The sequence below is a fragment of the Squalius cephalus genome (assembly GCF_949319135.1).
Source record: "Squalius cephalus genome assembly, chromosome: 2".
NCBI classification, from domain to species: domain Eukaryota; kingdom Metazoa; phylum Chordata; class Actinopteri; order Cypriniformes; family Leuciscidae; genus Squalius; species Squalius cephalus.
This window is the reverse complement of record NC_137123.1, coordinates 51,238,704-51,360,599: the sequence shown is the minus strand read 5'-3', so window position 1 is coordinate 51,360,599 and position 121,896 is coordinate 51,238,704. Positions and strand designations below refer to the sequence as shown.

Genomic DNA, 121,896 nt, shown 5'->3' with positions numbered 1-121,896 from the left:
TCAAAAAATGTTACATTTTTTTAAAGAATCGTGAAAAAGGAAAAAATCCTACACATCAGCTTTCAACATTGATAATAATAATAAAAAAATGTTTCTTGAGCATAAAATCAGCACATTAGAATGATTTCTGAAGGATGATGTGACACTGAAGACTGGAGTAATGGATGATGAAATTTCAGCTAAAGTAATAAATTAAATGTTTAAAAATAAATTAATAATAGGAAAACCTTATTTTATAATAATACTTGACAATATTGATGTTTTTACTGTATTTTCATCAAACAAATTTTAAAGCCTTAGGTACTTCTTTCCAAAAATATAAAAATCTTACTGTACCCAAACTTTATACTATTTTATCATATATCACTTCTTCTATATAGTGAAATTCCTTTCTTGACAAGTTTGCCTGTGTTATCTTTACAGTAAATAACAATTGCTTTGTTGTTTGATTTGATATATGCACTTTTAGCTGTGAAAAGAGAAATATAAAAAGGTTGCAAAATACTTGAAATGAATACAAAAATGACAATCCCATTGTTATATCTGAACTGGGGGCAGTGGATAAACAGAATCTTAAATAACTGAGCAAAAGTTTATTGGATATAGAACAAAACAAAAGAGCAGAGACAGAGGGAGAGAGATAGAGAAAGAAAATAATAAAGAAGGAGAGAGAAAGCTTTATTTGAAAGTGAGCAGGTTAAATATCCTCTTAAGCTCACCAGTTCATCAAGCACACACACACAAATCAAATAACACCATATTTTATAGTGTTAACACTAACACTATATGCCTATAAAGAAAAAGGCAAAACAATATCCTCCAAAAAATCCACTGTCTTTAGTAGAGGAGAGTAGTTTGTGGCTGTAGCAAAGGCAAACCGTGACTGCAGTTTGACTACAGTGTGCATCAGTATCCATCCTGTGCTGAAGAAAGTCCTTTATTAGTCCCAAAAATGTTCTTTGCTTATTCATTTTTTGCATACATTTTCTTTCATTTTTTGCACCACAGAAGTTGGGTGTGTAGAATAAATTTGGCACATGGGATGAAGTATAAATGACTAAAAAACAGATGAAAGAAACCAAAAGTGAGAAAGGAAGGGCTTTATAATGGAAGTGAAACTCATGTACAGTACAATACAAAAGGACATAGTATCAGCAGCTGTGAAGCTGGAAAATGCAAACAGTGGGATTCAAATATTTAAAGCTGAAGTGTGTCATTTCTGCATCAACAAATGTAATTGCAAATGTTTTCAAACAGCTTTCCAAAACCCTTCTCTTCAGCCATTGGACAGCTAAACAGATAACTCCGCCCCAAACTCAAACTATTGGTTGTGCTCCAGTGCCACAGTGTTTACACTTGGATGAATCAACCTATGGATGGTTTAATTTTAGTTGTCCCTGCATATTATGCTACTTAAGGAGACAATATTTCATTAACATTCTTACGCACTTCAACTTTAAAGAAAACAAAAATAATAGAACTAATAAATGTTTAAGGTGCTTTAAGATTGCTCTGCTGTCTGTGAAATTCATACTTTTCCATATACTGAATATACGTACTTGTAAAAGCCGATGCAACGCAAGCTATGTTTTCACATGAGAACACAAGTGATACACTTAGTGCAGAAAATACTGATATACAAATCATTCAAAAACGAAACGTGAACAACATTCATCAAAGACCAACAACTCTCTCTATTGCGTTATACGATGCAATCTCTATATGAGTGGATCTCATGAGAAATGTGGCAGATAAATTACATAATTTAAGATTTATACCAGAGATCAAACTTTCAAAAAAAGTGAAAATTGAGAAATTACCTTTTAGATAAATTAGTTAATTTAGGTTAACAAATGAAAAAAAAAAGAAAATGAAAAAAAAATTAAACATTATAACAGGCTCTACTTGTTATTGTAACATTGTTGCCATTCATTACTAAAACCAGCAATGATTTAATCTTGATTTACACGTTTGTTTTTTACTGTATGAAAGGCAGGTGGTTCACTGACACCTGGTTTACAATTCTAAAACTCAGTCCATTCAAAAAATTCTCAAGTAAACATTAGAAAACATGTTCATTAATCAAATATTTGTTACCAAATTCCATAAAAGCATCTTTCCTTTCCAGAATGTCAATGCACTTTCTTTTTAAAGACAACTTATACAAATACCCACAATGCACTGATAATTATACAAACATTATCCTATATGAATGATTGCCACTTAAACAATAGCAACATTTCTCCATGAGAGTTATTTTGTAATTCTGTATGGCAAAAGTAGGGGTGAATTCAGGATGATTGGGACATTTTTTGCCATTGAGAAGACTTGGAAAAAGTGAATTCACCCCATAGTTAACTATACAATTAATGGTTAAAAACACATCTGTTTCTATCACTTCCTTATTTTGGCCACACAAGGGAAATGAACAATTTTATAATTGTCCATGACATGACCTGTAACTAATTTTAATGAAACTATACATCCTCATCTATAACCAGTGGTCTCTATATTGCTATAAACCGTGCACTGTTTATTACACTACACACAGATATACACACACACACTCAGTTTAACACTGATGCCTGAGGTTTCTCCTCAGTACCATTTATACTGTTCTACTGACCTCACTCAATACCATGCGACCTGAATCCTCACCGTACTAACTTTACCACATCCTGGAAAATAACAAAATGTCAAAATAGCAAAAATAGCAGATAAAGGAACAGTGAGGAGATTGTGTGATGGCACAAAAAAGTGCTCAAAGTGAAATTAATTTCAGTGGTTTGTCTGTGCAGAAATGGCAGAGCTAAAAATGTTGTGTTTGTGAACACACTCACACATAAAGACACACACGCACACACTTTCTCAAAGGTGAGGTGCCTCATTGGCCCTACACAGTAGGCACTGGAGTGGCTGTATTTGTGCCATTGTTTCCTCTTTGTTAAAGCGTTTTAACATAGTTTCCTGGGAACGTTCCGAATAACTTGGTTCTACGAGAGGTACCTGAAAACAAAGACACAGAAAAGACGACTATCAGCAATACAATACAATAACTTTCATGAACGGTTTTAACCAACATGATTATATATAGTCAAAACATGTCATTAAACAGAATTCTTGATTCTGATTGGTCAATCACATTATTTGGTCAAATATTTTTGTTTATAACTAGGGCTGTCAAACGATTAATCGTGATTAATCGCATCCAAAATAAAAGTTTGTGTTTACATAATATATGTGTGTGTATGGTGTATAATTATTTTGTATATATAATACACACACATGCATGTATATATTTAAGAAAAATTTGTTATTTATATATAAAATATTTATATATAATATAAATTATATATAATATAAATATATATACACAGTATATACATGCAAATATTTCTTAAATATATACATGCATGTGTGTGTATTTATATATACAAAATAATTATACACCGTACACACACATATATTATGTAAAAACAAACTTTTATTTTGGATGCGATTAATCGCGATTAATCGTTTGACAGCCCTATTTATAACACAATATAATGATTGTGTAATTGACTGACAACTGGCCAAAGTAATTGATTTCTTACATACCTAGCGGTGCAGTTAAAATAAAATAACTTCAACTCAAATAATTCACTTGTTTATTTATTTAGTAATAACACTAGCTCTGAAATAACAGGGTTTGTACAGATACTGTAAAATCTAATTCCAGGACTTTCAAGGACTTTTCAAGCACTACTTATTTTTTTTTTTCAAGGACTGATTTTTTTCTCCCATGAATATATGATTGACTTGAAGAATAAAAGCTGTACTTGGATATAATAGCCATAGCCATGCGAAGTGCCTCTATATCTATATAAGACGGGCTGCAGCGTTCATTTTGTGTGAAAAGTTTGTTTTATCAATAAAAAAACAAAAAAAACCCCAGAAATTCTCATATATTGTCTTTCAATATTTCAAGCACTTTTCAAGTACTTCTTCATTAAAATGGCTGTTTTCAAGGGTTTTCCAGGACTTAAATTTCAAAAAGTCAAGTACTTTAAGCACCTTGTGCGAACCCTTAAAGCTACACTGTGTGATAATTTCCCCCATCTAGCGGTGAAATTGTATATGACTACCCAGTGAATATTAGTTTCTGTTCCTTTCAATTTCGAGGGTGTTTTAACTCCTGCGGTGGCCGTATTATTCCAAGATTAACATGGCTTCCAGTTCGACTTCGTCCAATTGCGCCTTTAAAACTATTCATCACCTGTGATCCGTCGCAGCACAGATTTATGTTACAAGGTAAACAATACTTTTTCACCATTGACGTGAGGAAAAGTAACGTAAGTTAAACTAGAGGTTGTTCTGGTGTTATGCACAACCATGTTATGGTTAGACAAGCAACTATAAAACTTCGAATTTACACAAATAGGCTGGATATTGATTGCCTGCCGAGAAGAAAGCAGGCAACTTCGGCGTCCGTTTTAAAATCTTTGCTCCTCATGAGCTCTTTCCATCTGGGAAAAGTTACTCCAATATTGACTTTGGTCTTGCTGATTTGCCTGTCGCGTTGACGTTTTAATTCTCTCTTTTGCTTCCTTGGCGACTCTGCTACATGTCCTCGAAAATAGGCGTGATCCTCCATCAGCAATCTTTCAAGTCTGCCGGCAGTAGCGAGTAATCTCCCCCTCACATTCGTCTCTGTGTCACTGAGTGTAAAGCGCGAAAGGCGAAGCTTGAATTTACAGGTATGTCCCTCTTTGGCTTATGTAGTTTCAAGATGGAGGGGCAACATGGCGACCGGCATTCGAACCCCTCACCCGTATGTACTTTCAATGGCAGATTATAAACTTCCGAGAATACTTTATTACTTGAAAGAAGTAAATATACATTAATGAGCACATATATTTTTGAAAGAACTAAGTGTTTTTTGCCAAGAATCAACTAAAAAAATTACACAGTGTAGCTTTAAATAAGTACAGCCGGCCACTCTTTAGCACATAAAACCCTTTAGAATATCAACTACAGATCAAAAGTTTGGTGTCAATAAGATGTTTTTAAAAAAGAACTCTTATATGCTCACCAAGGTTGCATTTATTTGATCAAAAACAGTAATATTGTGAAATATTATTACAATTTAAAATAACTGTCTATTTGAATATATTTGTTAAATTATTCATTCCTGTGATAGCAAAGCTGAAAACAGTTGTGTGGCTTAATATTTTTGTGAAAACCTTGATAATTTGATAATATAAAGTTCAACAGAAAAGCATTCAAGCAAGTCTTATTAATGATACACCATCTGCAGAGGTGCTGTAGTAGCTTTATAAAAGACATACCCACAAACCAGCCATCGTCACATTTCTCTATGACATCAACAACGTCTCCCTCCTTCAGCTCCAGCTCATCCTCATTACGAGGCACATAGTTGTAGACAGCTTGGAAGCTTGAGCAACATTAAAATAACGTTTTTAAAATGTGCTGTTTACGGTTGGACAGTGATTAAACAAAACAACACAGACAGTGTCAAAAACGGTAAAATGTAGGCTACTTACGGGTCACCGCCTGCATTCTGGGAATCCTGCATCATTTTCTGAGAGACAGAGAAAAAGAGTGGAAAGGGTCACTATAGTGTGCATGCAACACTTTAACGCGTCAGAATATCATGCCAAATCCAGGCACATGATGTCATTCTATGAGTCTTCATCGTCATCACATAACCTGTTGTTACAATACACACATAGAGGAAATCCACCCATGATGCGACCAGAGGACTATAAAAGAGATTAGAAAGGACTTCATTTCCCAGTCTGCACTGGTGCTAGTGTCACAGCACACTCCATCCTACCCTTCGTGCTCTACTGGGTGATAAACAGGGAGATAAACAGCGCCTCCTGGTGGAAATGGGGCTACGTGGTGGTTTACCCTCAACCACCACTTCCTGCCTATAAACTGTCTGCAAGAATCAAATGCAAGGCAACCAATCAGAGATCAGCATTCTCATACAAAATCCATTGCTGGTATTGAGATTAAGACCATGAATGAGGTTATAAATAATGCTGTGTTAATTCCATTTCAGTTTTAGTAGTGATTCCAAAATCTTGAATTATTAGGGATTTGATAAGTACAGTCCAACTTTGGGCAAGTAAGAGACACAGACATGCAAAAACACACTTGTCTCACTTGCACTATTGACCTCAGACACCGTATTTAAAATAACGGAATGAGGAATATTTAGTTTGTCGATCATTCAACCAACAAAACTATTGAAAACAAATTTCCAGTGAACAAAAAATGGAGAAAGAATGTATTGGATCCAATGTCAATAAAAACCCATTTGTTATTTATCCCTCTTGCAATAAAAACAGGTCTTGGTAACTACTGGCTGTTAAGCTAAAAATAAGGACAGGTATATTAAAAATCTGGCTGACATTATTTTCACGTTATGGCTGATTATTGATAAAATGCTGATATTAACATTATATAGCCAACTATTTTGTTTAAATTAAAAAGAAACACTAAGACAATCATTTTAAATGCTAAATTTAGGCATTACAATGGATGTTCATTTTGAGATTTTATTAATTAATTTAACATAAGATTAAATTAATTTGTTTAATTTGTAATATAAATGTAAAAATAGGGACATGCACAATTAAATATCCAATATCGGTCAATACAAAAACAACAAAAATCCACAAAAAAACCCCCAAGTCTCTAAAAACTGTTGATAACCGATATAGTGATTTATTTGAAAGAACTACAGAAAACACCATAAAGGCACAAAAGTGGTCCATATGTTCTTGCTTGGCCCTGGTCACAATGAACTGTGTGGCAAGAGCAGCTTGCGATATTTCTATTACAATATGAGTGTGTATACATAATGACAAAATTTGTAATTTTGGGGTGAACTAGCTCTTTAAGACATTACTTCTAACCCTTAAAGTCAACATGAAATCAAATTTTTTATTGAATATTGCGGTATTTATTATAAATGATTTATCCGTGCACGTCTTTATTCAATTTAATTCCCGTGCCCTCGTAATTTTAAATCAAAATAACTTCCCCTCCCTCTCTCAACAACATCTCTTCTCTGATGGGCTGGACAACCTGTCACTCACATGAAATCACAACACGAGCGAACAACAACGATCCAATCAGTTTCTGATGGACAATATCAAGTCCCGTCCTAAATTAGCATTTTTTTTGAGAAGCCATTTCACTTAGATATACCACAATAGGGAAGAAAAGACTATCATAAAGTCTTGTCATTTGTATTAAATGAATATGTTTCTATTGTTCACATATTTACATAGCCTGTTTTTTTACAAAAACATGTTTTTTTCTGAAGGTTCGGGGTTCATATCCACAAATTAAATGACTATTAATGTTCGCTTAATGTAAAAAAAACACACGTGCATGCACCACACGTCACCCCTGAAACCACTGTTTTGTACATTCTTTTTACCTTAATCTTAGGAGACCGAGGCTGTGAACGTGGGGAGAGAGGAGAAACAGATGTAGAGGATGGGGGGATGGATGGTGAGGGCTGAGTGGAGACTACAGGTACAGAGGAGGGAGGATGTGAGGAAAGGAGTGTAGGAGAACTGGGAGGAGAAGGTGGAATTTCAGGAGATGGGATGCGGTCTGAAGAAGATGGAGGAGGAGAAGGAGTGGAGGGTGGCGAGGCTGGAATAGTTGGCAGAAGAGGCTGGCAGGAGGAATAAAGTGGTGGATGGAAAGAAGGAATAGGAGATGAAGGAGGAGATGGCGGGATTGGCGAGAAATGAGGAGAGGAGGGAGGAGAAGGAGAGTGGGAGGAAGAGATATTTGAGAAAATGGAAGTGGAAGTAGGAGAGGATAGCTGAGGAACAACAGAAGAAAGAAGGGGTTGCGGAAATGAGGGAGGAAGAGAAGGAGGTGAAATGTATTGATAATTAGAAGGTAAAGAAGAGGCCGAAGAAGGAGAAATATTGAGAGTCGCTGAAGGGGGAGGAGGAAGAGGGATTGGGGAGTTTGGAGGAGACAGCGGAGGAGAAGGAGGAGTGGAGAGAGAGGGAGGGAGAGGAGAGTCCGAAGGGGAAGAAACAACTGAGGTTTGGAGGATAGAGGTGGAACAGGGCACCAAAGGAAGAGGTGAAGAAATAGAACATTGATAAGGTTTGAAAGAAGACGGTGGATAACAGTGAACAGCAGAGGCAGATGATTCAATGTGTGGAGGAGAAAAGCTAGTGGAGGACAGAGTAAGGGAGGAATTAGGGGTGGGGGAGGAGGAGAAGGGGAGAGATGGAGTGATGGAGGAGTCAGCCTGGCAAAGAGAAGGACAAAGCTGAAACTACTGAAGTGAACTACTTTTTACAACTGTAAGCCTGACTGTCAAAATTTCACACAAAACTAGTGTGACAAAGACTATTTAAAGGGGCCATATCATGGAAAACAGGACTTTCCTTGATCTTTTGACATATAATTAAAGTAGACTATACATTTCTATTCAGAAATCTTGCCATGTAACCTTCAATGTTTACTTATCTACACCTATTCAGTATCCAGAAGTTTAGCACGTCCAGTTATGGCAAAGTAATAAGGATAACGCAGGATTGGTGAATCTGATGATACCACTCAGGAAACTGGGCATATCTTCATAAATCTTTTTTCCAACGGATTCTGACAGAAAAGCCACAACCCATAAATGATAAATATCTATAACAAGAACTATAATCATTCTAATTCTATGAGAAAAGGGAAGTCCACACCACAACTAATGGCTCATGTGAACGATAACATTGGAATCACTTTCAGAATGTTTTTTTTTAACTGATAAACAATAAAATTTTTGACTGCCAATCAGAATCCACTTCACTTTAAAATGTTAGAGCATTTAAAGTGGCAGACAACAATAAGCGCACACTTATAACAGAAAGTTATCGTCTGAGGGTGTGTGGATGCTAGTTAACGTTATAATTATCTTTATAGTTGTGGTTCTTGGTGTGAAGAGGCTATTAAGGTTCAGATGCAAAACCAATCTGTTTAAGAAACACTGAAAAACACTATACATATGGACTTCGGATACATTTTTTTGTGTTTTTTACAAACATGTTGGATATGGCCCCTTTAATTTAGTCAAAGAACATGCAAATAATAAGATATTTTTTCAGAATTGACCAAAAAATTTAACTTAAGGTTTAAGTGTTTTTTACACTCGACTATCATGCTTCTGTCACACAGCATGTTGCACCTCTTTTTTTGAAACAGCCTCCAAGGCTGATCTGCTGATTGTTTCATCATCTTCTTCCTGTATGTACAACTCCGGAAGCTCCTCCCATTTTAGCGCAGCTACTGGACTGTAAAAATCTGTTTTCTCATTCAAAATGACTGACAGCAGCTCCTCAGCCTTTTTCTCAAAGATATCATGATGTTGATCAAGTTTATTTTCTGATTTGTGACATGAACTGATGGACATTGGCCTGTCAGGTAATACATCTTGAATAGCTATGTTTTTCGATCGATTGGCCAGTCTGCATTTAAGTTCATTATGGAGTTGATTTTTTAGAAACGTCGACATAAGCTCACCATATGGATCAGGTTCGCTTATTGGCCTAGATGGGTCATAGTTTTGTTTCAAGCTGTGCTCCTTTACATACATATCTTCTAAGAGCTTTTTGCCATCATGCTCCTTTCGTTTAGTTCTTAACAGCTGTTGATTATAGTCTGTGATCCATTTCATGGGTAAACTGAAAGTTTCTTTTACATCTATGTCTGTTGGTTTATCTCTGTAGAGAAGTTCATGGGAAACATTTGAGGACTCTGAAGGGATTGGTCCATGGCTGAAAAAAGGGGAGGAAAGGTTTTGTGGTGGGGTCACCCTTTGCACAAGTGGAGCAGGGGATTGGAGGCCTATGTATTGTAGGTGGCTGGGTAAGGGAGGAGGGGTGGGTGGCACAGGACTGCCACAGGAAGAGGTGGACACACCCAATGTGAGGGACAGCCATTCGCTAGTGACCGTTTGAAGGTGTGTCCTAGTGGCAGAATCAAGCCACAGGAAATGGGAGTCTGTATTGTGCTTGAGCAAGGAAGAAAGAAATCAGAAAGACTGGTTTATGAACTTATTGGTTTAAATAAGGACAGACTTTGTGGGTGTGATGGTCCAAAACTGGTCCAGGACTTACCTTCTGTGCCCTATGTGAGTGTGTGTCTCCTTGGTGACTGGGGCTCTTGGAAGGAGAGCCCTTGATCACATCGACATAGGACATAGGGAAAATGCCCTGTTTGTTTGAGCCAGGAATCTTTCCCTCGTACCAATTCTGATCCACCTTTCTTAGGAGGATCACTCGCTCCCCCTACAACAGCAAAAATGCATGCTTAAAATGAAGGCTAGGGTGAGTTAGTAAGTGCATATTTTAGAGCTTGAGAGATGGTAGGGTGTGTTATAGGTGTTTACACTTGCCTTTCTAAGAGAAAGCTCTACGTTAGTGTCAGCATTGAAGTTGTATCGTGCTATGGCCTCTCCCATATCTCGAACCTGAGCTGGAGGAGGAGGCCTGACAGGCTGCCTCCGCTCTGGAGATGCCACCTTCTGAAGGAGAGAATAAAAGATAGAAAGCAAGAGAGAATATGATTAAGTGTGTGTCAGGGTTTAGTTTAACTCAATAGGTTATACAGACACTGACCTCAACATAAGAGATGGGGAAAATCCCAATCCGACCTCTGTTTTCCCCCTCATACCAGTTACTGTCGATCTGTCTGATGATGTTGACTGCATCACCTTTCTTAAAGGAAAGTTCCCTGTAAAAGCACACACATGTGCAGGCAAAATATGAATTACTTACATAGTAAGGATAATATATTTATACCTATTTATTTATACATATCTGACACTGAATCTACCTTCTGTATCAGTCAGTTAAATCTCTACTTACTGATACAACAAATAACAAAAACCTTTCTGTGGTGCACAATGACAAATACCCCTGGGTGATCACAGGCAGGTGTATAGGACATACAGTACATATTTAGTCAAATTATATATATATATATATATATATATATATATATATATATATATATATATATATATGTATATATATATATATATAAACTCTGTTATTTGCAAGCTGTGTGGTACTTATCTTTTTTGTTAAACAATGCATTTTGGTGATATGCAAATGTCAGGCTGAAATTCATGGGCCTTGAAATTCTCTAATGGTTTTATTAGCATGGATTTTCATGCAAGCTGACACTTTCATGCAATGACTGACAGCTCAGAGCTCAATTGCGATGCAGAGACCAATTTTACTTTAGTATGCAGACGCCAGAGAGCAAAAAAAAAAAGCCACATAACAAAATGCAAAACAAAAGAAAGAACAAGTTTTAAATGGTGGGAGTAAAATTAAATGAATTTTCATAAAAAAGCTGGCACAGTCAATTTTGCAGATTCAAATTCAGTGAGATGCTTATAGTCTCAGAGTTTTATATATATACTCACTTGGCAGACTGAGCTTTAAAATCATAAATAGCCCTGGCAGACTGTTTCTGATGGAGGAGAGAAGACAATATAAGATAGGTCATCTGCTTAGAGGAGACCTACGAGGCAAGCAAAAAGACCATCAGCTATCCAACATATGCACGCCTAAACCAGGCGACCTTAACCAAAATAAAGGTTACAAGATCATGGGATTTATGGCATAGCACAATAAGGATTCAGGATTTGCTCTGATTGGTTCCCATCACCATACATTTACTCTTTAATCAATTATGTTTTCCCTGCAGGTTTCAAATCATGGTTCTAATTAAATAAAAACTAGTTCATGTAAAAATAGATATGAGGGATGGCAACATTTCTACCTCTCTTTCTGGAGTGGGTCTTCTGCTTTGTGGTGTGAGACGTCCTGTATCAGAGCCCTGATCTGTGGAAGCACAGAGAAAAGGTCAACAGAAAGAAAACACACTTGTGTAGTGTCCATGGTGGCACCACATGCATTCTAGTGCTGTCAAAAGGAAAATGAGACAATTAAAAAATGTACAAATATTTATTTCACATTTGGGGTCAAACAAAAAGTAAGGGATGATCTGGAACAGCACAATATGACATAAAAACTTCACATAGAAAGTGCATAAAATAGGAAACAAAAAAGCGGCTTAACAACAGTATTCCATACATCAGCAAATAAAAACGAAAACAAAACAATGACAGGCAAGGGCACAAAATCAAATCATAAAATTAAGCTTAGTAAACACACCATGCATATACTAGCCAGACATGAATTGCACCATGAACTGCTAATACTTCTTTTCCACTTGTATTATTGCACATAAACAGTATGAACTGCAGGGATGAGACAGGCTTAAAGAGAAACAACACTGTTAAATTCTCCAAGCATTCATAATTGGAGTTTTTGTGTTAGCATTAAAGCTAACAATTAGCAAATGTACTAAACAAGTACAAAATATTGACTATTGTCTAATCAAATTAGTTTTAGAATGAGAATGTCCCTCCTCCTAAAAGTAAACCACTGGCAACCGAGTTACCGAAAACATTCACGTCAGACACTAGGTGCCATGCTGAAGAAGCATGCTGATTATGTAGAAAAGAAGTGAAAGCGTTTGCATGTTTTCGGTTGGTAACATCTGAGGTATAGTAATGACGTGAGGATTCTGCAATAATGATACGGAAGGATAAAAAAAGATAAAGACAAAGAACTAGCTGCACCTGAGTAGCAGTGCACATTAGCATTAACATTATGCTGGTTGTTGTTGGAGGCGTCTGCATGGTGTTGCTGCTGGTAGGAGGCACATTGGTGGGCTCCATGGTAAGGCTGGTGGACGTGGGGCGAGGAGGGGGAGCCGGACCCTCTTTGAGCCCGCAAGGAGGAGCTACGCTTGGGCACGTCTGGTAGCAACTCTTCCAACAACCGCCGTAATATGCTATCATCTGGCATCCTTGCTGGTCCTTGTCCCTTTTCCGCTCTTATGTGGTCATAAATGTCCTGCAAAGCAGCATCTAAAGCCTCATAAATCGCAGTTTTGGATTTCGGCCGTCCGCTTCTGCAATGTCGTCGTTGGGTCGGCGGGGAGCCTCGTTTCCGGCGGAAAGGCACAGGGCTGACCAGGAAGGCCAGTTTGGAAAGGCCTGACTCACTGGGTGACTGTTGGGCTTGTGGAGATGTAACAGCAGGGTGGGATTCCTGCCGAGCCCTTTCTTGTTGTCGCTCATGTTTTAGCATGGTGGTGAAACGTGTATAGGATGCCGGACAACGACCCTTACAGGAGCTGATGAGGTGGCGGTGTTGGTAACCTTGACTCTGACCCACACTCTGGTGCATGTGATGGTGGCGGTGGTGATGGTGTCCATGGTGATGGTGTCCGTGATGGTGATGTTGCCCAGAACTGTAGAAGCTCTCCGATGAGGTGAGCGAGCAATGATCCAGGTCGCTCTCGCTACAAAGTGAAGACCCTTCTATGTGGATGTCGCTCATTTCGGAGGCACAGGCGTCCTGTTCACTGTCCGAGTAGTCTTGATGCTGCCTCTGGCTCTTCCCATGAATTGGCACCAGGCTATTGCTTTCTGGTCCCAGTCTTGGCTGTCCCTCAGGGGGACTTCGAGACCTTACTGGAGGATCTTCCTCCTCCAAAAGTGATTCAACAGAAAAGCGTCTTTTGGGACAGCTGCTGGCCCTCGAGGACCCTGGTGTGGTGGTGCCCGAAGGGGCATTTTCGTCACCAAGGTCTGGCATGGACTTTGATTTCTGGATCAGCTGTTCATATTCCGATATACGGTTTGGGACCATGTGTTGTGGCACCTCATGACCAAAAGGTGCCCAACCGTGGAGGTTGTGCCTCTGTTGTTGCTGTAGTCGTTCCAACTCGAGGATTCGTGCACGTACAGACCGAATCACCTCTGACGGCAACAGTTGCTCACGGTCTATGTGGTGCATCTTCTTGTAGAGCTGAAGGAAACCTGGAGCATCATGTGCCATCTTACGCCGGTGATGTCGGCGCCCCCTGGGAGATGAGGTAAGACTTTTTACTTGAGGCTTCTGTGGAGCGTCTTCATCGAGCAACGAACCAGCACTTTCCGAGCGAGTGGTAGTCACAGAAGTGGATGTTCTCCCGTCATTACTAGCACCATGTCCATCAGACAACAAGTCATCACAGCTGCGTGATTTGAGCCGTGGTGATGTAGGTGTCATGGCAGATTCATCATCAACGCTACTCCAAGTCTCTGCAGCTTCATGTCGGCCTGTCTGCCAACCGTTCTTGAAGCAGATGGAGCGCTTGGAGCCACGCCAGGTTGGTGTGGAGATAGTGAGGGAGTCTGAGGAGAGAAGAGAGGAAGGATGCTCCATACCTGGAGAGCTCATACAGGAGGAGAGTGACTCACTAGCGTCTCCAGCTGTGAATTAAAATAACATCCAATGCAGCATGACAAAGAGGAGACAGGAAAGCTGGTTAGTTAGCTCAGCAGACAGAGATTGATAAAGCGAGAGAAAACAGGTATACGTGAGAAAGTGTCAGTATAGTTATATGAGAAAGAGGACAACATGCAGTCTCACATAATTATGATCTTCTACAAAGATTCAAACATTTTACAGACTAGGTCTATCTAACCATAAAGGTGACCATCTAATGACAGAACAAGAGAAAGGAGTATTTTCTGTATTTGACATAAATCAAACAAAAAATACATTAGGAATTTGTTTATAAATTATTCAACCAAGAAATTGTAATAGAACAAATCCATCAAACAGTTATTTTGCTGGAAATTTTTTTTGCAATAATTTAATATCCCATGAAGGCCCGGGTATAATTCATTTTCAGCATTCCGCTCTGTCTCGTGCACAGTCGAGAGCACAAGCCTTTCTAAGTAGACTCCTTTGACCGTATGTGTGGAAAGACACAATGGCGCGTGCACACTATCTAGTGGACTTTGTTTTCAAGTGCTCAAGTCACTTGCATATGTGCTGTTGTACACGCACTGTCCGCACGGTCACACAAATTAGGACGGTGTGCGCAGACATCCGCAGACCCTCCTGATGATGATAATTACGTCACACGGACAGTGCGCGGACCGTCGCAGAACGTACGGCAGAAGTATACTTTGGGCTTAAGGCATTGATACATGATCAACAAGACTCGATCAGTCTAACACCTTCTATTCGCATGTGTAGTTGTGTGAGTGTGTCGGAAATTACCTTTGGCTCTGGATGGTGAGGAGGGGGAGGAACGTATGGTGGGCTTCTTCAATGTCTGTGCTTTATGGGAATCCAGAGGGCGGGAAGATACTTGACTGGCATTCTGCTCACTTCCTGTGTTGGCTTGAGTGACAGATGGTTCTGACTTTCGCCTTTTCCTGTAGTCACTTGCAGAACTGAAATTCAAAGATCAAAAATGACACTGAACTTGTTACATATTATATATGTAAACAAGATTACAGAGAAATAATTTATTCTTATGCCTAAAAAATTCATAATTATGGGAATAACTGTGTAATTTTAATGATTCTGTAAAACAGTGCATAAACCAAACGAATAAACTGTTTATGCTATTTTGAAAAATGTAAACACCACCCAGAATTAGTCAGCAAGTGGACAACATACTCTAGTACAAATACTGACAATGACAGTCTGACTACAGGGTTTTCTATGCATTAAACAGTTCTAAAAAAGGGTTCTCATATCATGTACATAGAGTATATGTACATAGATGCCATATGAACAACAGCATGTGTTATGATCTGAGAGCAGTAGGAGGTATAAAGAACGCTTAATACTCCAATGCACACACCATTATTGTATGTCGCATTCATATATACTGTACACACTAAGTGACTCAAATAAAGAGTGGCAGAGCTTTTAAAACATGATGAACAAATAAAATTAGCCAGAGGATGCTCAGTTTCTATCCTCCAATAGATATCCAATAAGCATCTCTCTGCGAAATGAAAGAACCTGAGTGAGAAAATAAGATATATGAATGAAAGGAGAGCTTACCTTGAAGGCCCATCAGGCTGTTCGGAAGGTGAGAGATAGAGGGATGACTGAAAGAGAGCAGACAATAAAAGGGAAGAGTGAGATCCATGGGAACAAAGAAGTGTAACGCACCCATCCTGTGCCTCGCTCACAACCTTCCCCCCGCATGCGCAAAGAAAACGAAGACTGACAAGGGTTCCACATCTCTCTATCCCACCTTGAAGGACTGTGAAAATGAACTGTGACCTCCTGTAAGAATAAAAAAGGGGACAGGGCCCCACAGAAACCAGAGCCCAACAAAAGCCAGCAAACAAAGCAGTACAGATCCAGAGAGGCTGCACGTGGCACAAGGTCACAAGAAGCCCAGTCTATTATGTTATCCAAGATCGCCACGCCTCCTTTCCTTTGACACAGCCTGGGGTGAATTACAACAAATCTGAGCACAATACAGCAGTCTCTGCTGTTCATTCTGGCGTATCCATGCGACTTGGATCAGAGAAAAGAAAGGAAAGCAATTAATAACAGCTTTTTTAATACACCAATGCTGATCCAAAGCCAGATATAGGAAAATAAATAAAAAGCCAAACCAAAGGCACATTGTGCATTTCAGTATTACTTGTGAGCATTTGACTCTTCTCAAACAACATATTTTGAAAGAAAGAAAGAAAAAAAGAAAGAAAGAAAGAAAAACACAAACATTCTCTCATGCACATGAACACATTCATTCATCGGAGGAAATTCTAAGAAGACCCTGCAAATTTCCAAAGAAATTATAGGGATAGTTCACCCAAAAAATTTACTCACCCTCAAGTTGGTCTAAACCTGTGATTTACTTTCTTCTGTGGAATATAAATTAAGATACTTTAAGAACTATTGTTCATACAATGGCAGTCAATCATCACCAAAACTGTTTGGTTACCAACATTTTTCTAAAAATCTTCTTTTTGGGTGAACTATCCCTTTAAAACTAAAAACTTAAAACTGGGGGAAGAGGAAGTCAACCTGACAGCAAGTGACTAAATAATACAAAAGGACATTCTAATAAAAAAAGTTATGAAAAAGCATTTTAAACCACAAAATGCATATGTGAGTGTTACATTTGCAGCATATTTTTTCATATTTTTCAGTAGTGTTTTCATCTGAGAATGCCTCAATTAAAGTGACCTTTATCATGTTAACTAATTATTTCACATTTAATTTGACATTTGTTTTATTTGTATAGTTTACATAAGAATTCACATATGTGGGTCAAACTGATTTTCATTTGCCATCTGGAAAATAAATGATGGGGCAGGAGGAAAAGTGAAAGGAAATGAGAACGGTGAAGATATAGATAATAGATGACAAAGCGGAAAGCAGAACAGCAAACTGTAGGACGAGCAAAGAAACAAGCAAAGGAAGGATGGATGGATGGATGGATGGACAGGAGGGTAGATTTACCTGTGCCACAGCATGTGTGGAGTAGTCAGGATTATAATCCAACCTCTTTTTAGGAGGCTGAATACCCCGCCACCCGAACGAACGAACAGCACATAGGTGAAGAGGTGAAGATGAGGTGGAGAAGCAGGTGCATCATGGGAAAAAGACACATGTGGAGAGAGTGAGAACGTTAGGACATGGAGAAACAGAGATCACACAAAACACGTAAACAAACAAAGGGTGAATATTAGTGTTTTTCTTTCGAAAATCGACTACAGTGCCCAAGCATGCTTCACCTACAGTACCTTACACACGCTGACGATTGTGTGTACATAAAATACACGCAACGATGAAACTACAAAAGGCTTCACACATATTTTGCTTGTTTACACATGGTGGCAGCAAACTCAACCAGTAAACAAGCCAGAAAGTGTGTTCTAGAAGCTGGAGGAACTGCGCATATCTCATTTATGAACATACAGTGGCCTCCAAAATATATGTACACTTGAGCTACACATTACAAATGTTTATGCATTTCATTGCATTAGATAAAATATAATAATGATAATACCTAAAGACATTATTTGTGTAATGGCATTTGCAACTAGTGGATGTGCACAACCAAATAAAAGTTAATTTGGTTACATCCTAGTAGTATAGTGCATGCTCAAGTATATTAGAGAACGCCAGGTTTTGAGTGTCTGAATACTTTTTACAATTTTGTACAGTTTATCGTTTTAGCATTTAGAACTTCTTGATGTGATATTGTTCAGCTTGAAAAGTGCAAAGTTTATAAGTGGATTAAGTGTCCAAATCCTTTTTAGGGCCACTGTATTATCCACCATCTGTTCACCTTTCACATAAAAAGAGTTAGACATGTCAAGAGTGTTTTCTGCACAGGTTCTGCAGCTATAAGAGTTGTAAGCTGTATAATAAGAGCAGGTGTGTGATACAGCAAACAGAGCCAAAGCAAAAACACAGTGTTTCACACTAAAAGTTAAAAGTGATTAAAAACGAATCAAATTTCTCTTAAAACAACACTGTATCCCATAAATAAAGCTCAAATACAGACAATGTTGCTCTTTCGGTGAGTGTTTTGAGAACAGAGCGTGATAATTTACTTGTCTTGGGACACTGGCCTTGTGGTTTAACATCAGACATATGATATCTGACCTGCTGCCTCTCGCATGTTATTGTGCTAATTGTTATTGTGGTGATGTTAAATGCCATTTTACTGTTTTCAGTGTGCAAACACAGATTCCTTGGTCAAATAAGTGTTTTTAAAGCCACAAGTCAGAATTTTAACTACAACACACAAACACACATACACATACACACAGACACTTGTCATGACACAACAGCATTTGTGCCGGATTAAAGCCTACAGCATGCCAACCTGCCGTACCCTCATTCAACTTACCGGCCGTCCAAACTCCAACTCGGAAAAGAATTTAAACCAAGGCTCGTTCTCTAAATCTATGTCATCTGGGTTTAAATCAAACGTCTGGAGCAAGAAGCAACGTGGAAGAATAGAGGTAAACAGAGAGGAAAACAATGAGAGGAAAAGAGAGATGCAATCAGCGTTAGGACCAAAATATGCTGCAAGGCATGGTGGGTAAAGAACAGAAGAGGATGATGTTGTGGGTCATCAACACATTTTCTTTCACACACAAAATATGCAACATCAAATCATAACAATACTTAGGACGTAAAGGTATAGTCCACCACAAAAAAGAAAATTCTGTCATCATTTACACACCCTCATGTCATTCCAAACCTGTGTGACTTACTTTCCTCTGTGCAACACAAAATAAAATATTTTGATGAATGTTGATAACCAAACAGTTTTGGTTCCCATCGACTTCCACTGTATGGACAAAAAAAACAACGGAAGTCAATGGGAACCAAAAGTGTTTAGTTGTCAACATTCCACAAAAGAAAGTAAGTCATTTGGAACGACATTAGGGTGAGTAAATGATGACAGACTTTTCATTATCGGATGGAATTGTGCCTCTCAGTTCTGTCCAGAAGGGGGAGACATCATGCTTTTTCCTCTCTTCTCTCTCTCTAAAGTCTTTTTCTCTCATCCTCGAGCTATGTCAGAACATGCTGAGAAAACTGCCCACTCATTTTGCCACCTGGGACATCTCCCACTGCCACATCCACAGCATTTGTGCTGAGGGCAGTGCTGTGATTCAACCTCCTGACATTTCTATCCCATTGTTCCCTGTGAACCGAGCCGCTGGATACAACTGCGCCGCTTTGTCTGACACCCTTCCAGCTCTTTACATCTGCAATGCAAAATAAAAGTTCAACTGCTCTCAAAGGAAGCATAGGGGAAAATCCTCAACTGAGCCATTTTGTTTGTGCCTTTTTTTTTTCTTTTACACAAATACAGTAGAAAGAAAGAGACATTATTAAGGGAAGAATGGGATTAGGACATGCTGTATTGCTGGCAAAATTCAAAGCTGCATCGTTCGCATGAATATCATGACTTAATGTTAACCACAGCACTATAGCTCCAATTGATTGTTTTTATTGCAAACCTTTACCAATATTTTACCTACTACATGAACTAATACACAAAGGAAAAGAAAGCTTGCTATAGCACCACATTGCTCTTGATAAGCAAACTCATTGCTGATGGTCCAATATCTGGTCAAATAATCCATGAAAACCCAGCCTTAACACATGTCCAATCATCTGGCTGGAAAACTGCAGTTCGACATTGTACTAAACAGTCAGGCCTGTGAGCGACAACTTTATAAAGGTGAATTCAAGCACAAACAATGAAAAAATCAATGAAATTGAGATTTTCCTCAATTTTTGCTTTGTGATTTATTTTTCATTATGTTTTTAAAATAAGTCTTTCATGCTCACCAAGGCTGCATTTATAAAAAATAAAAAAAAATAAAAAAAATAAATATATATATATATATATATATATATATATATATATTTTTTTTTAAATGTAATTTTGGCAAAGAATAGGAAATACAATTTGAAATCTAAAAAAAATCTGATTAAAACATAATCTTTTATAAAATTGTAAAATTATATATAAAAAAATCATCATACAGAAATGAAAGGAAAAGTTAACTGAAAACTAAATTGTCTCAAATTATTAGTTCACTAAATTATACTTAAATCTAAATATTAATTTAATTTATTTCAAACAACATGTTGTAGAAAAATGTTTAGGATGTTAATTTTACACACTTAACAAAAAAATTGACAAAAAAAGCACTATAAAAGTATCATAAAAGTGGTCCATATGATGTGTGCACTATATTTCAGTCTGAGGTTATGATAACTTTGAGGAACAGACCACAATTTTTTCCGTTATTCCGTTATTGTGAAAATCCACATAAAAACCTGGTGGGACGCATCTTTTAATGTCATATTTGAATGTGCGTGTTTGTGTTCCACAGAAAAAAGAAAGTCATACAGGTCTGGAATGACATGGTGAGTAAATAATGACAAAATATTAATCTTCTTTAAAACTTTCTACAGTTTCTGGGACACAAATTTGGCTTTACGCAGAGCTAAAAAAGATTTTCAAACGGCAAGTCTCTGCTGACAGAGCAATTTAATCCAGGACAAGGCCTAATCCGTGTAGGAGACTGACCCTGTATATTTGATTTTGTGATTAAATAAGACTGGAACAGCACTGAATTACTCTAAAATGAAGGAGAATCCAAGAACAGAATTTCCTTTAGACCTTTGAAACCATGAGTCCATGTTATGGGGATTTTTAAGCCAGTTTAAATTAAATGAATGAACAATCACTCTATGATCACTCACAGGCCTTTCTTGCTCGAGGATGGAGGATTTTCCAGGCTCATACTCAAAGATGCTCCGTGGCTCCGCCCGGTATTTACGCGTGTCCACTTTACGATCTGGAGGACCCCACTCATTTCTGCAGATAACAATGACAATAAGAACCAATCAGAGTGGTCAGGCACCTTTGAAACGGAGCTCATTGCATGAGTTTGGGTGTCTTACGGGTCGTGTGAAAACTCTCTCTCCCTGTCCATGTCCCGCGAGCGGAGCTGAAGGAGTGAGGGCATGGGAGGGGGTGGCGGGGGCACAGGTGACTGCGAGAGCTCCCGCTGGGTGGCACCGTCCGGCGTGTCTGAGGCATTTCTAGAGAGAGGCCGGTACGTGTGTGTTCGAGGGGGTGGATGTGCATGGACCGGAGGGTAGTTGTCTAAGAAAGAGGCACGAATATCACAGTAATATGATAGATCAATAAAACAAATGTATAGTGGCTACATTAGAGCAAAACCTAAAATATATGAACGTACACTACTATTCAAAAGTTTGGGGGCAGATTTTTTTATGTTTTTGAAAGAAGTCTCTTATGCCAACGCAAGTTACATGATCAAAAATACAGTAAAAACAGTAGTATTGTGAAATATGACCTGTTTTATATTTTAATACATTTCAAAATGTCATTTATTCCTGTGATGGTAAAGCTGAATTTTCAGCAGCCATTACTCCAGTCTCCAGTCACATGATCCTGAAGAAATCATTTTAATATTATGATTTGGTGCTCAAGAAACATGACTTATTATCAATGTTGAAAAAAGTTTTTTTCAGGATTCAGGAAAGAACTGTGTTTATTTGAAAAATATTTTGCAACATTTGAAACGTTTTTACTGACAATTTTGATCAATTTGATCAATGCATTCTTGGCTGAATAAAATTGATAATTTCTTTCAAAAACGCAAATCTTACTGACCTCAAACTTTTAAAAGTTATTGTATGTTATATGAGAAATTATATTTATTTATTTTAAAGAAATTTCAGCAAATATCACAAAATAGATTTTTAGGTTTAAAAAAACGAAATATATAATATTACAAAATAATATATTTATTGTTCACAATTTAAGACAAACAATACAGTAATTTGACACTTTCTAGACGTCAACTCTTTATTCTATTTTTAACACAATTGTAACTCAAATTGAATGTCCATTTTTGTTAATGTGGTAGATGTACTGTATATGCATATAGGAAAAGAATTACATCTAAATAGTTATATTGGAAAATGTAATACCCTAAAAACTAAAAAAACACTTCTTATATGCAACGCAGAAACACAAACAGATGATTTAGACTTTTATCACACTATTACACATTTTCACAGATTTTAAGCAACCAGATGGAAGATGGAAGTTTACATGAGCTCTTCAGATTTCAGATCTTACCATTGTTTATGACAGTATATGTTGCATTATATGTGTCTGCATAGTCATCGTCTGTTAAAACAGAAGTACACAGTTAAGCAAAAAAAGCAAAAAAAAGTTTAAAAATACAGTATGTGTTTGTCAGTTTAAATGAATACTCCAGGATATGTTCTATTATCCTCCCACTCACTCCATCATACACACCTGCTTTATGAACCATGTGAATCTGTTTGAACATGGTCTTGTACCAGTCCTTGGGTCTGTCCACAGTCTAAACAGAAGCACACACACACAGAAACGAGCAGCCTTGTCAGTTTGTTGGTTGAGCGCACAAAAAGCTAATAGCATTTGTCATTACCTGACAACCAACAAAATCACCAAAGCAGAGAGAGAGAAACAGACAGGGAGTATCATAGTAACCTGCCAGCAAAGAGCCAGGAATGTTCTCTTCTGCTCACAAACACACACATTCACAGACAGTCTGAACTGCTGAGAGCTCAAAAGCATTCCTCAAACCACAATAAGAGGATCAAATGTCAAAACAACTCGGACACAAATCAAGAAAAATGCCCTCAAAACAGATCATTAACAGCTAATCGTTGTTTTAAAACTGATCAGTGACAGTCAGCAGATGTCATACTGTTTAAACTCTCCATGAAATCAAAATGGACAATTGTTATTTCTTATGGAATATTGCAGTATTTATTATAAATGATTTATCCGTGCACGTCTTTCTTTTTTTTATTTCTTTCTTTGAAATTCTTGTGCCTTCATAATCTTTAATCAAAATAACTTCTCTCTCTTGCAGCAACATCTCTTTTCTTCTCTGATGATGTGTTTACTGACATGGTAGGGGCAGTAGATTCACATAAGATTATAGCAACAGCAAACGACAATGATCCAATGATCCTATCAATACCTGATGGAAAAAATCAGGTCCCGCTCTACATTTTTTCTTGTTCAAGAATACTTTTCACTCGGATAGATGTTACAATAGGGAAGAAAAGACTATTGCAACTTCCGTTTCATGTGACTTGAAAAAGAGGATGAGTGTTTGTTTTTGTTCTGTTACTAACCAGATCCGCCTGTGATATTGCAACACATAATAAAATATATGAAAATCTCTGTACTAACCAACCACAACCGTGACGAGAACATTCTGTTGATTATTAGTGGAAAGCGCCGTGTACTCTAAACTGGTTCAAAAACCTGCTTCATAACACTAAACTGATATAAACAGTTCAATAAACACAATTAATATGGAGTAACTCACATTTTAGAAAATATTGGCAGTCACTCTGTGTATTTTGCCAACAAAAATAGTACCAAACAAATTCAACCACTCGCATCTCCGAGCAACAGTTGCTTCTCTCTTGAACGAATTAGTGTTTTGAATGAATTGGTTCAATAAATGGTTCAATGACTCGCTCCTCAAGAGAGTCCTGATCATATCACATGCTGCAGTTCATTATGGACATTATGGATCTACTTGCAGAAGTCACATTTATTAACAATATAATCAAAACAACAAACACGCAGGAGCACAAGTGAATCAGAGAGACTCAAGAGAACAGCAACCAATATAACATAGATGAGAACAGACAAATATTAACTAAAACTGAGGGCTATTTATACACAGATTAAGGCTATGGTCACCCTATCAGTTCAAATCCGATTATTTGTGAATCTGATTGGAATCTGATATAAATTACTGACTGTCCACACTGTGTATCACAACTGTTCAGATCTGATTTGTTTTTCGCTTTCCGAAATATCTGCATTGGTTTCTATGGCAATGATGTTACGCTGGTAGGCATAAGGCAAAAACTACAACAGCAATGTGGAGGTTTTTGCAATCCAGATGTTGTCTTATTTACAACATGACAATATGTAGCCGCCGCACTGGACTACTACGTCTTCAGAGGCAGCGGCAGAAACGTAGGAGGCTGCACAGCTTTATTCTGTGCTGTCGTCTCTGCCGGTCTCAAAACATGTCTTTATTGTAATGTAATTTTCTGCTTGACCGGCTCAACAACACAACCTTGTTTTATAGTGACTTTCAGCATGTTTCCTATACTGTAACAACGTCTGATATGTTTACATTTTACGTCACGTGAGAAAGTGACATAAACAACGCAAATTTTGATTAGAGTGGTCAGACTGAAATGGATTTACAGAAATGCAATTTGAATAGGATTTCAAACCACACATGAATGTAGCTCAAAAAAGATTTGTAAAAATCACATTTCATGATTTTTTTGCCGTTCAACCTAGCTAAATATGATCGGATTCCAATCGGATACGAACAAAAATCTGATTTGAACTGACAGTCTGAACGAGGCTTAAGTGAACAGAGGGAACAGGTGAGGTGAATCAATTAACCAATGAATTACCATTGTTATTTTTGCCAGTTCCCTTAAAAATGCGTGCATATCACTCACCGTACGGATGGCGATGGGAATGCCTGACTCATCCACTGGTCCAATGCCTTCGTAATGGGGTGCTTTTATCACAGACACCTTCTTCTCTTCCTCCGAGAAACGAGCGATGGGCACAGAGCTACTGACCACTGTCTGACCAGAGACAATGGTCTCCCTCTTCACTGTCTCTGAACCCTCTGAGAGAGAGAGAGAGAGAGAGAGAGAGAGAGAGAGAGAGAGAGAGAGAGAGAGAGAGAGAGAGAGAGAGAGAGAGGGGGGGGGGGGGGTTTGGATACAGCTTAGAACTGCTGTGTAATTTTTTCTGTCATTGAAAATTGTTTCTTGTCAAATTGTATATGACCCCAGTGAGATCCTGGGTAACAGCAAATGCAGACAGTGCAACAACCTAGTATCAACCTTTTTAACGGAACGTCTCTCCCTCTCTGTCACTCTCTCGCACACACATCATTGATTGCTGTGCTGCTATTGGCTCTTCATTACACTGCCTCCATAGATACGGTCACAGTGCAGGACTCAAAATTTGTTACAGTCAGGACTTTGTCGGAGGCAATTAATCGTAAAGGCAATTAATTGGTTGTCTATGAGTATGTCACACTAAGCGAACATAGACTGCCTTCGGCAAAATAAATCTAGAATATTCCTCAAAAATGTGTCTCAGATGGCAAAATCATGGCAAATATCACACAGTGTCCACCCAAAAAACCCACTACACTACAGTGACAGAAATTGGGAATAGAAACTAAATGGCGTGTATGAGCTTGACAGTCACAGTCAAATCTAATCTAATTGAGCAGGAACACTGACATGGCACAAGCTCTCACTCTGACTAAGCACCCTGAACTATGAAATTTGTATGATACAGCATAAATGAGACAGCTACATTTATTCCTTCACATCTATAGGTTTGCAGTAATAAAAAAAACAATGACATGAGGAAATACTACAGCAAACTTTTTGTCAGCATCTTTCTTCTACAACAATTGTATGAATTTGCCATCCTAAGCAAATCCCCTCCAAAGAGTCAGAGCTCTTCCTGTCCTCAGTTTCCCTTTGTTCAGGTATTGATTGCTCTGGTCTGGTCTAATGGATGCAAATGCATCATATCCTGAGGACTGGATTGCACTGTTAACTGACAAAACCGGCATCCACTAACAAGAACTGTACAGTACATTACAAATCCATTATTTTAGAATGCCAAAACTAGGAATCAATCAATAAAATCACAAAAAGACAATTGAGGAAACTTAAAAGTTTAGCTGTGTCTGAATATGCCTACTTTCATACTACATAGTATTCTGGAAAAAAATTCTAGAGTACACATTCAATGGTCACTTTACTATCATATGAAGCCAGGGGAGAGGAGTTGTGTATAGAATGAAATAGTTGGATTCTAAAATTAAAAACTCCATTCATTTTCTCTATATGGAAAATGTGTTTTAATTATAATTTGATCAAATGATAGTCAAAACTCTACTCTGCGATACTAGCCGGAGCTCACCTGAACAACGACCCTGCTGAATCTTTACCAGGCCTGGACTGAGGGTTGGGGGTGGAGGGGGGTACACAGGCGGAGAGAAGGGCCTCTGAGACTGAGATCTTCCATTCACTGCCATCTGACCCTGGGGAACATAAGAGATGGAACTGTAGGTAATGTCATTTATAGAGTCAATTTAAGTCAAACAAAGTATGAGTGGGTGAGACAATAAGTAATTAGAAAAATGAGAAATGCAAGACATTAGAGTACACATCAAAAGACAAATGTATAACAAATGTATCTGAGAGATGTCATTAATGGGGAAAATGCTGTTACAAAAAAGACAAAGGCTGTGATCAGATGTTGGTGCTTCTGTAGTAACATGAGAGAAATTATGGACGACAAATATATAAGTAACCGAAAAACTGTTAGACCACATGACAACAAACATACATTAAAATAACCTTTAGTAGATAATAAGTGCAGGACAATTTATGTAAGAAAGAGTGTTAACAACACTGGAATATAGCTCCATTATACAATCATAATCCATTGATGTTCGAGTCTGTTCTGTGAAAGGTCACATGGAGAATCAGAGGTCATCATAGGAACCTTAACATGAAATTTAAATTTCTCCTTTTTTAATACACATTCCTGGACAATTAATCAGTGCACATTACTCCAAAGAAAAAGGTTTGTAATCTTTAATACAAATGTAATATTTGATATTGTAATATTTCACATTAAATAAATGCAAATTAGAATATAAGAATCTTCTTTTAAAAAACAACAAAAATATTCTTGACTCCAAGCTTTTTATAGGTAGTGTGCATTTATATAAAATAATAAATAGTACAGCAGTAATAGAGTTTTGTTCATATTAATAACACATTTCTTTCTCAACCACAAACTCGCATTTATGTCTGGCTCCATTCTACCATGGACTCCCACTTTTAAATTCCCTACAGTTTTTACATTCTGTTTCAATTTAAAACATGTCACATAACGCATGCATGTTGACTTTAAATGGGAAACAACATACATAGCACACAATGAAAAACTGAATACATAGAGCAGAGTGAAAACCAAGACAGCCACCTGCTGTAAGCTGACACATAAAGCATGTCAAAGTTAGACATACAATAGCGCTGAAAGACTAGTGAGGACATACAAACACGAGCAGATTCAAACAAACGTGACAGCAGACTGAGGTGAGGTGCGCCAGTCGAGCGTGATAGTTACGTTAGTGCCTGTGGCAGCTGACGGGGCGGTAGGAAGCTCGTCAGGGGCATTGGAGGCGTGGCTGAGAGTGGGGGAAGGGGTGGCCGTGGCCGTGGGGGAGGAGTCCATGCCGCAGATCTGCAGCTCCTCCAGCCCGACCGTGGATGATGAATAATGACTCAGCGCAGACACGGTTACCGGTGACGCAGCAGGTGAGGCCGACATTAGCCCAGAACGTTCCAGAGGGGTGTAGGGTGTTGGCGAGAGGGCTTTGGGCAATAGCCCCGACAGGAAGTCGGGGGAATCCTGACTCGCCCGGCTATACGGTGAGCGACGAGCTGACGGGTCTGGGGAGGGGGGTCCAGAAGAGAGCATTCCAGTGCCCCCTCTTACAGGGGAAAACTCACGCTGATGGAGGTGGGTGGGAATAAAAGGGAAGGAAGACAAGAAATTAACGTGAACACAAAACAAAGCCAGTGAGCAAGAAGTGATTGAAGCAAATTAACCATGTTGAGTGAAGAAGAACTGGTAAATCTGTGGGAAGAAATAAAAGGTTGGCTGGAAATATAAAACAAAATGAGTAATTAGCAGAAACACACGCTCTTTCATCATGCCGTCTGTGTTTGTTCACTCTATCCTAACAGATGAGGGTCAATGGGTGCTGTTTACACAGTTAGTTTAAGAGTATGAGATACACTACTGGTCAAAAGTTTGGAATAATGAAGCTATTTTTTAATGTTTATTTTAAATTGTAATAATATTTCACAACATCACTGTTTGACTATATTTTTAATCAAATAAATGCAGCTTTGGATAGCTTAAAGGACTTCTTTCAAAAACATTAAAAAATATAAATTATTACAAACTTTTGACTGGCACAGTAGTTGTACATTTTCACTGTAAATGAATGACAGTAATACCACCAAATTGCTGGCTGGTCTTGGTGGTACGACAGGGGGTCGCATGGGGTCAGCGGGGTCCAATGCGTTAGTCCTGGATTCAGTCTCAGGCCCTGATTGGGTCTCTGCTTGGGGTTCTGGACTGCGGGGAGCTAACTGGATGGAGAGAGAGGCTACATGCATTTCAGAAGTGGCAGTGGGGTCTTGAGGTGGGGGAGCGGATGTACCTTTCCGCTTAGTTTTAGACTTAGGGTCAGTTTTAATCATATTCATCTTGTTAGGTGCTGAATTTAGATGGTCAGTGGTGAATTTCGAAGAGGACAATTTGCTCCCAAGAACACGAGTGATAAAACTGTTAGCATTAGCCTGTTGGGACGAGTGTGGCTCCTCGAGGGGGGCTCCAGAGGTGCTTGTGTAGGTTCGGGTGGTCTTAGAGTTTGAAAATGAGGAGGTGGCGCTAGATTGGTTAGTGTAAGAGCCTGTGGAAATTACATCATCATTCTGTGGGGGAGAGAGGAAGGTGTCTGACAGTATTGCGAGGGAACTGTAAGATGGGGGGTTAGGGGTCATGTGATAGCTCTCTCTCCTAGGGGGCGGCAAGGGGACCTGACAGAAAAAAGGTCAATTCAAATATATAAAATCAGTTCAAATAGAGTGAATTTAATAGAATAAATAGAGAAATTTCAGTTTGACTGCTTAAGGAGTCAAGAAAACACTTGATATGAACCCTTGTCTAAACACCTCCAAAAAGAAGTTGTCATTTTGGAAAACATGACCAATATTAATCTAAACAGTCATGAAGTACAATAAAAAATATATAACAGCAGTATGATCAAGCAAGAATGCATTAACAGCCCAAATTGCATTATAATTAGATAAATATGTACCGGTGTAGGAGATTTCTTTTCCTGTAGGTTGGGTCTAACGCTGCGGAAGCCTTTAGCAGTCAAGGACGAGCTGCTGGCGTCTCCATTCCTCAACCCCTCAGTCACACTGCGTGAACGCCAGGCATCTACACACAAAGATATTATATATATATATATATATATACGCGCGCACACAAACACACTAATGAACAGAATCACATACACATCCAGCAAACACTTGCCTGAATCTGATGAATGGGAATCACTACCTATGTGGAAAAAGACATATTAATAATTAATATAAACATAAAATTGCAAACAAATAAAATTGTAACAACTGCATAAGTGAGCTAACCATTTGGATGTGGATTTTGCAAGAAAAATGATGTTATGTCCTATCTTGCTTATTGCAAATTGTGAGTCAGTCCTACTATTGGTGCCCCCTCAAAAATTAGGTCCATGATGCCTGAAAGCATCTAACTAGAGGACGGACACAATATGAGAATGAAAATAGAGATGCAGAATTACAGAGGACAGAAGATTAAAGAGCAGAAGCTGCTACTTAACACCACTTAACACTACTTAAGACCACACAAAGTTTGAAACATACCTACTCCTCTTACTCATTAAGATGATTAAAACTACAACACTATGTAAATTTAAAGAGTGGAAGCACAAAAATCTTCTATTGCAAAATATACATGAACATGCTGTGAGGATGACAGGGGGTCCAGTAATGTATGGACTGTTATACGTGAAAGTGAAGGGTATGGTCTCCATTTTGCTATTCAAACTGACATCTGATAAACCAGTAGCCTATGTGCCTTAAACAATTCAACATTCAGCAGCTTTTCAAAATTGAAAGATGAGTTGTCATATCCCTGGCAGGTCTTGACATCATGTCACTTTTTCAGCAAACTCACTAAAGCAACAGAAAATAACAACAAAATTGCCTGGATCCTTGTAACTATTAGCACCAAAATGGCAGCAATTTTCTATTTTTAATAGAGAGTGTGTTTTTGAAAGGGTAAATGGTTTTATTGACTTCATTAAAACCTGAACAGTGTCTACAAATATTTACCACACTGACTACAAACTGAGCATTATTTATAAATTAAGAAGCCAGATTAGGTTACGTTAAATTGGAAAACTGTTATAGCACCCCCTTTGTTCAGAGAAAATATGTCCAGTAGTCTCTTTTTCTTTTTTTTTCTTTCTCTGGTATATTATAATTGTCTCAAAACCTTTTAATTTAATGTAGGGCTGTCAATCAACTAGAAAGTTCCGTCAAATTAACTTTAATCATGAATCATGAATTGCTCTGATGGTAAGAAAATGTAATATTACGGACATTTACATATGGGTTAAGGCACACAATTAATTGCATTAACCTTTTTATTGTGTTATAATGCCCTAAATTAACATGTTAATTTAGGCTTAATTTAAAGATGTTAATTATCTCGCACATACAGGCTATTGTTTTCTGTTCTTGAAACTCTGCTTTGAATATACACTCACCTAAAGGATTATTAGGAACACTATACTAATACTGTGTTTGACCCCCTTTCGCCTTCAGAACTGCCTTAATTATACGTGGCATTGATTCAACAAGGTGCTGAAAGCATTCTTTAGAAATGTTGGCCCATATTGATAGGATAGCATCTTGCAGTTGATGGAGATTTGTGGGATGCACATCCAGGGCACGAAGCTCCCGTTCCACCACATCCCAAAGATGCTCTATTGGGTTGAGATCTGGTGACTGTGGGGGCCATTTTAGTACAGTGAACTCATTGTCATGTTCAAGAAACCAATTTGAAATGATTCGAGCTTTGTGACATGGTGCATTATCCTGCTGGAAGTAGCCATCAGAGGATGGGTACATGGTGGTCATAAAGGGATGGACATGGTCAGAAACAATGCTCAGGTAGGCCGTGGCATTTAAACGATGCCCAATTGGCACTAAGGGGCCTAAAGTGTGCCAAGAAAACATCCCCCACACCATTACACCACCACCACCAGCCTCCACAGTGGTAACAAGGCATGATGGATCCATGTTCTCATTCTGTTTACGCCAAATTCTGACTCTACCATCTGAATGTCTCAACAGAAATCGAGACTCATCAGACCAGGCAACATTTTTCCAGTCTTCAACTGTCCAACTTTGGTGAGCTCGTGCAAATTGTAGCCTCTTTTTCCTATTTGTAGTGGAGATGAGTGGTACCCGGTGGGGTCTTCTGCTGTTGTAGCCCATCCGCCTCAAGGTTGTGCGTGTTGTGGCTTCACAAATGCTTTGCTGCATACCTCGGTTGTAACGAGTGGTTATTTCAGTCAAAGTTGCTCTTCTATCAGCTTGAATCAGTCGGCCCATTCTCCTCTGACCTCTAGCATCAACAAGGCATTTTCGCCCACATGACTGCCGCATACTGGATGTTTTTCCCTTTTCACACCATTCTTTGTAAACCCTAGAAATGGTTGTGCGTGAAAATCCCAGTAACTGAGCAGATTGTGAAATACTCAGACCGGCCCGTCTGGCACCAACAACCATGCCACGCTCAGAATTGCTTAAATCACCTTTCTTTCCCATTCTGACATTCAGTTTGGAGTTCAGGAGATTGTCTTGACCAGGACCACACCCCTAAATGCATTGAAGCAACTGCCATGTGATTGGTTGATTAGATAATTGCATTAATGAGAAATTGAACAGGTGTTCCTAATAATCCTTTAGGTGAGTGTATTCAAGGAATATTGAGAGATAGAGTGAGTTAATAATGTTATGTTAATAATGAACTATTCCTTTAAAATTGTATCATATTGACAATATAGAAAAGCCTAAATATAATGCCTCTGTTATCTTCAAACTTAGCAAGACAAATATGGAACAAAACAGATGTTGCAAACACATGCAAAACAAGCATGCTTGCAGACACACACACAAACAGAACACTGGGGAGAAAACTCATCTAAATTACTTATACAGATGGAACACTGATATGCAAAAAGACATTCTAAAAACTCTATTTTAAAGATCTGTGTCTGTTAGACAGTCCTGCTCCATTACTGATACCTGCAGCTGCGTACAGGTTGGGTGAGCTCTGGACCCTCTTCACAGGCCAGAGAGGGAACAACAGGGATGCTCTTTTATGAGCACGTCCTCCGCTATCTGGAGTATGTTTGTTTGCACACACACACAGAAGCATACATGCAAAACAAACAGAAAGCAAAGCACATGCATTTTAAATGCAACATTATTGCACCAAAATATAATGCAAAAAAAGAGTGAGAAAAAGTAAATAAAATGAAACAATGTACATTACCGTTCAAAGGTTTGGGGTCAGTTTGATTTTTTTTTAAAGAAATTAGTACTTTTTTTTTTTTTAGCAAGATTGCATTAAATAGATCAAAAGTTAGAGTAAAGAAATTAATAATTACAAAAAAAAGTATTTCAAATTAATGCTGGTTTTTTTTTTACCTTTCTATCCTTTATCCTTTTTAAAATGTATCAGTTTGCACAAAATATTAAGCAGCACAACTGTTTTCATTGATAATAATAAGAAATGTTTCTTGAGCACCAAATCAGCATATTAGAACTATTGTTGTTATCAGTAATAAATTAATTAATTTTATTGAATTATGTTAAAATTGAAAACATTTTAAATTGTAATAATATTTTGTAAAATTTTGTGTTTTACTGTATTTTTGATCTAATACATGCAAAGGATGAGCATAAGATAAATTTTTTTTTTTAAAAAAATCTTACAAACCCCAAACTTTTGAATGGTACTGCATTATACCAATTAAAAGTTAGTCCTTTACAGAACAGCATACGACTTGTGCAGTAACTGATTTGCAAAGCATTGCAGGAAAGATGACAGATTATTTTAGGTGTGTTCGTTGCAGACGGATTGGTGTATGACATCAAAGTACCGCAAAAGCGATTTGAAAGCATACTGAGCCGTCTGCTCTCTAATAGCTCTCAAAGAATTTTGATGTCATACACCAATCGGTCGGCACAGCGCTGCTTCAAGCCGTACACACCTAATGACATTGTTTCCTAACCAGGTGTGATGTGAACACATCTGGTATGTAATAAAGTAATGCAGTATTTAGTCCGAAGCTGGTCCAAATTAACAGTATACAACAGAGCTTACTGTGTGATATATTCTAGCATATCCCACAATGCAATGTGCTTGGCTTGACCTTTATTTAAAGTGTGATGTATGAACCAGAAGCACTTACTGCACCTCTTTCTGATCTCTTTCTTGACACAATATCTTATTAGCCTACCACATGTCATGATATTTTTACATAAAATCTGATAACAAATGCACACTAATGATGGGCTAATGGCAAAGAAATTACACAGGTATTTTAATAACGGACTTACCTGTATTCATGATGATGATCTCCACTGATCTGTGTTCTGAAAAAGGACACTTTCACCTGTAAAACATCAAACTATTTATAATCTCAAAATCAATTCTTCTATATCTACATAAATAGATGCTAAAAGTATATATTGTTTTGAAGAATGAATTAGCATGCTTAATTACTAGCTAAATTGTCTATGTTGTTTAATGCCCAATTCCGCATGGTAAAGTGCCTAAACTGTTCTATGACTAGCACAAGTTATATTTACTCAGTGTGGCAGATATAGAAGATATTCTGCTTTAAACATGTTTGTTGTGTATCAAATGGAGACACAGACCTTAATATGGATCCATGACAGACAACAGCTAGAAACGGTGGCGTCGGTGTGTGTGCACATGTAGTAATACTCTGACTGACACCAGACAGTCTGGACACCAGGAATGCACTTGGTGTGCCTGCTATGTGTTAATTTTACAGTGTGCTACACACATATTTCACTCTCTCTAATCACTATCAGAATTTGCAAATATGAGGAGTGGAGTGTGTGTGGTGGGATAATTGTAGAATTTGCATCTGTCTCATATGAATACTAAATAATGTTGCCCAATAGACATGTTTGCCCAGCTAACAAAAAATGTGTTATAAGGGCCAGTTCACACAGAATGTATTTTTGCAGTTAAACATGCGTCAGTGGAATGGGGGGGGAAATGCAAGGACTAGAGATGAATTTTGTTTAAAGTTGAACTTATTTTATCTTGTTGTGCCGAATTTTTGAAAAAAACGTACAAAATACTGCGAAAGACACGAGGTGCAAAATCAAACACATCCGTCTAGCATGTGTTTACATAGAAAAACAATGGAAAAGTAGCAGAGTGGAATGGAAAAGCACATTCTGAACGGCCCTTAAGAATGTTATGATGAACAACGTTATGTTTCAATGTTCTCTGAATATTTAAAGCTACAATATGTATTTTTTTTTCTCGCTGCTAGGGGTCGCTAACCTCTTACAATAACAAAGGCGTAGGTTGATGATGGAGTTATAAGCAGAATGAAGGGTCTTGCTGTCATGCTGATGGATCTAACAATGTTTATGGATGAGAGAAAACATTCATGTTTTTTAACATGACTGTGGTATGAAGCAGGTTGCGATTGATAATGAGAGACAGATATCAGCGCCACACGCGAGTCCCGCGGATATAAAGGAATAAGGACATTTCATTTCATCCGAACTACCCACAAGTGCTGAATTACTACTCACACAGGTCAGTTTATTTGACGAATTAAACTTGTGAGCTAACGCAGCGCTGTTTCATTTGGTCTAACTTTATACTATCACACTAAACAGCATTTGAGAGTGTTGAAAGTTATAATGTAATTCTGTGTGTTAGTTTGTTTGGTATATGAGACTAGCAGTAAGCTAGATCAGCTAGAATATTAGAATAACATACTGATCATATTCTAACATTTCATCATGTTGAGCTATATAACATTGATTTGTTTTATGTACATTTGCTCACCTGTCTAATAAAGTACATGCAAGAGTGGCGTCAAGTCCAAGTTAGTTGCGGACGTGGAGCTCTCGGCATCGTTTTAGTTCTCCTTTTGTCCAAAAGTCTGCTTGCCATGGTCCATAATGTTTGAACGAAACAACAACAGCGTGAGCGTGCCGCTAGACGTTATACACTACGCAGTTGTCCACGTCTGTCGCCATGGTTACTATGGCAGTACAAGCGGAAACCAGGAATAATGCGGATATTATGTAATTGACAGGTGACAAGTGAACAGGGACGGGCACTATTTAAAATTGTGAATTTCTCTGAATTTAATGGAAGTACACAAATGAAAGAAATATATAACACTGTGGAAGTGGTTTTTGGATATTTTGATACAAAATTCTTACATATTGTACCTTTAACACGTTTTTTTTTTTATTGTTTTAAAAATGTTTTTTTCTTGGTTATGGGAACTTATCATTTTGCAAACTTTTTGGAGATATTTCAGAATGTTCAGAGAACATAGAAAAGAAACAAGTATAAAATAAAAAAAAACATTAGATGAACGTCCAACTAAAACATTTCAGGAAAAAAATGTTCCATGAACAATGTAAAAATAATGTTTTTGTACTAATGTTTATAAAAATAACAGTATACATTATAAAATACAAAATATCATTGAAAGAACATACTGGAAAAACATTTCTTCATAACTGAAGAACCTTGCCAGAACGTTATTCAAAATTCTGGGAACATGATAATACAAACAGTAGCAGATAGAAATTATGTCGGGATAGTGTTATGATAATGTCACTCCACTTAAGAATAGCAACAGTCGAGGATTTCCAAACACACTCCTTGCAATAACTGATAATATGTCTCTCGTTCACTGAGGCTAAATGGGAGCAGACATAATGGATTAAAGAGAGATAGAGAGAGCCTATGCGAGAGAGCATTTAGACATAAAAATAAGATGCAGTTGTCGGATATCCCTTTGCCACTGACAGATTTATAACTTACCAAGAAAGACGTGTAACACTCAGAGAGTGAAAACGCTGTCAACACTATTTGAGTCTCAGTAACTGAAACTATGGCATTCGCTTAGTGGCTATATGTCCATTTTTATTATCCCCTATACCTTGAAACGAATGCAGAAAGTAAAAGAACACTCTAGAAAGATTTTCATAACATGCTGCGGGAACCAGCTAATGGTGTGAAGTTTCATCTCTACTTGTTGGGCCTAAAATAAAGACACTAAAAACACTTATAATAGTCTGTAACATCTTTAAAAAGAATGAGTCTCTGGGTCATCACGAAAAGGAAGCAAAACACAGGCTATTTAAAGATCATCTACACTATCCAAACCAGTTTACTATTTTACTACCAAGTGTTATTTCCAAAACACTCTCATGGAAATTCATTTTGGTGAATTACATTTGTATGTTTTCGTACGATCTGCTTACACTGAAGCTTTAGTTTTTGGGGTGGATTTTCATGCTTAGTTTTTTCAATAAATTGTATGTTTTATACTACCGTACTCATATTGTATGAATTCATACAAATTCATCACAATTCACCACAATATAAAATTCTCTCATGAGATTGGTTTTCATATTTCAGAAAACTCATAGTGAAACTGATTCTGAATCATCACCAAATAAACTGACAAACATGTTGCACTCTGACCAATAACATCAATTTTCCTTATTTTTCAACTCCTTCACAGCATCCACCTGGCCACCTATAATTCCCACCTTTACACAATCCTATTCCCGATGGGTAGAATTAAGTCCTGTCCATCCCACCTCAAAATGTTTTATTCTGATCCACAGCTGCAGCTTAGAGCGCCTGATTAGTTACTGGCAATATTAGTGCAAAGCCCTCTGGGTGTACTTGAGTGTGACAAACATTCAATGCCATCTGCAGCTTGTGTTAAAGGGCTATTAAGCTGGCATTTCCGTTATGTAATGGACAAGCTGCCACGGTTGTGCACTTACCCATGAATACTGTAATTCTCCATTGTTTGACAAGGCTCAGATGGTAGATATTGGTGTTTTCAGATAGATTTGTGGAACAAATAGCTAGAGTAAGCTCAGTAAAAAATTTGTCAGTAGCTTTGAGTGTTTGTTTGCAGTTTTCTTGACATGACTTAGATGCTAATAAAGTTAGGCTACCCTTTACCATTGCCTAGCATACATGCAGGCTTTCACTGTTCACCATTGGTTATTGGTAACACACTCATTTGTGGCCTCTTAAATGCTCTCATCCACACACTCACATTGCCTTTGGAATGTCAGCACTATAGATCAGCATACAGTGACAGGACAGTGCAAGGATAGTGTTTCAATGGGCAGACCGGAGGAGTCACAACAGCTGTCTACACACAGGCACATGATGAAATATACAATACTGTTCAACAGTTTGGTGTCAGTAATATTTTTCAACGTTTCGCTTAACAAATCGCTTATATCCCATGATCCTTTAAAAATAGTTCTAAAATGCTGCTCAGCAACTATTTTTAGAACTATTTTTAAAGGATCATGGGATATAAGCGATTTGTTAAGCAAAGCGTATTGATAATTGAGCACAATCATGTTTACCTCAGAGGATCCTATAAAAATGTATCATGGCTTCCACAAAATGATTACAATTATTAGCACAACTCTTTTCAACATTGTTAATAAGAAGAATCATTATTAATAATTGAGTACCAAGACAGAGAAAAAAGGTGTAAAAATGTTACCTTTAGGGGTACAACAGGTCGTCACTGGGGCAGTGCCCTTAAAAGGACATCTTTGTACCTTTTTTTTGTACCTTTTTCTAAATAGCCTAAATAAATAAACTAGGGCTGTGAAAAGATTAATCGAGATTAATCGCATCCAAAATAAAAGTTTGTGTTTAAATAATATATGTGTGTGTACTGTGTATAATTAAATTTGTATATATAAATACACACACATGCATGTATATATTTAAGAAAAACTGTGTTATTTATATATAAAAAAATTATACTTAATATAAATTATATATAAATTAGGGCTGTCAAACGATTAATCGCGATTAATCGCATCCAAAATAAAAGTTTGTTTTTACATAATATATGTGTGTGTACGGTGTATAATTATTTTCTATATATAAATACACACACATGCATGTATATATTTAAGAAATATTTGCATGTATATACTGTGTATATATATTTATATTATATATAATTTATATTATATATAAATATTTTATATATAAATAACACATTTTTCTTAAATATATATGCATGTGTGTGTATTTATATATAGAAAATAATTATACTCCATACACACACATATATTATGTAAACACAAACTTTTATTTTGGATGCGATTAATCGCGATTAATCGTTTGACAGCCCTAATATAAATATATACAGTATATGTATGCAAATATTTCTTAAATATATACATGCATGTGTGTGTATTTATATATACAAAATAATTATACCAAGTACAAACACATATATTATGTAAACACAAACTTTTATTTTGGATGCGATTAACCGCGATTAATCTTTTCACAGCCCTAAAATAAACACAAACCTACAAACCCCAAACTTTTGAACAATAGTGCATTTTTTTAAGTCCAATTCTGAAGTGTTAGATAAAGCAGTGCAGTCGAGACCTCTTCAGTTATCTAGGGATCTTTCTCATTTTGTGAAAAAGTAAAGCATAGGAAGCAATATGACGAGTTAGAAAACACAATCTCAAATCGTGAAATCCATCATAAAATTCTTTCATGCTTCTCAAAAACGTGTTAGTGGCTGCAGTAAACTGATCTGACAGCTGATTCAGAGTGGTTCCGACAACCATGAGAACATCAATATGCGCCACATGATAGAAAATATTTAACATCTGACAGCTCTACAGATTTATTTGCTATTTATACATTTTCATATATTCATCAATCTCTCCATTAAGGGATAGTTTTTTCAAAAATGAAAATAATTAGTTTCTTGTATAGCTTTCTGTGTAAAAAAAAATGTCCTAGTGTTTTCTTAAATATCATCTTCATTTTGCATTCAACATGCATTTAAAATGATCGTTATGGCAGCATTTGTAAGTATTTATGATAATCTATTAATGTCCTGTAATTCTTAACAGAAACAGCTTCGGGACTGTTATGTACTTAATCAAATAATGGCCTGTATTGATGATATTTACTTGAGAGGCACAGTAAAGAATGGCCCCTATAAGCAGTGACATTTAATCATATTTATATGACAGAACTGGTGGCAGAGAGCATGTCTGTGTAATAAGGTCATTTTTTATCCCATATATATATATATATATATATATATATATATATATATATATATAACAGGCGTTGAGTTAAATGTAGAACAGTGATATATTACGAATCTGCAGTGTCTACGAGTGAATGTGTGTGTCTTGTAAGCATAAATAAAATCGCTCTAAATAGGCCACCATCGACCGCCAAAGAATTTGATTTGGAATATTTTTAAACCACCATGACAGATTTAAAGGGCCAGAGAATTTTAGCTAAATAAATCAACTCTGCATAACTTGATGACAGAATCTACAAAACAGGGGAGGACAACATCAAGCATGACACAACAAAATTAATGTTGATGTTCAGTCAGATTAGCTGTTCTATCTAAAGCTGTGGGAGTGAGAGGAGGAATATAAGAGGTTGTTCTGCAGTTGTGCGTGTGTGTTTGTGCCATTAAAGAGAGATGTGGAGGCCATTTGGGTTTCTAAACTTATACAAAAGTTGTCATTAGTGTACTATTGGATGCCCAAACGAATGTGTGTGTCTAAAAGTTCTTTGTAGACCCTTTACACTCCTGCCCAAACCAGACTCTCTGCCTCCCTCAGTCAGAGATGCTGATTCATTAGTGGCTTCGACCGAAATGCCACAAACCACATTCCACTTCCTATTAGTGCAGTGAAGCGTCTGGCACAGTACACAATATGTAAACTATGCTAATGTTTTGAGCTAAACCAGATTTTTCAACTGAGTTTATGCAAAAGCAGTGTTTTTTACAAACACAATGATAAATGCTAATAACATAATTCTAAGTGCTAAATGAAGCAAGAATGGGATGAGAATCTGTAGAAGGTTTTTCTTACATACACTTTACATATACCGAACAATTTTGAGACACATTTTTTTTATTTGACTGTCTCCTTATGAAACATTTACACAACTGTTCAAATTTTAGGTCTATACAATATATATATATATATTTTTTTTAAAGAAATTAATACTTTTATTCAGCAAGGACATTCAGTGGCAGTAAAGACGTTAGAAAATGTTACAAAAGCTTTCTAAGAACCACAACTGTTTGATAATTTGATAACCACAACATTGATAATAAGAAATGTTTCTTGAGCACAAAATCAGCATATCAGAATGATTATAGGCCTATATTTATAATAATATCCTCCACAGAATTATGAGAGAAGCTACCGTACAGGTGATCAAATAATGAATGCAACTGACACTGTTTATTGTTTCATAAAGGTTTAGAGGCAGGAAATGAATAATGTGCCCATAATATTGCCTTGCACAGGGAATACTGCCCTATTGCCAACTTTATTTCATCATGAAATCGAGCCATCATCAAACGATCATGTTATAGCAAATTGACAAAAATGATTCTGGAGGGTATTCCTGCTGGCAGTACTCCAGTACCGCAGAGTGATTTATTATTTATTTTCTTTATAAAGCACAATGTGGTTTACGGTAGAATGCAGTAAATTATTTTTATTGTATCATGTGGTTAACTGTGTGACACAGGCAGTATGGTTACATGAGGAACTCAGAAAGCAATAACACTGAAATAAAACAGAGCTACATCAGTCAAGTTTAATTCAGTCCGGTGCTGCCTCATATTATTTTAACCGATATGATTGGAACATGATCCAGATTCCTGCTACTGTGACAGACATAGAAAAACCTACACTGGTGAAAGCCACAACCACAAAGAGACGTTGCATGCAGAAATAAACCTTCATAAAACATATCACAGTCAGCCCATGTGTTATACTCATATTCTCAAGGAATCATAGGAAACCAAACACACAGACAAAAAAAAAAAAATCACGAAGCAAAGTCCGCTCAAATAATGTGCCGACGTGAAATTTCCATGTAGTAGTATACTTGTTTCTGTTTGCAATAACTGTGCTATAGGTGTGGTAACGCTGGTAAAATGACGCTATACCTCTTGTTCACTGATCCGCTCCCCGCTGCTCTGCTCACATGCACTGATAGTAATAGCTTTGTAGGACTATACATTATTTGGATAATTGGTCAAATCTGTTGCATAGAACTGAATAAAGAATAATATTGCCTATTTATATTAAATATGAATATATTTTCTGTATAATTTTAGTTTGTTACTTTCAATAAAAATATTGGCTTTTTTAAATTCATAATCATTAAAATTATTGAATTTAATTTAAAAGTCTACAGTATTAATACAATTATAAAAAAAAAGCTAATTTAAAATAATAAAAAAAAAAAATTATTAAAAAGCATTTTTAATTTTGTTTTTCAGCCAAGAGCATCCACAATTTTCAATTTAGGCCCAGAACTTTCATTTCCGTGCATCCCTATACCAGGGATGTACGATTTCCAGTAGAAATTCAACTTTTCTATTTTATTCTACAAAATTCTAATTTCTACTGGAAAACAATACAAAATACAGATAAAGTAAAGACTTTTTGCAATACACTTACATGTAAAGGGTAGACCTTTAAAAAATATGCGACGGAGATAAGGTGACTCTTTGGTCTAAGGGGAAAAGGTCATGACATGTCAGGGCCACTATGGCGGGCACGCTCACAGACTGTCAACACTTAAGAGTATGTGTGTGTGCGTGTGCTTAAGTGTGTGTGTGAGTGCATACGCCCCTATTTAAAGCTGTACAAGAAAAGAGCAGTAGATAAGCCGCTTTAACTATCAGACTCACCTATCTGTACAGTTTTCATTCTATGATATGTTTGGAACAGGCAGCTATTTCTGGATGTGAGTTACATTACATTTATTTTCACATCAAGTCAACTTTGGTGGTGAACAACCAAACACATACCACTTAAATACAAATTCAGTTCAATTCTGAGGGCAGCAATGTTATCCTTCCATCAGAATTTCAAGCCAGATGTCCATATAAATCTGAATGCAGGCACAAGACAAGTCTCAATTCCCTCCAAACACAAGATCCATCCAAATAAGGAAGAATCCAGTTTGTTTTTTTCTCGGAACAAGCTTCTGAAACAGTGCCAAGATATTTGTTTGGTACATTTTTCGTAGGATATTTTAAAAGCCTCATATCTTAAAAGCGTCATGTCAGGAGTTTGAGAGACTGGGTGGTTAAATACCAGCTGCTGTTGCTTGGTCTAGATTGCTCTCTTGGTTTCCCAACTGACCACATATATTCTAGTTAAATGCAACAAGGCACTTCTGTTTCCCTGGAGCTTTACCCTTATGATCTCCAAAACAAAACAAGACCATAAAGGCAAATTAAACACTGCTGGTCCAAAAGAGTGTTTCCAGATAAATTAAATCCAAAATAATGATATAATGATATACTACAGTCTTTGTCCCTGCTGCTGTGTTAAACTGAATAGGAATAGAAAAACCATTCAAAGTTGTGATCTATATTCTGTTTATGACGGAAAAGAAGTTACCATTAGGCTCGGCGCAAACCCGAATTTCTAAAAGTCAACATGAAAACAAAATGTTTATTGACTTTCTAAATGCACATCCCTGGTCTTATTGTGAACAATTTCCATTTTCCCATCAGTGCATAATGTCCCAAATGGACAAAAACTGCTAGTCTTTGCAATATTTCATCAAAATATAATAGTTTACTCTACTTTTGAAATTGAAACCTGAATTTTCCTTTTAGCCTGACATCACCAATTCCATTCTAGAATGTAAAGCCCACACTTTTCAAAATCCATTCGATGCTAAATGGATCAAATCAAGTTACGTCCTATATTTTTTATATGGAATATCCTGTTTCACTCCTAAATGTGTTAGATTACAAAAGCAAAATGTGTGTAAAGTCCATTTTATGTTAAAGATGGTCAAATTAACAGAATACATGTCTTTGATTGGCTTGAATATTACTTCCACATTTAGATTTTACATCTGAAATATGTTACAAAATAGAATAGGATAATAGAAAAGAAAAGAAAAGAAAAGAAAAGAAAAGAAAAGAAAAGAAAAGAAAAGAAAAGAAAAGAAAAGAAAAGAAAAGAAAAGAAAAGAATAGATCTGCTTAGTGTTTCATCGTATTTTCTACTCCATACTCTAACATGCACAACACATGGCAGGGCCTCTTGAAGCCACTGAACTGTAGGGTGATTTGATTATGTAATGCAGCATCTCCTCAGAGCATGCAGGGTCTGATGACATATTCATCATGATAACCTGTTACTCCTCACAGAGCTGACAAAATATTCATGCCTAAGGTAAAAAAAACAGAAAAGAAAAAAGTGATGATATGAGGAAAATGGAAATTAGGGAGCTTGGGGACATCATGTCATACAGAGAAACAGGAGACAAATATACAAACAATAGCCCTAAGGTTTGGACAATCTAATTTGGTGAAATGAAAAATGTTATTATGTGGTAGAGGAAAAATAATTAATATATTTTTAGCAGAATTTGAAGAGGATGAAAACAGGGAGAGAGAGAGAGAGAGAGAGAGAGAGAGAGAGAGAGAGAGAGAGAGAGAGAGAGAGAGAGAGAGAGAGAGAGAGAGAGAGAGAGAGAGAGAGAGAGAGAGAGAGAGAGAGAGAGAGAGAGAGAGAGAGAGAGAGAGAGAGAGAGAGAGAGAAAGGGGCGATTAACCAAAAGAAACCGCAAGGACAGAGAAATTAGAAATTCAGTGAGAGCCTGTGGCATGCAGTATTATGTAAGATGAATGAGTTCCTTCAGTGCACGATATTAACAAAGACCAGTTACACACACACACACACACACACACACACACACACACACACACACACACACACACACACACACACACACCACAGCATAAACTTCATTAGGGCTCAGTGCTAATTGGACTAATTGCTGTGGTTTGTGTCCACCATGAACATGACAATAAAAGTTTGGCTCATGAAAGGAACATGAACAATATCTCTTATACATTCATGCACAGTATGGGTTTTGTGGTATGATTCATAAATTGTTTCCTCATGGGACAGAAATTTTGAAACAGCATAAAAAAAGTCAGGTTTCCTCCTTACTCCCCACAACATAGGAAATACCTGGACCACACACACACACACACACACACACACACACACACACACACACACACACACACACACACACACACACACACACACACACACACACACACACACACACACACACATGTATGGACAACATGCTTTGGTTATTTCTTTTCAAGTTTTTGTATGTCTATGAATCCAAACGGACACATTTATGAAATACATCATGATTGTGCGGAGATCAGTTCATAACAACTAACACTTACTCTGAAAAACATGCAGTGTTACTTCTTTGGCAAAACACAAAGGTGTGAAATATTTTGTTGTCTTCTCATCTATGTACTATGTACACTAACACTCCTTTAAAAAACTTACTTCAGATGGGAAAGTCCTAACAGTTACTGGACGGCACAGGTCACATCACATGCTTAACTTCGATCATAGTAAACGGGTGGACAGAGGAAGCTTGAACAGAATCACCTGCAATCCATCCATCATACTTAAGTCTGTGAATAATGTCACCCAGCCACTCCAGTCCAAATACCACTGATACGAGTCTAAATATAAAGCCCTGCACCTCTATCCTGTTTGAAAAGCATGCTCAACTCAATCATCTACAAAAATACATTTCTACAGGTGTTTGGAGGACATACGCTTGGTTCAACTTATAATTTTTAAATACCATTCAAAAGGTTTGGGTCGGTAAGATATATATATTTATTTATTTATTTTTTTTCTCTTAAGAGAAGTCTCTTACGCTCACCAAGGCTGCATTTATTTGATCCATAATACAGTACATTTTGTGAAATATGAATACAATGTAAAATAAATGTTTATTATATAAAAAATCTATTTTAATATATTTTAAAATGTATAGGCTACTTTGTTCCCATGATGGCAAAGCTGAATTGTCAGCAGCCATTACTTTCATTACATTACAGTCTTCAGTGTCACATGATCCACATGCATTCTTGAGAATAAAAGTATTAAAATCTTTTTAAAAACTACCATTACTTTTGAACAGTAGTGTGTGTGTGTGTGTGTGTGTGTGTCTGTGTGTGTGTGTGCACGCAGGCGTGCGCGTGCGCGCGCGCGCGCGTGTGTGTGTGTGTGTGTAATGAATATGAAAAAAAGATTCTGATCAGAATGCCCAAAATATAATATATTATTCATATATTCATATATTATAATATATTATAACAGTTGTGTGTAAAAGTGTTTGAGTTTGACTTACCATTGTATTGGCGTTTGTTGTGCTAGTGTTAGTGTGAGTTTGGGTTAGTCTCCAGTTTTTATAATTAGTCAAATATAAATAAATAGATCTCTATTGTATGTATGTCCACATCTAGCCAGATACATGTACAGTGTGTGTGTGTGTGTGTGTGTGGTTGGTTGTGTGTGTGTGTGTGTGTGTGTGTGTTTGACTGCATGCCCTGTTTGGCCAGGTTTCCAAGTATTCCCAGACCACTGAAACTCAAACTCACTGTGTTCCCTTTTGAGGCCTTTGTTGTGGTGAGAGCTAGTGAGCTTAAACTAATCACACACAAACAGAGGAATGAGGAAGAGAGGGAAAATACACAAAGAGCCGGTACACACATCCTCTCACTCTTCCCATTTTCTGTAACTCTAATACACAAAAACAGAGAATGCCAAATAATGTGTTGGTGCGTTACCAAGTTGTTGTCTGTTTTTAGATCTGCTACTGTACTTAACAGATAAATCATTTAAAATTAGTGTGTGTGCAGGTGTGTGTGTGTGTGTGTGTGTGTGTGTGTGTGTGTGTGTGTGTGTGTGTGTGTGTGTGTGTGTGTAATACAATCAGAGATCTCACTTTCTATGTACTTTAAGGGTGATGAGATCAAGGTGACATTCCAGAACACCAGAGACTAACTAAAGACCCACACATACAGGTGCTGGTCATAAAATTAGAATATCATCAAAAAGTTGATTTATTTCAAGAATTCAACTTAACAGGTGAAACTAATATATTATATAGACTCATTACATGTAAAGTGAGATATTTCAAGCCTTTATTTGTTATAATTTTGATGATTATGGCTTACAGCTTATGAAACCTACGAAATCAAAATCCCAGAAAATTAGAATATTACATGAAATCACACAGTAATTACACAGTGATACCATGGTCATTGAACCAGGTTTTGGTTCTTTTGGTGGTGTGGGCAGGTGCAAATCCTGCTGGAAAATGAAGGAAGCATCTCCATAAAGCTTGTCTGCTGAAGGAAGCATGAAGTGCTCTGAAAATGTCCTGGTAGATGGCTGCGTTGAGTGGACAGCACAGTGGACCAACACCAGCCGATGACATGGCTCCCCAAACCAACTTCACACTGGACTTCAAGAATCTTGGATTGTGTGCCTCTCCATTCTTCCTCCAGACTCTGGGACCTTGGTTTCACAATGAGATGCAAAATTTGCTCTCATCAGAAAAGAGGACTTTGGTCCACGGTGCTTATTAAATCCAGAGTCAACACAGCCGTCTACCAGGACATTTCCAGAGCACTTCATGCTTCCTTCATTCTCCAGCAGGATTTGCACCTGCCCACACTGCCAAAAGAACCAAAACCTGGTTCAATGACCATGGTATCACTGTGTAATTACTGTGTGATTTCATGTAATATTCTAATTTTCTGGGATTTTGATTTTGTGGGTTTCATAAGCTGTAAGCCATAATCATTGAAATTATAACAAACAAAGGCTTGAAATATCTCACTTTGCATGTAATGAGTCTATATAATATATTAGTTTCACCTGTTAAGTTGAATTCTTGAAATAAATCAACTTTTTGATGATATTCTAATTTTATGACCAGCACCTGTATATGCACACAGAAGTAAGACAAATCACAGACAGCCTTCATCCTATAGCATGTTGTGCTCCCAATGGAAAACATTTGTAAAACATTCTTGCATAAATTGTTGTGTTAAATTGAATGTTACAATGTAAGAACGGACTGATTCATGCAGCAATTTGTTCTCCTCACACTTCATGAATAAAGGCCAAAATTAAAACAAATAATAATGATAATAATAAATATAGCTGCAAGCAGCAATTATCGGGGCCAAGCAGAACAAGACGACAAGACGTGTCAGACCAACTGCAACAATGAGAAAAGTTTGGCATCAATATGTCAAGGCATTGCAGAGATAAAGCCTGAATAGTCTTTTTGGCATCATGCCTCAAATTTAATGCTGCGCTATACGAAAACGGTTTCGTCTATCGACACGAAATCCATAACTTTTAGTCGGCACCATCTGGAGCTGATACGATTCGATTTTGGTGAAAATCGGACAAACGGTCTAGGAGGTTTTGAATGAAAATCAAGATGGCGGACAGGAAGTTTGGCCAAATAATGAAAACTTGGTATCTATGTTCTCGCCTTGACCCAAGGAATCTATTAAGACCAGTGACTTTACAATATCCAGATTTATTCAAAAGTTATTAGCATTTTGACCACTAGGTGGCACTCATGCTCCTTCAGGGCATCGTTCTGATGACCCATACCAAGTTTCGTAACAATCCGTTAATGCGTTCTTAAAATAGAGCATTTTTGCACTAAATTCAAAATGGCCGACATCCAAAATGGCTGATCTGGGAAAATTGGATATCATTTGACTCAGCATGACACCCTGAATCCAACGAGACCAATTTCATGATTTTTGGACAAACCATTCAGAAGTTATAAGCAAAAACAGCCATTTTTCATATCTCCGGACCAGTAGGTGGCGCTGCGCCGAAACTCAGCATGTAGCCTCAGGTCATGTTTATGATGATATGTACCAAGTTTGGTCTGAATACGATAAAGCGTTGCGGAGATACAGGCTTGTGTCTGTTTTCGCAAGCGCTACGTAAAATTTGTTTGCGTGGTATTCGAAAACGGTTAAGCGAATCAACTTGAAATCCATAACTTTTTGTCGACACAGTCTGGAGGTTCAATTTTCATGAAAATCGGAGCAACGGCCTAGGAGGAGTTCGAAAAAGTAGGTTTTTCAGAAAATTCTAAATGGCGGAAAAATTTCCACGGTGGAAAATGACGTCATATGGTGCAATCGAATCATCTTGAGCTAAGGAATCAGGTGAAAAAAGAATTTTGTTTCTAGCCCTTGTAGTTCAAAAGTTATTAGCATAAACATGAGTGCAACTTTGGACAGTTGGTGGCGCTAGAGGGATTTGTTTTAAGACACCCAATTTGCTATGGTGACAGGTTGGACTGTCCTCTATCAGTGTGCCAAATTTCATAACTTTCCCGCAAGCGGTTCTATGGGCTGCCATAGACACCCAGTCGGAAGAAACGGCAGAATAACAATAAGAACGGGAACAGATACAATAGGTGCCTCCGCACCTTCGGTGCTTGGCCTCTAATAATAATAATTTATGGAAACAAATGCTACATATCTAAACAATTAACAGTGAAATAAATAAATAAATAAATAAAAATATGATACAAAACTATAGATGCACTTAATACGTTCCTTTAAAATAGTCATTGTGGTGTTAAAGAGTTTGTCACAATATGTTTCCATTCACAAAATTCTAAAATTCAAAAAATGTATGCACACAATTGAGACTGATATTTTTATCCAATAGGAAAACATGCACATAAACTACAATGGAAACACATTTACCAAATAAATCCCTTGATGTGCAAAAAAAAAATAAAAAAAAATAATTTGCCTCAACATAGGATGTGATTGGACAACTGGACTAACCAGTGAACCAATTTTATTGCACACACAGTATCTAAAATGTTGGTTTGGTCATTCTGAAATACCTGAGCCAATGTCTGTCATCAAAATGGTTGGATATAATTACCTCCCATAAAACCAGGCATCATGCCTCCAAATGCAAGATAACATGACAGTGTTTATTACATTTCATCTGCCCGCTCTGAGGCACAAATCATTGATGATGTACAAAAGAAGAGCTATGGCTTCCCCGATTGCAGCAACTTCCATTTTTATGCATTTAGCACCAATTTCCCAGTAAGTGATGATTTTGTTCTCTTTAACACATGGGATGGAAATGTTTTATGCAATATTCCAATTTTGCACATGAGTTAAATTTGCAACTTTGGATGGAAACATAGCTATTATTAATAACTGTGTGTGAATAGAACTGTATTTGAAGCACCCTGAACCAATTCTGACATCTGTGTTCAGATGCTGTATGAGCGTATAGCCTTCCTCTTACATACAGTGGCACAGACTGAATTGCTGCATATACTCCCTGGGAGACTTACTGCAGCTTTTGCAGCAATATGACTTGCATTGTGCTGACCTACTCACCAGTCATATCTCTGAACATTTTCCATAAAAAAGTGTACTTGCTCTTTAATTCTGACTTCAATGACTCAGTGAAAGTGTAAAGATCATTATATTTCAATAACCAAGCCATTCAAAACCTATTGAGTTCCTCGCAGCATACATTGGCAGCTACCTTCTAATAGCATCCAAGTGTAATGGAAACTCATAAGTGTCCAAGTTAGAATGCTGTAACAGCAACTCAAATTGTGTTCCATATAAAAGACTACACAATAAAGTTCAATAGAGCATAAGATAACAACACAATACTAGTCTCCCCCTTATTTTCCAACACGGAAGTAAGTCATTTCCCGTGAATGTGCGAGACATCCGATTCATTAGCCGCTATAGGTAAGTGCAGTAAACGTTAAAACTATTTAGATAATTATGATAATAAATTACAATAGCATGAGAACACATACCAGATTGCAACATAATATACACAACATAAATACACGTTTTATATATGCCTAATCAGCATTACTGCATTGTCTTAGAATCTCCCTTAGAATAGGGCTAAAACAAGGTATCTTAAGAGGAGGCAGCATAATTAGTATGTACATCATTTGGAACAATCGATCTGTGGGAAGTGCTTACTCTGCCTCTGTAGGTGCCTCACTAGGTTAGGAGTAGAGAACATCTCTTTCCTTGATTCTGACATAATATTAACCGGATCTATTCTCAACACCACCATATACTAGCCGCTTGTGATCTGTCAGTTTTTTTGTCATATTAGACATGAAGTCAGGTACATGAAGAGACAATGCCATTTCACTAAGATGCGTGATCAGCACAACAATAAGAGAAAGCAAGAGATGTGGGGAAAGAAAGAGACACAGAACAAGCATAATCCTACCTTCATATAAATTCCACTCTCGCTCTCATTCAAAAGTCAGGGAAATGTCAGCATGGCACTTTTCTGCTTGTCTTGAACCGCGTTGATTCTTTATTTTAATTAGTTTTTTGTTCTTCTGTATTCAGGCTATCATTGTCAAGTCTTACCATCCAGAGCAGAGCACCACTCCGGGGAGACAGGAGAGTTAGACAGTGAAAGATAGGTGGGGTTAGTGAGAAAAAGGGAGAGATCAGATAGGTCTATTTTGGTAGTTGGACATGCTTCTGTAGTGGCTAGAAAGTTCCCCTCTGAGGTCTGCATGGCTCCACCTGTCATGTCTGAATCAGTGACCCAACATCTTCACATCCACTGTAAGCGGCTCAATAACCTCAGGGAAATTTAACAAGCCATAAAGCACCTTAAAGTGTCAAGCGATTTTGCTTCACATCGAAATTATGGTCCCAAAGAGAGATTCTAACGTACAACAGGGCAGTTTGAGAAATATGCATGCCTAATCTACTGACCTAGCATTTAAGAGACGCATACATCACCACATCAAAATGCTGATTAATGTGTGAATTTGTGTGCATAGCTGTTTTTACTGTGACTGTAAGCAGCTGTACAATGAAGTTAAAGTAACTGACAAATATATCTGTGTACAATGTAAAAAAAACAAACAAACAAAAAAAAAAAAACACTTTTAATAAAAACTGACAGCTGTTACCAAATTTTCAATGTAAAAAAATATGGTAACAATGTTTTGGTCATTACAGATATTTTGATATCACGTTTTGCCTGTTTTAGTTGACTTTGAGTTGGATTTGCACTGTTTTATTCAGTTTTATGTCTTTGATCATCTTTCGCCATAGTGTTCGATTAGCCCTTATGTGTTACACCTGTGTCTTGTTAATTATCTTGTTCAGTCCCTAGTGTTTCCTGTTCCTCATGTAATACAATTTTTATTTTTTACATTACATTACCTATTTATTGCAACACTTTGCTGACAGATGACTGTATTTTATATCATTCTCAAAGACTTGAAATTCTTCGTATGTCATCTTTCCATTAACTGTGGTCAATACTATAGATGGTGCATAGTGTCATATACACACAATAAAACACTAATTAATACAAGTTTAACAGCTATATAAAAGTTGAAGTGCTGTTTATGCTAAGGTCTGACGTCATTTAAGGTTATGTAAAATATCTCACAGGATTCAATAATTAGATGTAAAAAGTATGCATGTGAAGGGATCATATCACTCTAAACCCTATTTGATTAATCAGTTCAAACAATGTAGGAGAATGATTTAAAGGGGTGGTTCAGGATTTTGGACATCGGACCTCATTTCCAAGTTAGCCTGGGTGTTATTTATCAGTGGAGACAGTTTTCAAAAAATTTCACCCAGTCCTCCCAGTTGCATAGTTCGCCGGTGCTAGGCTAGCACGAGTCAACGGTAACTGCTAGCCTGCCATTAAAATAGTTTTACCCACTCCACAGTACACTAAAAGCAAATAAATTATAACGCCAGACTATCGATGTAAATGTCTGTTGAGAGAATAATGTTAGAAATCAAACTACCCTTTCATCGCATTGCAATAGTTATACTTTGTTCCCTGTATTTATTAGCACAGTCTACAGCAGCGGCGGAGTGATATTAAGTTACCTAGGCAACCGAGACTACTACTAGCTAGCTAGACGTCCCGACTGTAGTGCGCTTCTGTTCTGTGTTTACTTTTCGGCGCAGTACTACTAACCGGAGCAAAGTAAAATTCCGCCACTGCTGAGAAACTAGTTCCTGTAAATGTAATGCGATCATTAAGAGCAAGAGTAGTTTGATTTCTAACATTATTCTCTCAACAGACATTTACATCGATAGTCTGGCGTTATAATTTATTTGCTTTTGGTGTACTGTGGAGTGGGTAAAACTGTTTTTAATGGCAGGCTAACAGATACCGTTGACTCGCGCTAGCCTAGCACCGGCGAACTATGCAACTGGAAGGACTGGGTGAAAATTTTTGAAAACTGTCTCCACTGATAAATAACACACAGGCTAACTTGGAAATGAGGTCCGATGTCCAAAATCCTGAACCATGTCTTTAAGTTCTGTTGCCCTTATTTGCTGTGTTTTCCATGGTCACGGCACAACTGATTTAATAAAACGTTTAATGAAATTCAAAAACTATTTTTTTATGTCCTTATATGATCTGTTAGTGAGGTGTAGAGAATTAGACATCTTTAAGTGGGTTGGTGTGAGTTATGTCTGAAGTGATGCATGACACGGCCTCTGATACAACGGCCTGCTGGCCGGTCAGCGCTGGATGAAAAAGGACGCGATCACAGGTCCTGTACATGGCAGGCATGACTGTGCTATCACAACAAGCTGCAAACTGATACTATGCACAACAATGATGTAATGGTAAGTAAATGTTCCAGTAGCCTGATAAAACTACAGTTAGGAACAGTTGAGAACAATACAAATAAGAACTGTTCTAGGAGAGATTACACAGATAAAAGACAAGAAGTTATGGCTAAGAGAAAAGCTGAGGAAAGCCACTCATTTATGTTATTTAATTTACTTCATCAGTTCACCAGAGAACATTATACAATGACACAGCATAAACTTAAAAAACTAAGCTAATCAATTTACCAAAGTAAAGGAAACTTGACGCATAGGTTTAAAATAAATTGATTACAGTTATAACAACAACAAAAAAAATATTTTAAAGCTTGATGCCATCATTTTTATTTATTAAACTAGATTTTAATCATCTAGTCCTTAAAAAAACATTTAAGTACTGATGGTTTAAAGAACACAGGAATAAACTGGAATTTTTCTTTAATCTCCAAAGAAAACTATTGCCAACTCATAAGCAATACGCAGCGAAATGCTGAGGTGCAGGTGCAAAGGACCACTGCAAAACCATTACTGAACTTCTGTTTTATGGCCAGCAAAAAGTTCTTAAAAAGCAAATATCAGGCTAAATGCGTATAGTGTATGTGACAAATAAAAAGTATACAATTGATTTAACTGAATCCCTGTTTTCACAAAGGAATCACACTTAACCATGTAATTACTTCCACTCCCACTCTTGCAAATGCTAATATACAAACACATCCACTATTAAATGTCTAAAATTAAACAAATGTGTATTGAAACAGTGGAGGGAATGGATAGAGATTACCTCTGTTGACCCATGTCAACACTATCACAATGAATATGAGCTAAACATTCCTGACACAGCAAGTGAGAAGTTATAAAAAGCATTGCTGTTGATAATATACAGTAATGTTAACAATTATACAATATCTGTGGGTCGATACAGCAGTCACTGCTATTTGCCCTGTGTTTGGCAGCACTAGTTTTATCTGGAGATGATAAATGGAATGTACAATCAAAAATTAGAATGCTCTGGACCACACTGACCAAAATCATTGTAAGTGTAAACTATAAAACCATCTTAGTTTTTTATGGCCTGTTTCCCCAAAAGCATCACAGCTTAAAGTAGAAGCACTTAAAATCACCATAGATCTACAAGTACTCTTCAGTTGCTAAGTGCATCACCTGCATACAGCAAAATTACACCTAAAATGAATGTATTGTATAGTTTATGCAGCAATGCCAGATATGTTGAAATCTGAACACATGTATTTTAGTTTAAATTAAAATAATAGGCTACAATTTAAAATAAAACATACAATGTATTAAACATATTAGATGAAATTTGATTTAAATTAATTAAATCTATCTTAAATAGAAGTTATCTGGCAGATAAATAAATATGGCTCATGTGAAATGCATTGCATGAGAAAGCTCTTAAGAGTCAATATCCATCATTATCGGGACGCAGGGCCAAGGTTTCTCTGAAAGTAGTGATCAGAGCATTTCTCTTGCCTCCACTCAACTACAGTGGGCCTAGAAAGTAATCTGCACTTTATCCGGCACTATTCTAGGGATCTCTACCCAGTAACATTAGACAAATGTACACAGGCACCTTGGCTTCAGGCATGCAGATCTCATCACACAAACACTCAGCGTTGGGTTCACAGAGATGCTTTCTTTAGCACTTCACACCTTTTTGACACTGACACTAGGTGCATGTGTCTGTCTGTCTGTGTGTGTTACAGAAGCTCTGGTCTACACATTCCTGCAGATTATATTCTCATTGAAAATGCAGATTTAAGGCAGTTTTATATGGCACACACTGAGGTCATAAACTTTGAGAATGAGCCATAAATCCTGCATTAAGTATTAATGATGAGGAATTTAAGTAACTTCAGAGAGAGGTTTATTTGCTTCAGGGGTTTCCCTCCAGAGCTGCTTTTGCCTTAATTCTGGTGACGCAGTGATTGAAAGCTTTCAGTTTCATGTGTGCTACATATTTCAGAAAGGTAACAACTAGATTAGAGTTGCCATTAAGCATCCTTATATATAAGTTAATCAAGTTAATGTATTGAAAATCTTTACATTTGATTGATTGCGTAACTCTGGAACTATTCCATTGCTGAACACACACATCTCTCAGTGTGAGGTCAATGGCGTGATCTGGTGTGACTTTTCCCCGCTAGTTAATCTCCCACAAGAACAGTATTTAAATGAATGTGTAATACAGATATCGAGAGATAAAGAGAAAGGAAAAGAAATCCTCTCACTTTACTGTCATTATATCAGCATATACACACAATATCACACAGATCTGGTTCACAAGAGATTAAAGCACCTCTATTCTCTCTGTTTGACACATTAACATCATATCCCTGGGCTATAGTCAGCTCATCAGATTTGACTATAGAAACATCACCATTTAAACAAGAAATTTAAACTTCTTCAGTGAGTTCATCAGTACATACAGCATTTGTAGATAATACTATAAAAGGAAATAGGATTCTAGAAATATAATAAAACATATTTTAAAAGTAAATTTTTGCATTTAAATATAAATAAAAGTAAAACATAAATAAAATAAAACATACTGAATTATATATATATATATATATATATATATATATATATATTGTAATAATATAATTTTATATAATATAATACAAATGGTGTATGTACTGATGAACTCACTGAAGAAGTTAGATTAAATTTCTTGTTTAAATGGTGATGTTTCTATAGTCAAATCTGATGAGCTTACTATAGCCCAGGGATATGATGTTAATGTGTCAAACAGAGAGAATAGAGGTGCTTTAATCTCTTGTGAACTAGATCTGTGTGCTATTGTGTGTATATGATGATATAATGACAGTAAAGTGAGAGGATTTCTTTTCCTTTCTCTTTATCTCTCGATATATTACACATTAATTTTACTGTGGTCAAGTGTGGTCAAGTGTGTGGATTTATTATCCGGTGATGGGATTATTTTATTTCACAAGAATTTCAGCACTGTTTCCACAATCATCTGATTCAATCATAATTTTGTGCATCGCAAAGTCTGTACACAGCTTGTGTTAGAAAAGAGATTTAATTATATTCTAATATACAATTATATACACAGTATAGCCTATACAGACTTTGCATTGCACAAAATTATGATTGAATCAGATGATCGTGGACACAGTGCTGAAATTCTTGTGAAATAAAATAATCCCATCACCGGATAATAAAATGCAAATCCACACACTTGACCATCATCCGTACACAGATCGGTCATTACCTCCACCGCTTACTGGACCTCACTAATGAGCTGGTAATGACAAGCCTCTTAATTGTTATGTTAATCAATTAAGCCAAAGGATCTTGGCATAGGATTTTGGGACACAAGCGCTCTTTGTTGTTGTGGAAGGTCATGCTAGATTGAGTTACGGGTAATCAGTTTCACTTTTTGCACAAACTCAATTCACACGCCAAAGCATTGGAATAAGGACAAAACTGACACAATTCTATTACTTCTGACACTTGTTGGGTCAGCTATTACAACACATCAGAATCGCAGAGCAAAACATCAAAAGGAGGAGAATACAGCACCATCCAAATGTGCAGATGTGCTACTGTAACCAACGTCATGTAGGCTACTGCAAACTGAGAAGCAGCAGAGAATACAAAATTGGTGATGAGAAAGTGTTACAACATCTGATAGCTGTACATTATGTTTCGAGATCATCATAAACAGTTCAGCTAAGCAAATATAGTTTTTCCATTAAAGGGTCCATGCTGTGCCTCATATACCGGTCTCAATTTATTATTCTATAATGGTCTGAAATCTCCAGGTAGAATGATGTGCTGCTGGAATGTGCAGCTGAATTATGTATCTGAAATGCTCTGCCTCCATCCCTAATATCTGCCTTTGATAACTGACTCTCATGCCTCTGGAATGCCATGCCTCAAAAATCTGTATCTGTTTAACCTACTGTTTGTAATGTGTCGTTAGTCTCTAAAATTTTGTTTCTGTAGCCTATACTTTGTCTTTTAATTCTGCGTCTAAAATGTTGTTTCTTAAATCTACCTCTAAATTTGCCTCTGTGATTTCAAACTCGGCTCATTCTATGCGCTACTGTGATTCTGTCAGTGTGTGTCCGTGAAACAAGCGTTTCTTACCCTGAGTAATAAACACGCATATGGAGTCATCCACCGCAGTTACACACTAACGTGCCGCATGTAAGTCCATCAAAGTCAGAGACGAGAGAGAGAGAGAGAGAACCCAGACTGAAGGCACACACCTGCTCTCCGCTCGGTTCTTCTCCGCTGTGCCGTGCCGACTCCAGATAAACGCGTGAACGCGCATGGACTATGCCACTGCGCGGCACCACCCTTTCCTCTTGGGTCAGTGGCTCTCGTGCGGAGCTGGAGAGCTATTGGAATAGCATTGCGGTAAAACTGTCTCTTTACACATGACGAAACACTTCTCACACGTAGGCGGAGGAGGAGGAGATAGAAACGCAATATCACATTCGTTTTGCTTACTTTAAAGGACGCGACGCTTGAGCGCGAGAGCGCGTATGAGCACGTCACGAACGCAAGGGGCTAGTCCTTAATAGAGACTTTATCCAGACATCATCCAATCGTCGCTTGTTTCTCAGGGAAGAGGAGTATTTTATAGCACAGTCCGCGTTCATGTGTGAGATGGAGAGCAGCGCCGCGCATTGGTCCCTCACAGGTTCTCAGTAGTCATGGCAACCAGAACACTTCAATCAGCGCGCGGGCTCAAGGGAGCACAAACTGTGATGTGAGATGCTGAGGTCACCTCAAGGGCAAAAGCACCGCATTGAACTGTTGTATCAGTCTCTAAAGTTTGATGAAAAGTTTGTACAGAGTAAAACTGAAAGGCATCTCCGACTATTAATGCTGCCGTTTGACCTGCCACCAATATAGTCCTCAGGAATGTGGAGTTGTTATTAACAAAGAATTCCAATGAACCAGATTCCACTGGGTGAATACAGGTTCTGACATCATTTCTGGCAGTGTGTAATAAAATAGCAAAATATGATGGTGCATGTGATAACATATAATAGTTTTCAAATTAATAATTAATGTTTTCTTCTTTGATGCTTTTACATTGACAACAACTGGCAAACTGGTATTGATTGGTAAATTGGGACCGTATTTAAGTAATTTTAAGAGGGGCAATAAATTATATTTGTATTTCACCATCACATATTAGAGGAATAATACTAGGAATAATACTACATGTTATGTAAATGCATGCTTAACACTTACTAGGCATTACTAGAAGTAATAATAATAATAATGTTTATAGTTATTATTATAATTATTAAGAAAGACATTAAAGGGAAGAAGGCCAGGACAGGCCTAATTTTGTAAATCTAATATGATTATTATTATGCATTTTATTGATTAGCTACATATAATCAAATATTTTGCTGTATTGCTATAACAACTACTTTATAAATGTGTCCCAGTTTGCCAGCCAATGCCTGTCACATTGTTATTTGTGGTCTGTGCGTGTTAAAGAAGTTTTTGTTTTTAATATTTCTTATTTTTAAAATAGTATTGTGTGAGGGAATTTTCGACCATTTGGACTTAAAAAAAACCAAACAAACAAACAAACAAACAAACAAACAAACAATGGGAATTACAAATTAATAGAAAGTGTCCCACTTTAACTCTCTTTATTCTATATGTATAATAAACATCAATTCCTTAAATAAAAAAAAATAAATAAAATAAGAACATTACTAATATGATGTGGATATGCACAAATTATGCCATCCTATAAAAAGTTACTCTCTCTCTCTCTCTCTCTCTCTCTCTCTCTCTCTCTCTCTCTCTCTCTCTCTCTCTCTCTCTCTCTCTCTCACACACACACACACACACACACACACACACACACACACACACACACACACACACACACACACACACACACACACACACACACACACACACACACACACACAGTAATATATTATTCAGTGGCAGCATGGTGGGTTCCCCTACAGTTTGACCCACATATTAAAACACCAAGTCATACAGCAGCACTCACAAATACAAACCTACCAACCCAAACAAACCTCTCAAATGCATAACCAGACAAATAACCTTCACAAAGCATTTACTTAATTAGCCAAAGACTACATATTTGCCCTCAGAACACCTGTGCGTTACAAGGACTGAAAGTAATGGGGATACAGCGTTCAGAGCAGCTGTTAAGTGGAATTTTGATAGTTTATCTTACAGAATTTAGAACGGTATGGTTTAATCTTTTGCAGTATATTATTATAATGTCACAGCCACAAGGTAATATTACACAATGCATAATATTGTCTTTTTTCTCATTATGGTCAGATTTGTTCATTACCTATATTTGCCATGTAAAATAGTGCATTTAACTTCTTCTTACATGTAATAAAGCATAATAAATAACATGTTTATCGTTTTGGATTTTATTAAAATGTTATCTTATTGGAAAATGTATTTACAATCATACTAAACAAATATCCAAACTATTGTAATAGTACTGATTTCTCTGGTTGATATACAGTGGCTCTGATCCTAACACTAATGTACAAGTTGCTGTCAATCTCCCTCTTAGACAGATGTTACAATGTTGGAAATAGAAATATCATATTTTATACACATTTTAAATAGTATAATATAATATAATATAATATAATATAATATAATATAATATAATATAATATAATATAATATAATATAATATAATATAGCCTAATATAATAAATTGCACCTGCGCTGTTTTGGCAGTCACTGGGACTTGGCAAATCTTGGGGCTTTATGGCAGAATGCCATGCTGTCATGAATTTTTTTAATGTTTTTTTCACAGAATAGATTTAACCATGGTCTGGTGAGATTCTGAAAGACAGTAGATGGAGGACAGCTTTGTCAGGTTTTCATGTTATCGTAATATCTTAACTACCTTAACATGCATTTTATGGCAAATAGCATGGGACTTGTCTTTTCTTAGAATTTAATTCTAACCTTCTAGAATATTTTAAATATGAAAACATTGATTCCTTATAATAATAATTTCATAAGGAGCAAAAACAACTGAGTGCATTTACGGTGAGATTTCAGCTCTGTCATAAATGCCCCACTGTACTGTTATGCTGCTGTGGAGACTGAGTCTCAAATACCCCACATCAGTAACACCTCTGACTACTGCAGATCAAAGACATCCAAATATAATCTCTTCACTCACAGCTGACCTTTGCGATAGAATATGACTGTACATGTGAGTACGAGTATGTGACCATGAGTATGTGTTTAGTCATAGCAGATAACCAGAACTTGGTTAACTGAAATGAGAAAAAAATTAATAAATATATAATTATATATTTATATTATATGATATAAACACACACACACACACACACACACACACACACACACACACACACACACACACACACACACACACACACACACACACACACACACACACACACACACACACACATTTTAGAGCCCCAGTGACAAGCTGTTATACCCCTAAAGATATCTGAGAGTGTATATTCTTTAAAGGGGATGTCTGATGCTATTTCATGCATTCTGACGAGTTGGATTCTCATGGCCAAAGTTTAAAAAAATGAGTTGGACGTATAACGGAGCATTTCTCTGCCAAATACACTCCTTCAGGATTCATATAAGTTTCGGAAAATTTTTTTCGAGGATGGCCCTGTATGATGTCATAAAGGGCGGAATTCCTTGTATGGGCACTTCTCCTGGAAGAGCGCATGCACACATCAACCAGAGAGAGAGCAAGAGCAATGAATTAACATGCTTTGTTCGGGTTACGGAAGCCATTGGCAGCACTGCCATTTTGTTTTTAGACCACGAAATCAACAATGTCACCAAAGAAGAGTGTTTTTGGTTGTGAAGGAAAGATAACCTTGTTCAGCTTCCCAAAGAACTCAGCGTTAGGAGAACAGTGGATGCAGGAGTTTTTCCGGAGCTGCAACGCAGAGTCGTGCTAGTGCAGGGATGGGCAACTTCGGTCCTGGAGGGCCAATGTCCTACAGAGTTTAGCTCCAACCCTAATCAAACACACCTGAACAAGCTAATCAAGGTCCTCAGGATTACTAGAAAGTTACAGGCAGGTGATTTTTTCAGGGTTGGAGCTAAACTCTGTAGGACAGTGGCCCTCCAGGACCGAAGTTGCCCATCCCTGTGCTAGTGTGTTTGATTGTTCTCTGCATTTCAGTGACAAATGTTTTATAAACAAGGCCCAGTTCGACGCTGGATTTGTCACGCCTCCAGGAGTTCAGCTCAGAGCATATTTGTCTTCTATAAATCTGGTAAAACTAAAGACTCGGAGATATGAAGGATGCAATAGGCCTACTACTCTATAGATACTCAAGATTAACATGAGATTGGCAGAAACTGTGTGTGTTATGTCCCCTTTAATAATTCTTAAACAAGGATTCATGTTCAGGGCCCAAAACAAACAAACAAAACACAAACAAAGAACTAAGCGCTACGGAACACAAAGAGCTAGGGAACATAAGGAAGAACAAAAGAACTCAGACAATCTCCATGAAACAGCAAGCATCGACTGACAAGGAACAAACAAAACGCAAGGGTTATAAATACACAAAGGTGTAACAAGCTAACAAGACACACCTGGGAACAATCAAGACAAATCAAAAGAGAAAAATACAACTAACTAGAAACATGGCACTAGAAACAGGAAATACAACAAAACTCCTGACAAGATGTAGGGAACATATACCATATACCGGAGCATATAGCAGAGGTGGAGCAGAGGTAGGGATGGAGGAATGGAGCCTTGAAGTGGAAGACTGACTGGAGACAGGGAGCCAGTGTGGAGTAGAAGGATCAGGCAGCCAGGGTGGAGCAGGAGATCACCACGGCAGAGCTGACAGAGCAGAAGGCCACCAAGGTGGAGCAGGCGAAGTTGGAGACCACCGCGGCTGAACAGGCAGACCTGTAGGCCACCAAGGTGCAACTGAAACAGAGAGCACAGAGTTTAATGACTGCCTCACTGGTCGTAATTGGGAGCTCAGGTAGTTCAAAGACAGCCTCCTTGGCCATGACAGGCCAGGCAGAGAGTTCTCCGTGTCATGAGGAGCTGTTGTGTCGCCGCCGCCTTGGGAGGAGCAGGGGAAGTGTGTTTTGGCCAAACACACAAGATGGTGGTTGCAAGCACAGGAGGTGCAGCTGATGGTGTAAGGACCTCTAAGACCACCGGACTCAGGACCACCGGACTTAGAAGAACTGGGACAACTGGACTTAGAAGCGCTGAGAACACCGGACTTGGAACCACCAGTAACATTTTCACAGCTGCATGGGCTGACATCATTGAAGGGTCTGCCACCTTGGATGCCAGTACCCAACACCAAGAGACAGCCTTCGTTTATTCTGCCTTCATTGAGCTGAGGACTCTATCACAGGGGCCAAGATGGCTGAGTGCTTTGGCGTAGTGGCCATGACATGAGGAGACTCTGGGTTGGTAGTGGTAGTGACATCGTGCTCTAGGTCCATGGCGTGTCAACTACAGAGCCAGATCCATGTACTGCGCAAGGGTCCAGCTGGAATCTCCCTCTAACATCAGTCGACTGATGCCATAGTCTAACCCACTCCAAAAACAGTCCATTATTGTCACCTCATACCAAGAAACAAAGATCCCTGGGAAACTCCTCAACAAAGGCATACATTTTGATAGATGGCGCAAAATTGCTCCTCCAAGTGGCTGCTTACTGCTGCTATATACATTACATGGGTCTGCTGTTCTGTTACACGGTGACAAGGAGAGTCGATGATCTTAATGCAGATTACTTTAGAAAGCACATAAATAGATCCAAGCAGGAGTAATCCAAAGTAATGGATAATACCAAAATCTTAACAAGAAACATACATCAAAACAAGGTAGATGTAAATCCAAACAAAAAACTAATCCAAACCACGCAGAAGACATGCCTTTACTAGAGGGATGTGAAAACAATGACCGATAAACAAAGACTGAAACACAGGGGTATATATACACAAGATAACAAGGGGCTAACAAGGGACAGGTAATCACTATGGGAACAAACAAGGGTAACTATGGAAACTAGTTAGGGAAACAAGGCAAATAAAGGAACCCATGCTGCATTAACGCCATGTCGTAATTACCATAGCCTCGAGATGACAACATGTGACGTTCTATTTGGAGCGGTTTACGTCCTCAGACTGGGAAGTAGGCATTTCTATGGCAACACTATTAATGCCTAAATTAATCGGCAATGGTCAGGTGGTACAATTCCCATCTTACAAGCTGTAATTACGAGCTCTACGAGGACATGATCTCTTTTTACAAGTTGAAATTTCACAATTAAAGTAATTACAACATTACAATACAACATAAACACAAGAAGTGAAACACTGAAACAATGGGGACAGAAAATACATATGAAATAATAATAACAATAAATAATAATAAAATAAAATAATAATAAAACACAAAACAGGGGAAACACGACAGGAATTGTAACAACGTATCATTTCATTAAATAACATGAACTAACAATAAGTAATACATTTGGTACTGTATTTATTAATCTTTGTTAACATTAATAATGTCACGTTTTAAGTTTGTTATTGTCATGTTTATTGTTTATATTTCTGTTTGATTCAGTCTCCTTAATGTTCTACAGTAGTTTGCCATTCCTTCTACTTTGTTTATTAGTTTAGTTTCGTTCCCTGCCTGTTTGTTTCTATAGTTTCTGATTGATTTGAGTATTCTGTTAAGGTGTCTTGTTAATGTACTCATCAGCTCCTTTGTTTGTGTCACATGCCTGTCCTTTCTTGTGTTGCACTTGGGTGTTTTGTTATTTTGGGCCATGTGCTCATGTCATTGTCTGATCCCTCCCCCTTGTTATCTGATTATTGTTTGAGTTCTTCCACCTGTTCCCTCTTGATTTGTTCCCTTTATAAGTCCCCTCTTGTTTGCAGTCTGTGTCGGTACGTTGTCTAATATTTCTTGTTCCCCGTGATCCTGCAGTAAGTTTCATGTTCTGGTTTTGTGTTGTATTTAATAGTTATGTTTTCACCCCTCGTGGGTTTTGTTTTGTGTTTGTTTTTCTTTATTGTTAATAAATATTCATTCTCCTGCACTTGAGTCCTCGCACCTTTTTGCACTCATCCCTACCGTGACAGAACGTACCGACCATCTGAGGACTCAGCAGAAGAAATGGGCATCTTCCTTTTCCCATCTCCCTGCCCCTCCGCTCAACAAGTGGATCAGTGTAGCAAACTCCTTTCGCTTCAACAAGGCAATGCCAGCATAAAGGAGTTTGCTCACCAGTTTGTGGTTGTAGCTGAGGGGCTCAACATCAGCGATGCAGAGCTCAAGGACATTTTTAACACCAGCCTTAATATGCCTGTGCCTGCCTGGGAGATGGGAATGCTGGGGATATTGTCATTCTGGCAGTTTGTGGGGTATGTTTACCATCACGGATGGGAGGGTGGTCTTCCGCCCCTTGGCCCACCTCCCATTTACCTCACAAACTCCCAAGTCCCCAGTCCTCCGATGACCCCTTCGGCGAGAGGGAGGAGGAAGAAATGCTCCAGCCCATCTGCCACCTATCCTGAGGTGGAGGAAGGGGCGACAGAGGACCCGACTCCGGTGGTCCCGAGACGGAGGAGGAGAAGGAACACCTCCTCCGTGACAGTTCCGGTGGTCCCGAGACGGAGGAGGAGAAGGAACACCTCCTCCGTGACAGTTCCGGTGGTCCCAGTTCCGGTGGTCCCGAATCCAGTGGTTCCGGTGGTCCCAGTTCCGGTGGTCCCGAATCCAGTGGTTCCGGTGGTCCCGAATCCAGTGGTTCCGGTGGTCCCAGTTCCGGTGGTCCCAGTTCCGGTGGTCCCGAGTTCGGTGGTCCCGAGTCAGGTGGTCCCAGTTCCGGTGGTCCCGAGTCCGGTGGTCCCGAGTCCGGTGGTCCCAGTTCCGGTGGTCCCGAAACACAGGAGGAGGAGAAAGGCTCCCTCCGTAACTGTTCCGGTGGTCCCGAGTCCGGTGGTCCCGAGTCCGGTGGTCCCAGTTCCGGTGGTCCCGAGTCCGGTGGTCCCGAGTCCGGTGGTCCCAGTTCTGATGGGCCCGAGTCCGGTGGTCCCGAGTCCGGTGGTCCCAGGTCCGGTGGTCCCGAGTCCGGTGGTCCCAGTTCCGGTGGTCCCAGTTCCGGTGGTCCCGAGTCCGGTGGTCCCGAGTCCAGTGGTCCCAGTTCTGATGGTCCCGAGTCTGGTGGTCCCGAGTCCGGTGGTCCCGAGTCTGGTGGTCTCGAGTCCGGTGGTCCGGAGGCGGAGGAGGAGGAAGACTTCCTGCCTCCCCAATGGCCCGGAGGCCGTTCCCTCCGAGCAGCCCGCTGTCGTCCCGGAGGCCGTTCCCTCCGAGCAGCCCGCTGTCGTCCCGGAGGCCGTTCCCTCCGAGCAGGCCGCTGTCGTCCCGGAGGCCGTCCCCTCCGAGCAGCCCGCTGTCATCCCTGAGATCGTCTCGGAGTCGCCCACCATCAGTCCTGCCACGGCCAAGAGAGTGGTCTTCCTTTTTTATGCAGTGGCGGTACTGCAGGCGTGGAGGAAGCACGGGACGTCTGCCGATCCAGAGACTGTTCCTGAGCATGTGTCTTCGGACAAGAGGGCCGCCGCCGAGCCTGTTCACGTCACGTCTGCCGAGCCTGTGTCTTCAGACAAGATGGCTGACGCCGAGCCTGTTCACGTCACGTCTGCCGAGCCTGTGTCTTCGGACAAGATGGCCGCCACAGAGACTAGTCACGTCTGCCGAGCCTGTGTCTTCAGACAAGATGGCCGACGCCGAGCCTGTTCACGTCACGTCTGCCGAGCCTGTGTCTTCGGACAAGATGGCCGCCACAGAGACTGTTCATATCACGTCTGCCGAGCCTGTGTCTTCGGACAAGATGGCCGCCGCCGAGCCGGTGTCTGTTCCTGAGCCGGTGGTGTCTGTTCCAGTTCCTGAGCCGGTGGTGTCTGTTCCTGAGCCGGTGGTGTCTGTTCCAGTTCCTGAGCCGGTGGTGTCTGTTCCGGAGCCGGTGGTGTCCGTTCCAGTTCCTGAGCCGGTGGTGTCTGTTCCTGTTAGACGACCGAGGGGTCGTCTCCGCCCTGGCCGCCCGAGGGGTCGTCTCCGCCCTGGCCGCCCGATGGACAGTCTGCTCCGCCCTGGCCGCCCGAGGGAAAGTCTCCGCCCTGGTCTGTCCCTCCCGTCCCGCCCTGGTCTGATGGAGCGTCTGGTAGCCGCTCCGTAGGGAGGGGGTAGTGTCACATGCCTGTCCTGTCTTGTGTTGCACTTGGGTGTTTTGTTATTTTGGGCCATGTGCTCATGTCATTGTCTGATCCCTCCCCCTTGTTATCTGATTATTGTTTGAGTTCTTCCACTTGTTCCCTCTTGATTTGTTCCCTTTATAAGTCCCCTCTTGTGTTTGCAGTCTGTGTCGGTACTGTACGTTGTCTAATGTTTCTTGTTCCCCGTGATCCTGCAGTAAGTTTCATGTTCTGGTTTTGTGTTGTATTTAATAGTTATGTTTTCCCCCCTTGTGGGTTTTGTATTGTGTTTGTTTTTCTTTATTGTTAATAAATATTCATTCTCCTGCACTTGAGTCCTCGCACCTTTTTGCACTCATCCCTACCGTGACAGTTTGTGCTTATGTATTTAAGCCCTCTGTTTGAGTCTGTTTCCTGTCTTGTGTTATTTTAAGTCAGTGTGTTCATGGTTGTGTTTCTTCAGAGTTATTCTCCTGTTTATAGTTTTGATTCTTGGATAAAAGATTTATTTTGAATATCTCCTTGAACAGCCACCGACCGTGACAAAAGGCAAGACCATTTCAGATGGACTTAGCAGCACTGCCAATACAAGTGGTCACAGTGTCTCCAGGTCCAAGGATTATAGCATTGCTAAGAAAAATGGTCACAATGCTTCCAGTGAGTCATCTTCCCCAGTCTGTTCCAGTGAGGAAAAACTCCTGAATCAATTCCAGTGAGAAAATTTCCAGAGTCTGTTCAAGTTAGTAATGTTCCTGAGTCCTTTCCAGTGAGAAAAAATCCTGCTCCAAGGATTACAGCATTGCCAGTGCAACAGGACACAATGCTTCCAATGAGAGAAATTCCCAAGCCTGTTCCAGTGTGTGAGATTCCTGAGTCCGTTCCAGTGAGAGAAGTTCCCGAGTCTGTTCCAGTGAGAGAAATTCCCAAGTCCATTCCAGTGAGGGAAATCCTAGAGCTCAAACAAGAGAGCACTGCACTGTTCATAATGACTAACATTTATGTGTGTCTGGGCCACACAGAGATCTACACCAGCCCCTGAGCACAGTCCAGAGTCTGCTCCAGTCCCTGAGTCCAGTCCAGAGTCTGTTTCAGTCCCTGAGTCCACTCCAGAGTCTGCTCCAGCACTGCCGGCACCTCCCTGGTTCCCTGAGTTACTGTTGCCTCCCTGGCTCCCTGAACTACCGGCACCTCCCTGGCTCCCTGTATTGCTGGTACCTCCATGGAGGCTTCCTCTCCTGCCTAAGCCACCCCTTGTCATCCTCGCGGGCGGGCGGGCACCCACCCTCGCACCCCCCCACCCCTCCACCCCTCCACCCCTCCACCCCTCCACCCCTATGGACTTACATAGCGCAAGGACGCACCTTCTGGGAGGGGGTGTACTGTCACATTTTGAGTTTGTTTTTGTCATATTTATTATTTATATTTCCGCTTGATTCAGTCTCCTTGTCATGTTCCAGTTTGTCATTGCTTCTAGTTTGTTATTTAGTTCATTTCTGCTTCGTTCCCTGCCTGTTTGTTTCTTTGGTTCTGATTGATTTGAGTATTCTGTTCAGGTGTGTCTCGGTAATTTACTAATCAGCTCCTTTGTTTGAATAGCTCCTTAGTCGTGTGCTTCATTACAAGCACTGACCATGACAAATAAAGGCTTTTTAAATATTTTTCATTGATAGTTAATGTTAACTAATGTAGTAAACCTAATTGTAAAGCGTTACCACAGGTAGTAACCTTGTTTAAGAGTCTAGGTTGGTAAAGCAAATGATTTAATTTTCAATTCCAGGTAAGTTGCTTGTCTTTGCTACTGTTTTTCATTGTTTGAAATTTGCTTTGAATAAAAGCATCTGCTATATGAATAGTCAATGTAAATATATTTAAAGAACCTCATAATCCTTAGGCCTCAAACAATGCACTTTACCATGAAAACAGCTTATATCTGCATACATTTCTAAATACCTAATCACAGATAATGTTAGTCTACAGTAGCTCTCTGACTGACACAGACATGCTGTTCACCAGTAAAATTTTAAACAGCCTGGTCTTTTTGTGAAGATAAATGACCATAAATGTTTTGCTGGTTAAGATATTTCAAGGGTTTGGAGAGGGAAACTAGCATAATCAACATGCTGGTGACTTTTTACAGTAAGGATTGAATTTTGTATTAATTTATCTGATGAATGACAAGTTTAAATAAGCTGAACTTTATCTAAAGAAACATTTGTGCCTCCTTATTGGTAGCTGGGTTGCCTAGTTTACCCAATTTAGATTGTGGCACAGTATACACTGAAAACAACCCAGTTTACACTGTGAGAACACATGCATGAGTACACACATACACAGAGCATGGCACATGTCACAGCCCACCACTTACAGCATGACGTGATGCACTAGTCTCTAATTATCTTGCATGTGAGCTCCAAAAATACCACGGAATGTGGCTTGCATGCTTTCTGTTCATACACACACACAGCCACACTTTGTTGAGTCTGCATACGTGATGAAATACACAGGAAAAAAATAACACCCTTATCTCCTGCTACTGTTCACTTTGCATTCCATGCACTTGATAGTGTGGTTTTATCTCTGTCTGCTTAGCTTTAGCCACATAGCATTCCAGACAGAAACATTCCAGCATGAGGTAATTTTTCTAAGATTAATGAATGGATTCAAGAGAACTTGGGCTCACCTTTGATCTTAGGATGGTGGAATCTTTACTGCCATGTGCACTTTTATATGTTCTGGCCAATATGGTAGCCATTTCGGAGATATACTGACACTAAGCGGTTTCACCCAAAAGCAAAAGTTTTCAGCTAACAATGCTATTCAGATTCATGAGCAAGAGTGTCCAATAACAGGGGGTTTATAGAAATATTCAGCTCGTCGTGTAATCTCAAAATGGTGCCACTCATTTTGCCATCCATGTAAAAAATAACCGCTTTTATAAGACTGATTTGACTGGAGTCTCATGTAAATGAACATATGTGACCCTGGACCACAAAACCAGTCACATGTCGCACGGTTATATTTGTGGCAATCGCCAACAAAACATTGTATGGGTCAAAATTATCGATTTTTCTCTTTTATGCCAAAAATCATTAGGATATTAAGTAAAGATCATGTTCCATGAAGATATTGTGTAAATTTCCTACCATAAATATGAAAAATATTTATTTTTGTGAGTGAATGCAGCACAATTGCAAACATAAATGGACAACTTTAAAGGCGATTTTCTCATGTTTCGATTTTTTGCACCCTCAGATTCCAGATTTTCAAATAGTTGTATATCGGCCAAATATTGTCATATCCTAACAAACCATACATCAATGGAAAGCTTATTTATTCAGCTTTCATGTTATGTATAGATCTCAATTTCAAATGTGGTCCAGGGTCACATATGCAAATGTGTACATATAAAACTGCAGCTTATTCACTAAGCTATCTGCAATTCAAAATTAAAAAATGGTGGCTGCACTCTCAGAAAAAAAGGTACAAAAGCTGTCACTGGGAGAGTACCCTTCAAAAGGGTTCTAATATGTACCATTTAGGTACCAATATGTACACGTTTGGTACCAATATGTACCTTTGAGGGACTTAAAGGGATACTTCATTAGCATTAGTATCAGTAGAAAACCTATAGTATTTTCGAATTACCTGCTTTCCACCCTCATATCCCCCTGAGACGAGAGATTTATGTATTTTTTGTCTGGAAAAAATCCTCCGATGACGCAAAAATCGTCCTTTTGCATCATCGGAGGATTTTTTGGCCAGAGGCTAGAGACTACAGCCAGTAGTAGGGGCTGTCCCGCATGTTTTCAACCCGCCCATAGAGGGTGGGATCTCACTCACTCACTCTCACTGAATGTACAAGCAGTGTCAGCCATCTTTTATTTGGAAGCTAAGCTAACGGGTTCTTATTCTGTGGAGAAAGCTGAGTAGTAGGGGTTACCATACATTCTCTTTTTCCCGGACATGTCCGGCCGTCGAGATCGTCCAAAATGTCCGGGATTCAGCTTTTGCTTTCTGCGGTCGCCATTCATTGTTTATATGCACACCTTTAGTTTCACTCTAACTGAATTCATTCCGATTGGTGAATCTGAATGTAGTGTTTACATGAACGCTAAACAAGTGATCGGTTGATGTGCGTTTTACCATTGCTAAGAAAATACCCACTCCTCCGTGAGAGATACGAGACCGGTGTGTCTCCGTGTCACTCATCAGTAATCACGCCACCGGCCTCGCGCCGTTCTCCCACGGCCCTCAGCCTCATCCTGCTCGCCACAGTAAACATGATGAATGGCGACTGTAGAACGCAAAAGCCGAATCCCAGACATTTTGTGCGATCTCAAAAACCCGGGCAGACGGAGTTTTTGTCTCGGAGACTCACTAGTAGCCTAGCTTTGTTGTTTAACTGCCCTCTAACCGGTAGGCGTGGCTTGGGCGTGGCCTCGTAGGGCAGCGAAGCAAGTGCATTCTGGGAGTTGTTGTCTTTCATCCACATGAGCCAAAAATACATTTTCTGGCTTTTCTCAGTCTAGAAGGCTCCAAATTCAAAAATAATTTCACATTTTTACTACATAAATGACCCAATTTAAATACACATTCATCTTTCCAGAGGTGAAGTATCCCTTTAAATGCACTCTTTAGGTACAAAGGTGTACCTTTTGAAAAGGTACCACCACAGTGACAGCTTTTGTACCTTTTTTTCTGAGAGTGTGTGGTCGAGAATAGCCACCATTTTAATATCTGGTCACAAGATATTGACACTGTTTATTAAAAAATCCCATATTGGTCGAGTACTACCTTTGTCCTCAGCTGATTCATTTGGTGTCTTCATTCTTATTCTCTGCATTTCTTTATGTCCTCCCCTTTGTCTATCAGGTTGAACTTTATTGACTCTGCATTCAAGCAGAATTAAACTGTGCAGTATTGATCTTGCTCCAGCTGTACAGGAGTGGATTATCGCACTTTCCCTCTCCCTTCTTCTTTGTTTCTCAGGAACAGGACCTGCAGCATGTCAATTTTTGGGCATGTTTTGCACTGTTCCTTATAAAAGTCTTCTTCTGCCTTAAAGTAAAGAATAATAATTGTAAATAATATTTAAAATAAAATCCCATTGCCACACTGTGAGGTATCTGTGAGAAGATGAAATTCTTACAAACAAAGTTGCAACTGTGAGATAAAAAGATAAAATTAAAATTTGATAAACTCAATTACGGGAAATAAAAGTTATCCTATTTCAAAAGCAATAAAGTTGCAATTGTGAATTTAAAGGTCACAATTACCTTTTAATTTTTTATTCTTAATTTTATTAATTTATACTACCCTCTCAAACTCACTCTTGCCACTGTACAGACCTCAAGGCATCTGACCACACACATACACACAGGGTATTTATTTATTTATTTATTTATTTATTTAAAAGAGACACACATGACAGGATGCAATGGGAGCGAGAACACCAAATGATACAGGTTGAGAGGGAAGAATAAGAGAGGATGGAGCAGAAGTGAGAAGAGTGCAACAGAGGTGAGATTCTGTCATGTTTAACATCTCCATCACTTTCACAGCTGAGAGTGTTTGGGGGAATAGGAATGATTCCCACTTTCACACATGAATGCACACATGCACAAACTAGTTTATCTAGCTATCGATATGAGGGCATATAGACTTCTAATGTTTTAATATAAAGTAAATTATAATTCCTATAGGCTAATTCAAGCCTAGATTGTCCATCATTCAGAGCTGAATTGAGAATGACATGTCTGAATTTGAATTAAGGTATAGCAAACAAGATGTAGAATTGCAATTCGATTGAAATGTAAAGAAGTAGAAATTCAAAGATGTTTAACTAATTTTAATTTAAACTAGAAAAAAAAATGTTTAATGTTGGTTTGACAGATACATAGATTTTTAGATTAGACAGATAGAGCTAAATTCTTCGAATCTGAATTTTGCCAACCATAACTCAAACTCACACCCTATAGACTATAGGCTGAAAACATTTAGCATTTTTATAGTAAGTATAGCATGTTTTTATTCCAAACAAGTCTCTGATTTTTTCCTGAACTTGCCTGAATGTCCCCAAATGTAACTAAGCATGTATAAAGTCGTTCAAACGGTTTTTTGTTTGTTTGTTTGTTTTTGCCGTCATAGACACTTTTGTTTGCCCATTTTTTGGTAACTCAAAGTATGTATTCACGTATCTTGTGTCTGTGATGAATGTAAAAATAAATGTCTGGAATAAATGGTGCGCTGTGCCAGGGTGTGGTTCACACACACTTACCATGCTTCACTCAAAAGGCATCAAAGCCACCTCTGCAGAATAATAGAGCATAATAATAGAGCCGGCTCTCAGCGGCACTTAGCAATCACCATCTCTCCCACACTTATGACGGCTAGCACCTACACACTCAGACAGAGCGAGACGGGCACACACTCAGTCTGGTCATTTGCAGAGCTGCAGGTTATTTTAGTGAACTTAGATTAATTCACTATAGAAAGAAGCATTTGTTCCTGTTTGCCGCTCTTGCATTAGCCGTATGCTGTGGATTGGCACTGGCATAAGGAGATGAAGCCGACAATTGGACTGCTTTGCCACAATATGAAAATACACCCACACACATACACGCAAACAAAACACAGCATTTCTGTTGTAGTAAAGCATTGTGTGAGTGTCTGTCAGATTTGCATGTCTGTTAGAACATCTTATCTCTCTTGAATCACAGATGGAGACGAAAGGCTTACTGTGATTTTGCCAAGTAGGATGTGTTCCCACATCAACATCCTTCTTAGTCCTGGAATAACATTCCTGCCAACCAGATTTAAAATTTAGTTTAGGACTAGTTTTATTTTATTTTATTAATCTGCCTGGAAACAATTGTCTTTAAAAGGGACAAAGCTAATACAACAAGTGCTTTTGAGGATGAAACATCAAATCATTGGATTTGCCAGGTTAATGGAAATAAATCTTTATAAAGATATTCAGTTTTGTTTGAGATACGTTTTAGCAAGATAATTAGATACTCCCAAGATGAACTGTATATATTTTGGTTTGTTATGCCTATGCATTAGTCCGCACTTATTACATTTGGATGGGAAGAAATACAAATCATAAAAATCTATAAACATTTCCACTAGATTTTTGGTACAACAGAGTGTGGAAGCCTATAGATAAAAAGATCATTTTGAGATAAAGTTTAAAATAAGAAAGTAAGTCATAGATATGAAGTTGCATTTATAAGGAAAAAAAGTCAAAATTGCAAGACATAATGTCACAATGTGAGATATAAAATATCAATTTTGAGATAAAGTCAAATTTATGAGAAACAGATAGAAACCCGAACTCATGGGAAAACGTAACTATTTAACAAGGTGATGATTTTGTATAAATTTTACATACAAATATTAGAAAAAAAGGTAAGAAGGTCCACCCATAAATATAACTGTCACTGGGACGTAAGCAGATCGTATGAAAACGAATGAGATCGTATGAATTCATACGAATCAGCAAACAATTCGCCAAAACGTAAAATAGTTTGAGAGATTGTGTTGGATATAGTCACACTGAGAGATATAAAGTTGCATTCTGAGATATAAAGTCACACTGCGAGATATAAAGTCAGATTTCAAGCTATAGTCAATTATGTGAGATATACAGTAAAGTCACAATTACAAGAAATAAAGTTGCAAGTACAAGAAATAAAATAGCAATTAGCTTTCTTTTTTCTTTACTCTGAAATTAGCTTACATGACCAGGGCTAATGTCATTATTAAAAAAAAAAAAAAAAAAAAAAATCATGCCATTCTATTATTCTATTATTGTGCTATAAATTATTCCCATGCACGAATGGCCTGTAACAACAAAGAGGCATTAGAATTTATTAACGAATGTAAAAGCGTAAAACCTCCCATTCTCTATAAATCTTCTTTTGGCATGATATATGATTTTCTTCACACAACGCTGATGAACGGGATTAGGGGTTTTCTGAGCTGCTGTACTGAATGGAATCTGGTTTCTTTTCTTTCCCTTCTTTGGTAGCAGCTCTATATATCTTCTGTAACATGACTAAAAGAATTATCCTTTCATATTCACACTATCATAGCCAAAAAGGGACTGAGGACGGATATGTTTTTTCACAATTCAGCAGTCAGGCAGGACAAAAATGCTATGAATGAATCGAAGAATGCATTCCCACACATTCCACAGCGAACACATTTCCTGGGAGGGTCAACTAGACTGTTCAACTTCCTTTAACTAATCAGAATAAAAGAGCATGTTTCATTGCATCTGTTGTGTTTGACCTTCTCAAAATGAGAGATGAGAGAAGAAAAAGGAAAAAATACAACAACTTTATTGCATGCTTATTCTCTGTACTGTATTCTCTGTATTGTCTGAAGATGTTAACTCTCATGTTCCATTTGGGGTCTGAGAGACTCCAAGGACTATAGTTAAAAACAACAACAACAAATAAACATTGGGTAAAAAAATCACAGCTTTTCATGACAATGTAAACTTGTATAACAGTTAATAACATTAATAATGATATTAACAATAATTATAATAACACCCATTGTTAATACAACCTATCAAAATGCCACACTAATTCATCAGAGCCACGCACTAACTCCTCACATGTGCAAACACTCATTGATTTGCTTAACACCAACCAATCACGGCCTTAGAATAGGCCTATATATAGGCCAAAGTTATAGGTTTTTCGGACTGTGTAATACTGTATTCACAACCACAAATGCTTACAGTAAAAAATATATAGTTTGGTTACAATCTTGCTTTCGTGTTTACCGTGAATTTTTCAACATGTCTCTGCCAATTACTTTCAATCATGTACATAAATGTATAGGAGCTCATGAAAGAAGACCTTTAGGTTTTGAATAACTGTGTGTATATGATATATCTAAAAATATAATAATATGGCAAAGGTGTTTGCAATAAGACAAATGCATTTTGTGTGTGCAATGCTTGGATTTGTGTGTAAAGTTTTGAAAAAAAAAAAGAAGCAAAGTTTTGAAAATGTGTGTAAGCATTTGAAAAAAACTGGTATTATTTTTTACACATATATCATGGGGGCTCGGGGACCCTAACACAAATAAGATAAAGTCAACCTTAACATAAAAGAAGATGTAAAATGAGATGCAAGGATGAAGCACGGTCTTTCTGTATAGGTCAGAGCATCTCAGGAAAAGCCTTCAATGAAATCCGACTGGTGCTTCCTTTATAGTTTAATGTTACTCTTGCTGTTTTGTGTTGTATTTGAGGCTGTGTTTCTGCTCTGCTCTGTTCTATGCTGAGCTATGCTGCTGATCTGGGTGTAGTATTGATGCCCTGCTGCCCCAGGGGGCACATTATATATGTGTGTGTGTGTGTGTGTGTGTGTGTGTGTGTGTGTGTGTGTGTGTGTGTGTGTGTGTGTGTGTGTGTGTGTGTGTGTGTGGCTGAGTCAGCGATTGGCTTGCACTGCAGCCCCTGATGTGAAAAAAGCACCATGAGCTATTGTTTTCACACACATATACACAAGTCATCACAAAGCACTGACTCTACCAATTATCCACATAAAGCTATGAGGGTTTTATGGCCCATACTGTAATGTCTTCCTGACCTTCCATTGAAAAGACATTTTATCAGGTGATTGACGCTGTGCTGAGACGTTTTCAGTTATTAGATATTGACAGTAGATCTGCCTTGTCTACATGCCCTGTATCTATTTCAGCACCATTGCTTAACCAGTAGGACTTAAATGAAATTGCCCACCACTAGTAACCTAAAGCAATTTCTTTTTCAGCATGACATTCACACAACACTCTACACACCCACAAACACATAGAAGATGACCTCTATACACTAGTCAGCAAATGAGAATGCAGGATTGTTACCGCAGTGTAATATTCTAGGAAAAGTGTAAACACACACACTTCTCACCTTTTCATTTTAAGATAGATAGACACAAGATCACAGTAATACACATTCACACAAACTCATTAAGCTCTTACCTTGTCCAGAGTTTCAGTACGATCCAAATCCAGAAAGCGTTTATATATGTGAGTGTATGTGAAGCTCAGATTGAGGGTTTACTTTGAACACGCTGTTATGCATTCACTAGCTCTCTCTCTCTCTGTCTTTCTGAAACATTCACTGATTCAACAGCAACCCATGTGGTTATTCCATCTACATGAGTGGACTTTGACACGTGCACTTAGACACGAAATGTCCTACTGTATCCAAGTATGTGTTTCTTCATAAGTAGATTCCAGCCTGTGAATGTGACAGTACTCTTTTCCCAACAGCTCTCTCTCTCTCGGTCTCCCTCTCCACTGCTGACTCCAGTGCACGGCTGATTTCTGCAAGGCTTGCTCTCGCTCTCTCAGTTTCCTTTCTCTCTCACTTAATTGTCCATCAATTTTCTCTAAACCTCCCTTTTCTGCCTCTCTCCCTGTGAGTATTTTTCACCTACATCCTTCCGTCTTTAAAAGGCCACAGTGCAGATCTCTATACCGATAAATGGCAACAGATCAAATCTGAGAGACATACGACCGCTGACAGCATAAAGTCCTCATTTCAGCTCAACTTGATTGCATAACCTTTTGATTTTCTACTTGTTTTCCTTTTTCTTCTAGGTGGAGTGCAATAGAGATGGAGGGATGCTGCCAGGGGTATTTACATTGGTACTTTACAATGCCTTGAAATGATATACCAGTCAAAAGTTTGGAATAACTTTTTGAATTTTTTATCAAATAAATGGAGACTGCTCACCAAGGCTACTTTTATTAGATAAAATATACAGCAATAAAGTAAAAAACTAGATGTACCGCATCGCGGTACAAAATATGACCGCCGCTCAGGCCTGCACTGGCTTTCCACAAAATAAATGACGTGGAGTAATTTGGCTGTATTGCGTGTTTATGTATATACCTAAAAAAAGTAGTAGTATGTGCATGTCTGTCTGTGTGTGTGTGTGTGTGTGTGTGTGTGTGTGTGTGTATGTGTGTGTGTTTGTGTATGTGTGTGTCTGTGTGTGTGTGTGTGTGTGTCTGTGCGTGTATGTATGTGTGCGTACATGTGTGCGCGTGTGTGTTTGTGTGTGTGTGTCTGTGCATGTGGATTTGTATGTGTGTGTATGGGTGTGTGTCTGTGCGTGTGGATGTCAGTGTGTGTGCATGCTTGCGTTTGTTTGTATTCCTGCATGTGTGTGTGTGACAGTATCATCCTAAACCAGCAACCCTTCGCTCAACAGCACCATCTACAGGCTGATGAGTGTACAGTCACTAAATGTGCACATAAATGAATTTATTTTATACCCCCCCCATGGATGAAATTCTACGAAACTTAGCAGAGGATACCCCCAGAGGATGTCAAGTTAATCATACACATGAAATATGGTGCAGTTCTGAACATCTCCACTGAAGATAGGGGCGATTAAAGCAGAATAATATTGCATTTTCATTTTTTATGGGAGGGGCGCAAATCACAAATGAGTGATTATGGGCTAGGTTGATGTGGGCCCTTAAGAGCAACATACCATAAAAATTTCTTCATCCTCGGTGCCACGGTTCAGGTAGTTATTTAGGAAAAACTGCATTTTTTTGGGTTTGGGGGGGCCCAGCGCGGGGGGGGAGTGGCCCCCAGGGACCAAACGAAATTTTTCCTTAGAAGTCTAGTGGGGCTACATGCCCACCAAATTTCATGTTCCCCGGTGTTTCGGTGTCCCTGGTATCGTTGACGAAAAATTTACGGGGGCCCCAGAGCGACTGGGGGAGTGGCCACCGGGGACCAAACGAAATTTTTCCGTAAAAGTCTAGTAGACCAACATACCATAAAAATTTCTTCATCCTCGGTGCCACGGTTCAGGTAGTTATTTAGGAAAAACTGCATTTTTTTGGGTTTGGGGGGGCCCAGCGCGGGGGGGGAGTGGCCCTCAGGGACCAAACGAAATTTTTCCTTAGAAGTCTAGTGGGGCTACATGCCCACCAAATTTCATGTTCCCCGGTGCTTCGGTGTCCCTGGTATCGTTGACGAAAAATTTACGGGGGCTCCAGCGCGGGGGGGGGAGTGACCCCCGGGGACCAAACGAAATTTTTCCGTAAAAGTCTAGTAGACCAACATACCATAAAAATTTCTTCATCCTCGGTGCCACGGTTCAGGTAGTTATTTAGGAAAAACTGAATTTTTTTGGGTTTGGGGGGGCCCAGCGCGGGGGGGGAGTGGCCCCCGGGGACCAAACGAAATTTTTCCGTAGAAGTCTAGTGGGGCTACATGCCCACCAAATTTCATGTTCCCCGGTGTTTCGGTGTCCCTGGTATCGTTGACGAAAAATTTACGGGGGCCCCAGCGCGGGGGGGGGAAGTGGCCCCCGGGGACCAAACGAAATTTTTCCGTAAAAGACTAGTAGACCAACATACCATAAAAAATTCTTCATCCTCGGTGCCACGGTTCAGGTAGTTATTTAGGAAAAACTGCATTTTTTGGGGTTTGGGGGGGCCCAGCGCGGGGGGGGGGGAGTGGCCCCCGGGGACCAAACGAAATTTTTCCTTAGAAGTCTAGTGGGGCTACATGCCCACCAAATTTCATGTTCCCCGGTGTTTCGGTGTCCCTGGTATCGTTGACGAAAAATTCAGTAAGGTGACGGGAAAAAAAAAAAAAAAAAACTTTGACAATCCCTATATGACCGCTTTCGCTAGCTACGCTAGCGGCGGTCATAATAAAGTAATACTGTGAAATATTATTACATTTTGGTGCTCAATTATCAACAATGTTTTTTATTAAAAACCTAACTACCCAAACTTTTAAACAGTTGTGTATCACAGCAGGAATACATTGCATTTTTAAATGTATTCAAATAGAAAATGGTTATTTTAAATTGTAATAATAATTTAGCAGCCTTGACAAGCATAGGAGACATCTTTCAAAAACATTTTTAAAAAATCTTAATTATTTTAAACCTTTGACCGGTAGTGTATAGATCTGGCATGTAGTTCTATTTTGACTTTACTTCCCACAGACAGAGTACTAGACTGGTGTAGAGTATCCATTATATGTAGACTTATTATAAAGACTGATGTAAATGCATGCTAAATATGCATTATACAGACTAATTTACAGTATATAAGAATACAGGTTGAGTGCCCAGTATACAGATGTAATGAATATATAATGTATGTATAATGTGTATATTTATAATATATACATTATGGATATATTGATGTAGAATATACAGATGTAGTATAGAGTAGACTGAGGTACAGAACTGGCATCACTTCGAGGTCAATCAAAGGTCATATCTTTCTGTTCTGATCTCTGAAAGAATGCTTGGGAATAACCAACTGAAAGAGATTGTTGAGAGGAGAGATAAAAGAAGGAAACAAAAGAATTCTGTCTAGACAGATGAAGAGAAACAAAGGGTATTATGTTATCAGTTCAATTATGCATGAGTTGGACAGGTATAAAGGCAGGTTTTTATTTAGGCCATGCATGGGGAAAAGACTTGTGCAAATACAAAATATATACTTTTATAATTTTTATAGGTAAAATAAAATTGATATAAGTTCTAATTAATGCTAAAATAAAAATATTAAGTATTATAGTAAAGTATTATAATTTTAAACAAAAAAAATGTTGCAAATTGTATTATCAGCATAGAGAAAGTGTAACTTGTTTTCCCTTTAATGACAAATTCACTTTGAACTCTCTGCAAAACCTGATGGATCATGTTTTGAAAATGATCCAAAAGGTTTTGATGGATGCAATAAAATCTGTATATACAAAAAAAGGCTTTGGTCGTATACATCTTCTAACGCATAGTCCACACCTTCATTCCTGCACTTGATGCTCTTATATGCGGAAACAAGATAATAAACTCTGATCTGCACAGTCACTGTAACCAAACTAGCTTTCACTCCATCTATTTATATGCAAATGTGCATTACCATAAATTATGCAAAATTTTGAATGTTTGAGACATTACCTGCCGCTGATTCTTTCAGAATCATAGAGTGTACTTAGAGTCTGTGTGGGTGCCTGGACTGATGGATTGCCTGCAGTAACTATCTGTGAGAATAACTGCATGTTACTAACTGTGTCAGCGAAACATGCACAGGTTTACCAGCATCACACACACAGAATATTGATCAACTGTGTGGACCGAATAATTGCTGACTATGAAACCTGTCCAGCATTGTTCAGCCACTATTGCATGGAGAGATATATGGAGCGTGGGTGAAAGAGAAAGAAAATGTGGCTGAAATTAAAAAGCGTTGAACATACAGACAGTCTATTTGATATAATTTTCCAGTAAAAAATTGGTAACCTGTTTTGTCAATGAGTCATCAGATTCCAGGTGCCCTTCCACTTCCTGCTGCAGTTGCTAGGTAACTGCACACATCTGCATCCAAATTCTTAAGAACCACATGCACACCTATTCCTCAAGACACCTGCTGAACTCTGACACCAAGGTGTTCATTGCCATCTTATGAAACCAAAGACCAGTTCTAAAGATTTTTTTTTTTTTTAATTACATTTGAATTAAAATTATTATAGAGATTGTGAACACATTTTCCCGCAGAATTCAGCCAGAGCAGAGATCCTTTAATGTGAGTAGCAAGACATTTCACATGTTTAACTAGCCTATACATCTATGTAGCCTACATTCAAAAGTTAGAAATGCCAGATGCATATTTATTTTTCTATTCATATTCAAACATACATGGAATGCTCATTTATTAAACATTGTTACAGTTTTTTTCCCAATTGCTAACATTTTGCAAACTAGGCTGGTTTTATCAAAATACTTAAAGGGATACTTCAGGATTTAGCATTAAGCTTTGTATTAGTAGAAAACCTATAGTATTTTCGAATTACCGTGCTTTCCACCCTCATATCCCCCTGAGACAAGAGATATATGTATTTTTTGTCTGGAAAAAATCTTCCGATGACGCAAAAATCGTCATTTTGCATCATCGGAGGATTTTTTGGCCAGAGGCTAGAAACTACAGCCAGTAGGAGGAGCTGTTCCTCATGTCTTCAACCCACCCATAGAGGGTGGGATCTCACTCACAGAATGTACACATAGTATCAGCCGTCTTTCTTTGGAAGCTTAGCTAGCAGGCTCTTGTTCTGTGGAGAAAGCGGAGTAGTAGGGGTTACCATCCTCTTTTTCCCGGACATGTCCGGCCGTCGAGATCGTCCAAAATGTCCGGGATTCGGCTTTTGCTTTCTGCGGTCGCCATTCATTGTTTACATGCACACCTTTTGTTTCAATCTAACTGAATTCATTCCGATTGGTGAATCTGAATGTAGTGTTTACATGAACGCTAAAAAAGTGATCGGTTGATGTGCGTTTTAACATTGCTAAGAAAATTCCCGCTCTCCGTGAGAGATACGAGACCGGATCGTCTCAGTAATCACGCCACCGGCCTCGCGCCGTTCTCCCGCGCCCCTCAGCCTCGTCCTGCTCGCCACAGTAAACATAATGAATGGCGACTGGAGAACGCAAAAGTCGAATCCCGGACATTTTGGGCGATCTAAAAATCCCGGGCAGACTCGTCACGGAGACTCACTAGTAGCCTAGTCTTGTTGTTTTCAACTGCGCTCTCTTACCGGTAGGCGTGGCTTGGGAGTGGCCTCGTAGGGCAGCGAAGCAAGTGCATTCTGGGAGTTGGTGTCTTTCATCCACATAAGCCAAAAATACATTTTCTGGATTTTCTCAGTCTAGAAAGCTCCAAATTCAAAAATATTTTCACATTTCTTCTACATAAATTACCTATTTTAAATACACATTCATCTTTCCAGAGGTGAAGTACCTTTAACACAATTCACAAAACCACACTGCAAAAATACCTAATATATCCTGAAAAATGAAGCACTGCAACCAAAACTACAAATAGCATTATCAAAATCAAACTTTTGCACGAAATGACACACTTCATTCATATTACCAGATTTTTGTCTAACCAAATGTTGGGCATAATGAAAAGCACTATCATCTTGTATGCTTTGCCAATTAAAATAGTTCAAATTGTGCACATGCACAGAAATATTTGCAGATACACACACATGCTGTTGAAACATTTATGTTTTTATTTTTCACCAAACAAGTCAGTGCAACATATGCACAGCAGATATATTTCCATTGGACTGAACAAAAATATGCCCACAAAAAACAGTAAACTGAAAAAGATTGAAGTGTTAACAATTAACCATTGAGGTGTTTGGCCAGCACATGTATTGGCAAATTAGCTCATGTAGTGTCATTTTGAATGGCAGTGTTTTGAAATGGCAAACATGTGACTTTATGTCAGATTGTTATGTTTTATGCAGAGAACCAAATGTTCAGTGCATTTAAAAAGTGCCAATTGCAAAATTGAATTGCAAAATGCGTGTAAAGCAGAAAATGTGTTTAGACTTTTGGAGACTTGAGAAGAGGTTTTGCTTTCTGTGTGTCAGTTTAAATAATTGTGCTGAGCATGTCATTTTAGTGTGTTAGCAATTGGAAAAAACTGTAATACAAAGTGTTTTATTGAATCTTGACCAACGTCATCACATTTTGAAATATCTGGCGCCCTCAGCTGGACATTCTGATGAATGACTGCTAAAGCGATGCATTTACATGATTAAGTTTTTTTTTTTTTAATGAATAAATATTGTAGACCCTAAATGCAATTCATTATTTATCAAGTTTTCACAAAAGCTCGAGAGTCTGCAGAATGTTCTGAGGGGAAAATCCCTCTTAGATTACTCACTTCCTATTTTTCTTTTCAGGAAGCCAATAAAAAATATATCGAGGGGGAAAAACTATATCAGAAATAGCAGAAGTGATATTAAATTCGCAAGTTCATATGACAATGAGGAAGTTTTGTTTTTTGCTGACAGATGAAATTTTAATTTGTCATAAAGCAATTTGCAACATATTCGATTCTGCATTTAAATAATGAGGGGAACATGTTATTTGGCATAGGCTACATTTTATATATGATTAATCTCTTGACCTCGCTGTCGAATCTGAGACTCAGATTCTGAGTGACGAATATCTAGGTCGGAGTGGACACGTCTCTGTGAAAGGATCCGCCTCTCTTTGTTTCACTTCTTAAGAAACAGGAATTGTTCCCTGTAGAAGGTTATTTTCCCCATGCAAATATTATATTTTACAAGTTATACAAGATTACTGACTTGAGTTGCTTCACTCTTGAACCACTTAACCATGCAGATATTTGAGCTGAACGTGGGAAATTAGATCGTCACAATTCAAGTAAGTCCATGAAATGAACACACATGCTAAATTGAGTTGCAGTACTTTGTTACAAAAATAATTTTACGTGCAGCCTAATGTTAGCAGTTTTGGAAAGAGTCTAAACAATTATTTTGTTATAATTTTCCTGAGATGTAGAATGTTTCTTTAATAGAGTTCAGAGTGGAGACCAGGGCTAGTTACAAGTTTTTGCACGCTCATCTCTGCCTATTGTGAAATATAAATACTTTAAATAAATAGTATTTCATAAGTATAACGCATGTATTAAACAGTATTATATGCAATGTATGAATTACTTTCAGCAGCAAAATATTACTAATGAAACAGCAAAAATGGAAAAGGCACCATAAAAAATAACATTAATAGTAGTAAGTAATAAACTGTATATGTATATAATTACCAATGTGATAACCTGACCCAACCAGACAAGAAAGAAATACACTTATCCTGAGGTTTCAACTTCAGTTAAAATCTTGTGCCAACTTCCTCATGTTACAACTAGCCCTGGTCTCTTTTAGATCTTTTTGTAAGGTAGCAAGTTGTATTGTCTTTAGGAAAGCTTATACGTTGTGTATAACATATTGCTGTCAACAATATTATGTTTATTGCAGTTTGACTTGGTGGAAAAAGCCTATAAGGAAGGAAAATATATGGAACTGATGAAACTCATATTGTTGCCCCTGTTCTGCACTTGTTTCCATGCCCACTATGCAGGCTCTGCATATCCACACAAGCCAACATGTAGTATTGAAAATGCCAAAGCAGACTGTAGTCATATGAATCTGGATGTAGTTCCAACCAACTTGCCCCAAAATATCACCACACTGGATGTGTCTCACAATAGATTAAAAAATCTGTCTTCCTTGCTTTTGTACTCGAATCTGGTGAATGTAGATGCCAGCTACAACTCTTTAACTGCCATAGAAAAGGATCTATGTCTTTCTCTGCCACACCTGCAAATTCTGAATGTGCAACACAATGAAGTATATTTGATGAGTGAGAAAGACCTGGAAAACTGTTTTCATTTAACACGACTTGACTTGTCTGACAATCGTCTGAAGCTAAAAGGGGAACCCTTCTCTGTTCTAAAGGTATGTTTATGAAGACACATTTTCCCACACAGGGAAAATATATGAAATTTACTCAAACCAATTACTGATTTTATGCTATAGCCTCTTACTGGAAGAAACATTTTCCAGTCTGTTATGGTCTTATAGATAATACATTTCAATAACATTTCCTCCCTATTTAGAGTTTGACATGGTTGGATGTATCTCGAAACAAACTAACATCTGCTAAACTGGGCATACAACCTCAGCTGCCAAATCTGGTGACCCTTGTTCTTTCTGGAAATGAATTTTCTGTACTGCAAAAGAATGACTTCTCATTCCTCAGTAATTCCTCTGGATTTCGGGTTCTGATACTCTCGTCTCGGTCTCTTAAAAAGGTAAGAGGAACAGAATGTGACACATGTTAGGTTACTTTCACTGCACATTAGAATCTATATAAAAAACCTTTCAGTGTTTCAGACTCCACCATACGTGTTTGCCAGTGTGTGTTTACTCGCATCTACCCTTATCTTTCTCGGAAAGCTGTTAGGACCATTTTATTGGTGCTCAGACAACTGGACTTTGCTGTGATGTTTTCATGATGAAATAATATTGAAAAACTTTTGAGTCTGATTATTTACATGACCTAAAAATCTCATGCTACAGTACCTTAGCGTAGTGTAGTATTACCAAGTGCTTGTGTAACATGAGAAAATTAAAAAACAAATGCAATTTGAGCTAACCTTCAAAATAAATGGCAGATAATTAGTATGTTTATATGCATTTTTTAAAAGTAAAGTTTTAGCTAAACTAAAAACAATTATCTGTCTTTTTAAAAGTCATGAAAATGCTCCATTCCAAATGTAAATTGCCCAATTTTTTCAAAGTTGATATAATAAACCTAGAAAATGTGATTGTAACTCAGCTTCGTAACTCATGTATACACACTTATCAGACTAAAGTTTCTTCTAAAGACAGAGATGATGGTTAATCCTTCAAATATTAGATTATGCATTATCACGGATACTCGGACAGACAGATGAGACTGTTGCTTGACAATGCAAAAACCTATAACTATAACTGTGCATGTAAAAAACTAGGGCTACAAAAGCCGAGTACAAAAAATCGCTACACGATTAATCGAAATGAAAGCGCACGCAATATGGCATAGGCTGCGATTATTTCTGCACAGCTTGTCAGTGCAGCACGGCTCCGTGATCAGTAGTAAATGCTGCTCTATCTGAAAGCCAGAAGGTGCTCTTGTGCAGACACTCCAAATATATATGGAACACCAAATGGGTCACATTTCATGGCGTTTGCGCTGCAAAATCGCCGTCATTATCGGCCTTTTTCGACCCAGCCAAAAATGACGTTTCTGACGCCGCAGGCCATCCATAGTACATCGTAATTTACGGGGCTTCCATCTGACAAAGACGGTGTTAAAATTGGCGTTTTGTATAATATTATAATCAGTCCCTCCCTTTTCTTCAAAGTTCAGCCCATCTAATGAAGTAGGTGGAAAAGACCTATGTAGTAGAGTGTCGTTCTGAATGGAGATCCACCTTATGGGTCCTGTTTATCTAACGTTGTTACGACTAGTTTTTGGACTTTTATCGTGTCATATTTTTTTATTTCCTCATTGGGCAAGTGTATCCCCCTTTTCACTTTATCATATACTTTGGATTTCCCAGAAAAATGAATCACCTTCAGGGCAGTAGACTGCGTGCACGGGTAGCAGTTTCGTTTTGCTCTTAGTGACAGGGGTTTGACTCCAAGGTCCGACTGTATTCTTTTCTCTTCATTTCATTTCGTTTCGTTTGTACAGTGGCGCATTGCTGCCACATAGATATTATTTTTTCCACTCTATTATGTGGTAATAACGAGATGTTATGTCATTTTAACAACATATTTTCTCGTAATAACGAGATATGTCGTTAAAACAAAATATTTCACAAAAGTTCATTATTTACATGTGCTTTAAATCCTTGCCAGTTAAACATTTCATTTGCATGCTGATGCACTGTTCTAACATGCGCTTTTCTGAGCGCATACACCCCGAAGCTCACAGGATCTATAACAGCCTGTCAAACAGTGCCTGTTTACTGGGCTAAGTTATCTTTAGAGTCTCATTGCGCTAATACTGTCAAATACACACAAGGTTTAAATAAACAGAGTTGGTTATGTCTAAAGTGAAAGCAAACATTTGAGAGAAAATCTGGTGCGTGTGTTATATGCGTCGCATGTCGGTCTTAAAGTGACAGTAGCCTAATGGTAAACATGCTGCTGCTTGTCCTTAAAGGGATAGTTCTCCAAAAACCTGTATTAATTAGTTCCAAACCTGTATTAAACTTTTCTTGTGCTGAACACAAAAAAAGATATTTTGAAGAATGTGGGTAACCAAATAGTTGCTGGTCCCCACTGTCTTCCATAGGAGAAAAAACTATACACTGGGAACCAGCAACTGTTCGGTTACCCACATTCTTCAAAATAACTTTTATTTTCAACAGACGGAACTTATTCGGGTTTAAAACAACTTGAGAGAGTAAATTATGACAATTTTCATTTTTGGGGGAACTATCCCTTTAATGTTAATAAAACAACAAAACACAAAGAGAAAATCACTCACTGAATGAGAACTTTAATAGTAGCTTTAAGAATCAATGTATAATTTATACAGTGAAGTCTAGTGTTTTAATTTCATATTTGTTCATTTAATTACTTTCTTCAATGCTACTGCTAAATACACCTACTGTATCTGAAAAAATAAAGCACTGTTTATTTTATTTGTATATTAAGTTGTGTAATGTGTATCTTTGTTCTTATTTTTTTAGTAACAAAGAAAATAATGACAAATATTTTTATCTTCGCCACTTTGGCCTAAATGTCTGCCATTCTTTTTTATTTTATATTTTGTTACCTAAGGCTTTGTTTTTAAAATAGGGACATTAGTTTGGCTGTAATGCTCAGTCACTTGCAAAATAGTAAAACCAACTTAAAAAAGAATCGTGCTAAAAAATTTTGAATCGTGATTTTCCTGAAAAAATCGTGATATGATATTTTTGCCATATCGCCCACCCCTACATCAAACTATCGCTGTAGCTGAATAAACAGAAGACTGAAACGCTTTGATTGATTTATTAAATGTTGTCTTTTGTTGGACAAGACAAATGTTGGTCTTTTGTTTCGTTTGGAATGACGCGTGTTGCTTTTTCAAATGCACATTATAAGTGACTCGCAGTGCTTTCAGATGGAGCAGCATTTACTACTGATCACAGAGCCGTCCGTCACTGACAAGCTGCGCAACAAATAATCACTGATAAGCCAAATCAGTTTAAGCGCAATTTCATGTTAATTGCGATTATTTGTGCAGCCTTTTTTTTATGTCATGGTAAAAAGTGTAGTTTCTTGAACCTGGTTTGGCTCTACCATTCTCACTCCAACAAACTTTGTCTTCTTTTTCAATTGTTTTGTTAACTCAGGTCGAGAAAGGCTGTTTCCAGGCTATTGCTAGAATATCTGACTTGGTTCTGGATGAGAGCAGGCTCAGCTCTCAGCTTATCACCAGTCTTTGCGAAGAACTTGCTGGCACAGCCTTGCAAAACCTTTCTCTTAAGAACACTCTCCAGGTGACACTCTCAAACATGACTTTTCAAGGTCTAGACAAGACTAACATCACAGTGCTTGACCTCAGCTACAACACAATGTCAAAGATTGCTGATGGTGCCTTTCAGTGGTTTCCCCGACTGGAATCTTTATCCCTGGAGCATAACTCCCTTAGACACCTAACTAAGGACACTTTCAGTGGACTGGGAAACCTAAGGCAGCTTAACCTGCAGAAAGCACTGATTAAGAGTCATACATCATCCTTACCAATTATTGAAGACTTCTCATTCCACCATTTAGTCAAGTTGGAGCATCTGTTTATGGGAAATACTGCATTCCGAGAGATAACGGAGCACATCTTCTCTGGACTTCTGCACCTGAAGACACTGGATTTAAGTTGGAGCATCACAGGGTTGAAGACAGTCACAAACAAAACCTTTGCTTCTCTGCAAGAATCTCCTCTCCTTGAGACTCTTAATCTTACAGCCATGGGTATAAACAAGTTGGGGCCTGGTGCCTTCTCAATTTTGGGCAACCTTACTACACTCCTACTTGGCCGAAACTTCATTAACCAACAGTTGAAAGGGGATGAGTTTGAGGGCCTAACTAGCATTAAAGAGATTGACATGTCTATAAACCAGCAAAGTATTTCCCTTACCAATGCATCATTCATCCACGTCCCTACGTTGAGGATTCTAAAGCTAGGTCGTGCCCTAAAAGGGACCCTAGATATGGAACAATCTCCATTCAAGCCACTGGTCAACCTCACAGTTCTAGATCTCAGTAATAACAATATTGCAAACATAAATGCTGGCATGCTGACAGGGCTGTATCATCTGAAAGTGCTGAAAATGCAGCACAACAACTTGGCTAGGTTGTGGAAGACAGCCAACCCTGGTGGTCCAGTGTTTTTCCTCAAGGATGCTACAAAGCTGACTCTTCTGGATCTGGATTACAATGGCCTAGATGAGATTCCACTTGATGCTTTGCGTGGCTTCTCTGAGTTACACGAGCTAAGTCTCCGTGGGAATCTCTTGAATCAGCTGCATGCCTCTGTTTTTGATGACCTACAGTCTTTAAAGTATTTGCATCTTCAAAAAAACCTTATAACATCCGTCCAGCGTGCCACATTTGGCGTGCCGCTGTCCAACCTGACAGAACTTTCCATGGACCGCAACCCCTTTGACTGCACCTGCGAGAGCATCCTGTGGTTCTCTGAGTGGCTAAACTCCACCAATGCAAGCGTTCCTGGATTTCCTCAAAGTTACATCTGCAACACCCCAAATGCCTACTTTAACCGCTCAGTCATGAGCTTTGACCCATTGTCCTGCAAGGATATGACACCTTTTAAGGCACTGTACATTTTGAGTAGCACAGGGGTCTTAATGTTGTTATTTACAGCTTTCCTGGTGCACTTCCAAGGATGGAGAATCCAGTTCTTTTGGAGCATAATGGTAAACCGTATGCTGGGGTCGTTGAAGGATGAAAGCGTTGCTGAAGGTAGATATGTGTATGATGCTTATATCATTCACACTCCTAAGGACAGACCATGGGTGGAACGAAGCTTGCTCCCCCTAGAGGACGAAAATTTTAATTTTTTCCTTGAACACAGAGATGCAATACCTGGCTTTTCTCAACTTGACACCATTATTGATAACATGGGACAATCCAGGAAGATAATTTTTGTTATCACAGAAATGCTTTTAAAGGATCCATGGTGTAGGCAGTAAGTAAAATTACTTAATCTATAGATAGAAAAAGGCATTAATAATAATATTTTGTCACCATTAATTAAATACAAACCACTGACCATTTTCGGTTCTTTAAGGTATAGATTCAGATCCTGAAAAAAACACCTCACATATTCACCAAACACAAGCTTCCTTTTCAGCAAGTTATTGAAATGCACAGGTATTTCAGCTAATTCAAAAGTTCAGAAGTATTTACACTTTCTCCTCCTTTCTTTGCAGATTCAAAGCACATCATGCACTTCACCAGGTAATGGAGGAGAATCGTGACTCCTTGATTCTGATTTTCTTGCAAGATGTAACTGATTACAATCTGAACCGCTCTCTGCATCTTCGTCGTGGCATGTTTAAACCTTGCTGTGTTCTCAACTGGCCGTTACACAGGGAACGTATCCTAGCTTTCCATCAGAAACTTCGTTCTGCATTAGCCTCCACCAACAGGCTTAACTAGAAATTATTTTTCCATAATGTTTATTTTGTGCCAGGTCCAGGTCCTTACTTGAATTCTCAGTTTCATCACTTTCATATTTCTTAACACATTTACAGTTGAAAAGAATTTGCAGGTCAGATAATATTGAGTGATGGTTCCTTCCAAATCCAGCAGACCGTGCAACCTAGCAGAAATTACATCAAATGGCTTTGCAAGGAAGCTACCAAATGTGACCTGTCAAATTATTTTAATCAAACACATACATTTATTGTGATTAGAAGTTTCACTACCTTTTTATCCTCTTTAGTAACCTAAATACCATAACCCATTTACAACTCCAAACTAGATACTTGCAATAAGGCCCAATATGTCTAAGGTGCTATTTCCTTATGCCCAAAGAGATCAGTTTACACAAACTTGCATTTTTGAACATACAAATGTAATTAAATCTGTCCATTTGCTAGCCACTTCCATCAGATCCAAATAGAAAAGGTAAAAATATGTATTTAGCAATCACTTTCAATGATCTGTTGAACTATAAAATATACAGTTTTTTTTTTTTTTTATTAATTTATTATTTTTTCCCAAAATACAGCAGAGCAGGATATGTTTTTGTAGATTGAGTAGCTTTGGGATGTTGCCTCAGGTACTGATTATTTGATTGTTTCAACCTGAGAAGGAGTAATAGTAAAAAAAAAACTGATGATAAATGTTGCACTTTGTTTGTATTTAAAATCAATGTTAATGCTAAACAATGTAAATACCAATGATGTCACTAAGAAAGCAGCTCATGTTTGAGTATTTTCGAATGCTAACTAATTGCTTTTTGTTTTTGGTACAATGCAGCCACCCAGTGTTCATTTCTTTACTCCACAGAATGTTTCTTTGTAGATTTTTATTTTTGTCTGTTTCTCTATAAGCACATTAAAATGCCATTTGACATTTAATATATATCTATCTATATCTATATACATACATAAATGCATACATGTACATGTATGTATGTGTATATATATATATATATATATATATATATATAGAGAGAGAGAGAGAGAGAGAGAGAGAGAGAGAGAGAGAGAGAGAGAGAGAGAGAGAGAGAAGTCTTTGTAATTTCTATTCCATATTAAATAAATAAAGATTGTGGTCATATGCTTGTACAGAATAAACAAGGAGAGTCATTTTGTTTATTTGAAAACCTAAGCACGTCCCATGTCTTTAGGGGGATGTAGTCTACAACTTTTTCAAGTAGTCATTTAGACGATGAGCTCTGGAAAAGCACTGCACGAAACATCTTACAAAACATCAAAATGCATGTGGAAGTTGGTGAACTGTTAAATGGATGTCTATTTTTTGTCTTACTTCTACTTGTTTTGACTTTCACAACATATCAGTTTTTTAAAGATTACTTCCACAAATGGAGAGAACTAAAACCTGTTCCCGGGATTAGTCCAACTTACCCTTTCCTAGGCAACGCGCTCAGTTTTAATTCTAACAGAAGAGGTAAGTGCAAAGTTATAATACGATTATTAGGCTACCGTTACAGGATATAATATAAAACATAACATAATATAAAATAAAGTAAGATATAATAATTTTGCTAATTTATGCCAACTTAATTTAAATTGATGCATTTAAAAATAATTAGGCTATTCTATTTATGATTATCGTGTGCATGATCTATAAGTAGCTTACAGTATCTAACTACGTTAAACTTAACACTAATAAAGACCGCAATAAAACATTTAAAACAATAACCTGCCTTCGAATGAGCTTCAGTGTTTTGTCTGTCCCTGACGACCCAACAAGACTTTCACGCGCACAATGCCTCCCTCTCCCGTGGAGCTGAATAACTGCAACCCTGATTTCCGTATCCTGGCAACCTAGACATTTCTTTTGTCATGCTTTAATGACGGAGGAAACTTATGTCATAGCAACCTTGCCAAACTTCACGTTATGATTTGCACGCAGGCAGATAAACAAACTATAGCAACATTTCAATGCAATATTCGCATTCTTAAATCCAGACGCCCTTAATTACAGCCACAACTTTCACCAATGTAAAAAAAAAAAAAAAAACCCACGAAATGTATGTGAAAATTGTAATCGTAAAAGTGCTGTCTGCTGCCATACCTTGAAGTAACCATTTTTTGCCGTCTGCTCCTCTCTTTTCTATTGGGTTAGAAGAACTGTTGCATTATTCCAAATAAATAAATGAAGATCCACAAATAAATGTAAAGAGTTTCACAGAAATTAATAGAATTCACAAATAAATTGAGATTTGCAAATAAAAACAATATTTACTTACAAATTTTACTAACAATACTTACACATGTTTTATTTCACAAACACAACTCTGAGGCTCATGCAATTGGTACAGTAAAAGATGTTTAAATTTGGATTTAGTTAGACCATTTTTATTGATGCTTTTCGGTTGCACTTTATTTTACAGTATGTCCACTTACTTGTACTTACAGACAGTGTAGCCTGGTTACCTTAGAAATTACTGGGTAAGGTAGGCCTAACTACGTGGTTAATGTTAGGTTTAGGGGTAGGTTCAGAGTTACCTAGTTATACTATTCCCAGTTATTGCGATTACTATAATAAGTAGCCGTATGTACATGGGGAACAAGACTGTGTGAAATATCGTGCTACATGTTTTTCTGTTCTGTCTTGAATAATGTGACGCTTCCATAACCCCTTCCCATAACAGAGATGTTAAAGGTCCCATTCTTTGTGATCCCGTGTTTCAAACTTTAGTTAGTGTGTAATGTTGTTGTTAGAGTATAAATAATATCTGTAAAATTATAAAGCTCAAAGTTCAATGCCAAGCGAGATATTTTATTTAACAGAAGTCGCCTACAGTGAACGGCCGCTTTGGACTACATCCCTCTACTTCCTTCTTTAATGACGTCACTAGAACAGTTTTTTGACTAACCTCCGCCCACAGGAATACAAAAAAAAAGGGGTCGTGGTCTTGTTGCGCTCCCACGGAGAAGAGGAAGAGTTGCGTTTGTAGAGTGTGTTTGTTGCCATGTCGTCGAGACGCTGTAATTTTCATCCCGGAGTCCAATCACCTTTGTTTGGCCTTCCCAACGGGCAACGTGCACTAAGCTGCTGTCGAATCACAACACAGGAACCGCTGGCACAATCAGAACTCGTTACGTATTTCTGAGGGAGGGACTTCATAGAACAAGGAAGTTATCAGCCCGTTTTTAGGACAGTGAAAACAGCGGTATACAGATAAGTAAATTGTGTGAAAAATACTGTGTTTTTTTACACGCGAAACATGAACACATGTTATATTGCACACTGTACACAAAATCAAAGCTTCAAAAACACACGAAAAACGGGACCTTTAAGCATTGTTTCTCTGGCATTTTCAAAGGCTTGGCTTGATACACAGTCTAATGGTTTAATGAAATCCAAATTTTAAACATCTTTTCCTGTACCAATTTTACAGGCCTTATGCTTCCTATTTGAGCAAATGCAGATGAATGAGCAAAGTTCTGCTGCACTCACGCCATGTCGTAATTACCGTAGTCTGAAGATGATAACACGTGACGTTATATTCTGAGCTGTTCAGAATAGAAACTTATTTGTTTCTATGGCACCACTATCAACACCTAAATGAATCTGCAGCGGTCAGGTGGTACAAGTAGGAGTTCACAGACAATTCCCATCTTATAAGCTGTAATTATGAGCTTTATGAGGAAGTGAACACTTCTTACAAGTTGAAATTACGTAATTGCGGTAAGTAGCCGGTAAGTAGTGAACGCATCTTTATTTTAGGGCAAGACCACCCTGATTTTGAAGATTGGTTGGAGCATGAGCGTGCTATGAGTGGTCAGTGGAAATGGCTGTTATCTGATTGGCTTAAGTAGATGGTGGGTGGATTCCACTTATTTGTGGATTTGTCTGCACGTCTTGACGCTAGATTTCAAAATCAACAAATGCGTGTGGGGACCTACAAATGCACAGAAAGCGATTCACAAATGAATGCCAGGCAGAGCTGTGTTTGTGTCATGAAACACATCTGTAAATACTGTTTTTGTTTGGAAATCTCTTTTTATTTATTTGTGAATTTTATTAATTTTGTTAAACACTTTACATTTATTTGTGAATCTCAATCTATTTATCTGGAATAATGCAACAATTCTAACCCCTTCACAATCACAATCTTTATCTTAGAACACAATCTTTATCTTAATCTATGAGTCAATTGTCTACCTTTTTACCATGCAGTAATGATCAAGAAAAAGCATGTGCACAGTTTTGTGATTACCTAATCATTATTGCTGTTCATTTCGCCTTCATTTTTAAAAAGGTATGCCTAGAAACTAGAAATATTTGCAGACACAAGAATAGGCCAACTTGGAAGTCATGCAAATTCAGGAGTGGCATGGGCAGACTATTGCTGAATTCACGCCATGTCGTAATTACCGTAAATAAAGCTCCATATGCTTACAAATTGCTCTCACTGTATTTTGATGACATACACTGATTGGTCTGCACAGTCTTCTACTTCAAGTCAAACTCACACTAAAATCTGCACTGGTCAGGTGCCTCAGTGGCCACGTAGTACAAATGGTACCTCTCAGAAAATTACAAGTTAGCACTTTGTAATTACAAGTTCTGCAAGCACGTGAAGACTTTTTACAGTTCAGAATCATTACGTTAATGCCGTGAACGCACCTTTCTGTAAGCGAATTTTACTCCAGGATATATTGTAGCCTACAATGTCTTTGCAATGATCCAAAAGCATTGTATAATTTATTAAAGGAACAATATGTAAGATGGTTCTCTTTAATTTTCGAACATTTTTACATGCGTCGGGTGTGTTCTTGGTTTTGTTCGTTTACTCTGTTAGTGCGATTGCTCTATTAGTGCGGCTCATTTGAATGCATGACCGCTGCCATGGTGCACACCAAACAAGTGACCTGAGACTCTTGAAAAGGTGGGTCTCGGCCCGCTTACAAACAAACTCTGGTGCGGTTCAACTGAAATATGAACTCAACACAGACTAAAGGCATCTAAACAAACCAAAAAACAGGACTTGATGTCACACAAATGCGACCACGAAGGACAGCATTCTGTTTTTTCTTGTGATAGGAGCTACGTTGCCCATTACAGTTTGGTACAGACAATAGAGTTCGGTCTCCTAGCAGCAGATCTTCGTTTGTGTGTAACGGAGGAATTCCTGGCATTGTTTTGACACTTTTACACGTTTTATAAGCTCTTTGTGAGTTCTCAGCTGGTAAAAATACCATTATACTGAATGTTTGCACATACAATGAGTGCATTTAGCCCAGCACACAGTATTGTTTTGAATGTTCTGTAAGTTCCCTCGGAAAATATAAAAAAAAAATATCTTTAATAATAATATCTTTAGGTTCGGTGTTAAAAATGACAGTGTGAACGCTAAACAAATCAGGAATGATTTATTTTTTTGTTTTGGTCCGGACCAAAAGAACTAACCCAGATAGCACATGTACATCTTCAAGATGTCTTGTAGACTCAGAGCACACTGTCTGGAAAGCATATGCTGTGTACAAAAATCTGATAAATGTCTTTAAAAAGACAGTATAACATTCATTCTAAATCATAAGCATCTTAAAGAAATTTTGAATTTTGAAAAAAAAAAACATGCACTCACATCAAATAGACGTCCTTGCGATGTACATGTGCTATCTGTAAAGATAATTTATCAGATAGCACTATAGCTCTAAGATGTCCGCTAAAGGGCTCTTAATTTGGAAAACATCTGTTGTGTATAAACATCTGATCAGCATCTTTGAAAAAGCAGTTTTACATACATTCTAAATCATAACATCTTAAAGACATTTTCTAAATGTCTATTTGACATCTGACAGGAAAAGTCTTAGAGACATATTGCGGGTGAGCATATGTCTGCGTGATGTAGCCTAAAAAAGGACCAATTGTGAAAACACATTTAAGGATGTGTTCACACTTGTTGATAGCACGTAGGCTACACTACATGCTATCAACAAGTGTGAACACATCCTTAAATGTGTTTTCACAGTTGGTCCTTTTTTAGGGGTCTTTTTGCTCCATATGCCGAGCACTCCAAACGATCTAGACTGAACCAACCCAAGAGCATCCTGGGATGTGGTCTGAGTACATTTAGCTAAAACGTAGGCTACATTGTGAACACAAATCGCTCTGGGCTCACTTGATTTAAAATTTGTGAATTGCAATTTATTTTGGTCATCAGATGCCTCTGTAATCAGTTAAGCCATTCATCATGGCTGATTCTTCTGGCAGATCTCTATACAAATGATTCTTTTGGGACACTTTGACATTCACTCTAACCGCTTCTATGCTTCAAACATCGTATTGTAATAGTCCTTCCAAAAATTCCCATTGGGACTTTCCCAACATAAACACACCAAACTTAATTTTGTAATTTCAAAGTACATTTTTGATTTTGAACAGTTCTGCAATTCTTTAGTTATTTCAGTGGGTTGTACCAGCGCTTATGGAATTATTGTCAGGATGATCCAAAGTCCAGTAAATTCACTGGAGAGCTGATAGAGACACAGACGACTCGCCGGCTGTGCGTCTCACTGTCAAGATGGTCGTGTTTGTCGGTGTGTATACCTTTGGGTTCGTGGCCGCGGCAGTATGTGTTATTCTCTTGACACATATCACTTACCAGCTGCTGAAAAACTACCTGCACAACTGGAAAGAGCTGAAGCCCATCCCGAGCATTGGAAACACATATCCATTCATTGGGAACGCGCTGCAGTTTAAATCGAACGGGGGAGGTAAGAGGAGCTTTATATCGGTCCAATAAAATAAAATAAAATAAAATACAATAAAAATACAAATATAATTTATCCATGAAAATATTTTAAACTAAATTATATAACAATGATAACAATCAAATGGGTAATTGATATAACATGTCAAGTAATGAGGCTACTAATGCACTGTAATATGCTATAATTCCTTGAAAACTTTTTTTCCTAATATGTGTACCTCTGGTTTATGACATATTAATTGAAAGACTAGTGTATTTAAAAAATCAACTTCATTCGCTTTCAGTTCTGGCAGGTCATGCGTTTGTAGCAAATGAATCAGCCACATTTTCCCAATTCAAAAATATTTCTAATGAGAAATTACAAATGAGATCTTTTATTTTCTCAAAATGTTTTTCTTGAGATTATTTGGAGGCTTGTTCTTAAATCTGATTCTCAATACTATTAAAGGGAAAACGTAAAATAAATTATGAACAGTTAAAAACACCTAAAATGTACAATTTCCCTTACCATATTTTAAGCCTGGGACTAGGCGTCACATTTTTAGTAAATATTTTGCATAAGCGATTGTGCAATTATTTTACTTACAAACCTTAGTTGAAATATATAGTTATAGTTTTATCACCTTATGTGACTACTACCCCCAGTCTCTATTAAATTTAACATAAAAAGTCCATGTCCATGTTACTGTCAACAACGCCAATTGCACTTGACTTAAAGTAACCTTTCAAATGCATTAAAATAAAAAAGATGAAAACTTTCTTTCAGATTTCTTTTGTCAGTTGGTTGGCTACACAAATGAATTCCGGAATTCTCCTCTGTTTAAATTATGGATTGGACCTGTCCCGTTTCTCATCTTATACCATGCTGAGACTATCGAGGTACTGTATTGTCCACTTGCATGTAGACAGAAAGACTCACCTGTAATGATCAGGGTCTCTGGCCTAATCAGTATATTTCACAATATGAGCGAATGTTTGAAGATGAAGATAACCTTGGTTTGTGAACTTTTCTGACGGCACAACAAAGTTGATAACTATAACTAAAAAGATAATATATGTATGTTATCTGTATAAAGAAATACATAGGAGGTTTAAGATTAGAAGAGAATATTCAAAGAGAATTTTCAGTGCAGTATTAAAGTCCAATGTGATAAAAAAAGTGCAAGTTTCACTGTGTACAAAAGACACAAATCAGCAACAGGATGCCTCACACTTGTGAAAAAAGACAAGATTGTGAAACTAGTGTTATGACGCAGTCTTTAGGAAACCTAATTGTCAAATAAAAAGATTCAAAATGTTGTTTCATTTTATATTGCTGACAAAATGTTTCCATTGCAGACAAATCATAAATACTCAATATATCATCTAACCCTATGTGGTAACACTCATGCGAAATTCAATTTATTACAAAGACAGTTTTACAAGTCCTCACTTCTCTGTTTTATATGTTTCTCTTGGCAAATCCTACCACATATACAGACACTGCTGAACAACCCTGTTCACATGGACAAGGCCTACGCTTACAAATTTCTGCACCCCTGGCTGGGAACAGGACTACTCACCAGGTAAACTGTTTACTAAATTACTCTTAATAAAAGAGTAAACATATAAGTACCATCCCTTTACAAATAATGATCAAATTATCCATAAAGTAGATGTGAATAATATCCACACTGATATAAAGGATATCTGTCTTAAATACCCTTCTATTTTCCTTTCTATTAGTACTGGGGATAAGTGGAGACGCAGACGTAAGATGCTAACTCCAACATTTCATTTCTCCATACTAACTGAGTTCCTTGAGGTGATGAATGAGCAGGCGGAGGTTCTCATCGAGAAACTGGAGAAGCAAGCTGGAAAAGGGCCTTTCAACTGCTTTAACCACATCACTCTCTGCGCCCTTGACATCATCTGTGGTTTGTGTGATTTTCTGAGTACACTTGAACCTTAACCTGTTAACTGTCACCCCTCTTTTTGAGCATAGATCTGAACTTAAATTGTTATAATTCATAGTTTGTCTATTTTTAAAGAAGACACTCAACAGATCAATGCAGAAATGAAAGCACTTCAAGTTTAAGTTTACTGTAAAACAAATGTAGCTAACTAAACGTTTTTCATTTTATACAATAATATATATATATATATATATATATATATATATATATATATATATATATATATATATATATATATATATATATAGTATAAAATGAAAAGTGTTTAGTTTAGTAGCTACATTTGTTTTACAGTAAACTATATATCATTTGGACTCTAAAATAGCTAGAAAATCAAAGCCGTTTCTAACAAAGTTGTGTTCCAAATTGGTAACTGATAACACAAAAATTGAGCCTGCTAAATTGGATATATGTTATAGTTTTCGTGGTATTGCAATGTCCAATTTCAAGTCATGAATTTCAAGTAAGGTTTCGAATGATATGATGATTACTCAAGTGGCAATAAAAAAGGACGTCAAGTGTCACGCTACCAGGACACTGAATGATAACAGGTTAGGTACTGATAGTCTAATATGTATACAGGGTATAGATCATTTATACATTTTGGACTGATGTTAAAGGTACACGGTATTGTGTGTTAATGATGGTTTTAGTTTTTAGTGTTGATGACAATAGAAAGTACTTTGAGGACGTGGAGCAAGTGCCAAAAACAGATCTTGTTTGCATTTCAGAGACTGCTATGGGGAAGAAGATCTATGCACAGAGCAACTATGACTCTGAGTATGTGCGCAGTGTGTACAAGTAAGTGTTGTTTTTTTACATTAGTGTTAATATGGCAGGGATATCTAGGGTGGATATTAGACAGATTGGACTGTGCATCCGAGTACAAATCAATGCTGGTTTGTAACTGTGCAAATGACTGTGTGTATTTATCTGGGTTGGCGAGTTAGCTTTTATTCCTCGTCATGTTTGTTTGAATAGGGTAAAGGCCATGCAATGACTGTGTCTTTCTCAAATGTGACCCTGGACCACAAAACCAGTCATAAGTCGCACGGGTATATTTGTGGCAATATGGTCAAAATTATCGATTTTTATTTTATGCCAAAAATCATTAGGATATTAAGTAAAGATCATGATCCATGAAGATATTTTGTAAATTTCCTACCCTAAATATATCAAAAAATTATTTTTGTGAGTGGATGCAGTAAAATCGCCAACAGAAATGATCAACTTTAAAGGTGATTTTTTCAATATTTAGATTTTTTTGCACCCTCAGATTCCAGATTTTCAAATAGTTGTATCTCGGCCAAATATTGTCCTACCCTAACAAACCATACATCAATGGAAAGCTTATTTATTCAGCTTTCAGATTATGTATTAATTAACAATTTTAACCCATAAGACTGGTTTTGTGGTCCAGGGTCACAAATAGTCTGGAGTTGTAGTCAGTGCTCTGAAAGGTTCAAAATACTTAAAATAATTCTAGCTTGAATTATTAAAGAACATAAATTTAAAAAAAGATATATATATATATTTAGCATGCTATTCTAAACAGTCCATGGACCCTTTTCACATTTCAGATGTAACTATATAACAAATAATGAGAGATTGATTATGTTGGTCAGAAGAGAGAATGATGTGATATTTGCCATCACTCCCTTAGCCGTTATATTATAAACACTCTCGCAGCAGTGTTAATTCGTTTTTGTAATTTACTGCCAAGGTCATTTAACACAAAGTTCACTGCGATAAATGTCTATTAATTAACAGAAATGAGGTTGTAGATTTGCGATGTTGATAATTGTGGAAACACATCATCACAGTCTGTGAAAAGGGGCAAGTCGCTTTTTTTCTCTTTGGTGTAGAATGAGTGACATCATCACTAGGCGCCAGAGGATGCCCTGGTTCTGGCCTGATTTTGTGTATAACTATTTTGGCGAAGGCAGAGAACACAACCGAAGTCTGAAGATCCTTCACTCCTTCACAGAGAGTGTGAGTGTCTATGTGTCATCCGTCCACATTCATTCTAGTCAAGGCTGCATTCTGATCACCTGTGGGTTTTTTTTTTCTGACACAGGTGATTTATGAAAGGGCAGAGTACATCACCTACATTGAGTCCGACAGCGAATCAGATCAGGGGATGAAGAAAAGACGGGCTTTCTTGGACATGCTGTTGAAAACAACAGATGAGGATGGGAAAAAGTTAACTCACAAAGATATCCAGGAGGAAGTGGACACCTTTATGTTTGAGGCAGGAACTGTTATAATAACTTCATGTTAGAGTGATGTTATATCCTGATGGCTTTATTCCAAGTAGTATTTTTGCATTTCATACATTCATACATTTTGCAGGGTCATGACACTACAGCGGCTGCCATGAACTGGGCCATACACTTGTTAGGTTCCCATCCTGAAATCCAAAGAAAGGCCCAACAAGAACTATTTGAGGTTTTTGGTGTGTTAAGCCCACTTGTGGTTCATATTATGCAGTTAAACTCCTAGTATAGTTGAAACATTGTTGTGAGGTAAACGAACCTGAAACAGCTTGGAACTCATTTAAATAATTTTTGCAATGTGTGTGTCAGGCGAGTCTGAGAGGCCTGTTAACACAGAGGATCTGAAGAAACTGCGTTATCTGGAGTGTGTGATAAAGGAGTCTCTGCGTCTCTTCCCCTCTGTTCCATTTTTTGCCCGAACCATCTGCGAGGATACACAGATAAGTGAGTTCCTTTTATTAGTCTTCCCTTCTCACATATTCATTCATTCTTTAAGTCATGCATGCATTGAGTAATGAGGAATTTCATTAATTTACACCTTTTAGTATCTTTTTGTGTCCATTTTGCTCTGTCTATTCATCAGTTAATAAAATTAATTCAGCATGAAACGGACGTTGCGATAGTCTTTTCTTCTCTATTGTGACATACTGTATCAGAGTGAAATGGCTTCTCAAACAAGACAAAATGTAGTGCAGGACTTGATTTTGTCCATCTGGAATTGACTGGATTGTTGTGGTTTGCTATTGATGTGATCTCATGTGAGACAGGTGTCAGGTTGTCCCACACTAGCGCCAGTAAATACGTCAGAAAAGAGATGTAATTGCAAGAAGTAGACAAAAGTTATTGAGGGCATAATCTTTTTCTTTCCACTGAAGCTACATTAATGTCATCATAATTATATTGTCATTATTTATATATTTTTTTTTTTTTTAAATAATGACAATCTCTTGGTTAGCTAGTCCTTCCTATTATGAGAAACTATAAGGATGGACATCTGACATGATATGTGTGTGTGTGTGTGTGTGTGTGTGATATGCCTTCTGTAGATGGCTATAAAGTCCCTAAAGGAACAAATGCCATCATCATAACTTATGCCCTTCACCGTGACCCACGCTTCTTCCCTGAGCCTGAAGAGTTCCGTCCTGAGCGCTTTCTGCCAGAGAACTGCGTCGGTCGACATCCTTATGCCTTCCTTCCTTTCTCTGCCGGTCTTCGCAACTGCATCGGTGAGACCTACACACAAACATCATACTTTTCATTGATTTATTATTCTAGCTCCCAACATTTTTTTACTTTTCTGTGTATTCAGGTCAGCGGTTTGCTATAATGGAGGAGAAGGTTATTCTGGCTTATATTCTGCGCTACTTTAACATAGTGGCATGTCAGAAGAGGGAGGAACTCCGGCCACTGGGTGAACTGGTGCTGCGACCAGAGCAAGGCATCTGGATCACATTGGAGCGCAGAAAACGCTAATACACTCATAGCTAACACCTAACATTAGAGTTAGTGTTATTAGACATTAGTGTCATTAGAGTTCGTTTGAAATGGCAAAAATTTCAAACCTGGATGGATTCAAACCTAAATGTAACCATAAAACCCAACCCCTGGGATCTACCTATTATTGTTCTATACATTTTTGTATAAGATTTTGCCATCTTGTGCAAATCATTATCAGAAGAGTGTGTTAACACAATTACAACACTCATACACATGTTGATTTTCAGCAGTGAAACTGTTCTGTAACTGAAATTTACAGAATATACTATAATATATTGTATAATTTGTGTAATTTAGTTTTACAAAAACAACGACAATGAGTAAAATTCTAACTTAATCTATACTTAATCCATACTCATATTAACTCTAGTTAACATGGGATTAATGTTAGCAGATCTTTTTTGAGTCTTCTCTTTCTACTTGTAATACAGTTTTTCTCGATTGCTTAAACACATTTCTTGAAACTATGCCTCGTATTCTCAAAACTATAAACACAAATCCATAACGTCTCACCCAGTTCCCCAAACATCCTATTTTCAGGTCAAAATGAAGCTCTACACTCAAAACCATTCACTCTTGCTGAAAAACCAAACTTTGCCCTCAGACAGGACACACAAGCCCTCAAAATCACACACACTACAACATAGTCTAAAACACTGGTGCAATAAATTCAAAACAACATTTCCAAAACTGGTAAGTTATGTTGCTTGTGGTTCCCCATCACAAACCTTTTCACATGATGAACACAAAAGACACAACCAGTGGATACATTGGCACATTTTTATTCATACACAGAAAACACACACACACAAAAACATTTTTTTTCCCTGTTTTACTCTTTTTTTTTACTCTTTTTTTTTTTTTTTTTTTTACTCTCTCCTCTAATTTTTTTTTTATATTTACTTACAGTAAGATGTGTGTGACCATCATATGACAGTAAAAGAGCACACACAAACCATATTCTAATATGGAATTCGAATTGTATTGGAATGGTAAAGAGTGTTGGGACGTAACAGGAGGGCCTCCACTCAAGGATACAATATGATGGACACGTCTAAGAATGTTCCACATATGGTTGAAATACCTAGAAAGATAACATTCTGGGAGTCAAGACTATAAAGGAGAAAGGATGCCCTCCCTTCACAGTCACACTCTGCAGCCACTCTGTGTGACTGTACGACTGCTGGCCTTTTCTTGCAAGAAAATACACCTCATCAAAGACTATTGGAAATGTTTGTCTCTTATTCAGTGATAGAATTTTGTTTGCCACCACACCTCCCTCAAGGTTCTCGAGGCGACGGTAAAGCGACTCAAATTTGGCCTTACTCGTAGCCCAGCCTCCCTCATAGTCATACCATTGATAAAGACATGGGCAACTAGAGTGGCTTGAATTTCATCTGACACTGCTTGTCTTCTTGTCCTTGCCCTTCCTCCTCCTCATTTTTATCCCTCTTCCTTCATGTCTTTCTGGATCCATTGTTCCAAAATGCAATAAACTGATTTGGGCCCTTTTATATCTATTGAAGGATCTGATTGATGTGTGTTAAATTTTGACTCTTAGGGCCCTATTTTAACGATCTGAAACGCAAGTGTCAAAGCGCAAAGCGCAAGTAACTTTGTGGGCGGGTCTCGGCGCTGTTGCTATTTTCCCGGCGGGATAAATGGCAAATCTAAAATGGGTTGGTCTGAAGTAGCTTCATTATTCATAGGTGTGGTTTGGGCGTAACGTGAAATAAACCAATCAGAGCATCATCTCACATTCCCTTTAAGAGCAGACGCGCTTTTTCCTTGGCATATTGCTATTATAACGGCGGATTTGTCAGGCGCGTGCCAGGAGCGGTTCACAGCCGAGGAGAGCAACGCTCTTGTCACGGCCGTAAAAGAGAGAGAGAAGTGACATTGGGGATGGAGAAACACACCCAAATTAGCTTCGGTTAAACAGGTATATAATAATGTGGGTAAATGTGTAAGCTAGATGTATGCTTTTATAATAAATTGTCTATCTATCTATCTATCTATCTATCTATCTATCTATCTATCTATCTATCTATCTATCTATCTATCTATCTATCTATCTATCTATCTATCTATCTATCGTACTATCGTAATAATATGATTTGCAAAAATGAAAACTGCTGCTCCTGTGTAGATTAGAGAATCAAAGTGTATGCGCGTTGTGCACGCTATACATTATGGTCAAGCATGCGCCCTTAAAATAGCATAATGAACAACGCGCAACGCGCCACTGACTTTAGACTAGTTTTTTTCTGGCCAGTGGTGCAATTGTTTTATGGAACAGTAAAATAGCACCAGGGATTGTTTGCGCCGGAACACGCCTCCTTTTTTGCACTGAACCGCCCAGGGAGCGCAAGTTCATTCCCTAGTTTAGCGACGTGCTTCTGTGGAGGGAAAACGCGCGCTTTGCGCGGGTGCAAAATAGGAATGAAACATGCGTCGGTGTACAAAGTCAATGGCGCTGGGTGCAAGATAGGGCCCTTAGTGTTTCCACCTGGGTAATTGTGTGCTAACTGAGCTGAAGCTGTGCTGACTTGAGTGAACAATTTTGAATGCTAGTGCTTTCTAAATGACAACATGGTCTAAGCAATGAGAAATGAAGGGATTTGTGCGTAGAGTTTTGCAGTGACAGTTCAACAAATCTGACTCATGTGTCAAAACAGGGAATAGTGTTTATAGTTTAGTGAAATGGGTGTGCTTTTTATGTTATGGTTTTGAAATTTTAGTTCAAAAGCCTGGTTATAGTGTTTAAGCAATCGAGAAAAACTGTAACTAAAGATGTGGGAAATATTTTGAGAACTAATTATAAAAAAATACTATTAAATCTATTAAAACATCTTTAGTGTCTCTTTTTCATTTTCAGTTTTGAGGTCTCATGCTAAATTTGGTTGGTTTAGCCTTTTGCACTTATAGCTGTAAGGTTCATCAACACACAAATAATTACTCAAACACGCACCATATGGCACATGAACCATAAGGATAAAGAATGTTAGATTGCACATGTATAAATGAATGCTCATACCTCTTTCTATTGGTCAGTGAAGTCAGCATGAAAAAGTCTACAATTATGGGACAGCTTCAGAATAAATGATGGAGACGGTAATGACTTGTGTTGAAAAAGATCAATGGTTTTATAAAAGTCATTAGGGACAGACACGAGTCTGGGAATTAATGTCACTCGGCGCTGTCTTCAATTAATGAATAATTATTCAGTGTTCAAAAATGAATTACTGTCTAAAAAAAGCACTGGATGGTGGTTTGTGAAATCATTTAATAACTCACATCAACATATGGATTTCCAGAGGTATGGATGTTTAGCATGTCTTCTGCTGCTTGATTCCTTAAAAGGATAGTTCACCCAAAAATTATAATTCTGTCATCATTTACTCACCTTCGTGTAGTTCCAAACCCATAAGACTTTTGTTCATCTTCGGAACACAAATGAAGATATTTTGGTTCCACCTTACAATAAGGTCTCATTTGTCAGTTAATGTATTAACATGAACTAACAATGAGCAATACATTTGTTACATTATTTATTAATCTTTGTTAATCTTAGTTAATAAAAATACTGTCTTTCATTGTTCACGTCAGTTCACAGTTAATTAACTAATGTTAGAATTTACAACTTTTGATTTTTTAAATAATGTGTTATTAAATGTTATGTATTAAATGTATTATGCACTAAAATGTATTACAATTAAAATGCTGTAGAAGGATTGTTTATTCTTATATATTTATATATTCAAGTTAACTAAAGTAGTTAACTAATGAAACCTTATTGTAAAGTGTTACTGATATTTTTTATAAAATCTGAGTCTGATGTACTCTGATGAGAATGAACCTTATTGGTTCTCGCATGTCAAGCAAGCATGCTTGAGCTTCCGTTTACCACAGCTGATGTGTGCGTTGATGAATGTTTATGTGAATAAAAACCTAAATCTATTCAGCATATAAAGTGATTGTGTTAACTGCAAAGTCTTTATGAACTTTTTGAACCATTAAAGTGGTTGCATAGCTGTCAATAGAGGGACAGAAATCGCTCAGATTTTATGAAAAATATCTTAATTTGTGTTCCAAAGAAGAACAAAAGGGTTTGGAACGACAGAGTAAATGATGACAGAATTTTTATTTTTACTGAACTATCCCTTTAACATTTGGCTGCAAAGGGCATATCTTTACTGATGGCATTCAAACAAATATGTTCAGATGAAATATTATTTTTACTTCCCTAATCAGTTCTGAAATCTTGTTCTCTTACACACATTCAAATATACCCCAGTCGATTATATATATGCAAATCAACCAATGAGGTTTGAGGGCAGTTTAGTTTTCCTATCTCATATCTCCTATCTCTATATGGCTCTGACCCTGCCGCCTTCTCCTTATATGACATCAAGCGCAAGCTTGTGTGCGTTTTGTTTTTTGGGATGTTGGTATTCAGAATCGTCAAGCTCTTATCCCGGGACAAGAACAAGTTTGGAGCGACATGAAGGAGTGTAAATGACAGGAATTTTAGTTTGTGGTAAGTTATTCATTTCATATTGTTCCTACAAAGCTTATTTTATGTATTGTCGAAGAGCCATTTTGAGAGCCAACACTGGTCAAAGTTTTTTTTAAAAAAAGTTAACTATATACTGTGTGTGTGTGTGTGTGTGTGTTTTTTCCTATTAAACTTTTTCAAGATAAATATTTAAATTCACATTTATAGCACTTTTCATAATAATTCCTAAGCAGCTTTAGTGAAAATAACTGCTGAACAAGCTAAAGATGATAGGCTATTTGGTTGTTTGCTACACAAACAGTATACAGTATAGTATACAGTATACAAACTAATATTGAACATTATGTAGAAGAAAGAAAATGGAGAGATGGACATTAAAAAAAGATTCTGCAAAACAATATGCATATGTGTTTTTTTTATTGCTTCTTTTTAAACTTAATTTTGTATTTTTTATCTCAAATTTTCCGTGGGCCCCTACACCTCCTTCCATTGCAGACCAAACACTGAAAACACCTGCACCTTGAGGTAAGGTACACCTTGTGTAAAGTGTAAATTGAAATAAATCACTTTTAAGCATTTATTTTCGCTTTAAGTAAATGCATTGGCAAAGTGATAACAGATTCCTGGAAATAATAGTTCAATTTGCCAGGACCATTGTTCAGATCACTGAAATGAACTGATTAGGGTACCATTTTATTTTTGACAATGGAAAGAATAGCGCTGCTCTCATCAATTGCCCACTCTAATTATCTCTTCATTATCTCTTCTGCCAGTTCTGCTTTGTCATGGATTGAGAACCTGATACAATATAGTATATAAAACAAATTACCATCATTATATTTTAAATTGCCAAGCTGGATCATATATTGATTATAATCGCCAAATGTTATCACAAAGAAAACAGTCCTCTTATTATCTCCCCACTGGGCATGAGGGCTGTCAAAAAACGTGGACTGTGATGCACAGCACGTGCATTCTGCGCTATTTTCAGCAAAGTTAATTGTTACAGAACCCAAGTCAAGCTCTAATGACTTTCTCCTCTCTTCAGACATCATCCAATCTAGCCTCTCTCTGTCCTCATTATTCTGCCCTCTTTCTTCTTTTTTCTTTTCATCTGTGTACTTTCTCTTTTTACCCAACCAACAGGGTCCCACAAGACCCCTGAACAGTAAGCACATGTTTTTGGAGCCATTCAACACCCTACCCAGTGCCCACCAACTTCCTCTAATGGCAGAACCCTTAACATCTGACAAGACAGATTTGGCTTTAAAAATAATTAGACACTGTGTGTTTTGGTACGCTATTATTACACTGTAAAAAATTTCTAACCCTCCCAAATCAAAAATTTCAAGTGACCGATAACATCTACATTTTTCAATTGGCCCAAGTGAAAATCTGTAAATTTAATTTTATAATTTACAGAATTTCACTTGGGCCAATTGAAAAATTTAGATGTTATCGGTCACTTGAAATTTTTGATTTGGGAGGGTTAGAAATTTTTTACAGTGTAGTACAAATAGCAGCCATGGGCCATATAGTGGTCAGCTCGAGCTGCATTTATTAAAAGGCACGGGGCTCCATTTCTTCTCTCTTTCTTCCTTATTATTCATCTCCTCATTTAACTTCTGCTGTTCGCTTTCTGTTTGTGCTCAAATGTGTTTGTCTAGTAGTTGTGAGCAGATACAATATAGTGTCCCTCTGGGGTGCAGTTTATTAAAACTTTCCCTCCCTCCTCTGGCGTTTGTGTTCTCCTCTAGAATCTTCTCATTCACTACTGCTTTATTTTGACAGCAAAGCCATTGTCACTGTGCTGTTACCCACAACACTGATGTACTGTATATGACCACTTACGTCTTCCATCTTAGATTAGAATTTAAAACAAGGCTAAAATAAAATAGTCTCCTGTGGAGGAAAATAGATTCAAGCTGTAAATTTGATCCCTGCCTGGGGCAACAAACTTGCTGTTATAGCACCTGTAATGTGACTTACAGTTGTTTTGCTCAGATTGCTAATGAAAAACTTTTCCAATCCAAATTAATTGTTGTGAATTGTGACACAACAGCTGGTAAAGGAGTAATAGCATTGTTAAGAATGATATTGGTGAGAGTTGTAACTGTTTTAACACTGAATATAAAAGGGATGCATGCAGTGATGTCTTCTGAGCACAGAGGGGTGGTGTTGTTCCTCTTTAACTGTATTTGCTCATGAACAGAGACACAATCTCCACAATTAAAGGCACCAGACACATGAATGCACATGCAAAGCATATGCACTGGACCCTCTGGCAAACTCCAAGTCTTGACACAGCAATAACTCACATTTTTATCAAGATCCAATATCTCTGGTACAAACATTGTAAAGACTCTAAAACTGTGGCTTTGTAAATATCACTGTAATAAATAGCTATGCTACTGTACCTTAATAAAATATCTGAATATCACTTAAGTGTATGAGTTGGACATACCAAATCTGACAAGCTAATTTTGAATAAAATTGATAAAAATATATTATTTAAGTTTTTCTCATATTTTTTAAATATAGAAAATATTTTTTTTCTTTCCTTACAAAGAAACTTTTTATTTGTAAGGATGTTTCTCTTAAAAAAAAAATATATATAAATCAAATATATTTATTCCCTGGTACCTGCTTAAGTACTCCCCTGAAATGCAGATAGACATGTCTTGAAAAATAAAAATTTGTATGTGAAAGAAAGATACAGTTGAAGTGAGCTATTTAATGGAAGTATCACAGCACTTCGATATTAAATTCTATTATAACTCTAAAAAGCAATATTATACTCATAGTCATGCTGAATATGACAATGAATTGAAAATTCAATAAACAATCAAAGTATAAAATAGCTTACATTATAGATAGATAGATAGATAGATAGATAGATAGATAGATAGATAGATAGATAGATAGATAGATAGATAGATAGATAGATAGATGGATAGATAGATAGATGTGCAGTAGACAGTGTGTTCAGGTACATGTGTGTGTGCAGTGCATTGTGTCAAGCACACGTGTATAGCAACTGACTAGCTCAGGGCTCCAGATACTGGTGTGACGGTCTTCCTTTTGAAGTGTGCGCTGTGGTAATCTTACACCTAAATTGGCAGAAATGTGGGTCAAGCCACCAATTTTATCCTTGTTAACACACTCGTAGCATTTCATATTTCCTTACTAAAACCCTCCAAGGCAGAGTATTTTCAATACAATTCTGCTAAATTAATAAAAAAAAATAATCAGAGTATTTCTAAATAGCCCTGAGAGAGTCAAATGTGAGAGTCAAATGCTGACACGCACTGAGAGGTACACTCAATAACATTTTGACAGAGCTGCTGTCAGAGCACTCATGTTTTTCATCTCTCCCTCTCTCAAATACACAAAACACACATCTAAATATATTTATATGGCACTTACCAACAATATGGTACTCTCTGGACACTATACGGCACACTCATGTTTTCTTAGCATTAAGAAATTATCTTTTTCGATATCCAGGTTTATTAGATATCTTAAACTATAAAAACAAAGTAACCTAGCATGAAAAAAATATATCAAATGTATGTATTCTGTTGAATTCATCCTTAATTCATTATAGTAAACAAACTCTTTTCATATATTTTGGCTTGTCCCACATTTTAAGAGTTTTTGCACGATTTTTCCCCATTACAAAAATGTTTAACATTGGTTCTCATTCAACCTATTTCCATTTTGTGCAATATGTACAATATTATTCAAGTTTAACAAGTTATGGTAGAATTTATTTAAAAAATACTTTAATTTGTATGGGAGTTTATCACTAACTATGATACATCATTTGGTCTCTGCTGAATGAGAAATTCATTTTGGCTACATTTGCAACTCTGGATGAAACTTGGAATGCTGTTTCCTATTCTTGCAAATATTTTATTATTTTTTAATTCATATATTTTTCTTTTAATTTTAGTTTATTTAATGTACAAAATTACACTAGGCAAACAAGGCAAGTTTATTTAGCACGTTTCATACACAATGGTAATTCAAAGTGCTTTACATAGAAAAGGAATTAAATAATTATAAAACCACAACATATGCATAAGAAATAGAAATATCATGCATAAGAAATAAAAATAACAATTATATGACATGAATTGGTTTTGTTTCATGTTCCTGTTTCATGTCTGTCATGTGATCCAGCCATGTGTTCTGTGTTGTCATGTTGTCATTGTTTCATTGTTTTATTGTTCACAGGTGTCCCTTGTCTTGTCATTAGTCCTTGTGTATTTAAACCCTCATGTTTGCCTTGTCCTCGTCAAGTATTGTATCCACTGTTAGCATGTCCATGTCCATGTCCATGTCCATGTCCATGTCCATGTCCATGTCCATGTCCATGTCCATGTCCATGTCCATGTCCTGAGTTTCATGCCACGCCTTGTTTTTGTTATGTTGGATAGCATTTTGATTTGCAAATAAACTGCACTTGGGTTCTCTTCAAACTTGCCTCCAGTGGACTAATCATTACATCATATTTAACTTGAGGTTAAAATACAGCCTGAATCACTAAGTTTTGGAAGACTAATTGGAAGACTGAACTATTGTTAGACATGTCTGAAATTGTAGATTGTTTCTTCAAAGAGTGTACCACCATGAAATCCTTTCTGACTCACACAAACATGTTCTCACCCTGACAATTATACTTCAGGGGTGCTGATTATTTCAGCCATCTACAAAAAAATAAACACAAAAACAGAAATAAAGAGTACAAAGAGACTGTTACAAAGAAAGAGATCAAGTCTAAGACCTGTTTTACAGCACATGCAGAGCTGTGCATATTTATTTTGGTGTCCATATTAACAAGTTATGCTCAACCTTCACATTGGCTATAGAAATCAGCTTAGTGCAAAATATACTTTTATGAAGCAACATAAAAGAATGGAGAATTACTAACTTTTTTTAAAAAAAGTCTGTTGGGCTTGTTGCAAATTATACACACAGTAATGTTTACTTTCCAAATCGACCAAAACATGTCAAGTTTGTTTTAATAAAATAAATAATTTAAAGGCTAAGCATGAGGTTAGTATTGAGAAGCCCCAGGCATTACCCAGAAACACTGTCAGAAAGCCTTTTGCATTTATACTTCAGCTTTGTACTTGCTCACTTTAACTCTCTGTTATGTGTGCGCATATGAGTTTTTATGAATATCTGAGTGTTTACATGTCAACACAGTAGTAATTTTTGGCGTGTTTCAGAATCCTTTTTTGGGCTTTAAGTATGTACTTTTTTCTACAGTTTGGTGACATTGACCATTTTTGCTCCAAAATGTTAAATTCACTATGTCTACATCAGACATCAAATATCCATGTGTATCCAAGCAAGCAACTTTTTTTCCACAGGCTCCCATTAGATTTTCTAGCTCATTACAATTAACAAACCAAGCTCAATCATTACAAAATATAATGTCTGAAGAAATCGATGCAGTGCAAATGTTTTTTGTTCCCTTACGAGAACGTTCTCTCGTACTGCGTTGCAAACGCTGTGGGAAAACTCCTTTTCTCGAGAATATTGAAGCCTTTATTTTAAAACGCATTGCTGCAGCACAGGCGAGAGCACCAGGCTCGCACGAGCGAGCTGATAGGCTGTGCTGTGGGCAACTGCACGAACCAATGGCGGATCGGCAGAGGCGCGCGAACCAATCAGGGCGCTTGGCACACTGCCAGTGTCAAGCGCGCGAAACTGCACGTGACCGTAGAATATAAATATAGAGAATAATCCGCCATTTGACAGATTTAATCTCCTTCAGCTCTCGACTCACCTCGTCGCTGATCTTCTCCGGATAAAGAAGCCGCTCGTCGTCGAACAGCCGTCCAGCGGAACAGCTTCGCATCCCGGCATCTGCCAGCTGAGCGTTTCACAGCGCGCGGCGTTGTTGCAAATGCCGCTCTCTATCTGCGAATCCTGCGGGGTTCCCCTGCATGTGTCTGACAGACACACACAGTGTGCTGCCTGTCTCGGCCCTGAGCACGGCGAGTCAGCGCTCACTAAAGGCGGCTGCCTTCTCTGCGACGGGATGCCTGTTTCTACTCTCCGCTCGAGACTCGCGCTCGCTTCGTCGGTGAGTGATTCCGCCCATCTTCCATCTTCGGCGCCCCGCAAGCCCCGTAGGAAGAATCGGCGCGATCAGAGGCGTCCTGAACGCGGTGAGTTTAGCGAATGCACGCCGGGCCTTTCTCCACGTGCTTCGCCCACGACCTCTTCTCCAGTTCTGTTCTCTCAGAGCGACCAACGCCCCTCGTCTGAAGCGGCGGGACTCGTCTCTTTTGGCGGATCTGCTGAAGATATGGACGACGCAGTTTCTGTGGCGGCATCTGAGAGTGAGGATTGGTCGGGCTCCGCGGACCCCGCCCCCCCCTCTCAGTTAGATCCTTCTGACACTCGAGCGAACATCGACGCCGAACTCTTCCGTGTCATGTCTCGCGCTGTCAACGAGTTGGGACTCGACTGGCTTTTCCCAGCCGAGCCTGCCAGAAGCCGCCTCGACGAGTGGTACCTGCCGGGGTGCCAACAGGCCCCTCGTCAGCGCGCCGCTCCATTTCTGCCTGAGGTCCACGAGGAGCTCACTAAAAGCTGGCGCGCGCCCTTTTCAGCGCGAACGCGCTCATCTGCTTCTTCAACGCTCTCCACTGTTGACGGCGCTGACGAAAAAGGTTATGTGTGTCTCCCCCCACTGAAGGAAGCGGTCGCTGCACACTTATGCCCTCCCACTGCAGGAAGTTGGAGGTCTAAGACTGTGCACCCATCCAAGCCGTGCAGAACCACTTCGGCCATTGCCAGCCGCGCTTATGCTCCCGCCGGTCAAGCCGCCTCTGCTCTTCACACCATGGCGACCCTTCAAGTGTTTCAGGCGAAGCTCCTCCACTCCATGGACAAGTCAGGCCCTGACCCAGACACTTTTAAGGACCTCAGAAGTGCGACGGATTTGGCGCTACGGGCCACAAAAACCACCGCTCAAGCCCTGGGCCGCAACATGGCCAGCCTGGTTGTTTTAGAGCGCCACCTGTGGCTGACTTTGACTGAAATCAGGGACGCAGACAAGACCGCCTTCCTCGATTCTCCAGTCACAGCATCTGGTCTCTTCGGCCCATCTGTCAGCGGCTTCGCAGAACGCTTCACTGAGGCTCAGAAAGCTTCCAGCGCTATGAAGCATTTTCTACCAAAACGCTCCAGTTCGGTCCAACGGCGCCCCAAGAGCACGCCGCGACCTGAGAGGGTAGCTTCATAGGTCCTCCAGCCCCGCCCAGTGGCTGAGACCAGCCAGCGCCTGAAGCATGCAAAGCGGTTCCCGTTCCCTAAGCGCCAGGGCCCGCGGCCGAAGCTCAAGCCCTCAAGCCCTGGCCCCTTGGAAAGACGCCAGCTGGTACCAGCAGGGCGTAAGCATAGGGGTGGTCTCAGAGAGGAGGGTTATTTCAACAGACGCTTCCAACTCGGGTTGGGGAGCTCTGAACGAGGGCAGGCCTGCCTCCGGCCTCTGGTCGAGCTCGGAGAAACGCCTACACATCAACTGCCTCGAAATGAGAGCAGTTTTTCTAGCCCTAAAAACCTTCCTCCCACACCTGGCTGGACACCACGTGCTGGTCCGAACGGACAATATGTCGGTGGTCTCTTACATAAATCGCCAGGGCGGCCTCAGGTCCCGCAACCTGTTTGCCATAGCCACGCAGCTCCTACTATGGGCTCACACCAACCTGCGCTCGCTCAGGGCAGCTCACGTGCCAGGCACGTTGAACACAGGAGCAGACATGCTCTCTCGGGGCAGAGTTCCCCCAGAGGAATGGTCTCTCCACCCTCAGACAGTTCTCCTGCTTTGGGAGGTCTTCGGGAAGGCAGAAGTAGATCTTTTTGCCTCAGAAGACAACTGTCACTGCCCAATCTTCTTTTCAAAGAACAGGGATGCGTTGGCCCACGACTGGCCCAACCTTCCTCTCTATGCGTTTCCTCCGGTCTCGATGCTCCCTCAGGTCATCGAACGGATCAGGAACACCAAAAGTGCGGTTCTCTTGGTGGCTCCTCTCTGGCGGACCCAGATTTGGTTCCCAGAGTTGATGCAACTGTCTGTAACAGACCCGTGGCCAATTCCACTGAGGTGCGACCTTCTGGCTCAGGCTAACAGGACAATCTGGCATCCCCGTCCCGACTTGTGGGCCCTACATGTATGGCCACTCAACGGGTACCCCAGGATCTCCCAGAGGGTGTCCTGAACACTATTATGGAGGCTAGAGCTCCGTATACTAGACGCCTCTATCACCTTAAATGGTCAGTGTTCTCCAGCTGGTGTTTAGCTCGAAACCTTGACCCACACACTTGTGAAGTGCCAAAAGTGCTTTCTTTTCTGCAAGAGATGTTGGATGCGGGTCGCTCCCCCTCCACTCTCAAAGTGTACGTGGCAGCCATTGCTGCTTTTCACGTATTGGAAGCCAGAGCCTCCTTAGGTAAAAGCGACCTTATAATTCGTTTCCTTAAAGGGATAGTTCAGGATTTTAGACATGAATCTCTATAGCTTCCCCATAAGCAGTGTGGTGCATTGACCATGACTTACCCCCGACAGCGTCCTGTGAGCCGAGCTCCGGTCCAGTTTTGGTCAAGATGAAATTAGTCCGGCAAGTTTGCTGGGGTCACGGCAATAAAGCTTTTTTCTTCTCAAATCAATATGTGTTCAAAAGAGTGATATATTTGCATCACAAAACCGCTGTCTATGGAGAGGTCAGACCTCGTAATGGCTTGGCACTATTTTCTCCCCCGTCATATCACTGCGCGCTGCCGCTACCTACAGCCAGCTGGGAGCCGCGCACGTGTCACTTTGTTTACAGCTCGTAAAGAGAACGATAACATGTCTGACTACAGCAGCGACGATGACAACATTGACTTCGACACACAGCCAAAAGGATATCTTTTGGGATATCAAAAGGATAGCTTCTTTATCTTCGCCAGTTTGGAGTTCACATTGAAGCCCAGAGCAATGAGCCAAAGTCGCCTCAGAGCAACATCTGCCACAGGAAATCTTTGAAATGTGTGAGGAGAAAGCGCCACATCTTTGTTTGTACAGTCCGGATAGTCACAATTCCGCACCATTTTCTACAAAGCTTGTACAAACTGATCGCTCTTGGTGAGTAGCTATGTTAGCTCGTTCGTGTAGCTGTTCTGAGCACGTAAACACTGCTGTAAACACTGCCGAACAACTGAAAAAGTGGTGTGCGCCTGCGCAGCTCGCAGCTGGCTGTAGATAGCGGCAGCGCGCAGTGTTATGACAGGGGAGAAAATAGTGCCAAGCCATTACGAGGTCTGACCTCTCCATAGACAACGTTTTAGTGACGCAAATATATCACTCTTTTGAACACATATTGATTTGAGAAGAAAAAAGCTTTATTGCCGTGACCCCAGCAAACTTGCCGGACTAATTTCATCTTGACCAAAACTGGACCGGAGCTCGGCTCACAGGACGCTGTCGGGGGTAAGTCATGGTCAATGCACCACACTGCTTATGGGGAAGCTATAGAGATTCATGTCTAAAATCCTGAACTATCCCTTTAAGGGCGCCAGAAGGCTTAACCCGCCTCGGCCACCGTCTGTACCGGCCTGGGACCTTTCTCTGGTCCTGCGGGCTCTTAGGGGACGTCCCTTTGAACCACTTCAGTCGGCAGATCTCAAGCCCCTCTCTCTGAAAACCGCCCTGCTTCTAGCACTGGTGTCAGTTAAAAGAGTAGGGGACTTGCAGACGCTTTCTACTAGCGCTTCCTGTCTGGAGTTTGGCCCTAATGACTCCAAGGTCATTCTTAGGCCAAGACATGGATATGTGCCTAAGGTGCTCTCAACTACGTTCAGAGCCCAGGTTATCTCTCTGTCAGCTCTTCCCTCCTCTGAAGAGGACAGTGATTCTCTCACGCTTTGCCCCGTCAGAGCTTTGAGAATTTATCTGGAGCGTTCGGCCTCTTTCAGACAGTCTGAACAGCTCTTCGTTTGTTTCGGGGGCCGAACCAAGGGCCTTCCTGTTACTAAGCTCACGCTGTCCAGATGGATAGTTGACGCCATTGCTCTGGCTTACACCTCACTGGGCCTCTCTTGTCCCATAGGTGTTAGAGCTCACTCCACGAGAGGTGTCGCCTCTTCGTGGGCTTGGTCGAGTGGTGTTCCTATTGAGGACATTTGTGTGGCGGCCGGCTGGTCTGTTCCGTCCACATTTGTGAGATTCTACAACCTAGATGTTCCTGCCCTGCAGGCACGAGTTCTTTCTGTCTAGACCCTGGCTTTGCGGACCCAGACTGACTGTAGGACTCGGACACATGAGTTTTCCTATCTAAGACATTTGTGCGGCGGCCGGTTGGTCCGTTCCGTCCACATTTGTTAGATTCTACAGCTTAGATATTCCTGCTCTGCAGGCACGAGTTCTTTCTGTTTAGACCCTGGCTCTGCGGACCCAGTCTGACTTTAGACCTGAACACGTGAGTGTTCCTATCCAGGACAATTGTGTGGCGGCCGGTTGGTCCGCTCCGTCCACATTTGTGAGTTTTTACAACTTAAATGACTCTGCTTTGCAGACACAAGTTTTTTCCATCTAGACCCTGGCTCTGTGGACCCAGACTAGTTCTGAAATTGGACACACGGCTGTCACTTTGAATTGTGGTTAAGTTAATCTGGCCCTCAGCCCAGATCTTAATTATTGGATTATCTCTGGGCCCGATGTTCGGTCTCGTTTATCCTGGCTATTCTGTAACTTCCCGGAACTTCTGGTGAGTCAGAGCGGCCAAAAGATTAATAGCACGGCGTTTTAAATAGCGTTCCCACAGCGTTTGCAACGCAGTACGAGAGAACGTTCTCGTAAGGGAACGTACTTGGTTACTTACGTAACCTCGGTTCCCTTAGAGATAAGGGAACGAGTACTGCGTTGCCTTGCCGTGCTATTTCTCTTATGTCAGGTGTTTTTCGCTTCAGTCGATTATACCTGTCAAATGGTGGATTATTCTCTATATTTATATTCTACGGTCACGTGCAGTTTCGCGCGCTTGACACTGGCAGTGTGCCAAGCGCCCTGATTGGTTCGCGCGCCTCTGCCGATCCGCCATTGGTTCGTGCAGTTGCCCACAGCACAGCCTATCAGCTCGCTCGTGCGAGCCTGGTGCTCTCGCCTGTGCTGCAGCAATGCGTTTTAAAATAAAGGCTTCAATATTCTCGAGAAAAGGAGTTTTCCCACAGCGTTTGCAACGCAGTACTCGTTCCCTTATCTCTAAGGGAACCGAGGTTACGTAAGTAACCAAGTACGTTTCATATCAAGGCTAATTACCCTAGTTAAGCAAGTTTGGTTATTTGGGGCGAACAATGCAAGTTCTAAAAAGTACTTTTTACAGCAAACAGGTAATAGCAAACAATACGTTCAAGTATGTAAGTCACAACATGTTTAGCACAGTCAGTGCATCTATTTGTTTTGTATCAATTTGACACCATTTTGATCTCAGATGTAGAACAGAATGAAGAAAGCTTAGCCAGCCATACCAACTTTAGGTATAGATAGACAGATTCTGCTTACTAGCTTTGTCAAGTAGTTCTGTTATGATTTTCGGCTCACATTGGGGGACATTTAGCACCACCAAAATGAACATTGTGGTCCTGGATTTTAGCAAATGAGTCAAATCTACTAGTAAAAAATCATTCCACAATCTGTGAGATGCCAGTCCATGCAAATGCATTGGACCTTAGTCAGGATCGACACCTTATTTAATTAATGAAAGAAGACTGTTGTGTAGTTATTATGTACCTCCTACACTAAACCCTTCCCTTAACAAAACCAAACAGGAGATACAAATAAATGCATTTTCTGAAGCAAACATGCCAGGTTAGCTTGCTTCATTGAGTCTTTGTGCTCTTTCATGGTGAATCATGTTTCACGGGACTTACTACATCAGAAAAGCCATTATGGAGCTTATGTGATGCAAATGTCAAAAGGTATTAGTTTACAAATCATGCGCTGAAAGTTTTTTGAGGTCATAACAGTGTTATGCACAGAGCCGCATTAAAATACTATTTTATTATTTGATAATCGATAATAGAGCCCTCATAATCATTTGTATAAAAAGGAATATTAATTGTTGCCTTTTTACTGCCTCTATAGTGTTCATTTGCAGTCAGTTGTATGCACTGTATAAGTATGTTTTAGAAGTTCTGCAAAAATGTAGGTAGAAGAAGGTTTTTTCCAATGAGCCTGGTTGGATTATAAGCTTTGAAGCTTCAAATATGGAAGCAAAAGCACCATAAAATTTTAAAAACTTTAAGCTTTCCCCTTTTCTCCTTGTGTTTTAATAGATAATCTCTGTTTTTCAGTTAACATTTCCAATGTATTGCTCCATGGCACTATGGTGATAGCATGTGTGTGATAGTGTGTGTGTGACTGTCTTAATTTTTGGTGTACTACTTCTGACCTCATGCACCTTCAGAGTAGAGAGCTTTCCAGTTGATTATGCATGGGGAATGGTGAAACTGTGTTCTTACTCCCTCCCGTACATTTCTAAAAAATTTGCTCACACCGCTTAAAAATTTATTTTCACAGAAATGTCAGCCAAATGAAATAATTTAACAAGACAGAGAAAGAGAGAAAATCCAAACTCACTCTAATACAAAATGCACTCTAAATCTAAAACAGTCTCTCAGTTCTTTTAAGGTTGTTCCTGCTTTAATGGTTTAAAAAGTCAGGTCAAAAGGCAACAGTTACCTTAGCAGCACAAAGTTGGTGCAAGAATACTGGGTTAGTATGGAACAAAGTACATGGTTGGAGTGCTGGATTCAGCAATTAAAAAAAAATATACAAGTTTCAACTCGTTAAGTTGAAATGACTTATACAGCCAAGTTGATTGTACTTCATTTTAAGGCAGCAACTTTTTTTTTTTACAGTGATTAATACATTTAACTGGTTATTGTTTTAACTGTTTGTATCTTAGTCCATGTTGTATGTGCATCCTTTCAATAGTTCCATCATTTTTGCTCTTCCATTGCATTTCTATGCTTTTATATTTGTTCTTCTATATTTGATTTCTACTTGTTTATCATTTACCTGAATTACGTGAACTGAGTGATCATACGGCTGATTATGATAAGCTGCTGACACAGTGTTGTGTGATAAATTGCTCTATTTTAACTTAGTGTATTTGTCATTTAAATCAAAATGCTAGATTTTATGGAATGATAAGCATAAGCATGTGGGTTTTTTTTTTTTTTATCTAATTTTCACTAAGTAGTAAAGCCATTTGTCTTTTTCAATGCCTTTGTCTAAGTTTGGTCAGTTCAACCAAGTCACACATTTTCAGATAATTTTCTTCCAAATTTGAAAGGCTGTCACTGTCACTTGAAATTTGTAGAATATTTTTTTCCCCTGTGAAACACAAAACAACTCATTACCAAAATATCAAAGCTGCTTTTTGATGCATATTGATCATGACGGGCAAGTTCACTTTCAGCTTTGTTTACTACGGTGGCCCAGTAGTGCACAACACAACGAAATTTAAAAAAGCAAACATAAGTTCACAACACAACAGAAATGAGCCACAACACAACGGAAAATGTACAACAAAACGGAAATGAGCCACAACACAAACAGAAATGAGCCACAACACAACGGTAAATGTACAACACAACGGAAATAAGCCACAACACAATGGAAAATGTACAACACAACGAAAAAAAGCCACAACACAAAGGAAATGCTCCCGACCACTAGAGGGCTCTCGGAGCACGACAAAGTTAGTTTTCCTTGTCATTGTTCTATAGAGTCAGCAGTCTTAATAAATCAATACCATGATTAGTTTTAACCATAGATATCATATATAAACGCTAGATGTCTTATGGCGCAGTCACTTCCGGCATCACCGTTCGGCCATCTTACGGCAGTGCTCTGTGCATTAAGGTGAATGATCAGCACGTACACAAATCCTCATATCTCGATGAAATCTCGACGGATTTACAAACGGTTTGGTTTCTTACAAACGTTATTAACATGGCTATAATTCCGAATGCTTGAACATGCATGTTATAATTTTTCATATGTATGCAGTTTATGTATGCAGTGTCGTAACTACATCTCTGACGTTTATAACAAACCAAACCGTTTGAAAATCGGTAGAAAATTGAGCAAGTTATGGTTATTTTAAAGTACATGCACCATTAAACGAGTGAGCGAGCACCCTGTCGCAAGATGGCCGCCGTGTGCGGACGTCGACCTCCATTGGCCAACAGCGCATACGAGGTATCTAGTGTTTATATATATATCTATGGTTTTAACAGTATGTAGCTAACCATTGTATATCGACATTTATTAATTCAAATTCACCTACGTGATTTTCAA

At 38.5% G+C, this 121,896-nt stretch overlaps 3 protein-coding genes across 5 annotated transcripts; 2 read left to right on the top strand and 1 right to left on the bottom strand.

Moving 5' to 3' along the window:
• Positions 1-549: 549 nt before the first annotated feature.
• Positions 550-57,737, bottom strand: sorbs2a (sorbin and SH3 domain containing 2a). 3 transcript variants are annotated; one of them, XM_079858177.1, is made up of 28 exons: positions 57,269-57,737; positions 33,852-33,907; positions 29,710-29,736; positions 29,489-29,613; positions 28,623-29,207; positions 27,724-28,110; positions 26,506-26,626; positions 25,008-25,183; positions 22,771-22,837; positions 22,588-22,638; positions 21,378-21,582; positions 21,177-21,291; positions 18,793-18,876; positions 17,394-17,450; positions 15,975-16,021; positions 15,177-15,352; positions 12,695-14,377; positions 11,830-11,891; positions 11,471-11,517; positions 10,656-10,770; positions 10,433-10,561; positions 10,155-10,325; positions 9,224-10,048; positions 7,457-8,296; positions 5,837-5,944; positions 5,544-5,581; positions 5,328-5,434; positions 550-3,006 (listed from the first exon to the last, which is right to left on the bottom strand). In XM_079858177.1, the coding sequence occupies exons 2-28, from the start codon at positions 33,859-33,861 to the stop codon at positions 2,945-2,947; spliced, it is 6,420 nt and encodes a 2,139-aa protein (XP_079714303.1). In that variant the 5' UTR covers positions 33,862-33,907; positions 57,269-57,737; the 3' UTR covers positions 550-2,944. The 3 variants fall into 3 exon arrangements, with proteins under 3 accessions (XP_079714303.1, XP_079714304.1, XP_079714305.1); XM_079858178.1 differs by lacking the exon at positions 12,695-14,377 and having other exon boundaries at positions 11,471-11,568; XM_079858179.1 differs by lacking the exon at positions 12,695-14,377.
• Positions 57,738-83,531: 25,794 nt separating this feature from the next.
• Positions 83,532-91,660, top strand: tlr3 (toll-like receptor 3). The gene is made up of 5 exons (XM_079858205.1): positions 83,532-83,670; positions 84,282-84,761; positions 84,923-85,117; positions 88,199-90,048; positions 90,293-91,660. Exons 2-5 carry the CDS (start codon positions 84,321-84,323, stop codon positions 90,519-90,521), a joined length of 2,715 nt encoding a protein of 904 aa, XP_079714331.1. The 5' UTR covers positions 83,532-83,670; positions 84,282-84,320; the 3' UTR covers positions 90,522-91,660.
• A 5,362-nt stretch (positions 91,661-97,022) lies between these two features.
• On the top strand, positions 97,023-105,169 carry cyp4v2a (cytochrome P450, family 4, subfamily V, member 2a). The gene is made up of 11 exons (XM_079853076.1): positions 97,023-97,285; positions 98,048-98,160; positions 98,761-98,846; positions 99,007-99,197; positions 99,968-100,037; positions 101,102-101,228; positions 101,314-101,487; positions 101,589-101,691; positions 101,822-101,956; positions 102,559-102,738; positions 102,822-105,169. The coding sequence occupies exons 1-11, from the start codon at positions 97,093-97,095 to the stop codon at positions 102,983-102,985; spliced, it is 1,536 nt and encodes a 511-aa protein (XP_079709202.1). The 5' UTR covers positions 97,023-97,092; the 3' UTR covers positions 102,986-105,169.
• The last annotated feature ends 16,727 nt before the right edge of the window (positions 105,170-121,896 follow it).

Bases quoted from the DNA above. Each gene is read 5' to 3' on its own strand.
- sorbs2a (XM_079858177.1), bottom strand. The intron at 21,583-22,587 runs GTAAGATCTGAA...CCTCTTTCTTAG, and splicing joins ATATACTGTCATAAACAATG to ACAACTACCCTCCGGTCCAT. The intron at 11,892-12,694 runs GTGCAGCTAGTT...GTGCTTCCACAG, and splicing joins TAATGTGCACTGCTACTCAG to ATCAGGGCTCTGATACAGGA.
- tlr3 (XM_079858205.1), top strand. From the start codon at position 84,321: ATGGAACTGATGAAACTCATATTGTTGCCCCTGTTCTGCACTTGTTTC. The intron at 84,762-84,922 runs GTATGTTTATGA...CTCCCTATTTAG, and splicing joins AACCCTTCTCTGTTCTAAAG to AGTTTGACATGGTTGGATGT. The intron at 90,049-90,292 runs GTAAGTAAAATT...CTTTCTTTGCAG, and splicing joins AAGGATCCATGGTGTAGGCA to ATTCAAAGCACATCATGCAC.
- cyp4v2a (XM_079853076.1), top strand. From the start codon at position 97,093: ATGGTCGTGTTTGTCGGTGTGTATACCTTTGGGTTCGTGGCCGCGGCA. The intron at 101,488-101,588 runs GCAGGAACTGTT...TACATTTTGCAG, and splicing joins TGGACACCTTTATGTTTGAG to GGTCATGACACTACAGCGGC. The intron at 102,739-102,821 runs GTGAGACCTACA...CTGTGTATTCAG, and splicing joins CGGTCTTCGCAACTGCATCG to GTCAGCGGTTTGCTATAATG.